Source organism: Phacochoerus africanus, chromosome 3, assembly GCF_016906955.1.
Source record: "Phacochoerus africanus isolate WHEZ1 chromosome 3, ROS_Pafr_v1, whole genome shotgun sequence".
NCBI lineage: Eukaryota > Metazoa > Chordata > Mammalia > Artiodactyla > Suidae > Phacochoerus > Phacochoerus africanus.
In genome coordinates this window covers 49,276,744-49,420,537 of record NC_062546.1, presented here as the reverse complement: position 1 = coordinate 49,420,537, position 143,794 = coordinate 49,276,744, and the positions used below count along the sequence as shown (strand labels likewise).

General features: G+C 43.6%; 3 protein-coding genes across 8 annotated transcripts; 1 reads left to right on the top strand and 2 right to left on the bottom strand.

The window, feature by feature from the left end:
- Nucleotides 1-51,353: 51,353 nt before the first annotated feature.
- TMEM230 (transmembrane protein 230) lies at nt 51,354-61,083 on the bottom strand. Of its 4 annotated transcripts, none has more exons than XM_047771719.1 (4): nt 60,937-61,083; nt 58,291-58,411; nt 56,181-56,303; nt 51,354-52,561 (listed from the first exon to the last, which is right to left on the bottom strand). In XM_047771719.1, exons 2-4 carry the CDS (start codon nt 58,387-58,389, stop codon nt 52,421-52,423), a joined length of 363 nt encoding a protein of 120 aa, XP_047627675.1. In that variant the 5' UTR covers nt 58,390-58,411; nt 60,937-61,083; the 3' UTR covers nt 51,354-52,420. The 4 variants fall into 4 exon arrangements, with proteins under 4 accessions (XP_047627675.1, XP_047627676.1, XP_047627673.1 ...); XM_047771720.1 differs by having other exon boundaries at nt 60,949-61,083; XM_047771717.1 differs by lacking the exon at nt 60,937-61,083 and adding an exon at nt 60,812-60,926.
- A 457-nt stretch (nt 61,084-61,540) lies between these two features.
- On the bottom strand, nt 61,541-67,388 carry PCNA (proliferating cell nuclear antigen). Its single transcript, XM_047771716.1, has 6 exons — nt 66,993-67,388; nt 65,997-66,094; nt 65,770-65,837; nt 64,842-65,036; nt 62,904-63,027; nt 61,541-62,816 (listed from the first exon to the last, which is right to left on the bottom strand). Exons 1-6 carry the CDS (start codon nt 67,211-67,213, stop codon nt 62,737-62,739), a joined length of 786 nt encoding a protein of 261 aa, XP_047627672.1. The 5' UTR covers nt 67,214-67,388; the 3' UTR covers nt 61,541-62,736.
- An 8,884-nt stretch (nt 67,389-76,272) lies between these two features.
- Nucleotides 76,273-142,231, top strand: CDS2 (CDP-diacylglycerol synthase 2). Of its 3 annotated transcripts, none has more exons than XM_047771712.1 (13): nt 76,273-76,577; nt 120,658-120,794; nt 122,778-122,874; nt 123,632-123,729; nt 127,135-127,274; nt 128,641-128,699; nt 129,795-129,877; nt 133,200-133,287; nt 133,791-133,859; nt 134,999-135,151; nt 137,243-137,362; nt 138,326-138,429; nt 138,827-142,231. In XM_047771712.1, the coding sequence occupies exons 1-13, from the start codon at nt 76,521-76,523 to the stop codon at nt 138,957-138,959; spliced, it is 1,338 nt and encodes a 445-aa protein (XP_047627668.1). In that variant the 5' UTR covers nt 76,273-76,520; the 3' UTR covers nt 138,960-142,231. The 3 variants fall into 3 exon arrangements, with proteins under 3 accessions (XP_047627668.1, XP_047627669.1, XP_047627670.1); XM_047771713.1 differs by lacking the exon at nt 76,273-76,577 and adding an exon at nt 101,876-101,990; XM_047771714.1 differs by lacking the exon at nt 76,273-76,577 and adding an exon at nt 119,897-120,038.
- The last annotated feature ends 1,563 nt before the right edge of the window (nt 142,232-143,794 follow it).

Below are 143,794 nucleotides of genomic sequence, written 5' to 3'. Positions count from 1 at the left end.
AACCCACTGAGCGAGGCCAGGGGTTGAACCCGCAATCTCGTGGTTCCTAGTCGGATTCATTAACTACTGAGCCATGACAGGAACTCCAATTTTGTCATATAAGGGGATCCTGGACCCAAGTCCCCCACAGATATGGAGGGATGACTGTAATTGTGACCAACAAATGGGAAATTCTGTTTTTGTTTTTGTTTTTGCCTCCATATGCACCCGAGGCATATGGAGTTTCCCAGGTTAGGGGTCAAATCGGAGATACAACTGGTCGCCTATACCACAGCCACAGAAACATGGGATCCAAGCTGCATCTGCAACCTACACCACAGCTCACAGCAACACTGGATCCTTAACCTACTGAGCAAGGCCAGGGATCCAACCCGCGTCCTCATTGATACTAGTTGGGTTCATTAACAGCTGAGCCACAACAGGACCCTAGGAAATTCTTTTTCTCACGTAATAAGAAGTCTGGAGAAGCCTGGAGGTAAGCAACTGTGGATGCCAGTTCAGTAGCTCAACTACGTGATTACAGGGTGGCTGGTGTGCCTTCAGGGATCTCCCCCAGTTCAAAAGCCAAAATCAGGGAAGAAAGAGCAAAACTAATGAACCAACCCTCTTTTTCAGAAAAGGAAAAGCTTTAAAACCCTTCAGTAAACTTTTCAAACATCAAAAAAGAACAGAGAATGGTATAACTCAGGACTTACGTACCTACAATCAATTCTTGACAAACGCTGATATATTGTCAATTTTGTTTCTAATTTTTTCTTTAAGAAAACATGAGAGATAGTGTCCAGAACTATGTTACATGGCCACCCCAAAGGAAAGGGAGAAGAGAAGGCATTTAGTTTCCCAGCATCTATAATAGAGGTGGACCAGGCAGAACAGGTATTTGGTTAGCTAACACACGGTGTCAACACCAACACAATCGAGTGCGGGTAAGGGCTTGAATATAGAGAAACTCTCACAAATGGTTGACAGGAGTAGATTGGCTCAATTATTTGGAAAGCAATTGGCAATATCCAGTAAATATAAATATCTGGGGAGTTCCCATCTTGCTTCAGCAGTAAAGAACCCCTCTAGGATCCATGAGGATGCAGGTTCAATCCCTGGCCTTGCTCAGTGGGTTAAGGATCTGGCATTGCCATGAGCTGTGGTATAGATCACAGATGTGGCTCAGATCCCATTTTGCTATGGCTGTGGCATAAGTCAGCAGCTGCAGCTCCTATTCAACCCCTAGCCTGGGAATTTCCATATGCCATGGTGTGGCCCTAAAAATTGAAAAAAAAAAAATCTAATTATAGGCAACCCAGAAAATCCTCTTGCGGGTATTTGCATTTGTGAAACTCGCATGTGTGCATATAGTTCTGCAAATGTTCACTTCAGCATTTCTTTTTTTGTAATAGCAGCAAATTGGAAACAGCCCAAATGTTACTTAATAGGAGAACTAGTAAATGCATTTCACAATATTAAACCAAAGGAATAATATACACCCATTAAAATGAGTGAACTCAGCCTATATATGTCAACAGAGATAAACCTTTAAGATTCAGTGCTGAGTTAGAGGCAAGTTGCAGAAAGGTATACAGAGAATCAAACTATGTAAATAAACACGGAAACACTCAGGCAATTCCGTGTTTATTTATTCTATCATTTATAATAAAGCTGTAAATAAAATTCAGGGAAAGAAACATACCAACTTTCTATCAGCAGCTATCTCCAGGGAAGAAAAGAGAACTGAGAGGAGAAGGAGTAGATGTGGGAAAAAACTATACCTCTAATATTTTTTTAAGGAAAAAAAAATCATTTTGCTATTTTGTAATTATTTGCTATTTTGTAATGCTATTTTGACAAATTTTCTATATCACAATCATTTGCTATATAATTATAACTATATACATGTATTTTCTTTTTCTTTCTTTTTTTTTTTTTGTATTTTTGCCATTTCTAGGGCTGCTCCCACAGCATATGGAGGTTCCCAGGCTAGGGGTTGAATCGGAGCTGTAGCCACCAGCCTACGCCAGAGCCACAGCAATACAGGATCCGAGCCATGTCTGCAACCTACACCACAGCTCATGGGTAATGCCGGATCCCCAACCCACTGAGCAAGGCCATGGGTCAAACCCACAACCTCATGGTTCCTAGTCAGACTCATTATAGTTTCTATATATATATATATAAGCTATTTGCTATATCCTGGTTTTAGGTGGCTGAGTCAGTGGGCATGAGACTCTTCATTTCTTTTCTTTTTAAAAAAATTTTTGGTCTTTTTAGGGCCACACCATAGCATGAGAAAATTCCCATGCTAGGAGTCGAATCAGAGCTGCAGCTTCTGGCCTACACCACAGCTACAGCAATGCCAGATCCGAGCTACATCTGCGACCTACACTACAGCTCACGCAATGACGAATCCTTAACCCACTGAGCAAGGACGGGGATAGAACCCGTGTCCTCATGGATACTAATCTGGTTCGTTACCACTGAGCCACAATGGGAACTCTGACTCTGCATTTCTAACAAGCTACAGTGATGGGATGTTGCTGGTTCAAAGACCCAATTTTAAGAAGTAGTGTTCTAGAAAACTCTGCCCCAGGCCTCCTGAGGTTAAAGCAAGGGGCCCAGCTCAGGGGACTGGCAGCCACTGAGAATGGAGGCTGCAGATGTGGAGGGCGCCTGAGGCTATCCTGCCTATTTTAGGACAGGCTAGGAGCTTGAAGTGTCCTAAAAACCCTCTTCCGCCTCTCAGGTGCCTCAAGTAAGATTTTTCCACTCTCCGTACTTTTTAACCTATTCGCTGATTATCTTTTTATGCATGGGTTTGGTTTCAGTTTCTTTTATATCATTGTAAACCTTCTTTCCATGTACTTTAGCTTTGTGCTTCTCCCCTGATTATGCTTTTTAAAACTCTTAAGCTATAGTCTTGTTTTTTTTCTTTTTGCTCTCTATGGCTTCCATTTTATTTTATTTTTTTAATTTTTTTTTCTTTTTGCTATTTCTTTGGGCCGCTCCCTCGGCATATGGAGGTTCCCAGGCTAGGGGTCGAGTTGGAGCTGTAGCCACTAGCCTATGCCAGAGCCACAGCAACGTGGGATCCGAGCCACGTCTGCAACCTACACCACAGCTCACGGCAACGCCGGATCGTTAACCCACTGAGCAAGGGCAGGGACCGAACCCGCAACCTCATGGTTCCTAGTCGAATTCGTTAACCACTGTGCCATGATGGGAACTCCATGGCTTCCATTTTAAACCATCACCCTTTTGTGGATCTACTTTCTCCTTTTATTTTCCCTGGCTTTCTCTCCCATACCCCCTACTTTTTTTTCCCTGCTCTGCTTTTAAGTTTCTCTTATCTTCTTTCTAACCCTTTTGATTCAATCCTTATTGTTTTAATGCCCATCAATTAAATGCCCACTGAGACAGTGGTATATCCTGGATAACAGCAGGACTCTGGCACCAGGTCACTTGAGTTCAACTTCTGCCTCCTTCCTTCTAGCTGTGGAGCCTTGGGCCAGTTGTTGAACTTCCCTGTGTCTCAGTTTCCTCACAAGTAAAATAATAATTATTTACCTTATAGGGCTATAGGAATAATCAAATATTTTAATACATTAGGACAGTGCATTGCTCAAAATAAGCACTACAGTCATGTTAGTTCATATTTTTGTTTATGTAATATGGTATTCAGCTTCTGAGTTTGTCCCCAGTGATCCCCAGGTCCAGGTCCTGTGCAGTCCCCTTTCACATTCAACAGAGTGCATGGGGTGACCTGGGTAATGAATAGAACATTGCAGAGATGATGGTGGATGGCTTCTGCTGTTTGGCTTGTGTCATCTTGGATCATTCACCCTGGAGGAAGCCAGCTATAATGTCCTAGAAAAATCAGGTCTTATGCCAATTGCCACGTATATAAGGTCAAATGATTTTTGACATGGGGGCCAAGAACAGCCTTTTCAACAAATTGTGGTTGGGAAAATTGCATATCCATATGCAAAAAGAAGAAGAAGAAAAAGAAGAAGAAGAAGAAGTTAGACCCTCACCTAACACCATGCACAAAAATGAGCTCAAAAAGGATCAAAGATCTATATTTAAGAGCTAAAACTATAAAACTCTTCATAGAAAACATAGGGGAAAACTTCATGACATTGGATTCAAGCATGATTAATTGGAAATGACACCAAAGGCATCAGCAAAACAAGAAAAAATAGAAAAAGTTGGACTTGATCAAAATTAAAAATTTTTCTACATCAAAGGACACAATCAACAGAGGGATATGGCAACCTACAGAATGGAAAAAATGTTTGCAAACCACATTATTTGTTAAGGATTAATATCCATAATATAGAGGGACCTCATACAACTCAACAACAAAAAATCCTGTTTGAAAATGGGCAAAGGACTGGAATAGACAATTCTCCAAAGAAGATATACAAACAGCTATTAAGCACATGAAAAGATACTCAATATCACTGGCCATTAGGGAAAGGCAAATCAAAAGCACAATAAGATGCTACTTCATATCCATTAGGATGGCTGTAACTTCAAGAAAAAAACAAAATAACAAGTCAAAAGAAATATAAAACGGTGCTACCACAATGAAAAATTGTATGGTAGTTCCTCAAAAAAAAAAAAAAAAGAAAGAAATAGAATTACTGTGGGATCCAGTAATTCCACTTCTTGGCAAATAACCAAAAGAATTGAACACAGGATTTTGAAGAAATATTACACCCATGTTCATGGTTGCATTATTTATATTATCCAAAATGTAGAAGCCGACAAGATGGTGGAATAGGACTTGAGCTCACCTCCTCTCATGAAAACACCAAAATCACAACTCACTGCTGAACAAACATTGACAAAAAAGACTGGAACCTACCAAAAAATATATTCTACATTTAAAGACAAGAAGCCACAACAAGACAGGAGAGCACTTTTGCAATATAATTAAATCCCATCCCCACCAGAAGGGGGACTCACAAACTGGAAAATAATTATATCTCAGAGTTTGTCCCACAGGAGTGAGAGTTCTGAGCCCCAAATCAGGCTCCCCACCCTGGAGGCCTGGCACTGAGAGGAGGAGCCCCAGAGAATCTGGCTTTAAAGGCGAGTGAGGTTTGAGTGCAGGTGCTCCACAAGACTGGCTGAACAAAGACTCCACACTTGGAAGGCACACACAAAGTTTCACATGCACTGGGATCCAGGCAAAGCAGTGACTCCATAGAAGCCTGGGCCAGACACACTTGTGGGTCTTGGAGGGTCTCCTGCAAAGGTGGGGGTCAGCTCTGGCTCACTGCGGGGGCAATGACAACGGGGGACCCAGGGAATATTCATCAACATCAGCTCTCCCAGAGGTCACTATTTTGGCCCAAGACTTGGCCCCACCCAACAGTCTGTAGGCTCCAATGCCGGGACACCTTGGGCCAAATAACTAACAGGGTGGGAATCCAGCCCTGCCAATGAGCAGACAGGCTGCCTAAAGTCATCCAAAGTACACAGCCACCTCTAAATACATCCCTTGACACGATCCAGATCATGTCAGAGGAAGAAGACCCAGGTCCACCTACCAATGGGCAGGTACCAGTCTTTCCTACCAGGAGGCCTGCACAAGTTCCTGGACCAATCTCACCCACCAGGGGGTAGACATCAGTAGCAAGAGGTATTACACTCCTGCAGCCTGCAGAACAAAGATCACAAACACAGAAAGTTAGACAAAATGAGGTAGCAGAGAAATATATTCCAGAGGAAGGAACAAGGTAATAAAACCCCAGAAGAACATCTACGTTAAAGAGAGATAGGCAGTCTTTATTTACTCTGAGTAATGATAGTAAAGATGATCCAAGGTCTCAGGAAAAGACTGGAGGCACAGACCAAGAAGATGTTTAACAAACAACTAGAAGATTTAAGGAACAAACAGAGATGAACAATACAATAACTGAAATGAAAAGTACACTAGAAGGAATCAATAGCAGAATAAATGAGGCAGAAGAACAAATAAGTGAGCTGGAAGGCAGATTGGTAGAAATCACTGCTGTGGAACAGAATGAAGAAAAAAGAACAAAAAAAATTGAGGACAGTCTAAGAGAACTCTGGGACAACATTAAATGCACCAATATTCACATTATAGGGGTCCCAGAAGGAGAAGAGAGAGAGAGAAAGCATCTGAGAAAATATTTGAAGAAATAGTAGCTGAAAACATCCCTAACATGGGAAAGGAAAGTCGCCAAAGCCCAGGAAGCACAGAAAGTCCCATATAGGAAAAACCGAGGAGGAACACGCTAAGATACATATTAATTAAACTGATCAAAAAAAATTTTTCCCTTTTAGTCCTGCATCTGTGGTATATGGAAGTTCCCAGGCTAGGGGTTCAATTGGAGCCACAGCTGCCAGCCTAAACCACAGCCATAGTAACACAGGATCTGAGTTGCATCTGCGACCTACAACACAGCTCATGGAAACACTGGATACTTAGCCCAGTGAGTGAGGCCAAGGATCAAACCCACATCCTCATGGTTTTTTTTTGTGTGTGTGTGTGTGTCTTTTTGTCTTGTTGTTGTTGTTGTTGTTGTTGTTGCTATTTCTTGGGCCGCTCCCGCGGCATATGGAGGTTCCCAGGCTAGGGGTTGAATTGGAGCTGTAGCCGCCGGCCTATGCCAGAGCCACAGCAACGCGGGATCCGAGCCGCGTCTGCAACCTACACCACAGCTCACGGCAACGCCGGATCGTTAACCCACTGAGCAAGGGCAGGGATCGAACCCGCAACCTCATGGTTCCTAGTTGGATTCGTTAACCACTATGCCACGACGGGAACTCCCCTCATGGGTTTTTTAACCACTGAGCCACAATGGGAACTCCCTTGAACTGACCAAATTTAAAGATGAAGAGAAAATATTAAAAGCAAATGGCAAAAGCAACAAATAACATACAAGGGAACCCCAAAAAGGTTATCAGCTGATTTTTCAGCAGAAAATCTGCAGGCCGGAGGGAGCAGTATAATATATTTAAATTGATGAAAAGGGACGACCTGCAACCAAGAATTCTCTACCCATCAAGGCTCTCATTCTGACTCTACAGACAAATCAAAAACTTTATAGACAAGAAAAAGCTAGGACAATTCAGCACCACCAAATCAACTTTACAAAAAATGCTAAAGGAACTTCTCAAGGCAGAAAAGAAAAGGCCACAACAAGAAAAAAGGAAATTATGAAATGGGAAAGCTCACCAATTAAGGCAAACATACAGTAAAGTTAGGAAATCATCCATGCAGTAATATGATATCAAAACCAGCAGGAGTCCTCGTTATGGCTCAGCAGGTTACAAAACCCACTAGTATCCATGAGGACATGGGTTCGATCCTGGGCCTCGCTCAGTGGGTTAAGGATCTGGCATTGCCATGAGCTGTTGTGTAGCTCGCAGATGCAGCTCAGATCTGGTGTTGCTATGGCTGTGGCATAGACCAGCAGCTGCAGCTCTGATTTAACCCCTAGCCAGTGAACTTTCTTATGCCATAGGTACTGCCCTAAAAAGAAAAAGAAAAAGGAAAAACCCAGCAATCATAAGGAGGGTACAAAAAGAAGATATTGGAAACACGTTTTCAATTAAGAGACTAACAACTTGACGTTCCCGTCGTGGCATAGTGGTTAATGAATCCGACCAGGAACCATGTTTTGGGTTCAATCCCTGGCCTCACTCAGTGGGTTAAGAATCCAGCATTGTCACGAGCTGCGGTGTAGGTCAAAGATGTGGCTTGGATCCCGCATTGCTGTGGCTCTAGTGTAGGCCAGAAGCTACAGCTCGGATTAGACTCCTAGCCTGGGAACCTCCATATGCCACGGGTGCAGCCCTAGAAAAGACAAAAAAAAAAAAAGAGAGAGAGAGAGACTAGTAACTTAAAATGATCTTGTATATAAATAGACTGCTATATCAAGATGTAGAAGCAACGCAAGTGTCCATGGAGGAATAAATTAATAAACAAAATATGGGCATATATCCGGACAAAACTTTCCTTGAAAAAGACACATGGAGTTCCCATCATGGCTCAGTGGTTAACGAATCTGACTAGGAACCAGAGGTTGCGGGTTCCATCCCTGACCTTGCTCAGCGTCGGGTTAAGGATCCAGTGGTGCGGTGAGCTATGGTGTAGGTCACTGACGCGGCTCAGATCCCGCCTTGCTGTGGCTCTGGCGTAGGCTGTCAGCAACAACTCTGGTTAGACACCTAGCCTGGGAACTTCCATGTGCCGTGGAAGTGGCCCCAGAAAAAGGCAAATAGGAAAAAATAAAAGAAAGAAAGAAAAAATCACATGCACCCACATGTTCATTGCAGCACTATTCACAATAACCAAGACATGGAAACAACCTAAATGTCCAATGACAGATGAATGGATCAAGAAGATGTGATATATATACACAATGGAATACTACTCAGCCATAAAAAAGAACAAAATAATGCCATTTGCAGCAACATGGATGGAACTAGAGACTCTCATACTGAGTCAGGTAAGTCAGAAAGAGAAAGATAAATGTCATATGCTATCACTTATATCAGGAATCTAATATATGGCACAAATGAACCTTTCCACAGAAAAGAAAATTGTGGACCTGGAGAAAAGACTTGTGGTTGCCAAGGAGGAGCGGTAGGGAGTGGGATGGATTGGGAATTTGGGGTTGATAGATGCAAACTATTGCCTTTGGAATGGATAAGTAATGAGATCCTGCTATATAGCACTGGGAACTATATTTAGTCACTTATGATGGAGCATGATAATGTGAGAAAAAGGAATGTATATGTGTATGTGTGACTGGGTCACCCTGTTGTACAGCAGAAAATTGACAGGACACTGTAAACCAGCTATAATGGAAAAAAAATAAAAATCATTAAATATAAAAATAAAATTAAAAATATGGTATATATGTATACAACAGAATTTTTTTTGTGTCTTTTTAGAGACGCACCTGTGGCATATGAAAGTTCCCTGGCTAAGGGTCAAATTGCAGCTGTAGCTGCCAGCCTATGCCACAGCCACAGCAGCACCAGATCTGAGACATGTCTGTAGCCTACACCACAGCTCACGGCAATGCCAGATCCTTAACCCACTGAGCCAGGCCAGGGATCGAGCCATGTCCTCATGGATACTAGTTGGGATCCTTACCACTGAGCCATGAAGGGAACTCCCTACATGGAATATTATTCAGCCTTAAAAAGCAAGATAATTCTGGCACATACTATAGCATTGATAAATATTGAGGACATTATAATAAATTAAATAAACCAATCATATAAAGATACTGTATATTTCCACTTATTAGCAGTACCAACAGTAGTCAAATTCATCAAAAGAGAAAGTAGAATGGTGGTTGTCAGGGGCTAAGGGGAAGAGGGAATGGGGAGATGTTAAATGAGTAGAGACTTACTGTTTTGCAAAGTGAAAGAGTTTTGGAGATTAGGGAGTTTCCATCGTAGCTCAGTGGTTAACGAATCCGACTAGGAACCACGAGGTTGAGGGTTTGATCGCTGGCCTCGCTCAGCCGGTTAAGGATCTGGCATTGCTGTGAGCTGTGGTGTAGGTTGCAGACGCGGCTTGGATCCTGTGTTGCTGTGGCTCTGGCGTAGGCCGGAGGCTACAGCTCCGATTGGACTCCTAGCCTGGGAACCTCCATATGCTGAGGGAGCAGCCCTAGAAATGGCAAAAAGACAAAAAAAAAAAAGAAGAGTTTTGAGATTAGATACCAAAAAATGTGAATCTATTTAATACTAATAAACTGCACACGTTAAAATGGTTAAGATGATAAATTTCATGTTATGTGCATTTTTCTACAATTAATAGTTTTTTAAAAAATCAGCCCTAGAGAAAGCATGTAATATACTATAAATTGATTTTTGGTGAATTATGTGAAAAGAGAAATTATTTTCCTCTTCAATTACAAATCAGTTATTCAGATATGATTTATTGAACAATCTGTCCCTGTTCTTTTAGGTGATTTTGTTGAATATGCTAGTCCTTTCAAACCTTCAACTTTTTTTGTTCTTTTCTGAATCTATGAATACCTTTCTAATTCCCCAAAGTTCTTCAAATTCTTTAATTCCTAAAATCTTGGGTGTAAGCACTTTTTTTTTTTGTCTTTTTAGGGCTGCACCTGTGGCATACGGAAGTTCCTAGACTAGGGGTGGAATGAGAGCTGTAGCTGCCTGCCTATGCCACAGCCACAGCGATGCATGATCTGAGCCATGTCTGCGACCTACACTGCAGCTCACAGCAATGCCAGATCCTTAACCCACTGAGCAAGGCAGGGATCAAGCCCATATCCTCATGGGTACTAGTCGAGTTCATTACCAATGAGCCACAATGGGAACTCCTAGATATGATCACTTCTAATGATATACTTCCTGGGCACTAGTCCATTGCATCCATCTTTCCAAATAATTCATATTTTTAAAGTTTGTTTAGAGTTCCGTTATGGCCTAGTGGTTAAGAACTTGGTAATGTCACTGATAAGGCTCAGATTACCACTGTGTCTTGGGTTTGATTCCTGGCTTGGGAATTTTGCATGCTGTGGGTACAGTAAAAATTAAATTAAATTACAATTTTAAAAAGTGTATTTAATAAAAGTTTATGATTTATTTTTTAATAAAAAATTTCTGTGGCTCCAACAAAGTCACTACACTTAATTCAGGTTACAAGTGTGAGGTAAATGATAATCAAATAATCTAGATGACCTTGTGTTGTATCACTCCTGACAGAATCCCTGAAAGTTATGATGCTATCATAATAAATATTATCCAACAGTGGCAAAGTTTGATCCTGCTTTAAAAATTCCCTGGTAGTGTAGAGGGTTAAGGATCTGGTGTTGTCACTGCTGTGGTGTGAGTTTGATCTGTGGCCTGTGAATTTTTCTGCTGTGGGCAAAGGCCAAAAAAATTAACATAAATATAAATGAAAAGTATATTTAGTGTTCTAATTTATTAATGTTTTTAACTGATCGATTTCTTTTGTTTTCCGATTCCACTTCATTGCTGTTATCTTAAGGTCTTGAGTTAGTTAATTTATTTTCATTATGTTTTATTAAATTTGAAAAGGTTGTAAGATATGAATTTTCCTGTGAATACAGTTTTGGCCTTATTGCATAAGTTTTGATGTATAATCTTTTCATTTTAATTTTCTAAACAGCTGTGGTTTTTATTTTTCTTTCTTCTTTTTCTTTTTTTAATTTATTACATTTATAGTTGTACAATGATCATCACAATCCAATTTTATAGGATTTCTATCCCACACCCCCAGCGCATCCCCTCACCCCACAAACCGTCTCCTTTGGAAACCATAAGTTTTTCAAAGTCTGTGAGTCAGTATCTGTTCTGCAAAGAAGTTCATTGTGCCCTTTTTGCAGATTCCACATGTCGGTGAAAGCATTTGATGTTGGTGTCGCATTGTCTGACTGACTTCACTTAGCATGATAATTTCTAAGTCCATCCATGTTGCTAAAAATGCTGGTATTTCGTCCCTTTTAATGGCTAATATTCCATTGTATATATGTACCACATCTTGATCCACTCCTCTGTCGATGGATATTTAGGTTGTTTCCATGTCTTGGCTATTGCAAGTAGTCCTGCGATGAACATTGGAGTACAGGTGTCTTTGCAACTCATGGTTTTCTCTGGATAGATGCCCAGGAGTGGGATTGCTGGATCAAATGGGAGTTCTATTTGTAGTTTTCTGAGGAATCTCCATACTGTTTTCCACAGTGGTTGCACCAGTTTACAATTCCACCAACAGTGTAATAAGTTACCTTTTCTCCACACCCTCTTCAGCACTTATTGTTTGTAGACTTTTTGATGATGGCCATTCTGGCTGGTGTAAAGTGGTACCTCATCGTGGTTTTGATTTGCATTTCTCTAATAATGAGTGATGTTGAACATCTTTTCATGTGTTTCTTGGCCATCTGTATGTCTTATTTGGAGAACTGTCTGTTTAGATCTTCTGCCCATTTTTTGTTTGGTTTTTTTTTTTGTCTTTTTGCCATTTCTAGAGCCACACCTGCGGCATATGGAGGTTCCCAGGCTAGGGGTCTAATCGGAGCTGTAGCCACTGGCCTACGCCAGAGCCACAGCAACGAGGGATCTGAGCCGCATCTGCGACCTACACCACAGCTCATAGCAACGCCAGATCCTTAACCCACTGAACAAGGCCAGGGATCAAACCTGCAACCTCATGATTCCTAGTTGGCTTCATTAACCACTGCGCCACAACGGGAACTCCGTTTTTTTTTTTTCTGCCCGTTTTTTGATGGGGTTGTTTGTGTTTTGGTATGGAGCCGCAGAAGGTGTTTATAAATTTTGGAGATGAATCCCTTGTCAGCTGATTCATTTGCAAAGATTTTCCCCCATTCTGTGGATTGTCTTTTTGTTTTGTTTAGGGTTTCCTTTGCTGTGCAGAAACCTTGAAGTTTAATTAAGTCCCATTTGTTAATTTTTGTTTTTATTGTCAATACTCTAGGAGGTGGATCCAAGAAGACGTTGCTGTCATTTATGTCAGAGAGTATTTGGCCTCTATTTTCCTCTAAGAGTTTGATAGTGTCTGGTGTTATATCTAGGTCTCTAATCCATTTTGAGTTGATGTTTGTGTATGGTGTTAGGGAGTGTTCTAATTTCATTCTTTTCCGTGTGGCTGTCCAGTTTTCCCAGCGCCACTTATGGAAGAGGCTGTCTTTTCTCCCTTGTATATTCTTGCCTCCTTTGTCATAGATTAGTTGGCTGTAGGTGTGTGGGTTTAATTCTGGGCTTTCTATCCTGTTCCACTGTTCTATATTATCTTTCCATTTCTTTGAGTCATCCTCGATTTCCTTTATTAATGTTTTCTAGTGCTCAGCATATAAATCTTTCACCTTCTCGATCAGGTTTATTCCTAAGTATTTTATTTTTTTGATGTGGTGTTAAAAGGGAATCTTTTTACTTTCCCTTTCTGATATTTCATTATTAGTGTAAAGAAATGCAGCATATTTCTGCATGTTAATCTTATATCCTGCTACCTTACCAAATTCTTTTATCAGTTCTAGTGGTTTTAGTGTGAAATTATTAGTTATGTATATATGTAGTATCATGTCATCTGCATATAATAACAATTTTACCTCTTCCTTGAGGTAGGGTTTTCTGGGGTTTTTTTAAATATATTATTTGCAGTTATGTTTAGTGAGGCTACAAAGTGTTAGACTTGACTTTTACTCAAAATTATTTATTCCAGAGTTCCCATTGTCACTCAGCAGGTTAAGAACCTGACTAGTATCCATGAGGATTAGGGTTCAATCCCTGGACTTGCTCAGTGGGTTAAGAATCCAGCATTGCCGCAACTTTGGCATAGGTCCAAGATACAGCTGAGATCCCACATTGCTGTGGCTGTGGTGTAGGCCAGCAACTGCAGCTCTGATTTGATCCTTAGCCTGGGAACTTCCACATAATGCAGTGGGGCCCTAAAAAAAAAAAAGTGTGTGACTTCAAAATTATTTATTCTTAGTCTTGGTTTGTTTTATGTGGTCATTGTACTTAGCATGCTAATATAAGATCCTTAAACATCTTCTGTTGAAAAATCCTGGAGGGCCTGATTTGGCATGAATGAATTTAGCCAGATGCCCAAGACAGATGCCCTTTCTTGTTTAAGCCGTTCAAGTTTGCAACCAGAGAACTCCATGTAATGGAAGGAAACACAGCGTCTTCTGTGCACTGTGCTCACTTCCAGTTATGTGCTTTCTACGTCTCCTCGTTCATTTCCTTTTGCCAGTTTTCTTTTTCTTAGGCCCAGTGATTTTTCCCTCTTCACTACTCTTCGAACACCAAGTTCAGATAGGTTCAGAATATGTATTTTAATAGTCATCTGCGCAATCCTTGCCGTCTGATAAATTTCAAAGTCTGGGCAGTGGGAGAGCTTTAGGTCTGTGACCTACACAGTGCGACCTCTCCCACTGCTGAGAGCCTCTCAAGGTTTTCTCTTTTCCTCACACCATATGTTCAGTCCATCAACAAATCCTCTCAGCTCTACCTTCAAAATATATTCAGGATCTGATAGTTCCCGTTGTGGTGTAGGCAGAAACAAATCGGACTAGGAACCATGAGGTTGCCGGTTTGATCCCTGGCCTCGCTCAGTGAGTTAAGGATACAGCATTGCTGTGAGCTATGGTGTAGGTCAAAGATGAGACTCACATCAGATGTTGCTGTGACTGTGGTGTAGGCCAGCAGCCGTAGCTCTGATTCGACCCCTAGCCTGAGCACCTCTATGTGCTGCAGGTGTGGCCCTAAAAAGCAAAATATATATATATATATATATATATATATATATATATATATATATATATATTCAGGATCTGATCCCTTCTCACCACCTCCACTGCTACTACCCTACATAAGACATCCTTTTCTTTTCTTCCAATAATGGAGCTGCCTCCTGACAGATTCCTCACCACACTTCCTTTCCTACAGCTTGTTCCCCACACAACAGCCAGACTGGTCTCAAAAAAAATCAGATGCCATCCCTGTCCTGTTCAAACCCTCTGTTAGGGGCTGAATCACGACCCTTGAAAATTCATATGTTGAAGCCCTAACCTCCAGTACCTCAGAATGCAACTGTATTGGGAGATAGGACCTTTAAAGTGGTAATTAAAGTGGCACAATGGGATCAGTGGCATCTCTGCAGGGCCGGGACACAGGTTCAATCCCTGGCCTGGTGTAGTGGGTTAAAGAATCCAGTGTTGGAGTTCCTATTGCGGCTCAATGGTAATGAACCCCACTAGTATCCATGAAGATGTGGATTCAATCCCTGGACCCATTCAGTGGATTAAGGATCTGGTGTTGCCGTGAGGTGCAGTGTAGGTTTCAAACATGGGTTGGATGTGGTGTAGCTGTGGCTATGGTGTAAGGCCGGCAGCTGTAACTCCAATTCAACCCCTAGCCTGGGAACTTCCATAGGCTGTGAGTGCAGCCCTAAAATGACAAAGAAAAAAAAAAGGGATCCAGGGTTGTCACAGCTGTAGCATAGCTTGCGACTGCAGCTCCAATCTGATCCCTGGCATGGGAGCTGCGTTTCTGCCAGGTGGCCACAAAAAGAAAGAAAGAAAAGAAGGTAATTAAGTTAAAATGAGGTCATTAGTGTGGGTCTGAATCCAATGGGATTGTGTCCTTGAAAAAAGAGGAAATTTGGACACAGACATCTACAGAAGGAAGATCATATGAAGCCACAGAGAGAAGACCCTCTGAAGCCAAGGAGAGAGGCCTCAGAAAAAACCCTGCTGACACCTTAATCTCAGGCTGTGATAAAATCAGTTTCTGTTGCTTAAGTCACCCCATCTGTGGTACTTTGTTATGGAAGCCTGAGCAAATGAATATACTCTCCTGATCTCACCTAGAGACAAAGTCAAAGTCCTTATCCAAACCTATAAAGCCCTAAATGACAAACTTTCCAGACATGGTGCCCACTGCTTGGAAACTCATTGTTTCAGCAATTTAGGAGGCTAAAGACTTGCCATTGTTACATGGAAGCTAGACTGACACAGTTACTGTTGTAACAGGAAAAATCTAGCATTGGAAGGAAAATTAGCCGTCAATAAATATTAACCTTAATGATGATCGCATAAATTAAAATCTCATCTCAGAAAGTTTAGCCAACTCTGCCTACCTTTCTGATCTGCTCTTCAGTGGAGATCTTGGAAACAGTTCTTTAGTTCTTCGTATACGGGGCAGGACCACGCAAATCCCCCTTCGTTGTCAGAACTGGGTGTTGATGGCAGGTGAAGGGCTGAAATCAAGCAACACATGGAATTACCTTGTGGTTTATTACTCATTTCAATTAAAGGACCATAAATCTCTAGCTGGGTTGCGCTGTTTCCACTGAGACGTCAAAACGGTTGAAAGGAGGCTCCTGCCTGGGACAGGCAGCTAATATTGCAACCAGGAGAGCAGCTGGTTCTTGTAATTAGTGCTGTTGTTCCAAATTTAAAGAGAGAAGAGAGATTTAAGTAAAGTGCTTTGGGGTGGGAGAGATGGCTGGGCGAAGAGCGTAAATGAAGGTGTGGGGGGGGTGTTGCTATGGCCGCCTTTGTCCTGTTTATCTACCATGTTAGTTTGCTGGAGCTGCCACACAAACACGACACACTGGGTGACTTCAACAACAGAAATTTATTTTCTTACCGCTCTGGAGGCTAGGGAGTCCAAGGTTAAGGCATCAGTAGGGTTGTTTTCCTCTGACGCCTTTCCACCTTGGCTTGCAGATGGCCGCTTTTGCACCGTATCCTTGCATGGCCTTTTCTTCGTGCATGTGCACCCCTGGGGTCTAGGTGTTCTAAGCGCCTTTTTTTTTTTTGGCTGCACCCATGGCACGCAGAAGTTCCCAGACCAGCAACTGAACCCGTATCACAGAAGTGACAATGCTGGACTATAATCCACAGGGCCACCAGGGAACTCCCTAATCTCCTCTTCTTATGAGAACACCAGTCAGATGGGCTTAGGGCCCACCCTAATGGCCTCATTTTAATTTAATCACCTCTTTCAAGGTCCCTTCTCCAAATACTGTCACCTTTTGAGGTCCTGGGCATTAGGACTTCAACATATGAATTTCAGGGCAGAGACACAGTTCAGCTCCTGACACCTGCCTGGTGCTTGGCCACCCCCAGCAGATGTGAATGTTGGTTGCTAGTAACTTACAGCTACTTACTTACAACCTTCTCCTCAGAGAATTGTTCGAGGGTGACTGGGGTCTCCTTTCCTGGGAACTTGCCCTGACACTGTTATAGAAAAGGCTGGCCCTCTTGTCTCAAGGTGAGACCAATGCTGTGGTGCTGTTCATGCTACAGAGCTCTATTTGGGATCATACTAAGGCTAGATTCCACACAAAGCCACATGCTTTTCAGCTTTGCACCTTTCTGCTCCCTCACTCTCCTTCTCCTGGGAGCACTCCCCGAATAACCCACTGTACCCGCAAAGTCCTGCCTCAGGCTCTGCTTCTAGGCAACCAGATTTAAGACAGGGTTATCTTAGACCTTCTTCGGGATTATTCCATTTTTAACCTTACAAACTAAGAATGGAAGCTGGAAGTTACTGACACGGTATGTGGTTTCCTCCAGCTTTAAAAGGACTCTTTTGTTTTTTGTTTTGTCTTTTTGTTTTTTGCCATTTCTTGGGCCGCTTCCACAGCATATGGAGGTTCCCAAGCTAGGGGTCGAATCGGAGCTGTAGCCACCAGCCTACGCCACAGCCACAGAAACGTGGGATCAGAGCTGCCGTCTGTGACCTACACCACAGCTCACGGCAACGCCAGATCCTTAACCCACTGAGCAAGTCCAGGGATCGAACCCACAACCTCATGGTTCTTAGTCGGATTCGTTAACCACTGAGCCACACCGGGAACTCCTAAAAGGACTCTTGACTCTGTCCCCTCCTTGCCGTTTCTACAACCGCCACCCAAACTCAGAGCAGCGTCAGCTCAGGCCTAAACAGTAGCTCACAACCATGGTCCCCGACTCATTTTCTCCACATTTTCCTCAGAGTGCCTTATTGGCGTTTTTGTTTGTATGGTTGGTTTTTTGTTGTTGTTGTTGCTGTTTCTTTTTTTTTTTTTCTCCCTCTTCTGGGCTTCAACCACAGCATATGGAAGTTTCCAGGCGAGGGGTGGATTCAGAGCTACAGCTGCTGGCCTATGCCACAGCCACAGCGATGAGGGATCTGAGCCACATTTTCGACTTACACCACAGCCACAGCAACTCAGGATCTAAGCTGCATCTGTGACCTACACCACAGCACACGGGCACCTGGATCCCCAACCTTCGGAGGGAGGCCAGGGATTGAACCCACATCCTCATGGATACCTGTTGGATTCGTTTCTGCTGAGCTACAACAGGAACTCCCCAGAGGTGCCTTTTTGTAAAACTGCTAGGATGCACTTTGGTCCAGCTAGAAACTTTTGAATACCCACATGTCTTACTCCTAATACCACCTCCCATCACTTACCCTTCTCTCCCTGCAGAAGACAGTCCGTATTCCTTAGCACGGCCTTTAAGGCCCTTCCCAGGCTGGCTCCACCCCCAACCTTCCAGTCCCCAGACTCATCTGACAGGATGATAATTCATGCTGCCTGCCCTCTCTACCTAGAATGAATGCTTTTTTCTACCCTTGCATTCTCATTTATCTGGCTTTTCCCCCAAGGCCTCACCACCTGTGTGTCTCCATTATTTCTGTGCTCCTTGCCCCATTATCACAGCATACCAGGAAGGTCTGTTTCACTACCCAGTTATTAGTTGTATGAGAGGCTGCCTTTCCTGCTAAGATGTGGGCTCTTGGAGGAAAAGCAGTGGGGTTTTTCGTTTTGTTTTTGTCTTTTTGTCTTTTCTAGGGCTGCACTCACAGCATATGGAGGTCCCCAGGCTCGGGGTCTAATCAGAGCTGTAGCTCCAGGACTACACCACAGCCACAGCAACACCAGGTCCAAGCCACATCTGTGACCTACACCACAGCTCAAAGCAACACTGGATCCTTAACCCACTGAGCAAGGCCAGGGATCAAACCCGCAACCTCATGGTTCCTAGTCAGATTTGTTAACCACTGAGCCATGATGGGAACTCCGAAAACCAGTATTTTGTCCTTGAAGCTTCAGAACCTCACACAGGGCCTGATACTAAATTTTAGCAGATGCTCGCTAAATTTCTTATGAATTGAATTGAATATGTTCTAGGGGCAGAACAAGCCTGATCCCCTCTCCTCCCCCACATGAAGTGGGAAGTCCCAGGATTTGGTCAGAAAAGCTGCTGGGAGAATTTTTCTGGTAAGTCTGATAAGCAGGACTTGTCCCTAACCTACCTTTCCATCTCTTTGTGGCACGACTGCTGTCAAATCTTCAAACTTAACTATTGATTAATGCCATGAGCTCCAGGATTTGCCCATTAGTTACTATCACTGTGTAACAAATATTCTGTATTTAGTGGCTGAAGTGATTAACTTCATTTCCCATAGACTCTGCTATGCAGGGACTGGGGAGTGGCTGGGCTGGTGTTTGGGGCTTAGGATATCTCCTGAGTCACTGTCAGATGTCAGCCAGGACTGCAGTGACCGAAAGGCTTGGCTAAGGCTCACACTCCTGGCTGGTGAGTTGGTTCCTCTCCACTTAGTTTCTCCAGGAAGCCGATGAACGGCTCATGGCACGGAAGTTGGCTTCTCCCAGAGCAGGCAGCGTAAGAGGTCAAGGCCAAAGCCAAAGCCATGAGGCCTTTTGTGACCTGACCTTGGAAGACACACACTTAGCACTTCTGCGCTATTCTGTTGATCACAGAGGTCGGCCTTGTTTCAAGATGAAAGGGGATGACACAGGGGTATGAATACAATGAGGTGATTACCAGGAGGACCTTCTTGAAAGGTGATGACGACAACTAGACTGAGAGATAAGCTCTATCTATCTATCTTTCTATCTATTCATCTTTCTATTTGAGTTCCCAGGCCTGGGATCATATCCAAGCTGCAGTTGGGATCTACACCGAAGCTGCAGCAATGCCAGGTCCGTAACTCACTGTGCTGGGCCAGGGATTAAACCTGCATCCCAGCGCTCCAGAGACGCTGCCAATCCTGTTGCACCACAGTGGAAGCTCAAAGATATATCTTTTTATATAATTATACAATAAAAGAAAAAACACAATTGAACCAAATGATGATTAGACTTTATGTGATGCCTTATAAGGTTGTTCCTTAAATCCTGAGGTTTGGAAAAATTGTCTTCCTGCCTAAAAGAGGGAATTTCAGAAGGGATTCTAGCTTAATCAATAAAATCAGCATTAATTAAAAAGTATTACATAATTTCCCCAGTACAAGCCAAATCCCAATACTTTTGTATAAGCTTTCTGAATTTGAAATACCCTTGTGCACATAATTAAGAAACTGTGGGAGTTCCCGTTGTGGTTCAGCAAAAACAAACCCAACTAGCATCCATGAGGATTCAATTCAATTCCTGGTCTCGTTCAGCATTGCTGTGAGCTGTAGTGTAGGTCACAGACATGGCTTGGATCCTGTGTTGCTGTGGCTGTGGTATAGGCTGGCAGCTGCAGCTCCCATTCAACCCCTTGCCTGGAAACTTCCATATGCCGCATGTTTGACCCTAAAAGGAAGGAAAGAGAGGGAAGAAGGAGAGAGAAAGAAAGAAAGAAAGAGAGAGAGAAAGAAAGAGAGAGGGAGGGAGAGAGAGAGAGAGAGAGAGAGAGAGAGAGAGAGAGAGAGAGAGAGAGGAGAGAAAGAATGAAGAAAGAAAGAAAGAAGAAAGAAGAAAGAAGAAAGAAAGAAATAAAGAACTCCCTCCCGTCCCCCCCTCCATCCCTCCCTCCCCTCAATACCCCTCCATCTTTTGTCTTTTCTTTCTCTCTCGCCCTCGGACGAAGAAAGAAATTGTGTAAATTTTCTGTTAGAGATGTCTCACATCTGTACTCTTTAAAAGTGCCCCATGGGAAACAACCCAAATGTCCATCGACAGATGATTGGATTCAGAAGACGTGGTATATATACACAATGGAATACTACTCAGCCATAAAAAAGAATGACATAATGCCATTTGCAGCAACATGGATGGAACTAGAGAATCTCATGCTGAGTGAAATGAGCCAGAAAGACAAAGACAAATACCATATGATATCACTTATAACTGGAATCTAGAACATCTCCTCAGAAAAGGAAATCATGGACTTAGGAGTTCCCGTCATGGCGCAGTGGTTAACGAATCCGACTAAGAACCATGAGGTTTCGGGTTCTGTCCCTGCCCTTGCTCAGTGGGTTAACAATCCAGCGTTGCCGTGAGCTGTGGTGTAGGTCGCAGACGTGGCTGGGATCCTGCGTTGCTGTGGCTCTGGCGTAGGCCAGCGGCTACAGCTCCGGCTCAACCCCTAGCCTGGGAACCTCCATATGCCTCGGGAGCGGCCCAAGAAATAGCAACAACAACAACAACAACAACAACAACAAAAGACCAAAAAAAAAAAAAATCATGGACTTAGAGAAAAGACTTGTGGCTGCCTGATGGGAGAGGGAGGGAGTGGGAGGGATCGGGAGCTTAGACTTATCAGACACAACTTAGAATAGATATACAAGGAGATCCTGCTGAATAGCATTGAGAACTTTGTCTAGATACTCATGTTGCAACAGAACAAAGGGTTGGCGAAAAAAATGTAATTGTAATGTATACATGTAAGGATAACCTGACCCCCTTGCTGTACAGTGGGAAAATAAAAAAATTAAAAAAAAAAAAGTGCCCCATGGAGCTTGCCTATTCAATCTATTGATCAATGGCTTGGAATGAAAATAGAAGAAATGTCAATCAAAGTATAAATGACTCAAAGCTTGAAGGGGATAGTACATTGGATGAAAACACCAAGTTTTAGGGCAATTCCCATGGGCTAGAACAATGGGCTGAACAAGTAAAAGCAAACTTAACAGAGATATATGGAAAGGCCTATATTCAGATCCACTTAGTCAGGGGTGTAGGGAGAGGAAAACGGAGAACAGGGACTGACCTTTAGTTGCTTCTCCCAGATGTGGCATATGTCACGTCTACTCACATTTCATTAGCGAGAACCAGTCAATGGTCAGGTCTAACCTCAAGGCGACAGGGAACCGGGGGACCCCCCCCCCCCCGCCCCACACTGTCCAGGCCCAGATATAAAGGAGATTAGAGATTGGTGAATAGAATCATGTGTGTGACAGGCTCTGGGTATAAGTAGAATTATGTTATTTTTTAATTGTGAAGATGGGGGAGAGGCAGGCAAAGAGAAATATTGGATTTGGTTGGTTGTTCGTTTGTTTGTTTCGTCTTTTTAGGGCTGCATCCGCGGCATACAGAGGTTTCCAGGTGAGGGGTCTAATTGGAAATATTGGTTTTTTTGTTTTTGCTTTTTGTCTTTTTAGTGCCGCACCCACGGCATATGGAGGTTCCCAGACCAGGGGTCTAATTGGAGCTGTAGCCGCCAGCCTACGTCAGAGTCACAGCAATGCCAGATCCGAACCACGTCTGCCACCTACACCACAGCTCATGGCAACGCTGGATCCTTAACCCACTGAGAGAGGCCATGGATCGAAACCTCAACCTCATGGTTTCTAGTTGGATTCGTTTCTGCTGTGCCACGATGTCAACTCCAGGAATACTGGTTTTTAATTAACTATTTTTAATAGAAAGAATTGGTTAAAACAATCTGAACTAAAGAAATAAAATGAAAAGTAAACCTGTCATCTGGATGCCCCAACCCCCAGTTCTCTACAGGGTAATCGTGATTAGCAGTTTTCTGTTCTTCTTCCCCCAAATTCTATGGAAACAATCATGCATGTTCATATACATATGAGTTTGTTAAACACAGCATGTGATATATAGCATATAGAAAAACAAGAAACAAAAAACCTTGCATGTAGAGTTTAATTGGAAAAAAAAAAAACCTCACTGAGAGTTCCCATTGTGCACAGTGGAAATGAATCTGACTAGTATCTATGAGGATTCGGGTTCAATCCCTGGCCTCGCCCAGTGGGTCGAGGATCCAGCATTGCCGTGAGCTACGGTGTAGGTCACAGATGCAGCTTGGATTCTGAGCTGCTGTGGCTGTGGTGCAGGCTGGCAGCTATAGCTCTGATACTCTAGCCTGGGAACTTCCATATGCCGCAGTGCAGCCCTAAAAAGCGGGGGCGGGGGGGGGGGGCCTCACCAACACCCAGATGAAGTAATAAAAATGAGAAGTTCCTCCTCAAAGCTTCTCGTGTGGTCCTCCCTGGTCATAATCGTCTCATTCTTGTAGGTGCCCATGAGTCTAACATTTGCGATAGTTATTTCCTTGCCTTTAAAAAAAAAAAGGAAAGAAAAGAATATAAGTAAAACAAAAAGTTTCAGCACCTTCATATATATCCCTAAACGATATAGTTTTTCCTGGTTTTTTTTGAAATTTATAAAAGGAAGCCACGCATGTGTTATCTTTTGTGTCTTTTTCTTTCAATCAATATTTCGAGATCTTCATTTCCATATAGCTGTAGTCTTGTCATTTTTATTACTGGGTAGTATTTCATTAGAAATTTACCATAAAAGCAAAACAAGCGAAAAAAGAAACTTACCGTGTTCTTATATTTTCCTTTTGAGAGATTTTCGAGTTGTTTTCAGTTGGAGGTTATTAAATGCAACCCTGCTGTGAACATTCTTGTCCATGGGTCTTGGTGCTTGTGTTTCTCTCGTGTGTACACAGAAGGGAAATTACTGGATTACAGAGTACACATGCTTTCAACCTTAATGATGCCAGCAGTGTTTATATTCTTACAAGCAGTGTAAGAAATTTCTATAGCTTTATCAACTCTTGGTATTGCTGGAGTAAATGACTAATTTACTCAAACCTTGCCTTAAAAACAAAAACAAAAACAACAGCTGCACCTGCAGCACACAGAAGTTCTCAGGCTAGGGATAAAATTGGAGCCGCAGCTGCTGGCCTCCACAACAGCCACAGCAACACCAGATCTGAACCACATCTGCAACCTACTCCGAAACTTGCAACAACGCCGGATCCTTAACCCACACTGAGCAAGGCCATGGATTGAACCCGCATCCTCACGGACACTATATTGGGTTCTCAACCCACTGAGCCACAAAAGAAACTCCAATCTTGCCTTTTTAAAAATATAAAAATTAGGAGTTCCCATTGTGGCGCAGCAGAAACAAATCTGACTAGGAACCATGAGGTTGTGGGTTTGATTCCTGGCCTCACGCAGTGGGTTAAGGATCTGGCATTGCCATGAGCTGTGGTGTAGGTCGTGGCTTGGATCCCGTGTTGCTGTGGCTGTGGTGTAGGCCAGCAGCTGTACCTCTGATTAGAACCCTAGCCTGGGAACCTTCATATGCCGTGGGTGTGGCCCTAAAAAGCAAATATATATATATATACACACACATATATATATATACACACACATATATATATACACACACATACACACTCGCATATATACACACACATATATATATAAAATATAAGAATGTATCTTGGAATGTATACCATCTAGAATATATAGACATCCATTTTCATGCTTGTTTAACATTCTTAGTTATGAATAATTTTTTTTCCTCTACTCTTGAATAATCCATCATTTTTAGCATAGCAAGCTGGGGGGCAAAGATGTCATTATTCATGGCTCCCTTCTCCATCCATGGCAAACATTACTAATAGAGCATCGCACTCTTCCCCACTGAGCACAAATGTAGCCTTTAGAATACTTCAGGGAGTTCCCGTTGTGGCTCAGGGGAAACAAATCCGACTAGCATCCATGAGGATGCAAGTTCGATCCCTGGCCTTACTCAGCGGGTTAAGGATCTGGCATTGCTGTGAGCTGTGGTGTAGTCACAGACATGGCTCGGATCCTGTGTTGCTGTGGCTGTGGTGTAAGCCAAAGGCTGCAGCTCTGATTTGCCACAGTTGTGGCCCTAAGAAGCAACAAAAAAACAAAAAACAAACCAAAAAAACTTTCTCAACATGGTGCTCTGATACCTCACTACTCAAAATGTAGTCCCAGGGCTGGCAGCATTAGTATCGCCTGGGAGCTTGATGGAAATGCATAATATCAGACCCTATTCCAATTTTTTTGAATGGGATTCCCCCCCTCTTTAAGTAACATTCCCAGATGATTCACCTGCATAAGGAACTTGAGAAGTGCTTCTTAGGCAGCCTTTGCCAAATACCAGTGAAATGTGTGTGTCCTCCCTATTTCCAGCGGCACACCACAAGGCTCTGTCCTTGGTCCTGTCCTTCCCAAGGGCTTGTCTGTGGGTCGCATGAGAACATATGTGGCAGGCTGATCTGATGTGCCCACAGTAAGAATCCCAGAGGGGTAGCACACACACTGGATTGTAGACTCAAGATACGAGTACCCTGAGGGTGGAGTGAAAGACTGGCTCTAACCATTGGACTAGATAAAATTTGACCCAGACAAAATTTGACCGAGACAAATAAGAGACTTTTTAGGAGCACATTTGTTTTTTTTTGTTTGTCTTTTTTGGGTTTTTTTTGGTCTTTTGTCTTTTTTGTTGTTGTTGTCGCTATTTCTTGGGCCGCTCCGGCGGCATATGGAGGTTCCCAGGCTAGGGGTTGAACCGGAGCTGTAGCCACCAGCCTACGCCAGAGCCACAGCAACTCGGGATCCGAGCCGCGTCTGCAACCTACACCACAGCTCACGGCAACGCCGGATCGTTAACCCACTGAGCAAGGGCAGGGACCGAACCCGCAACCTCATGGTTCTTAGTCGGATTCGTTAACCACTGCGCTACAACGGGAACTCCCTAGGAGCACATTTGTAAATAGCAAGAGCATGCAGTCTATGTTACGGATCATTAAAATCTGTGTCCCACAGAAAGGCTGCTTTCCAGATTAGTTTGGGCCACACAACCATGCTCTCCCCTCCTCTGATAAAGTCAATTAATGCACTAGAAAATACAGAGGCTCTGAGGTACTCATAGTAGTCCGTTCTCTTTGTTTAATTCAGCAGTCCCCAAATGACACTTTTTCTGATATTGCCTTTTTTTTTTTTTTTTGGTCTTTTTAGGGCCACAACCGAGGCATATGGAGGTTTCCAGGCTAGGGATTGAATCCGAGCTGTAGCTGCCACCCTATGCCACAGCCACAGCAATGTGGGATCTGAGCCACGTCTGCAACCTACACCACAGCTCACAAGCAACGCCGGATCCTCAACCCACTGGGCAAGGCCAGGGATCAAACCTGCGTCCTCATGGATACTAGTTGGGTTTGTTAACCACTGAGCCATGATTGGAACCCCCCAGAAAGACTGGCTTTAGATGAATTAAGTTTTCCACCTAAGAAGTTATTAGCAAGTGAATAGCAAAATAAATCTAAAGAAGCATTAGTAGAAATCACTAAAGATAAAAATAGAAATATAAAAAATGAAAACAAATAGAACCCCAAAATAAAACCAAATGCTAATTAGTTGGAGGAAAACCAATAAAATAGACATGTTTGAAAAGTGTTATCAAAGGAAAACATGGAAAACAGAGATAACATTTGAACAATGGTAATAAGAATAAACTATGAATATTTGAATAGATAAAAAATATGGAGTTCCCATCGTGGCTCAGCAGATTAAGAATATGACACGGTATCTGTGAAAATGGGGATTTGATCCCTGGTCTTGCTCTTTGGGTTAAGGATCTGGCATTGCCGTGAGCTGTGTTGTAGGTTGCGGATGAGGGCTCAGATCCTGAGTTGCTGTGGCTGTTCCCTAGTCTGGGAACTTCCATATGCTGCGGGTGTGACCATAAAAAGAAAAAAAAAAAAGGCACAACTTTATAGCAATAAATTTAAAAATTTAGAGAAAAGGTGTTTCATGTTGTGAAAGAAATACAAATATACAGTAAACATGTGATATGATGGAACATATAGGAAAGCATGTTTGGTTTCATTATAAGTGGTAATTTCCTAATAAATTAGAATGATCCATGAATGCCATGACCTATGTTGCTAAAGGCGGGAACATCTCAGATTCAGGAGCAATCAGGCTGATGCTTTTGGGGGGACTGGAACAGAGAAATCTCTGTGTCTTTGATTTCCCTGATCTACCTCCCTTAGCAGTGTGTCATTTTTACCAATGGCCCCAATTGTTTGGGGCAGCAAAGTTGATCTGATAATTTCTCAGAGGCCAGCAGGCAGGGAAGAGGCAGGTGATATGGACGGCTTGCCTGGACCTAGAGGAGGCTAGGAGGCCAGAACAGAGGCTCCTGACTGCCACCAGCTTCTCAGGCTCCCTGGACTCATGTGGGGATACTTCTGGAAAAATTGGGTAAAAGCCAGCGCCTGTCTAATGACTGGGTTCTGGAGCAGGACTCTGACATGAAGGACAGGGAGTGACCAGCCCACATACTGGACCACATAGACTGTGACTCACTGGTTCTTGGGGTGCGGATCATGCCCATGCTATGCCGGATACCACAGCTGAAGATCAGCTGGGAGCTACGTTGGAGGTGGGCCGTACTGTGATGGGGGTGTGGGTTGCATTGGAAACCCCACCCCAGTGAGGACCAGAAAAGCAGGAGCCAAAGTGAGCAAGGGTGGAGAGAGGCCACTGTGTAGTAGAAGCAGCCCACAAAATGTCCCAGCATTGGCATTCTGCTCAGGCCTCTGCCCTCACCCCCTGCTCTGTTCTGCCCACACACCCACGCTGGCTCAGACTGAGAAATTTCACAGCCTTGCTAAGTCATGGTCAGGTGAGTCATGGCCGGTAAATCAAGAAGGTGACACATCATTGCCAACCTGGCAAGCCTCCATGCGGACTGGGCTGGGACTGGCCCTGGGCTACTCTGTTGGCAAGTCATGGTGAAGTCATTCTTCCTTGGAGGATGCTGCCTTCCCTGATGGAGGATGTGAAATGATTCTTTGTGCTTGGAGAGTTCTGGAGCATCCCAGAAAAGGCAAGACTGGGAAGCAGGAGTTTCTATCGTGGCTCAGCAGTAACAAATCTGACCAGTGTCCATGAGGACGAAGGTTTGATCCCTTGCCTTGCTCAGCGGGTTAATGATCCAGTGTTGCCATGAGCTGTGGTATACGCTGCAGACTTGGCTCTGATCCTACATTGCTGTGGCTGTGGCGTAGGCCGGCAGTTATGGCTCCGATTGGACCCCTAGCCTGGGAACCTCCATATGCCACAGGAGTGGCCCAAGAAATGGCAAAAAGACAAAGACAAAAAAAAAAAAAAAGACAAAAGACAAAAAATTAAAATAAAAAAAAAGAGGTTCTGGGGACAGGTAGCTTGTCTAGGAAGTGATTCCAGGAAGAAGTGGGGAAGTGATAAAGGGAAAGAAGAAAACTGAAGGAAGAAAACCCTGAAGAAGTTGTCTTGACCCCCCCCCCCAGGAATCCATGTGAAAGCACAGCCCAGCACCTACTCAGTCACACCCCTATTCCAGGTGCCCTGAGGCCAAGGGCTGTGGCAGAGGACAGCTGGCCCTCTTCCACCACAGTGGCTTCACTCATCCAGGTGTAACTGGAAAGTAGTATTTAATTATTGAGTGAGAGAAGATTTAACAAATATTTGCATAAAAGGATTTTTTTTCCTCTTGGGCAGAGGACCTGGCAGGTTTTGTTTGTTCTTACTATTGGTAGTGGTTGCTCTGGAGCAAGTGTGGCAGAGGAAAGGAAATAGGCTTCTCAGAAGATGTATGGGATTTTCTGTTTGTTTGTTTTTATTTGTTTGTTAGGCGCTGACAATGCCCTGTTTCCAGGTGAACGACAATGGAGTGGTTGTCAGGTGGTACTCAAAAAATCAGAGGATTATATCCTTAGATGCCTGGTAAAACTTGGATGGTAAAAGTTGGAAGTGGATTATAGCTGGCTATATTTATTCCAGTCATTAGGGACTGTCTCGCTCAGGAAGTATGCATCACTAGACTATGTGCGCTTAATGCAGGGCAGGAGCAAGCCAAGAATGTACAAACACACAGCAGATGCAGAAACAGATGTCAATATGTGGCGCTGGGGAACTGGAGAAAGACTGGGACATGAATATACACATAAGGATGTAAGATTTAAAATTATAGTGATAGATCTAGACAGCAAGACTAGTATAGACACCAATATGTGCATTTAGAGAAAGAGATATAAGAAAAAAATATATGGAGTTCCCGTCGTGGCGCAGTGGTTAACGAATCCGACTAGGAACCATGAGGTTGCGGGTTCGATCCCTGGCCTTGCTCAGTGGGTTAAGGATCCGGCATTGCCGTGAGCTGTGGTGTAGGTTGCAGACGCGGCTCGGATCCCGCGTTGCTGTGGCTGTGGCGTGGGCTGGTGGTAACAGCTCTGATTAGACCCCTAGCCTGGGAACCTCCATATGCCTCAGGAGCGGCCCTGGAAAAGGCAAAAAAAAAAAAGAAAAAATATAAAGAGGTGTTAAACATATGAGTATTTCCTTACATATGGTGAGATAGCAGGTAGATGTTTTTTCCCTTTATGCTCAACTAATATATATATATATTTTTTTTTTTTTTTAGGGCCACATCTGCAGCATATGGAGGTGCCCAGGCTAGGGGTTGAATCAGAGGTACAGTTGCCAGCTGATGCCACAGCCACAGCAATACAGGAACCGAGCTATGTCTGAGAACTACACCACAGCTCACAGCAACACCAGATCCTTAACCCACTAAGCAAGGCCAGGGGTCGAACCCGAGACCTCATGGTTCCTAGTCGGATTCTTTTCTGCTTTGCCATGACGGGAACTCCCCACTTACCTAATATGTTCTGGTTTCCCTAAAATGAACTTGCATCATTTGCCCAAAGAGAAAGTTTCTTGTTTGTTTTTTTAATGAAAGGCTAGGAGTTCTGTTGTGGCTCAGGATTAAGAACCCGAAATAGTGTCCCCAAGGATGGAGGTTCAAACCCTGGCCTTTCTCAGTGGGTTAAGGATCCATTGTTGCCAGCCTACACAACAGCCACAGCAATGCCAGATCTGAGCCTTGTCTGCGACCTACACCGCAGATCCTTAACCCAATGAGCAAGGCCAGGGATCGAACCCATTTCCTCATGGCTACTAGTCAGGTTCATTACAGCTGATCCACAATGGGAACTCCAGGACATTTTTTTTTTTTTTTTTTTTTTTTTTGCTTTTTAGGGCCCCAGATGAAGGTTCCCAGGCTAGGGGTCCAATTGGAGCTACAGCTACCGGCCATAGCAACACAGGATCCGAGCTGCATCTGCAACCTACACCACAGCTCATGGCAACACCAGACCATTAACCCACTGCGTGAGGCCAGGGATCAAACCCACAACCTCATGGTTCCTAGTTGGATTCATTTCCACTGCACCACGATGGGAATTCCTGGGACATTCTTTTTTTAAAAAAAAATTTGTTGGAATTCCCCTTGCGGCGCAGCGGAAAAGAATCCAACTAGGAACCATGAGGTTGCAGGTTTGATCCCTGGCCTCCCTTAGTGGGTTAAGGATCTGGCATTGCTGTGAGCTGTGGTGTAGGTTGCAGATGCGGCTCGGATCCTGTGATGCTATGGCTCTGGCATAGGCTGGTGGCAACAGCTCTGATTCGACCCTAGCCTGGGAACCTACATATGCCACAGGTGCAGCCCTAAAAAAAGACCAAAAAAATAAAATAAAAATAAATTTGTTGAAGTATAGTTGATTTACAACGTTGTGTTAATTTCTACTGTATAGCAAAGTGACTCAGTTATATATATTCTTTTCCATATTTGTTTCCATTATGGTTTATCACAGGATAATGAATACAGTTCCCTGTGCTATATAGTAAGACCTTGTTGTTTATGTCTGAGGACATTTTTAAAGGGCTGTGGCCCCATGGCCACATATCTTCAAATCCCTCCTAACCTGCCAAACCTGCTGAAGAAATCTTTGGGCCTAGTACCAGTGGACTTGGTACCTGCCCTCTTCCTATCCCCAATTTGTCATACCTACTACCATGCAATAATCTTGCTAAAATGCAAATTTAATTGTATCACCTCCCTGCTCAAAAACCATCAAGGGCTCCTCAGTGCCTGCTGCATAGTCAAATTTTATCTTCCTTTTCTGTCATCATTTGACACTAACCAGCTCTGGAGGCACTTGACTGCAGTCAAATCAATCTAATCAGCCCCCCGCCTCCCTACCTTTGGGACTGTGTGGACTCAGGGCTCTCCACCTCTCCAAAGCTGACCCAGCTTGGGGCCTACAGCAAAAGTTTTAGTAGAAACACACAGAAAAATGACTATATGGATAGTAGATGTCTTTGCAAACGTAGGAGCTACAACGGAAAATTGCCAATGAGGGAGCTGGAGGAGAGGATCCTTGCAGAAAATATTTTCTAACTGGTGTCCTGAAAACACTCTTCCTGGAGGTGTCACTAAGTGTGATCTGTGTCCCCCCAGGAGCGTCAGAGTGTCCAGGAGTGCATTGCAGAAGTCATGTGATTAAAAAAAAAAAAAACACCTAGCATTTAGCCCAGCATTTCCCAAATGTGTTTGACCGTGGAACCCTGACTTCCTGTCACAGCTACTAGCACCTCTTTATAAGAAGCTGTTGTAGGATAATGACTGAGCAATATCACTTTAATTTCATCTATTTGTTTATTTTTTAGGGCTACACATGCCGCATATGGAAGTTCCCAGGCTAGGGGTTGAATCAGAGCTACAGCTGCTGTGCTACCCACAGCCTCAGTGATACCAGATCTGAGCCGCATGTGCAAACTACACCACAGCTCATGGCACCTCAGAATCCTCAACCCACTGAGTGTGGCCAGGGATCGAACCCACATTCTCGTGGATACCAGTCAGGTTCTTAACCTGTTGGGCCACAACAGGAACTACCCAGAGCAGAATAACAATTTCTAAATTGGGCATATGGCTGTCAAGAATAAAGTCAGCTCTGCTCAGCTTCCCTTAGATTGTCCTCATACAGGAGTGTGATCTCCCCTTCTTCCTGTTCCTCCACACAGTGACTGGAATGCAGAGGGCTGGGGAGCCACATTGAATCATGCCATTAGAAGCAGCAGAGCAGGAAGGGCAGAGCAAGAGAGAAGGAGCCAGAGCTTCTGGCAGTATGATAGAGCTGAGATGCTATACCCTTGGACCTTTTTCTTGAAAGAAAAGATGACCTCTGGAATTCCTGACATAGCACAGCAGAAATGAATCCAACTAGAAACCATGTGGTTGCGGGTTCGATCCCTGGCCTCGCTCAGTGGGTTAAGGATCCGGCTTCTCTCAGTGGGTTAAGGATCCGGCATTACTGTGAGCTGTGCTGTAGGTTGCAGACAAGGCTCAGATCTGGCATTGCTGTGGCTGTGGCATAGGCCAGCAGCTATAGCTCTGATTCGACCCCTAGCCAGGGAATCTCCATATGCTGCAGGTGCGGCCCTAAAAAGAAAAAAAAAAAAAAAGAAAAGACAATTTCTGTTTTGGTTTTTGGTGGGGGGAGGTTGTTTTTGTTTTTGCTGCCCCCACAGTGTGCAAAAGTTCCTGAGTCAGGGATTTGAACTGGCTCCATAGCAGTGGCAACATTGGATCCTTAACCCCCTGTGCCACAGGAGAGCTCCTCTATCTGTTTAAGGTGGTATTATTTTTGGTTTCTATCACTTGCAGCCAAACCTATATGCTCACAAGTGCAGTTACTATTTATTGTTTTGTCTGACCAGAATAGTACCCTTATCATTTAGGAAATGCATACCCACTTTCTAACATGTGTTTCCTGGGGAATTGGCGGATCCCCCCCTTTTCTAGATCCGTGAAGACGTTGCAGGGATGGACACATGCTCCACACTGGCCAAGCAGAACTCTCTCTGAAATTTTTTTCTTTTTCTTTTTTTCTGTCTTTTTAGGGCCACTACTGCGGCATATGGAAGTTCCCAGGCTAGGGGATGAATTGGAGCTGTAGCTGCTGGCCTAAGCCACAGTCAGAGCAATACCAGATACGAGCTGTGTCTGCAACCTGCACCGCAGCTCTCGGCAATGCCGGATCCTTAATCCACTGAGTGAGGCCAGGGATCGAACCCACACCCTCAAGGATACTAGGGTTTGTTATCACTGAGCCACAATGGGAATTCCTCTCTTAAATTTTTCTACCTGAAGTTGGCAGGGAGGAGCCTTGGATCTGGTGTAGGCTGGCCACTGTAGTTCCGATTCAACCCCTAGCCTCAGAACTTCCATAGCCATGGGTGCGGCCCTAAAAAGCCAAAAAAAAAAAAAGTGGAGTTCCCGTTGTGGCTCAGTGATTAACGAATCCGACTAGGAACCATGAGGTTGCGGGGTTTGATCCCTGGCCTTGCTCAGTGGGTTAAGGATCCAGTGTTGCCGTGAGCTGTGATGTAGGTCGCAGATGTGGCTCGGATCCTGAGTTGCTGTGGCTGTGGCGTAGGCCTGCGGCTACAGCTCTGATTAGACCTCTAGCCTGGGAACATCCATATGCCACAGGAGCAGCCCTAGAAAAGGCAAAAAAAAAAAAAGAAAAAAGAAAAGAAGATAGAAAGAAAATACATAGCAAAGATGACATCATCATGAGGCCATCCCAGCAGCCAGTCCCCTTTATCACCTGCATCTGATTTTTCTTAATTATGTCATTACTCTCCCACCCTCAGCCCAGCAGCATGGGGAGGACAGACCCTACCCAAGTATCCACATGGACCCTAATTGGTTTAAGACAGTCAACAGACTGTTCCTCAGATTAGATCCAGCTTGGGTAGGAAACCCAAACTGATCTAATGGGCATCTGCTTGGATTTCCAGGAAGGAAGAGCCTCTTTCTCAGAAGGCCCAGGAAGAAAGGGTTGACTGGTGCTGCTCCCACCAGACTGGAAAGGAAAGCAACACCAGGAGACAGAGCTGAAATGTGAAGAAAGAGAAGCTAGGCCTCGTCCCATCTTTGAGCCCTGGATAGAAGGCTATTTTTCACAGGAGTCCTTAAACTCCCTTTAACTATTTAATTGATTTAAGTTGGATTCTTTTTTTTTTCTTTTTTGGCCACACCTGAGGCATGTAGAAATTCCCTAGTCAGGAACTGAACCCATGCCACAGCAGTAACCTGAGCCACAACAGTGGCAATGCTAGATCCTTAACCCACTGAGCCACCAGGGAACTCCTGGATTTTTTTTTTTTTTTTTAATGTGCACACATAGGAGTCCTGAATGATTCATTGACTCTTTCTGGAGGTGGCACTATTTTAATATTATTTTAAGTTCATGCATTCTGAATGCTCCATTTATAAAGGTGAATTAAAAGGAAAATTTTCCTCTGGAGTAGAGGGAATTCATGTTTAATGGGTAGAGTTTCAGTTTTGCAAAGTGAAAGGGTTCCAGAGATCTGTCACACAACAATGCGAATATAGGGGTTCCCGCTGCAGCTCAGTTAAGAAACTGACTTGTATCCGTGAAGATGTGGTTTCAATCCCTGGCCTCACACAGTGGGTTAAGGATTCTGCCATTGCCACAAGCTGTGGTGTGGATCAAAGACGCAGCTTGGGGAGTTCCCGTCGTGGCGCAGTGGTTAACGAATCCGACTAGGAACCATGAGGTTGCGGGTTCAGTCCCTGCCCTTGCTCAGTGGGTTAACGATCCGGTGTTGCCGTGAGCTGTGGTGTAGGTTGCAGACGCGGCTCAGATCCTGAGTTGCTGTGGCTCTGGCGTAGGCCAGTGGCTACAGCTCCGATTCGACCCCTAGCCTGGGAACCTCCATATGCCACGGGAGCGGCCCAAGAAATAGCAACAACAACAACAACAACAACAACATCAACAACAACAACAAAAAAAAGACGCAGCTTGGATCCCCTGTTGTTGTGGATGTTGTGTAGGCCAACAGCTGCAACTCCAAATAGCCTAGGAGCTTCCATGTGCCGCAGGTGAGGTTCTAAAAGGAAAAAAAAGAAAAAGAAAAAGAAAATGTGAATATACTTAACATTACTGAACTGTACATTTAAAAATGATTATGTGTGAGTTCCCTTGTGGCGCAGTACATTAAGTATCCGGCATTGTCACTGAAGTGGCCTGGGTCACTGTTGTGGCATGGATTCAATCTGAGGCCCTGGGAACTTCTGCATGTGGGATGGCCAAAAAAATGGTTTAAGATGGTAAATTTAGTGTTATATATTTTTACCACAATAAAACAATGTAGAATGTGAGTGTATACGTAATCTAAGTGCATCAAGTGAGTGCATTTTATGGTAAATTATATCCCAGTAAAATTGATTTTTTTTTTTTAAAGAATTTTTTCCCTATAGGGCCCCAGCCTCATGACATCCTGTGTCATAACTGATTTCACAATTAACTGTCATGGGGTTCCTGCTGTGGCGCAACAGGTTAAGGATCCAGCATTGCCAAAGCCGCGCAGTAAGTGGCGGCTGAGGCTCAGATTCCGTCCCTGGCCTGGGGACTTCCATATGCTGTGGGTGTGGCAAAAAAAAAAAAAAAAGAAAGAAAGAAAGAAAAAAAAAAAACTCCGAACCTATTACTGTCAGGACTCCAGCAATGGCCCAAGCCCCCAGCTCTGTCCTTGTATGGGGAATGCTGTAGCTCAGTTGTCATACTCCCAAGGGAGAACATGATTTGAGACACAATCATTAAATACTGTTGAGTAGATGGACCCACTGATGTGTGGATGCCTGTTACATATTCTCCTCTTCTTTTTAAAAAACTTTTACGGCCACACCTACAGCATATGGAAGTTCCTGGGCCAGGGATTGAATCTAAGCCATAGCTACAGCATCACAGCTACAGCCTACCCCACAGTGGTGGCGATGCTGGACACTTTAACCCAACATGCTGAGCCAGGGATTGAACCTGCACCTCCGTAGCAACCCAGGCCACTGCAGTCGGATTCTTAACCCACTGTAGTATGGCAGAACTCATACATATTCTCTTACTGATACTTTTAAAAGTCATTTATTCACCCTTTCTTTTTTTTTTTTTTTTCTTTTCTTTCTTTTTTGGCTTTTCAGGGCCATACCTGGAGCATATGGAACTTCTCAGGCTAGGGGTTGAATCAGAGCTACAGCTGCCATCCTACACCACAGCAACATGGGATCCAAGCCGAGTCTGCAACCTACACCACAGCTTACAACACCACCAGATCCTTATCCCACCAGCAAGGCCAAGGATCGAATCCACATCCTCATGGATACTAGTCGGGTTCATAACCCACTGAGCTACAGTGAGAACTCCTATTATTCACCCTTTCAATAGGTATTTACTGAGCAGTCACTATATGATAGGCACTGTCCTAGTTGTTGAGGATGCGGTAGTGACCAAAACAGACAAAAACATGTGTACTTATGGATTACATTCTAGTAGGGGTGATACACATAAATAAATGAGTAAGCATATACCATGATGGATTGTGGAAAGTATGAAAGGAGAAAAAGAAATCAGAATAAGGGATAAGGAGCATGGGGGATGAAGTTAGCCTAACTGAGAAGGTGACTGCGTAAAGACTTCATAAATGAGGAGTTCCCAATATGGCCCAGCAGTAAGGAACCTGACTAGGATACATGAGAATGCAGGTTCCATCCCTGGCCTAGATCAGTGGATTAAGGACCTAGTGTTGCTGTGAGCTGTGGTGTAGGTTACAGACATGGCTTGTATCTGGCATTGCTGTGGATATGGCATAGGCTGGCGGCTGTAGCTCTGATTTGACCCCTAGCCTGGGAACTTTCATATGCCTCGGGTGTACACCTAAAAAGCAAAAATAAATAAATAAATAAATAAAAATAAATAAAAGGACTTCATGAATGAACCACAAACATCATCCTCACTGCCCTGTGGAAGAATAATCTGAGGCAGAGTAATGAGGAAATTGTACCAGGAGAAAAAGAGGATGCAGCAAGAGGATTATAATACGGCCAGGACCAGCTTTACAGGTGTGCAACCTGTATAGTTGCACACAAACCCACTCTTAGAAGGACCCTACTCTCTGCTCTCACCATCTTGACATTTTAAATAAATTTTAAACAAGGGACCCTGAATTTTCATTTTGCACTTTATTATGTAGCTGGTCTTGCATAGAGCACTTTATTCTTTTTTTGGGGGGTGGGGTTTTTTGCCACACCTATGTCATGCAGGAAATTTTTTTGTTTGTTTTTTTGCTTTGCTTTTTAGGGCCACACCCGAGGCATATGGACATTTCCAAGCTAGGGGTCTAATTGGAGCTATAGCCACCAGCCTACACAATAGCTATAGCGACTCCGGATCCGAGTAGCGTCTGCAAACTACGCTACAGCTCATGGCAACGCTGGATCCTTAACCCACTGTGTGAGGCCAGGTATCGAACCCGCAACCTCGTGGTTCCTAGTCAGATTCGTTTCCACTGTGCCATGATGGGAACTCCAGGAATTCTTGGGCCAGGGGTCCTACCCGTACCATAGCAGCAACCAGAGCAACATCAGTGATTGGAGCCACAGCAGTAGCACTTTATTCTTTGGGATAAGCCATTCCTTCTCCTTAACACCCCCTTTAGAAGCAGAGATAGGACCAGAAAACATTAGTTATTTGCATTCCTAGTACATTGGTTTGAATTGTTTTTTTTCTGATGAGTGTTAAGTGTATGATAGAGATTTTATCAGTCAGGGTAGGCTGGATTATGTTGCACAACAGAAACCTTTGCTTCAAACAACAAAGGTTTATTTCTCTTTCACACTGTGGGTCATTTAGGGGCTCTGCTGTATATCAGTTTCACTGCAGGACCAAGGCAGAGCAAGTGAAAACGAGGGAAATTGTGTACCATCTCTTAAAGCATCTTCTCAGAAGTGACACACATCACTCAAACTCACATTTCTGGCCAACCTAAGTAACATAAGAACACCCAGCCTGAAGGCACAAGGAAGTACCACCCACACAGGATAGGAGCACTGGACACAGTTGTTAAATAAGTTGCTCTAACACTGTTTACTAAACAATCCATTCTTTCTCTCATGATTTTAATTGCCCATTTATCATACGAAATTTTTTACTGGTATTTAAGCTTATTTTTGGATAGCCTTTCATTCCACTCATTTCCCTTTTTGTATCTGTGCAGACAAAGCCATTTAATATCAAAGAGGATAAGTACTCCTTCAAGATTCTCCTTTTAATTTTTTTCTGATTATTATCATGCCCTTACTTTCTAGACACATTTGAGAATCACTTTTTCAAGTCCAGCTTACCCCTCCTATACAATTTTGATTACAACAGGATTATACTTGTAGACAAATTTACATCCTTTTTTTCCTTTTCTCTCTCTCTTTTTCTTTTAGCTTTTTAGGGCCACACCTGGGCATATGTAAGTTCCCAGGCAAGGGGTGGAATTGCAGCTGCAGCTGCTGGCCTATACCACAACCACAGCAATGCGGAATCTGAGCTGAGTCTGCGATCTACACCACAGCTCAGAGAAATGCCAGATCCTTAACCCACTGAGCAAGGCCAGAGATCCAACTGGCATCCTCATGGATACTAATCAGGTTCGTTATAGCTGAGCCACAACAGGAATTCCAAATTTACATCTCTTTGCAATGTATAGACTTGTGCTAGTTCACAAAAATCTTTAAAGTATCTCAGTAAGGTTTTATTATTTTCTTCAGATATATTGCATAACTTCTTACTAATTTGATCTACAAGTATTTAGTTTCATAGTCGGTGTGAATGAGACCCTTATTTTATTATGCTTTCTAATCATTATTCTAGTATAGTAGAAGGGCTTTTGATTTTGATAGTTTTTATAACCATCCATCCTATTGAACTTATTAAAGATCTCATTTGGGGGGAGTTCCCTTGTGGTGTAGAAGGTTAAGGATCTGGCATTGTCACTGCAGAAGCTCAGGTCACTGCTGTGGCATGGGTTCGATCCCTGGCTCAAGAACTTTCACATGCCATGGGCATGACCAAAAGTAACTCTTGTTTTTCGGAGGTTGCAATCTCTTTATTTACAAATTATTAGTCTCTCGTACTCTTAATTTTTTTAAAAAAGCCAACTTTATACTTCTTCTTTTTTTTTTTTTCTTTTTCTTTTTAGGGCAGCACCTGGGGCATATGGAAGTTCCCAGGCTAGAGGTAGAATCAGAGCTGCAGGTGCCAGCCTACACCACAGCCACAGCAATGTGGGATCTGAGCTGTGTCTGCAACTTATACCACAGCTCACAGCAATGCCAGATCCTTAACCCACTGAAAAGAGGACAGGGATTGAACCTGTAACCTCATGGATGCTAGTCAGATTCGTTTTTGCTGCATCACTTTGGGAACTCCTATGCTGCTTATTTCTGCAGCAAGAGTGAAACTTGCTGTGTTAACAGATACAATTTTCATTTCCTCTATTTTCTGTGACCTCATTACCACTTCTTTCCAGCAGTTAGGGTGTTCTTCACATCCTGGCTTAGAGAAAGAATGACACAGCAGAATGGTTAGGAAAAGGAAGTCAAGTTCCTGGAATTTTTAATTTCGAATGTCTTTATCATATTTAGAAGAGCAGATGTGACTGAGGCTTTGCATCAGGTTACTCAGTGTGGCTTCTGGACCATGGGAGGCCCATGATGAGTTCAAAAGAAATATTGAAAGCAAGCATTTAGAAACTTTTACAGCAATTTATTGTTGCCACAATATCCAAAGGCATAATTGGCAGACTCATCTCCCTAAACACAGTATAAACCAAATATATTAGTTCATGACAGTTAGAAGTAAAACTTCACTACACATTATTTGATTTTTTTTTCTTTTTGGCCTTGTCTGCAGCATGTGGAAGTTCCTGAGCAAGAGATCAAACCCATGCCACAGAAGTGACTCAAGATGCTGCAGTGACAGTGCCAGATCCTTAACCGTCTGGGCCACAAGAGAACTCCACTTTCTTTGATGTTTAGATTAACTCCTTAGTTAATGTACTTTAATGTTTCTTTAGATTAAATAAAAGGCTCTAGATTGAGAGAAGAGAGTTAAGGGAAGCAAATAGGTACAAAACTTCAGGATGTCCATACAACCATCCAGTTCCCCTCCCTCAGAAGCCCAAGCACTGCCATAAGTGGAGGGTGCGGGATGCAAGAGGAGAGCTGACAGCAGGAGAACAAGAGGTATCTTTGACTGGAGTTCCCATTGTGGCACAGCGGAAATGAACCCAACTAGTACCCATGAGGGTGTGGGTTCAATCCCCGGCCTCATTCAGTGGGTTAAGGATCCAGTGTTGCTGTGAGCTGTGGTGTAGGTCACAGATGTGGCTTGGATTCCACATTGCCGTGGCTGAGTGTAGGCCAGCAGCTGTAGCTCTGATTCAACCCCTAGCCTAGGAACTTGGTATGGCCCTGAAAAAAAAAAAAAAAAGAGGTATCCATGATAGACTGGGAAATCAGAATCAGAAAGGACTCAGGCCCTTTTTCTAAGTAGAGCCTAGGAAGTGGCAAGGTCATAACACCTGTTTAGGCTACAGGGAGAGCTGCATAGCTGGACTGGAGACATCCATACAATTCCCACACACCCCAGCAGGCTGGTAGAAGCAGCAGAATAATTTGACAAGTGTCCAGAAGGAACCCAAAGGCAGTGAAGAACCTTGGACATGCACAAGAGTCACCTAATGCCCTCACATGCCCAAATGGGGTGTAGAATGTGCTGAGAGACAGAACTAAAGAAAATGTGCAGCCGAGAACAAGCAACACCACAGCTACATGTGTGACCAGCACCTGCGGTTTAGACAAGACAGAGTACACTGCAGTGAATGCCACTGTGGACACAGAAGGGCCAGATCCTTCCCCTCCCTGGAAGCCCGGACACAACTGGGTACCCTCCAGCTGAGATGGCAAACCTGGCAGGAAGGGGAACACTCTCGTAATGACCAAGGGTAAATTTCTGTCATCTGGTAGAATGATGACTCATGACTGAAATTCAATGGAATTTTTTAAAAAGCAGGGAAAAAAAAAAAAACTAGAATGTCTAATTCTTTTTTTTTTTTTTTTTAATGAGAGTTGCAACGTTTATTTCAGGTTCTCTCTTGGGGGTTTTTTTGTATTTTTTTTTTTCTTTTTTGCCACACAGGCAGTATGTGGGAATTCCTGGGCCAGGGATTGAACCTACGCTGCACAGCAGCAATCAGAGCCACAGCGGTGAGAACGCAGGAGCCTCAACCCACTAGGCCATCAGAGAACTCTAATTCTTGTAAACTGGGGTCTGTGAGCTGAGATTTGTGCCTGTTTTGCTTTAGCCAGAATGGCAAATGTTAGTGAGCACATTTACCTTGTTCCTGATTTGAACGAGAATGCATCTGGTATTTTACTCTCTAGCATTTGCTTTGATTCTACATATTCTATTTGAAGTTGACAAGAGTGTTTTATTTTCTTGTGTTATTAAATCAGGAATAGATGGTAAATTTTATCTAATGCCTTTTTGGCATCTGTCAAGAGGGTCATATGATTTTTATTCTTGAACCTATTAAGGTAATGAGGTACACAATGGATTTTCTCAGTAAACCTTTGACTTGGCATATTTGTTTTAATCTACAGCTGGATTTGATCTTATAATTTATTTACATTTAAAAATACACATTCATAAATGAGATTGGTGGGCTCTTTTTTTAAGGGCCGCACATGCAGCATATGGAAGTTTCCAGGCTAGGGGTCAAATAGGAACAACAGCTGCAACTGGGGACCCAAGCCACATCTGTGCACTAGACGGCAACGCATAGTAATGCTGGATCCTTAACCCACTGAGTGAGGCCAGGATCAAACCTGCATCCTCATGGATACTAGTCGAGTTCATTACCACTGAAACACAATAGGAACTCCTATCTTTCTTAAAGATTTTGATAAAAATTTTCCACACTATTGTCCACCTGGGTCTGAAAACTTGGGGAAATAAGACTTTTTTTTTTTTTTTTTTTGGCTACACTTGTAGCATGAGGAGTTCCCGGGCTAGGGATCAAAACTGCATCACAGCAGTGACAATGCCTTAACTGCTAGGTCACCAAGGAACTCCAGGATCTTTGAGAACACTTTTCCTACTCTCTAGTTAGTGGGTTTATTCAGGTTTTTCATTTCTTCCTGAGTCAATTTTATTTATATATATATTTTTTTCTTTTTTTTTTAGGGCTGCACTCATGGCATATGGAAGTTCCCCAGGCTAGAGCTACAGCTGCCAGCCACAGCCACGGCAACACAGGATCCAAGCAGAGTCTGCAAACTACACCACAGCTCACAGCAACACCGGATCCTCAACCCACTGAGCAAGGCCAGTGATCAAACCCATATCCTCATGGATACTAGTCAGATTTGTTTCTGCTGGGCCACAACAGGAACTCCCATTTATATTTTTAATAATACACTTCATTTCCCTTATTAAACTCTCACATAAATTTGTACCTAATTTTCTCTTCTCTAAGTGTCTACCTGTGAATCCTGGTTTCACCTGAAAGTTGTACTCCCTGACTCCAAGTTTCCCTCTAACCTCACCACCATCATGACTCTTCTTTTTGTACAAGCTTTCCCTGTTTCTGGAAGCATCTCTACCCTGCTTCTCCTGATCTATTTTCTTTTGTGCTCCTGAATCTCTTCATGAGCCCAGTGCCTCTTCTCATCTTTACCCAAAGGAGTCTGTTTTTGTCTAGCGTCAGAGGAGTTTGATGAGCTTGATCGAAAACAAAGTTTCCTGGAGTTTTTGTTGTGGCTTAGTGGGTTAAGAACCTGACAGTCTCTGTGTGGCTGCAGGTTCGATCCCTGGCCTTGTTCAGTGGGTTAAGGATCTGGCATTGCCATGAGCTGCAGTGTTGTTTGCAAATGTGGTTCGGATTCAGTGCTGCTGTGGCTGTGCTGTGGGCTGGCAGTTGCAGCTCCAATTTGACTCCTAGCTTGGGAACTTACGTGGGTGTGGCTCTAAAAAGACCTCAAAACAAACAAACAAAAACATCTCACCCACCTGTTTCTTCTCCCAGGGCCCCTCTTATTACAACCTACCAGCCATAAAGAAGCCAGGCAGTTCTACAGCCATGTCTGCTGTGTTGCCTCTTGCCACACTGCCTGTATTGCTCCATTTCTCCAGGATACCTGAGTCATGATTCTTGGCTTGAGATGCTTCCTCGAGTTTTCACTTTCATGATAATTATTTAAATCATACATTTATGGCCTATGCACTTTTCTGTATGTGTATTATATTTCACGATGAAAAGATTCTTTAAAGTATCTACATGTTTTTATATTTGAATTTTTTCCCGAAGAATACAAGGGCATACTGTTTATAAAGGAGGTCTTTAATCTTTTATTTAGTAAAATTCCATATTTAAATAAATTAAATTATTTTTCAAAGCCTGAAAATTGACCAGGTAATAGGAAAACCCTAGGCTGAACCCAGATGATCAGAGATACTATCACAGTCTTGGCTGTTTCCAGAGTGATTTTAACATGGAGCTAGCTCCTTCTTAGACCACAGACAACCATGCCTTTGACCCGCTGCCGCCTTCTACCCTCTCTCCAGACTGTCAATTACGGGTTTTGAACCTCAGGAATCAATCTATGCTAGATCTAGCTCTCCACACTCCAGGATCTCACAGAGCAACAGGACGTTCTTTTAAAAAAAAAATTCTTCAGACAAAATTTTTTATTTTTTTTTTATTTTAGGGCTGCACCATGGCATATGGAGGTTCCCAGGCTAGGGGTCAAATCAGAGATGTAGCTGCCAGTCACAGCAACACAGGATCCTTAAACCCCTGAGCGAGGCCAGGGATGAACCTGCAACCTCATAGTTGCTAGTCAGATTCGTTTCCGCTGTGCCACAATGAGAACTCCAGACAAAATTAGTTCTAATTCAATTTCCCTTAAAAAAAAAAAAAATGGAGTTCCCATTGTGGCTCAGTGGGTTAAGAACATGACTAGTATTCAGGAGGATATGGGTTCAATCCCTGGCCTTACTCAGTGGGTTAAAGGATCCAATGTTGCTGCAAGGTGCACTGAAGTTCGAAGATGCAGCTTGGATCTGGCATTGCTGTGGCGCAGGCCTGCAGCTGCAGCTCCAACTCGACTTTAGCCTGGGAATGTCCATATGTCACAGGTGCAGCCCTAAAAAGAAAAAAAGAAAAAAACCAATATTTTCCACGAGAGATATGTTTCAAGAAGGGGGGAAGCCATTCCTGTTTTGAAAGTGTCATAGAACGTATTTATTAAGCCCTGCTGATACAAGTCAGTGACTGGGTGCCTGTACCTCCTCATTTGGCCAAGTCAGAAGTGTGAGCAAAGGTCTAGGAACCAGGTCTAATGACCAAGGAGGAGCACCGGTAAATGGAGGTTAAGCAGCAAGTTCACTGACACTGTTGAGGACACCAAACTCATCTGAATGGGGGTGATGTGAACACGGCAGAATCAAGGCCCTGGAAGGGTTCGGGGGTGGGGGGGGAAGGGAACGTGTGTACCAGCAAACAGCTGTGGTGGGGGTCCCTGCAGGAGAGTAGGAACAAGGGATAAGAAAATAGAACCAAGCACAAGAACTGGGTGTGGCAAGAGGAAGAAGATAGGGCTCAGGGAGGAGACATAACTGACCTTTCCTCCCATTCATGGCACAAAAAGGAAAAATATTTGTGTTACTTTGCTGTCATACTGACAACTAGAATCCTTTCATTCAGGGCCAATACATACCTTAGACAGGACCCCAGGCGGTCCTGGGCGAGCAGCTCATCTGCTCAGTGTCAAAAGACTGGGCAGACTCTTCCACTCTGACCTTATTCCCAATTACTAGAGAACAATGATGAACCCTGATCACAGAGGGAAAGGCAGAGGAGCAACATCATTTTCTAGTACACAACCCTCCCCTAAACTCAGAGTACCTCTAAAGTGGGTTAGAGAGGAAGCATATATAAGTGGGCTGGCTAAAAGTCTATTTAAGAATTAGACTTGGAGTTCCTGTTATGGCGCAGTGGAAACAAATCTGCTAGTATCCATGAGATGCAGGTTCGATCCCTGGCCTTGCTCAGTGGGTTGGTGATTCAGCGTTGTCATGAGCTGTTGTGTAGGCTGCAGATGCAGCTTGGATCCCAAGTTGCTATGGGTGTGCCTTAGACTGGCAACTGTAGTTCTGATTCGACCCCTAGCCTGGGAACTTCTATATGCCATGGGTGCGGACCTTAAAAAAAAAGAAAGAATTAGGACTTCCTTTCGTGGCTCAGTGGTTAACAAATCCAACTAGGAACCATGAGGTTACAGGTTTGATCCCCGGCCTTGCTCAGTGGGTTAAGGATCCGGCGTTGCTGTGAGCTGTGGTGTAGGTTGCAGACTTGGCTCGGATCTGGCATTACTTTGGCTCTGGTGTAGCCCAGCGGCTACAGCCCCAATTAGACCCCTAGCCTGGGAACCTCCATAGCCACAGGAGCGGCCCTAGAAAAGTTAAAAGACGAAAAAAAAAAAAAAAGAAAGAAAAAAGAAAAAAAGAATTAAACTTCATGTGTTCACTTTGTAAAAATACCTCAAGCTTTGGATTTGTGTACTTTTCTATATGTAACTTACTTCAGTAAAAAGTAAAAAAATTAAAATGCTAGACTTTATCTTACCTCTCCAACTCTGAGCAACAAGGAATATATCACTCCCATGCCTGGAAGAAACCTGGAAGCTTGTTCTTTGGGGAGGTTTTTGAAATCAGAGAGTTTTTGTTTGTTCGTTTTGTTTTTTGCCTTTTTAGGGCTGCACCCACAGCATATGGAGGTTCCCAGGCTAGAGGCTGAATGGGAGCTGCAGCTACTGGCCTACGCCACAGCCACAGCCACATGGGATCTGAGCCACGTCTGAGACCTATACCACAGCTCATGGCAACACCAGATCCTTAACCCACTGAGTGAGACCAGGGATCTAACCATATCCTCCCGGATACTAGTCAGGTTCTTAACTCACTGAGCCGCAACGAGAACTCTGAAATCAGAGTTTTTGACTGAGAGGTTGGAGATACCATTTACAGTGGAGGTGGGAGCAACATACTGATAGCAAGGAGTTAAGTAAAAACTCTGTGTACTAGAGGCTAAGACCCCAGTCTTCTCTGTCAACCTGGTCCCCATATGTGGGTGACAAGCCCTGTCTGGGAAAGATGAGTCTCGGGAGGATCTAAAGTTACTGACCATTGGAGTTCCTTTCATGGCACAGCAGAAACTAATCCAACTAGGAACCATGAGGTTGTGGTTGCGTTCCCTGGCCTTGCTCAGTGGGCTAAGGATCTGGCGTTGCTGTGAGCTGTGGTTTAGGTCACAGATGCAGCTCAGATCCTGCATTGCTGTGGCTGTGGCCAGGGCTGGCAACTGTAGCTCCGATTCAACCCCCTAGCTGGAAACTTCCATATGCCACAGGTGTGGCCCTAAAAAGCAAGATAAAATAAAGTTATTGCCCATGGGTGTTGGGTGTTTTATACAGGGAATCCCAGAGTCAAAGGCCGCTCCACAGGCACAGAGCTCTGTTGGGAGAGCAAAATCTCCATCTTTCACTAGATAAAATCCATTAGGCTTAGTGCCGAAACATTGTGAAGCAGTAATATAAATGCTTCATGTGGGAACATCAAAGTCAATACAAAAAGCCTCAGTTGGAAGAACTGCACATGACCATCTCTTGGGGAACATGGGTGGAAGGATTGTGAGGACCACTGATTTTCATGACAAGCCTGGTGGAACCATTTGACATTTTAAAGTATATGCATTGATCATTTTGAGAAAATAAAATTTAAAAGTAAACTACCATTTTTCCTCATTCTTTAGCTGATCACCACCAAGGACCATGTCACCTTGGCAACCTTAATCCTGAACTTTCCCAATGCCCAGCCTGACGGCCTGACCACAGCACCCATGACCACTCTGGGGCCAGCCCAAGTTTCCCTCCCACTTGCCCTTGGCTGAGCTTGAGTCTTGTCTTAGCCAGGCTTTTTCAGAGCCTGCTGAGCCTCTTTTCCTCTCTAGTCCCCTTGGCAAATATTTTCTAAATTACTCCTTTATTAATATTACTCATTATATTTGTTTAGTTGGTTCAGGTTATGGATCTCTTTCTCCCTAAGTTGCAAACTTCTAGAGTAAGTGGACTATTCCTTTCTGATGCCTAGCAGATAACAGGTGCCTCAAAATATTTCATAAATAGGAGTTCCCATCGTGGCGCAGTGGTTAACGAATCCGACTAGGAACCATAAGGTTGCGGGTTCGGTCCCTGCCCTTGCTCAGTGGGTTAATGATCCGGTGTTGCCGTGAGCTGTGGTGTAGGTTGCAGACGCGGCTCGGATCCCGCGTTGCTGTGGCTCTGGCGTAGGCCGGTGGCTACAGCTCCGATTCGACCCCCTAGCCTGGGAGCCTCCATATGCTGCGGGAGCGGCCCAAGAAATAGCAACAACAACAACAAAAATTTTATAAATAAACTTAAAAGTAGAATTCAAGGAGTTCCCTGGTGGCCTGGGGTTAAGGATTGAGTAATGTCACTGCTGTGGCTCAAGTCTGGTCCCTGGCCAAGGAACTTCCACATGCCATGGGCGAAGCAGGGGGAAAAAAAAAAAAAAAAAAGAACTGAGGCATCAGAGAGCCACAGAGACAAGGAGGAAAGGGAGCACCTCAGTGTTCAGGGTAAATTCCTGAGCCACTGGGTCAGCCTCCCACACAAACCAAGAGAAAACATACTGTCTCTCATTGGGTCATGAAGTACACACTGTCCCTTTCCCTAGCCTTCAAGGCACCTAGCGTGCTCCCACTCTTGCCATGAGCCCTCTCCATAAGTGGGACTTCTGTTTTGATTTTTCACTCCTCACAAAAATGCATTTTCACAAAGCTTTCCTGCATTGTTTCAGTGCCATTTCTATGAAGCTTCCTCAAGACCCAGGGGGTTACTGTTAACTGGAGAACAACGGTAGATAGAAGAGGAGCTGAACTTCTGGGTGCCCCCACCCCTAGCCACTGGCACTACCAGAGGAGGTCCAGTCCTAAAAGGAGGAGATGGGCTGAAGCACAGGGCCCCCAGATCAGAGTTTCAAAGATACTGAAAAGCCATGGACCCCCTGGGAGTCTTGTCAGAATGCAGGTTCTGGCTTAGCTGTCTAGGGCAGGTCTAAGATTCTGCGGACCCAACAAGCTCTGGGATGCCGTTGATGCTGCTGGTCCACAGGCCACGCTCTAAACAGCAAGGGGCAAGGCAGGAAGGGATGGGTGCCAACAGGTGTGTTGGTCCTTCCCTCCCCCTCGAGCAGGGGCATGCTGGAGAAGGGCCAGGGCTGGAGACCCCCTCATACCCCATACAAGCAGTCTGCAGGGCAGGGAGCCCTACCTTGTCCAGGCCGGCTGCTGTGCTGGCTTTGACCCCTGGCTTCAGGTTAGTTCTGCTGTGAACAGCAAGTTCTTCAGGTTGGCCTGAGGGATAAGAGATGGGCTCTTTCCCCTCCTCCTGAGCCTCACCCAAGACACTACCCCTTAAGCCAAGGAATGACCTTCTTCACTCTCTCAAACAGCAGCCATTCACTGGGGTGCCAGGGTCTTTGCGAAGCACCCTCCCACTGTCTTATTTAATCCTCCCAATTACCCTGTGGGGTAGGAACGGATTTATCCCAAGATAGGTGATGTGCACATCGCCTTGTAGCTATTTGACTCAGTCTGTGCCCTTCCCACCCTGGCACTGAACCATGACTGAACTAACAGCATGAGGCCAGGGGCCTCTGGGACCAAAGCTAAGAAAGAAGCCTCAGGAGGGGAATTCAGATGACAGAGCAAGGCAATTAAGTTGAGTCGATTTATGATCCTTTGAAGGTTAGCAAAGTCAAGGCTGCTCTTGTCCCTCTACCAGCTCCCCTGGCCACACCAGTAATGGATGTACCTCTGTGCCAACCAGCAGAGACACTGCATGGCCCTGGAGGGAACTCGCAGGTCGTTATGAACTAGGTTCACTGGCCTGAGCAGAGGGTGTCAGGCAGACTTAAATCAGCAGGTAGCACCAAATCTGTCTACAGGATAGCTGGCCCCCTAGGCAGCCAACAGAGTCAGTCACTTAGGAAAAGTCTGAATCAAATGGCACCAGTCCATCTGTCTGGACCTCAAAAGAACAATGCGTCCTGGGAGAGAAATGCACTCCGAGCTTGGTTCTTCATTCAATAAACCTAAATGGAGTTCCCACTGTGGCTCAGCAGTAACAAATCCAACTAGTATCCATGAGACATGGGTTTGATTCCTGGCCTCGCTCAGTGGGTTAAGAATCCGGCATTGCTGTGAGCTGTGGTGCAGGTTGAAGATGCAGCTTGGATCTTGTGTTGCTGTGGCTGTGGTGCAGACTGGCAGCTACAGCTCCAATTCAGCCCCTAGCCAGGGAACTTCCATATGCAGCCCTGAATAGCAAAAAAATAAATAAAGCCAAACGAGCACTGTGCTAGACCTAGTGGGACTGTAAGACACACTCTTTGACTTTAATGAAGAAAACTAGTGGGTTTCAAACAAAAAGTAACTGAAGAGTGGTGGGGACTGCAGTCAACTGGAGAACTGTGCTCAAAGCTGCTTCACTGCTACTTTGTTCCAGCTGGCTGCCCCTCAGTAAGAAAAAATCTATTCATTTTTCAAGAAAGGTCCCAAATCATGTGAACTTTCCCACTTTTAAAACAAAATGTTGGCCAGTATCCGTGGTCACTAGCTTGCTCTGCTCCCCAATGACCAAGCCTTTTCTTTCTGTACTTTCGGCACCTAAAAATTCTTGGCAGAAAGGAAGCAATCAATAAATGTCTGGCACGATGACCCAGTGAGGCTCATCCAGAATGAATGGACCTGAAACTACCATATATAGAACAGCTGATGCAACTGGGGAGGAGTTTTAGCCTTGGAAATGACTAGTGAGAGACAAAATTGTTGCAAATATCAAGCTAGGGCACGCGGTCTGCGCAACTATTTAGGGCTGCTTTTAGGTAAAATACACATTTGACAATTGACCTTGGTCCCCACTAATCCTGTTCATCCCTCTACCTTCCATTTCTTTACTTGTCCAGCCCCTAAAGGCATTTAGCTTTCATTTTTCTAAGAGAAATTTGGGCTTTGCCCAAATGGAAGTCCCAAATGTCAGCTTATTAGTTAAGAATGTTAGCCAACTCAGGGTTTTTCCAGGGATTAAAATGAAACAGAATATGTAATGAAAGTGCTTGCCAAAACATCTGGCAATGGGTTCAAGAAAGACACCATTATCATGGAGGTTTCGATGCTTTCTATAAAGCACTAGAATATTACTTCATATTGTGACCCTAAATTTTATACTCACTATATTCCCTAAAGAATACCTTAATAAATATTTTACGACCAGGAAAAAAATGCAGTTAACAAGGAGTCTGATTTTGGCCTAATAAACCATACTTCTATAACATTCCTAACAGGAATGAGATTATAAACCTGAATGTTCAAATAAAACATTCCTCAGGGGACATCCAAGAGGCTTTATGGTCTCTGCCCTTCAAACTCTACAACTGCACACACATGGAAAACCATACGTGTGATGTACATTAGAATGTAGCCATCTCCATGGATATGGAAAGATACACTAAATAGAGTAAGTGAGAAAAAATTGTACAAATATACAATGGGAGTTTTTTTCCTTTTTAGGGCCACTCCTACAGCATATGGAAGTTCCCAGGCTAGGGGTCAAATTGGAGCTGGATCTGCAGCTGCCAGCCTATGCCACAGTCACAGCAATGCCAGATCAAAGCTGCCTCTTCAACCTACACCACAGCTCATGGCAATGCCAGGTTCTTAACCCCCTGAGAGAGGCCAAGGATGGAACCCGCATCTTCATGGATCCTAGTTGGGTTCATTTCCGCTGAGCCACAATGGGAACTCCTGAGTTTTTTCCTTTTTTGAAAAAGGATATAGATACGTGCTTAGAACATTTCCAGAAGGGCATATAAGAAACTTAATTAGACAACCTTGGGACTGAGCTATTTACAACACCCACCCCCCTTATTTTGGCCACATGCATGGTATGTGGAAGTTCCTGGGCCAGGGATCAAACTCGTGACAGCAATGACCCAAGCCACAGAAACGACAACAGATCTTTTAAGCTGCTGAGCCACCCCCACATACCATTCTATTTTGATTTTTCCCCCTTACTAGCAGCGTCATTACCCTTAAAAAAAGGACCAAATAATTTGGTTTGGCCAAAACCTTCTGGTCTGAGCTTTGCTTTGCAAACACTGCTCAAGATAAAGCTTTATATATTTCCTCATAACTTCAACATCAAGGTCCAAGAACTTTAATTAGACTACTCAACTTTCCAGCCTACCTTCCCATCACCAAATGCACCTAAACGTGGTAGCTGTTTCAAGTCACCGTCTCCTTGTCCCTCATTTCCTGAGCCCTAGCCTGTTTTTCGCCATTTGTACTCACTCCATAGGCAATCTCATCCAGCCCCGTGGCTCTTATTACCCCAACACTGACTCCCAAATTTCTAATAGCCTAGACCCCCTTCCTGAACTCCAAACTGTACACTGCAATTGCCTACTCAACATCTCCACTTGCACGTCAAGTAGACATCTAAATTTAACACATCCAAAGCTCAACTAATCTTCCTCCATAAACTTGTTTTACCTATAGCCCTCCAAATCTCAGATGGCCCTTCCAGACTTTCAGTCATCCAAGTCCATAACTTTAGATTAAAAGAACGAATGAGGAGTTTCCGTTGTGGTTCAGCGGTTAGCAAACCTGACTAGCATACGTGACGACGCAGGTTCCCGATCCCTGGCCTTGCTCAGTAGGTTAAGGATCTGGCGTTGCCACGAGCTGTGATGTGGGTTGTGATTCTGAGTTGCTGTGGCCCTGGCATAGGCTGGCAGCTATAGCTCTGATTACCCCTAGCCTGGAACCTCCATATATCATGAGTGCAGCCCCAAAAAGACAAAAAAAAAAAAAAAACCCCACACCCCTCCGCAAATGAATGAAAAACATTCTAACATACAATGCCAGTCGTCAAAAAATGAGGGAGTCCTAGGTACTGGGATCAGTGATATAATATAATCATTAACATGTTTTCTGAAGTATGTTAAAAGTCTAGGATTTAGATTTTGACATTTTAATTTCTTCTGAATATTAGTCACTTTTTGCAAGCTAGGAAACCAATCAAACTAAGGCAGTCTAATCCTCTAGAGATCCAGGCCAATGCTTACAATCTTCAGCACAATGTCATCATAAATACAAGATGCTAACGTCAGGTTAAAAACTCTAAATAATAACCACTTATCTATATTTTCCCCTTAGGAAACAGCCAAAAATCCAGTCCTTAAAGGTATGACATACAGAACATCTGCCAAAAATCCAGTCCTTAAAGGTATGATATACAGAACATCTTTATCTAAAAGGACAGAATGATCCGAACTATACACTGGCCAAGCTATCAGTGAACCACATCAGAGATGGGGCCAAGGATTGGTGAACAAAGTGTTTACATTTTGAAACCTTGGTCTGAGGTTTTAAAAATTCCTAGTTGCTGTTAATAAGAAAGTAAGTAAAGTAATAAATTCATTGAGTTAAAAAAAAATGCATTGAGTTAAAAAAAAAATCAAGTAAAAAAATTACAGATGCACCCACACTGATATTTGATTTTGCCATGATGAGTATGGGGATAAGACACTTAGATCTATTTTCAAATTACTTAGTGACAAGAAATCTGACATACTGCATTCTTTCATTTGCCACAAGAACATACTGACATTGAGGACTAGTTGAAAGAAATGCTTAACTCTAAAAATGATGGTGGCAGCAAAAGCTGAAGAATAACCTCCCACTTTCTCATGCAATTAACACTGCTACTCTTCGTGATACATATGCATATGGAAAAATTTGTCTCAGGGCCAGGAGATGAAAATTAGAGACTATCCTAATGAGCTAGTTGTAAATTCAATTAACATCTTTAGGACAGACCCATTAAAATCTGGCCACTGTTTTGTTAAACATCTGCCAGTTGCAGAAATCCTTAGTCCCTACACATAGTTCCTGCTCAATGTCATAAAGTCAGGCTCAGTCTCATCTGTGACTCTTCTCCTCAGGGCTGAGGTGGATGTCAGTCATCAAAGTCTGGAATGTCATCATAAGAGTAACCCCGGTAGCCTTTGGATGCATAGTAGGCGATGCGCAGGTGGTAGAATCCTGGCAGGAACACCAGGATGCCAATGATCAGGACAGGAACAGCCCGGTCTGCCCCCTGGTGGCAGAAGGAGGCAAACATATTAGTACCACGCAAGTTATAAATGCAAAAATAAAGCTATAGGCTCAATCCACAGACCAGTGATCTTATACCTTTCAGAGCACTTTCTTTGGGTAGTACACTACCAAGGGAAAAGGTTTACATCTTTTTTTCCTTCTTATAAACTTCAGAAAAACTGCAAAGTACTAAAAATTATAAAGAAATTATCCATGTTCATCCACAGTTACTTTGGCTTATTTCCCTCTACTCTTCCTTAAAGTTTTTAGTTGTAAATACATACTCTGCACCTTGTTTTTCTCTCTTATTATAACAAAGAATTGCCAAAATATTATTAACAGCTCTTAACTGGGAGAATGGGAGGTAGGTGAAATGGCTGGTCAAAAGGTCCAAACTTCCAGTTATAAAATAAGTTCTAGGGATAATGTACAGAGTGGTGACATAGTAATTCTGTACTGCATATTTGAAAGTTGCTGAGAGAGTAGATCTTAAACGTTTCATCACCAGAAAAAAAAATTATAGCTATTTGTAGTGATGGAGGACAACTAGACTTATTGTGGTGATCATTTCCCAATGCACAGAAATATCAAGTCATTAGGTTGTACACCTAAAACAGTATATATGTCAGCTAATGATGTGTAACATTCCACTATAATGGATATACCACAATTTTACATATCCAGCCCCCAGAAAGCTGGATACTTTGGTTGTGTCTCACTTTTTATAACTGTACAGAATACCACAATAAAGTTCAGGGTTTCCTTAGTATATATTCCCAAGAGCACAATTCACAGGTCAGAGAGGGAGGAAAGGTGTTTAGTCTCTTTATCAGTAGGGCTTCAACTTTGGAGGGAGTTCTACAAGGGCAAGGACTTTGTTCATCCTTGTTATCCCCAGCTGTGTCCAACATGTAATAGAGGCTCAATAAGTGCTCTTAATGAATAGATCCACCTTTATGAAATTGCTTTGTCAGTCTTGCTTTTTTGGAGTATAGTTTTTTGGGGGTTTTTTTTTTGCTTTTTAAAGCCACACCTGCAGAAGTTCCCACAACTAGGGGTCGAAATGGAGCTGCAGCTGTTGGCCTACACCACAACCACAGCAATGCCAGATCCTCAACCCACTGAGCAAGGCCAGGGATCGAACCCGTGTCCTCTTGGATATTAGCCGGACTCATTACCGTTGAGCCACGAAGGGAACTCCCTTTTTGGGTGCAGTTTTAAATGTTTATAGTTAAATTTACCCTTCTTTTCCTTCTGATTTTTCCCATTGTTTTTAAGCTAAGGAAGATTTCCCTAAAGACTTACACCCAATCTAAAAATCTTCTAGCAGGACTATCTGCACAATGTATAGGCTATCTAATCAATGTAATTTTGGCTGCTTCATTCACAAACAGAAATAGGATTACTGGGAGTTCTCTTGTAGTGCAGTGGGTTAAGGATCTGAAATGGTCACTGTAGCTGCCTGGGTCCTGCTTAAGGCACAGGTTCAATCCCTGGCTCCGGAAGTTCCATATGCTGTGGGTACAGGCAAAAAAAAAATTTACCTCATATGGTTACAGTGAAAACTAAATGAGGTGAGACATGTAAAGCAGGCAGCCCCAGATAGCACACAATGACTCCAGAAACACAAGCTTAAAGCCAAGGGAAGAGAACTTGGCCTATTTGAACATTAAAAAGAATAAAGTCTAAAACTTTAAGAAATGACATATTTGGTGCTATTTCTTTTCTTTTTTCTTTTTAAAGCCCCATCCACAGCATACAGAAGTTCCGAGGCCAGGGAGCAAATCTGAGCCGCAGCTGCAACGTAAGCTTATGGCAGTGCCAGATCCTTAACCCACTGTGTGTGTATTTCTTTTTCTTTTTTTCTTTTTGTCTTTTTGCCATTTCTTGGGCCGCTCCCGCAGCTTACGGAGGTTCCCAGGCTAGGGGTCTAATCGGAGCTGTAGCTGCCAGCCTACGCCAGAGCCACAGCAACGCGGGATCCGAGCCACATCTGCAACCTACACCACAGCTCACGGCAACGCCGGATCGTTAACCCACTGAGCAAGGCCAGGGATCAAACCCGCAACCTCATGGTTCCTAGTCAGATTCATTAACCACTGCGCCACGATGGGAACTCCTGTATTTCTATTATATTATTTTGCTTTTGTGGGGGGGAGGTGGTGCCTACAGAATGTATGAGTTTTTTGATCAAACCCACGCCACAGAAGCAACCCAAGCTACTGCAGTGACAACATTGGATTCTAAATCGGCTATACCATAAGAGAATTTCTTACATTTTCTACTTTTCTGCTTCTTTTACTTTTTGCAGGATTTCAATGTATACCCCTAATGGGATACATGATAAGGATTAAAAGAACTGCAAAGAAAACTTACAGTGCATCCAGCCTTCTTTTACCTAACATTAATACTGTTATTTTCAAACTACTATATGTATAATGTTATAACATAGATTAAGGCATATAAGTAATTACATCGATATCATTAGGATAGATATACACAGAGTTCCCGTCGTGGCGCAGTGGTTAACGAATCCGACTAGGAACCATGAGGTTGCGGGTTCGGTCCCTGCCCTTGCTAAGTGGGTTAATGATCCGGCGTTGCCGTGAGCTGTGGTGTAGGTCGCAAACGCGACTTGGATACCGTGTTGCTGTGGCTCTGGCGTAGGCTGGCAGCTACAGCTCCGATTAGACCCCTAGCCTGGGAACCTCCCATATGCCGCGGGAGCGGCCCAAGAAATGGCAAAAAGACTCCTGATTATATCCCTGAGATTAACAATGCTACAGTGAAAGTTAACTGAAGGCATAGCCCTAAAGTTAGATGTTCAAACTTAAGACTACAACAAGTAAGCCTTTGGTAGTCACATAATAGTTTTAAATAGCAAATCAGATACACTTCTCAAAAGCCATGCAGCTGTTTATTGTCTCAATGCTACTATTCCCAATTCTAAGGATAATACCACAGTTTTAGCTCTTGGCTGTATTCCTTCTGCAGAGCAATATGACCACTGTCCTCTGGCCTGGTGCATGTTGAAGAACGGATGTGAACTAAGATCAATATTAGTTCAGAACAACTTAGATGCTATGTATAAACATCTGTATACAATCCCCCCAACTTTAGGTTTCTACGGTATCATATTGAAGCTCAGCAGGAACTCCAACCAAATGCAATTTAAGATCTATTCCATGAGCCAAAAGTCCTGCTTTGGTCAGTGGCCCCAAACCTATACAAGCCTCATTGCTTCTCTCCCCAAACACTACAGCAGCATGTCAGTGGCACTGCAAAGTTACAATAATAGCATTCTACCCCAGTTATAGCCTTTACCAGTCAGGAATTCTGAACGCCAGGCTCGGCTTTGCTGTTCCAAATTGATGGTGGGAAAACTTCCTAACATCTCAGAGGGAAAATCTGTCTGTCACACCCACCTCAAAAATTGCATTAATTCATAAACTGCAGAAGTTTGTTGTGGCTCAAAGGAAGAAACGTCTTATCAGAAAACAAAATCTAAAAGAAAGCTCTTTTCTGTTAGAATCTGCTATACTAGATGTGAATATAAAACAAGAGAGTCCTGGCTCACATTTTAAACATCTCATGGCATTCACACAAACCCTTCAGCTTACCCCTTTGCTGATATAGCCTGCCAGCAGGAGGGAGCCTATGATAATGAGAAAGGCGCCAATCAAAAACAGCACTGTAGCAAGCGCAATGGCCTTATATGGGATCTTAGGAGGGCTTTTCTTAAACTGGAAGAGAAACAAAAAGACAAAGAAGAGTATTATGAATATACCAAGGCTGGAAGATAAGAAGAACCAATGTAGATGCTTGGTGTGTCCTGAAGTAAGTTCTACCACAAGTCCCCCAGTGCAGCTCTGGGAAAGGAAGGAAATGGATAGGCAAGAGATGAGGCTCTAATTATTGCTCTAACAGTAAATGAAGGAGGGAAGCCCAGCAGTATGTTATACTTTCTAGCTCTCGTCTCATTCCACAGACCATTCGCTGTACCATAAAAAATTATTTTCTTGGAGTTCCTGCTATGCCACAGTGGGTTAAGGATCCTGAGTTGCCCCAACTGTTGCATAGGTTGCAGCTTCAGTGAGGATTCAATCCCTGGCCCAGCAACTTCCATATGCAGTGGGTGCAGCCAAAAAGGAAAAAAAATTTTCTTACAAAAAGAAAAGACACTTTATCGTCATTCATTGATTAGACATATCTATTAAGTGCTTGGCACATGAAAGGCTGTGCTAATCTATAAGGATTAACGGTGAATATTATGCTCTGGAAAAGTAGGAAAGAAAATAAATGATTTCTGGCATTCAAAATTAAGTCAACATATGGTCAAAGGTTTTAAAAACACCTTTTTCTAAGGCATTAGTTGCTTTCCCCACAGGCAAGAAATCTGCCTTATTAACAAGTTCAATTCAAGGTTAAGATTCAAAGACAAACTTCTAAGGTTTGGCTCATGGCTGTCTGGCCTAGCCAGATAGAAGCTTCCCAGACATACTTAAAAAAAACTCTCTCCTGGAGTTCCCGTCATGGCGCAGTGGTTAACAAATCCGACTAGGAACCATGAGGTTGCGGGTTCGTTCCCTGGCCTTGTTCAGTGGGTTCAGGATCCGGCGTTGCCATGAGCTGTGGTGTAGGTCGCAGACGCAGCTCGGATCTCAAGTTGCTGTGGCTCTGGCGTAGGCCGGCAGCTACAGCTCCGATTTGACGCCTAGCCTGGAAACCTCCATATGCCTCAGGAGCGGCCCTAGAAAAGGCAAAAAGACAAAAATAAATAAATAAATAAATAAATAAATAAACTCTCTCCTTCAAAAGGCACAAAAAATAATTGATTTGTTTATATTTAAAAGGATGGGGGAGTTTCTGTTGTAGCGCAGCAGAAATGAATCTGACTAGGAACCATAGGGTTGAGGGTTCAATCCCTGGCCTTGCTCAGTGGGTTAAGGATCCGGTGTTGCCATGAGCTATGGTGTAGGTTGTAGATGCAGCTCGGATCTGGCATTGCTGGCTGTGGTGTAGGCCAGCAGCTGAACTCAGATTAGACCCCTAGCCTGGGATATGCCATGGGGTGCAGCCCTGAAAAGACCAAAAAAAAAATTTAAAAATTAAAAAAAATAAATATAAGGATGGGTTCTTACTACTTCCTCCTTGGTCCCGGTTCCAAAATAGAATATTCTATTCTAAGGGGAAGTGGGCAGAATATGCTACATTATTAAGTATTTTATAAACAGTGATCAGGGTAAAACATAAACTTAATAAATACTATTTGTTTTACTTACTGTTTGCCACAAAGAATACCTTTAATAAATTGGATCTCATGACATCAGGAAAGAAGGAAGAGTCCCACAATCTGCTGGCTTTAGCAGTTAGTTTCTCCCTTAAAAGATGAACTGGTTTTGACTAAAGTGTAAATAAACTAATGACATAATCCTTAAAAAAATTCTACTTAACAACAATCAATCTGATTACTTCCAGACAAACTAAGTAAAATTTGTCCCTTCTGGACTCTGGCGTTACAACTAAAATTTCTTAGAAGTAGACAATACTTATATTGGTTGGAAACTGCTCTGCTATGGTCCCTCCTTCTGCAGGATATGGCTGAAAGAGTCTCAGAGCTGAGTTCCTTTCTTGCTAGTAATGCTTAGCAAAAGCTCCACCTGGAAGGTCTTTCTGCTAATTCAGCACAAAAAGAGCAAGCCAATCTCATCAGCTCCCTTCTGCATTTACCTGAAGGTCAATGTAGCCATCGTCTGTACTGGAGAGCCTTGAGTATTTCACTTTACTACTGGGGATTCCAGTAGTCAGGTTGGTACGAGACGGCATCATAACACGTTGACACAGCTACACTCTGAAAACAAAGAAAAGCATTACTATCTGCAGGTGATAACAATGTTTGCTATGTGTACTGCAGTTTGGGCTGCAATGTCATACTAACAACTGGCTATTTAGGCTTCACTGCTCTTAGAACCTGATATTCCTCTGACAAAGTGAAAAGATACTCTTACACATCTACTCTGCTGTGTCCTAGTAGAGTAAGAGTCAAGACATATGCCAAGGACCGGACCTCATGTTTACTTTGCCACCAATGTTTTTCTGCCTCCTAAATTTTTCAAAGTCACACAGAGAATAGGTGAAAGAGTGGTGACTTAAGTCCAAGTCCATCTGACATCAAAGGCCACATTTTCAACCATTCTGCTATAGTAGAGTATTGCCTGTCCCTGTCCCTGCTTCTAGAAAAAGCAAGGGGAGCATATACTTAAGGGATCCTCTTATTCGTCAAGGAGAGAGGGGAGAGGGTGGGGAATAGAATACATTCAACATTTTGCCTGTTCCCTCTGATGGATAATATCCTATTAACGCAAAAGATTGGTAAGGATTCTTGTTGTAAATTGAGATAAGCTATTGACTACCAGTATTCTACCAGTGCCCTCTGATTTGCCTGCCTCTCTGTTCTATCCCAAGCACTGAAAATCGTTTTCACTTTCCAAGTTACTTCTACAGCTTCATTAAAAAAAAAATAAACAAACCAAAAAACAAACAAAAAACCCTGAATAAATATCTGGATTTTGTTCAAAGCTGACCACAGTAATGAAATCATGATTACTATGTCACCAGTTTAAAAAATAAGACTAGGGAGTTCCCATTGGGGCTCAGCAGATTATGAACCTGACTGGTATCCATGAAGGCCAGGGTTCAATCCCTGACCTCTCTCAGTAGGTTAAGGATCTGGCATTGCTGTGAGCTGTGGTATAGGCCAGCAGGAGTAGCTCCAATTTGACCCCTAGCCTGGAAACTTCCATAGGTTACAGGTACAGCCCTGAAAAGCAAATAAAAAAAATAAAAGACTAAAAAACACTGACATTTACCTTGAAAAACATTTGGGAGTTCTCTTGTGGCGCAGTGGGTTGTCACTGCAGCGGCTTGGGTCGATGCTGTGGCCCAGGAACTTCCAAATGCTGAAGGAGAGTCCAAAAAAAGAAAAAAAAGAAAAAAGGTAGTTTCCATTGTGGCTCAGTGAGATAAGAACCCAACACAGTGTCTGTGAGGATGCAGGTTCGATCCCTGGCCTCAATCAATGGGTTAAGGATCTGGCGTTGCCACAGGCTTCGTTCGGCATAGGTTGCAGATATGGCTCTAATCCCTTGTAGGCCGGCAGCTGCAACTCCAATTCGATCCTTAGCCTGGGAACTTCCATATGCTGCAGGTGTGGCCCTAAAAAGAAAAACACATTTGCGTACTTTTCCTCTACAAAAATCACAATGTTAATGAAACAAGTAAATCTACTTTGATCATGAAGCTATTTGATTTCTAAAAGTGAAACATATCTTTAAAAAAGAAAACTAAGTATTTCAAAAAGGGCAACACTTAAAAAAAAAAAAACAACCCATAAAACATAAAAGACCACCCTTCCTTTGGTATGACATACTGCAAACAATCGTCATTATAATGGCAGCTAACAACTACCTGGTGTTAGCTTGACAGGTGCTTTTTTAAGTGCCTTATATATACTTAATACCGGATATTAATGAGCTGGTTTTTTTTTTATTTTATGTTTTTTAACGAGCTGTTTTAAGTGACATGCAGTCAACCTAAACTAGCATTATAAAGGAATTGGTGCTCATGTTCCTTTTTAATAATTACATGCTGTCAAAGAAATCAAGTACTGAAAAAGAAAGTATGCTAACCTATTGGCTTTTCTAAAAGGGCTAGATCAAACTGCGTCAATCACTAGGTTTTTAAATGTTGAGAACCCAATTACAAGATAATCTAAATTTAATTCCATAAAACTTAAGAGTCCAGACTACCAGTATGTGGGGGTTTTGAGGGCATTTATCACGTTTGATTTGTATTAGTGTTTAAAAAAAGAAATTTACATACACTTCCATTAACTATTCATACGCCGCATCAAAACATAAAGAAATGCAGGACGTGAAGGACAGGGGAGACGAATTCTCATTGGTGGCAAAGAAGCGAAAGGCAAACGTAAATAAATCAACGTTTTCCAAGTACTAGGTTCAAGTTCCCAGCAAGCTTTTTTCACCAGTCCCACCGCAAGCCCAACACTTCCTCAGCACTTGAATGTAGTAGCAAGAAATGTTAAGAGCAACAGCAAAGCACTCAACACAGTGCCTGCTCGCCTCCACACACGCTACTTCCCTGCCCGCCCAGACCGAGCCAGCAAGAGAAAGAACCGAGGCGAATTTAGACGGAAAACAAAAACCGGTTTTTGGAAAGAAGCCAGCCATGCCTCAGGCGGGCGAACGCTCCACAGCAAGGACTCAAGGCTGGATGTCAGCGGGGAGCGCAGTCTCCACCACGCCGCGAGCCTCAAGCGGGCACTTCCGCTCCCTGCCAGCCGTACGCACACCTTACCGCAGGCCTTACCGGAGCCCCGCGCCAAAAGCTCTCTCACGGTTGGCAGAAAGCGCGCCCGAAGCCTCATGGCACACTTCCCCCAACTGCCGCCCCGCCTCCGACAAGCGGGGCGCCGGAAACGGCATACGGGAAGTTGGCCTGCCAGGCGTGGCGTCACCAGGAGCGACGCCGTCTCGTTCCGGCTTCCGGCCTACGGTCGAGTGATTGGCCCGCAGAAAGCAACGAGTTGCGGAGGTGGAGCGCGCCACGTTGGGTTTCAGGAGGCGCCGCAAGCTGAGCTGGCTGCTGACCACCTCCACCCGGCGGGAACCTAGGGAGTCGGGCCGCCTGGGTCAGTCAGGCCCAGGGCTAGCCGACTACGTGTTTCTTTCGCGCCCCTCTGGCGGTGTAGGGAGTTCAGTGTCGCCCTCGGGAGGCGGAAGCCTAGCCGGCAAAGGTGCCAAAAGCCCGGAACTGTCAGCACACCGTTAAGCCCAGGGCTGGCCGCCTTCCCCCTGGGGCCGTTTCTGCCCCTCTATACCGCACCCCACTTCTTGTGTTTCTCTCTCCTCCAGGCCTTACTTGGATAAGAGGCCAGCCCATGGGGGACATTGGCAACACATCGTTTTTTAAAATGTCAAGGTTTATTGCAGCATAACTTACATATAATAAAGTACAATTGGATTAGTTTTGACAAATGCATATAGTTTTGGAACTATCACCATAGTGCAGATAAAAATATTTCCATCACTCCAAAAACATGTATCTGGGCTCTTTGCAGCCAATCTCCTTCCCTATGCCCCAGACAAACTGCAGAGGGCACAGGAAGTTTGAGGATCCAGAAACTAGAACTTAGTGCAGATATAACAAAAACCAGTCATATAATACGCCAAACCACAAAATACACTAGAAAAAGAACTACAATAAAGCAATTCTCACTATGCAGCATGCCAATTTGTGACCTTGTAGCACAATTACTGCCAGGCCTTCTCACTTTCTTGGTTGAATTCAACACCTATGGAATTTAAGCCATCTTCATCCTTTAAAAGGAGTTAAGTCCTCCAAAAGGAGGCTTACACTAGAGAAATTATTTTTGCACAAACACACTCCTTGGGCCCTATCACACATCTACAAAAACTTCCAATACTCCTGTACAAGGCGCCCTAGGCTAAAGAAACACACTGCTCTATAACAATGCTAGTCTTACAAACCCATAGAACTTTTTAGGTACATTAAGCTTCTGTAAAGTGTTAGTAACAAAAATGACAACAAAATACATAAGATTTGTTCTACTCTCCCCTTTGCACTTCTTGAGCTCAAGTCAAAATACCAAAATAAGTTTGGCAAAAGTGTTTTGTCACCTACTGTATTTTAAATACTTTCTATTGCTATATCTAATTCATAACAAGCTGACTGAAAAAAAAAAAAAAAACACATTTACATGAAAAAGTTGCTTGAATTGTGAATTCCCTAGGATACTTGCAACCATTGTGGTCCAAATGAAGGCACTGTCCTGGGATGCTTGAAATTCAAATGACTTTTATTTAAAGTGAAAACAATACTTAAAACTGCATTTAGAGTCAAAACCCTTTTGTTTATAAAAATCATTAATGAGTATTTCTAGGCTAACAAGACCAGATTTGACTTTGGACTTAAATTGTAGAGAATGGAGGAAAAAAAAAAAAACAGGTTATTTACAGAAAACAGTATCTACATATGTACTCAGAGGTACAAAGAAGAGACTTAATAAGTACGTGCTGGCATCACCGAAGCAGTTCTCAAAGAGCTTAGTTTAATTTTCTTGGAATTTGAGAATGTCTAAGACCCTTCTTCATCTTCGATCTTGGGAGCCAAATAGTACTTTAAATGTCCCATATCAGCAATTTTATACTCTACAACTGAAAGAAAATAGGAACATAGTTAATTACTGAGAAGTACCACATACACTACCTACAAAACAAGACTCAACAAATACATTATCTTACCAAGGGGTACATCTGCAGACATACTGAGTGTGACTGTAGGAGAGAGTGGAGTGGCTTTTGTAAAGAAGTTCAGGTACCTCAGTGCAAAAGTTAGCTGAACTGGTTCATTCATCTCTATGGTAACCTAAGGGAGAAAACAAACTTCATCAAATTGAAAAATGTCAAGAAAGCTGCAACCCATCCATTTATAATTACATTTTAAAACAAAATAGGAGTTCCCTTGTGGCTCAGCGGGCTAGCACCTGTGTTTGTCACTGTGTGGCTCCAGTCACTGCTGTGGCGTGGGTCCAATCCCTGGGCCTAGGAACTTCCACATGCCTCAGTCATGGCCAAAAAGAAAATAAAAACAACCACCCCTCCTTATTGGCTACTTTAGAGGGTGCTATGAAACTAATTTTGAAGACTGGTAAATAAAGCAAAAGAAAGTGTTTAGCCTTCCTTTCCTATTTACATTGTAGCTCAGGTAGCCAAATTATCTGATAAGAGAAAGCTTCTCTTTATGGAAATATTTCTAATACATAAACCAGCTAAAACATAAGAAGATATCCAGGTATCTCCTGACTCCTGCCAGAGATACACACTACCATCTATAAATATTCTTGCTCTCCCACCAACAGACAATACCTTGAATATCATCAAGCATCCAGAGCTGTTACCTACCAGAAAATATGGGGTAGAGAAACATTGACATAAGGGATGCATAGGCAAAATTCATGCTTTGAATTGTAATATACAGCCCTATTAAAATCTTGATTCAAACAAATTGAAGTAACCAAGGAAATAGGAACACTGAAAAGTCCCTTAAATCATAATTTTTAAGATGTTATAAAATGTTTATACTACAAAATAATACTAAAATAGTTACAGGTGAACTAATGTCTGCAAGAACAAAAATGAAGGTTGGCAAGACTGAAATGTAATTTAGAAGAAAAAGAATTAGCCTCTGCATTTTTATTACTATACTTTTTTATATTATTTTATTACTATTTATGAGTATATTTTAAAGTCTTTACTTGGTAAAAACAGCAAATACAGATTTTTTGTTTTGGGTTTTTTTTTTTTGGTCTTTTTAGGGCTGCACCTGTGGCATATGGAAGTTCCCAGGCTAGGGGTCGAATCAGAGCTGCAGCTGCCAGCCTATGCCACAGCAACTGGGGATCAAAGTTGTGTCTGTGACCTACACCACAGCTCATGGCAACGTTGAATCCTTAACCCACTGAGCAAGGCCAGGGATGGAACTTGCATCCTCATGAATACTAGTTGGGTTCATTAACCACTGAACCACAATGGAAACTCCCCAGTTTGTTTGTTTTAAACCAAGTTTTCCACAATATTCGGATATATATAGCTTCCCAATCCTATTCTATGTTTGGGTTTGACACACAAACCCATTGTTCTGTAGTTTATAAAGGTTGCAATGAATTTGCATTCCCTTCTCACAATTTAGATGGCACTTACAAACCACCTTAAGACATCAAATCTTTCAAGTTCTCACAAATTAAGTTACTTGGAAATGCAAATTTTGACTATTTTTCTTTAGAGTTTTCTTTAATTTTAGCAATTACCTTGCCACAGATGGTCCTGTCCCATCCCATCCCCCCTTCCCCTGCCAAATTCACATTAAAACCAAATCCCCAATGTCATGAATGTAATGCTATTTGAGGTGGGGCCTTTGGGAGATACTTAGGGTTAAGCAGGCAGAGCCTTCATGAATATCCTTACAAATGACCACAAAGCTCTCCTTTGCCCCTTTTCACAGAAGGCTGCTATCTGTGAACCAAGAAGCAGGTTCAGAAACCAAAATCTGCCAGTTTCCTAGTCTCCATAACTGTTAAGAAATAAATTTTTGTTGTTTATAAGCCACTTAGTCTATGGAATCTTGTTACAGCAGCCTAAAGTTACTTTTCAAAGTACTTTGTTTACTTAGAAATTACTTACAGCTTCCTCCTCTTTATCAACATTACTCGTTTGTGACAACTTAATATTTCCATTTCCGAGTTCTCCACTTGCAGAAAATTTCACTCCATCTTTTGCACAGGAAATTACAACAGCATCTCCAATATGACTGAGATCTCGGCATATACGTGCAAATTCACCAGAAGGCATCTTTACTACACAGCTGTACTCTTGTTCCTATGAAACAAGGAAACTTAAGTTCAATGAATGGAAATGAAAGATTTGGCACCCTTACTGTCTGAAGACTCAGCATTTAAACAAGAGAATTTAAGGTTTTCTAATTATTTTGAAATATCACTTTGTGTAATTTCTTAACATACTCTAACCACTCAAAACGTAAACACAGTTATAGAACAAGAATGTTATAAGAATAATCAAAGGAAACAAATAAGAGCTTGAACTTTTATAGTAAATGCACTGTCCAGGGAACAAGAGCCTCCCCTTAAATGATCTACAGGGTTAAATCAAGAGAACATTAGGGTATAGCACACACACAATGATGGTGCAAACAGGCCTAACTGCTTTCCAAAACAAAACAAGAAAATACAATTATTAGGCATATTAAACATCCAAACCCTCTTCTCTCATTTAATGTTGATAAACCGAACCATAATGAATTTCTGCTAAAGTAGCTTTAAAATGTACTCAATAAAAAATTAAGCATTGTAGGAATAAAAAGAAGAGAGTCAATTAGGTTAATGTAAATATGTATGTGGCAGCAATCAATTCAAAACAATGAGCCACTGCAGAATACCATCATTTATATCAGTCTAAATACTCGGCTTTGGAACATACATGAGCAGATATACAGAAAAAGCTCTTTTAGGAAGTAGGCTTTATTATATTAATATATTTTATGTAACTATCATGACTGTATGTAGTATGCTCAATCAGAAACTTTGATACTCACTGGAATTCCAAGTTGCTCAACATCTAAATCCATTAACTTCATTTCATAGTCTGATACCTTTTCCTGATCTACCAAAAGAAAGCAAACGATGAAGAAAAACATGTAGGTTTATAATTGTGATAAATTTTACAATTACCACAAACTATCTTAAATTTCTCTCAGCTTTGGGAAATAAAGACACTGCATTCTAATCTCCTCTAGCATTAACTCAGAAGGGTGTAACTTACTTGGAGCTTCAAACACTAGTGCCAAGGTGTCTGCATTATCTTCTGCCCTTAGCGTAATGATGTCTTCATTGCCAGCACATTTTAGTATTTTGGACATGCTGGAACACAGGAGACAAGAGTTTAAAATCGACACCATCTTCTCAAGATCGTTAGCTTTCTAACTCAATTAAAACCATGAGTTACCACTTTTAACCACTGGACCACGTGTCGAATTGGCGAGTTTGGGAAACGTACTGCAGGAACATGTGTTAAGAGAGTCCAGCTGTTTTGGAATGCAATCTGCCAGTATTTATACTTATACGAAAAAGCCCACACCCCACAATGAGCAATTTCGCTTCGGGATATTAAAAAAAGACCAGTATTTTAGAAAGTGCAAATCCCTTTGGTAGGTGAAGTAAATTATTGGGCCGCGACGATCTTAGATCTTAATGTACCCACTGAAGCACAAGTCTATTATATTGAGTGTAGCACAGGTAAACACTTTTCACAAGCTTTAAAACTTAAACATGTGTATGTACTAGGAAAGGTAGTGATCAAAAAGTTTAAAACCACTGTCCTTCCTGGAGAAATTTTTCCTCAAATCCAGGATCTTAGGATGTTCACTGCAACTTTGCGGTAAAAAAGTAAGCTATTGTCCCTATCAGGGTGACAGAAGTAGGGCACATTATAAAGCGGCTCATCTAAAGGCGCCTGCAATTAATAACCAAGGGCTCCGCAACAATCTTTTCCTGGCACCGCGAAGAAGCCCGTCGTTTTCCCGCCACCACTTGCTTTGTGACTTTGGCGCGGAAACAGCCGGTTCGCGCTGCAGTCAGCGCGGGCTTTCCGAACCGCGCGCTCTGCTACTGGTCCCGCCCCCCCGCCCCGCGCCACAGGCCAATGAGAAAGGCGCAGCTATCCCACGCCAGCCAATAAGGGCCCACCTTATGGGCGCTCCCGCCAAGAGCGGAGGTAGGGGTGTCCGCGGGCCCGACAGCCTGCGGATTCGGGACTCACCTGGTGAGGTTCACGCCCATGGCCAAATTGCGGTCGCAGCGGTACGTGTCGAAGCCCTCGGAGCGCAGGGTGAGCTGCACCAAAGAGACATGAGACGAGTCCATGCTTTGCAGGTTCACGCCGCTGGAGCTGATGTCCCAGCAGGCCTCGTTGATGAGGTCTTTAAGCGCTTCCAGCACCTTCTTCAGGATAGAGCCCTGGACCAGGCGCGCCTCGAACATGGTGGTGGAATCACAACGACGCGGCTACAGGTGGAAGAAAGAAGGAAGGAGTAGCCGGCTTAGGCTTCAGAAGTTGAGAGAGAGCTGGAAAACACCACAACAAAGCCTGAACCGGAAGACGCACACTGCCAGCCGGCCGCGCCTGCAGCGGTTTAATACAGCCGCGTCTGCGAGCGCGCGCTACGCCCCCACGCCCTTCATGGCGACGTCACCACGCTTCCCCGCCCACTGCCTGGGCGGAGAGGCTGCGGAGCCAATCGTGTCCCTGCTCCACATGAAGCCCGTCCCACCCCGAACATCCATTGGAGAGTGTGGGCGTAGGGGCGGGGCAGAAATCTTGCGCCTATCGAGGGCCTGCTGATAGGCATCCTGCGGGGCTCCCCGCCTTTTTGTCGCGTTCCGGCGCCCGGACGTTAGACAAGTCCGGGCAAGTGTGAATGTCAGGCCTAGGCTGGGTGGGGGGTCGTTGAGGTGGCTTTGTGGTGCCTCATCAACTTCCCGCTTGAGGGATGGGACATTTACAGCCTTGAAAGTGAAGGTGAAACGGAAATCCAGCCCTCTAGGAGGAAGAGCCACCATGAGCCTAAAGAGTATAGCTACTTTAAATATGCACTTTTTTTCCCCCTGCTATTATAGAGTAGCAATTATAGAAGCGTTCCTAAAAGTGAACGATAAAGAGATGTACAGTTATGATTAAAAGAAAACAGTTATCTTGGCTCCCCACCGCCATCGCCTCCCCCACCACACACACCAAACTATCGTTTACTGCATACAACTTTCTAAAAGCTTTTTTTTGTACAAATGTACTTTTAAAAACAAAATTCAGGAGTTCCCGTCGTGGCGCAGTGGTTAACGAATCCGACTAGGGTTCGATCCCTGGCCTTGCTCAGTGGGTTAAGGATCCGGCGTTGCCGTGACCTGTGGTGTAGGTTGCAGATGCAGCTGAGATTCTGAGTTGCTGTAGCTGTGGAGTAGTAGGCTGGTGGCTACAGCTCCGATTGGATCCGTAGCCTGGGAACCTCCATATGCCGCGGGAGCTGCCCTAGAAAAGGCAAAAAGACAAAAATAAATAAATAATTAAATAAGATAAATAAAAAATAAAAACAAAATTCAGGGAGTTCCCCTAGTAGCGCAGTGGAAACAATCCAATTAGGAACCATGAGGTTGCGGCTCGATCCCTGGCCTTGCTCAGTGAGTTAAGGATCCGGCGTTGCCGTGAGCTGTGGTGTAGGTCACAGACGCGGCTTGGATCTGGAGTTGCTGTGGCATAGGCCACCAGCTGTAGCTCGTATCCTACCCTGTATTCTACCCGCAGCCTGGGAACTTCCCTATGCCTCGGGCGCGGCCCTGAAAACAAAAAACAAAAAAACGGTTTATACTGTAAACACTTATGCAAAATACTTAATAAAGTATGTTTAATTTTATGCCACGTACTTCTTTTCTACATCATCATCTCTTTAAAAAAAGATTTACCAATTTCTTGTAATTCGGGCAAGTCTTTGAGGTAGTATTGCTGGATCAAAGAGCATATACATGAAAATTTTGATGAATGTGTTACTAAACTGACTTCTAAAAGATTTCAATTTATGTTATAGCCAGGACTATGAGCCTGCTCATCTCCCCTAATTTTTCTGTGGGTATTAGCAACCTCATTTTTAAAGAAATTGTGCTCATTTGTGCGAAAAAGTCAATATTTAATATGCAATTTGCACATTAAATGATTGGTACAGGTTAGATAGTTTTCATATATTTTTTTTCTTTTTAGGGCCACACCTGTGGCATATGGAAGTTTCCATACTAGGGATTGAATAGGAGCTACAGCTGCTGACCTACACCACAGCCACAGCCATGCCAGATCTGAGATGCACCTGCAACCTATGCCACAGCTTGCAGCAATGCAGGATCTTAACCCACTGAGACCAAGGACTGAACCCACATCCTTATGGATACTAGTTGGGTTCTTAACCCGCTGAACCACAGTGGGAGCTCCTGTCACATATTTGACCATTACATGCTTATATTTTTCTATTAAACTGTCTTTTTCTTATTGATTAAAAGGAACACATCATGTATTAATCATTTCCCTATTGTAAATATCCCCCTTTGTTTCTTTTTTGCTCTTGTTTACAGCATTTCTCTTTAGTTGCTTCTAATATTTTACATTGGTCTGTAGAATTCTTTAGTTTTTCTACCATATATCTAGGTATGGATTTAGTTTTATTTATCCTGTTCAGGGAATTTTGTGTTCCTCAGTCAGAAGATTCATGCATATCATCATGTCTAGAATATTTTTAACCATTATGACTTTGAAAATTGCCTTTTTCTATTATCTCCCTCTAGCATTTCTATTAAATGGATCTATTTCATTGAACTTAAGATACCTTCAGTTTTAAGATACCCCATTATTTTATGTAGCACAAGAAAGAAAATAAAATGTCAAACTATCATATGATTTATCATTTAGAATTTCTATTTTGTAATTATTGGAAGAATTTTTGACTTAAAAAAAAATTTTTTTTTTGCTTTTTTAGGGCCACACCTGTGGCATATGGAGGTTCCCAGGCTAGAAGTCAAATCGGAGCTATAGCTCCTGGCCCACACCACAGCCATAGCAATGTGGGATCCAAGCCACATCTTCGACGTACACCACAGCTTATGGCAATACAAGATCCTTAACCCACTGAGTGAGGCCAGGGATCAAACCTGCATCCTCATGGATCGCAGTCAGATTTCTTCCTGCTGCCAGGATGGGAACTCCAAGAATTTTGGACTTTTAGAAACATTTATATCATGGATTTCCTGTAGTGGCTCATCAGTAACGAATCTGACTAGTGTCCGTGACTTGGGTTCGATCCCTAGCCTTGCTCAGTGGGTTAAAGATCTGGCGTTGCCATGAGCTAAGGTGTAGGTCACAGATGTGGCATGTATCTGGCATTGCTGTGGCTGTGGTGTAGGCCAGCAGCTACAGCTCTCATTCAGCTCCTAGCCTGGGAACTTCCATATGCTTCAGGTGCAGCCCTAATCTAAAAAGACCCCCCCCCCCAAAAATTGTATCATATATAATTCTTGCCCATAATATACATGCTATGTATCTATTTGTTAAAGCATTCCTAATTTTTCTTCACATTCAGTTTCCCACTCAGTTGCAGATACTGCTGTTTTTCCATACATCATCTTTGTTGTCAAAGGTGGAGATGATATAGCATTCCTAAGGGTGCTATGTTGTCTCTGGAATTTAGTCCAAGTCCCTACCACTCATTTATGTGTGATCAACTATCCTTTTGCATACATTTTAATAGAACAGTTGTATCCATTTGAGGGTATTTTTCTTTCTAGGTCCCTTTAGTGTCTCAGTTCCTTTGCAAAAATTGTGGAATATATTCATTCCTCCAGTGAGGAACATTTGCTTCACTAATAACAAATGTATACTCTGCTACTCTCTTTCTGTGCTTTGTACTTACATACTAACATTTTGGTTTAATGCCAAATCAAAGTGTTCTCCATTTAAAGGCATTTTAAATGGCAATTAAACTTCACCCATGTGGTACCAACAATACACTTGATCAGGTGAAATGACCTAAGAATGGCTATGATCTGTGGTCAGAGAAGACCTTTCCGAGAAGGTAGAAACTTTCTGTTTGAAGAGCAGAAGAAAGAGTATTCTAGGCTGAAAGTATAACATGTAAAAAGGACAGCATTCTTAGATGGTGTTCAGATAGCAGTTTCTTTTAGAATTCAAAATTTTGTTGGAGTTTTACGTTTTTTAATTTATTTTTTATTTTATTAACTTTTTTGCCATGCCCATGGCATGCAGAAATTCCTAAGCCAGGAAGCAAGTCCGCACCACACCAGTGACCTGAGCAGCAGCAGTGCCAATAACAGATCCTTAATCCACTGCACCACAAAGGAACTCCTCCAAGTTTTTTATAAATATTTTCCCCCATTTTATCGACGTAATAGAACTCAAAGATTGATGGATCTGAAACACACTAAACAATGGAAAGAGTGGTATAAGTTGAAGTTGCGAAGAGAGACAAGAATGAAATCTTAAAGCACTTTACAAACCCTCCATAAGTGAAAGGGAAAGTTATCAAAATAAGGCATTTGACATGAGACAATTTCTATTTTAAGAGGATCAATTTAGCATCTGGTAAAGCATTTGCTATTTTGATCAGTGAGAAAAAGAATGAAGGCATTCCATTGTGGCTCAATGGTTAACAAACCCGACTAGTAACCATAAGGTTTTGGGTTCAATCCTTGGCCTAGCTCAGTGAGTCAGGGATTCCACATTGCTGTGAGCTGTGGTGTAGGTCACAGACACAGCTCATCTCCCGCATTGCTGTGGCTCTGGCATAGGCCAGCAGCTACAGCTCCTATTTGACCCCTAGCCTAGGAACCTCCATGTGCTGTGGGTGTGGCCCTAAAAAGACAGAAAAAAAAAAAGAATAAATTAAATTATGATCAAAAAATTGGTTAACCTTCTAGAAAGGAATAAACTCTTCCTAATAACTATTCACCAAAATAGATTCAAGATAGATTCAATAATTAAAATTCAAATAAATGTAAATCCAATAAGATATTGAATAGTATTTTGCTAAATATTTAAGAGATCTTGCTGTGGGTTTCTTAACATAAAAGTAAAACAAATAAATAAAACCTAAGGGAGTTCCTTTTGTGGCTCAGCAGGTTAAGAACATGACACTGTCTCTCTGAGGATGTGAGTTTGATCCCTGGTCTTGCTCAGTGGGATAAGGATCTGGCATTGCTGCAAGCTACAGTGTAGGTTGCAGATGTACCTCAGATCTGGTGTTGCTGTGCTGCAGGCAGGTCTCAGCTGCAGCTCGGATTCAACCCCTAGTCCAGGAACTTCCAGCCATAAAAAGAAAACAAAAAACAAACAAAAAACCCGTAAGGATCAACTACAATAATAATAAAAAAAAAAAATCTTAAAAAAATACCATGAGGAATGACTACAAAAGTTTTTAAGACTTTGGTGTGCCTCAAAACTTGGGTTAGGGAGTTCCCGTCTTGGCTCAGTGGTTAACGAATCCGACTAGGAACTGTGAGGTTGCAGGTTCCCTCCCTGGTCTTGCTCAGTGGGTTAAGGATCCAGCGTTGCCATGAGCTGGGGTGTAGGTTGCAGACCCTCATTGCTGTGGCTCTGGCGTAGGCTGGTGGCTACAGCTCCGATTCAACCCCTAGCCTGGGAACCTCCATATGCCGCAGGAGCAGCTCAAGAAAAGGCAAAAACACAAAAAACAAACAAACAAACTTGTGTTAGTAACTTGTGTTAGTATACTTTGTCTCCATGACAGAGAACTCATTTCAAACTGATTAAAAGGGAACTCTGTGCATCTAAACAGAAAGCCAGAGGTCTCTGGCTTCCAGTGCTGAAGGTCCAGTCTTAGTAAATGTATGAAAAATGGTTAGGAATATTAATAAGCAAAGGAATATAAAGGGAGATAGAATTTTAACCTACTAAATAAATTAAAATGGTATTAACACCCATTTCTTAGGAAGGATGTAAGGAAGTAAGCACTTTCATGAACCGAAGATTCATGAACTAATTTTTCATGAACTATTTTTTTTGGTGGGAATTTGGAAATGTGTATGCAAAGCCTAGAATTTTATTCTTTGACAAAAAAATTCAACACAATTTGTGTGTGTGTGTGTGTGTGTGTGTTTTTAGGGCTGCACCCACTGCATATGGAGGTTCCCAGGCTGGGGGTCAAATAGGAGCTGTAGCTGCTGGCCCATGCCACAGTCACAGCAACACGGGATCTGAGCCGCGTCTACAGCCTACACCACAGCTCAAGGCAACACTGGATCCTTAACCCACCTAGCAAGGCCAGGTGTGAACCCATGTTTTCATGGGTACTAGTTGGATTCGCTTCCAGTGAGCCACTATGGGAACTCTGAATTTTTTTCCTAGAGAAATAATCAGAAGTATTTACCAAGATAAATCTTGTTTAAGAATGTTTCTTATAGAATTATTAACAATTCCTCTGAAATTGGAAATAATCTTGAGGTCTAGCAATATGGTCTTTGTTAGGTAAATTGTGGTAAAAAATCTATAAGACGAAATATTATACAGCCTTTCAAGTACCATTCTCAAAGGGCATTTAATGTTAAAAAGTTGGGCTATGAAGTAGTATAAACAAGAATCCCAATTTTCTAAAATTATTATATCTGAGTGTATGGTACACATAAAATAGAATAAAAGGCAATGATATACATATTAACAGTATATTCTGCATTTCCAACACTTTCTTTATCAAGCATATATTGTTGATCAGAAAATGTTACTGCATGTTGGGAGATATAAATGCTATAAACTCTTTAATATATTTTTTGGCAAATTTCTTTACAAGGAGATATATTAAAGTGAGTCTCAATCCTAGCTGCACATGACTATCCTGGGGAGCTTAACAAACCAAAACAAAAAAACCTGTTTCCTCTAGTGGCCATCTTTAGAGGTTCTTATTTAGTTGGTCTAGGATGGGTCCTCTATTGGAAGTTTTAGAAGCTTCCCAGTGAATTCTAATAAATAGTCAGGACAGAAAAGCACTGTTTTGGCATGTGTGATCAATTGATGAATATTTTTTCTTAAAGCCACCTGTGCCTCCATGTAGATTATTAGTTTGAAAAAGTAAGCCCTGTGGTTTGCCAGAGAAAAGACTGAAATTTTAGTTTAGATGGACTGTGTGTATAACAGGTCTACAAGTATGTGGGAGTGCAGGTTTTGCAATTTATTTTTTCTTTTTTGGTCACACCTGCCGCACGTGAAAGTTCTTGTGCTAGGGATTGAATCTGAGCAGTACCTGTAACCCACGCAGCTGTGGCAACTCGAGATCCCTAACCCCCTGAATCAGGCTGGAGATAGAACTCGATGTTGCAGAGACAACACTGGACCCTTAACACCACTGCATCACTGTGGGAACTCCTGCATTTTTTAAACTTTAAGAAATTAGACAATTCTGCATAGCCCATTCTCAATTCCATTTTGCATGTCATCTCATTAAACTGAATTAGAAGTTTTAGCTATCTGAGAACACTTGTCAGACTAAGCACTAGAAAGGCAATATGTAGGATGAGAAAAAGCAGATCAAGAAAATTTTAAAAAGAATGTATTGTTTCAAGAATTCTTCCCCTCTAAGAGAGGAAAAACACTATTCAGGGAACCAAAGAAATTTCTGGTCACTTGTACCAATGCAGTTTTCAAATAAAGAAGAAGGTGGGAGGTTTTTTAATTATTATTATAGAATGATAATAATTACGGCAATATTTGCCCACATGCTGAGCTTGCAGTCAGCCTGCATGCTCCAGGGACTAAAATTCTTATGTCTATTACCTGCACTAATTTAAAAATAGGAGAAGGAATGCAAGGAAAGCACCATATACAAGATATGTCACAAGCCTGGGAGAAATGACCCTAGAGGGAAGAGCTATTATGAGGAATAGAAGACAAAAATCAGGGGTAGAGGAGGAGGTGTAGGATAATGTAAAAGAACAAAATCCTCTTTCTGGCTGGAGGCGTGTGTGGGGGATATTTTACTTTTAATTTCTGTCTGCATTTGAGGGAGAGGCTCTAAAGCTTTTACTTCCAGAAGTCTGAACACCTGATCCCTGTTTACTACAGTAGTGACTTCAGAATTGCACCTGGCCTGAGCTCCATTAGCTCGTGAGGGCTGAGTGCAATGGATAAAAGGTTTGGGCCAAACTGTAGGGAGTTATAAACCCTGGTAATTAAACTGTGCTTTCTGAATATACTTTCATAGACGACAAGAAAATATAATGCCCTTGTCAGAATTCTCACTATTTTCCCAAACCCCACGGCGCACGTCAAAATTACCAATACAGGAGTTCCCGTCGTGGCGCAGTGGTTAACGAATCCGACTAGGAACCATGAGGTTGCGGGTTCGATCCCTGCCCTTACTCAGTGGGTTAACGATCTGGTGTTGCCGTGAGCTGAGGTGTAGGTCACAGACGCGGCTCGGATCCTGCGTTGCTGTGGCTCTGGCGTAGGCCAGTGGCTACAGCTCCGATTCGACCCCTAGCCTGGGAACCTCCATATGCCGCGGGAGCGGCCCAAGAAATAGCAAAAAGACAAAAAAAAAAAATTGCCAATACAAAATTGCAGCTCCCGTGTGTGCATATTTCTCTCTTCAACAACAATATGCTTAAGGGAAGAGACCCCATTTTAAAGTTGTTTTATATCATTTACAAGGCAGTAAACAGAAACCGCTGAAGGCAATGCTTGAGTAACAGATATTAACAATGAATTTAGGAAGGGCAGGAATCAGTACAGTGGTTAGAGTAGGCACAAACAAATCTGTGTTCTGAATCTCAGTGGACAATTTTTAGCCATGAGACCTTGGCTAAATCATTTTCCTTTAGGAGAAACTTTAAATCTATTGAACAGGTATGTCAGGTACATAGGGGATCAGGATGTGAACAAAGTAGTCAGTATTCCTGTCCAAAAAAGGGGATGACAGAAAAGAAATCTGAATAACTGTTAAGTCTTATCTGTAAAATGGAAATCATATCCACTTCCAAGTGTTGTGCAGATTAAATGGGATAAATTAAAAAGATTACATAGTATAATGCCCAGCATATAATTAACGCTCAGTAAGTGGTAGAAGATAACTTGGCAAGGCGAGGCAGGCTAAAGTTTGGCTTGAGCTCCTTCTCTAACACAGGTGGACTTCCCAGGCTTTTCCCCTCAGACCCTAACTACTTAACTGTGCAAGGGAAGGGCCCCGGCTACAGAGGACAGGAAGCCGAGGTGAGCAAGCACAAGACAGGCTGGAGCCTAGGAGCTGCCACCCACCGCCCCTACCTGTTACCTCTAGGACCTAGGGTACCAGCTCTTGAGCTCCCATTGGCTAGTCTCTCTCGGACACGCACGCCTTTCCCCGCCCCCTCATGATGATATCCAGGGCACGCCCCTCCATCCCGCTCTGCTTGCCCCGCCCCCAGCGCCCCTCCTCTCTGACGGGTTCGCGCCATTGGTGGATGTCTGTGGCCATGATGGCGGCGGTGCGCCTGCGCGCTGGTTGCGGGGCCCTCCCGAGAGAAGGAGCTAGCGGGCCAGGGCTGAGGAGGCTGATTGCGCTCCGCCCGGGTGAAAGGGCGGCTGCAGCACCGGGCGGGGCCGAGTTCCAGGACTGCAGGCCGGGCTGCCGTGGGGCCTGGGAGCCGCTGCGGAGCCGCGCGCTGCTCAGCCGAGGCGGGGCTGGAGCGCTGAGCTGCCGGCCCCAGCGGCTGCGGTACTAGCTCGCGGCGACCTAGCACCGCTGTCTCCAGCATGACGGAACTAAGGCAGAGGGTGGTCCACGACCCGGACGCACCGCCCGAGGACAAGGTAGCGGCAGCTTGGGCATCGGGTGGGCGCGGCTGGGCAGCGGCGTCCCCCGGAGGTCCGTGAGGGGAGCGCGCAGAGGGGTCATCTCTCCATCTGACTCTGGAGCGGCCGCCGGCGCCCCCTGGCCTGGTCGGCGCGGAGGGTCCTGGTTGCGGAGCCCCGCGGTGCGCGCGCCAGGGTTCAGCAGGTCGGGGTCCTGGGGACCTGGCTCTGGAGTCCGGTTGGGGGTAGTATCTCTGGGGCGCGGGAAGGAGCGCGCGAGGGGTTGCGCACGTCCACCTGCCTCCCAGGGCTGGTTGAGGGTACCCCACCAGCCCTCCACCTCCCCAAGGCCTTCCTGGGTGTGAAGACGTGGAGACCCCGCAAAGACTCCTCTGAGCGTGACCTCTGCTCTCCATTAAAATGTTTCTTGGACGTGGGGGGTGTATCAAGACAAGGCCATGGGATTTGCTTGTTCGGAAGTTTAGATCCCTTCTGTTAGCTTTAGGTTAAATCTCTTGATTTTAAGCAGAGACGTTTCTTTAACTCGTGTGTATATTCCCAATAGAAGGCTTGTATCTTGCTTCAAATGTGGGCGTTGATGGGGTAGAAGAGGAGGGTAGAAAAGAGGCCATCTTGGCAGGGACATAGCTGGGTGAGGGATGAGGGGCTAGACTCCTTTGATTGAAGTAAAAGGTAGGGGACTTGAGAAAGGTGAGTGGTTGTTACTTTGGACGTTATGACAGTATAAACTTCGTGGTAGTTAGCCTGGAGTTAGCAGTGATCAGGAGCAGTGCTTTTGGTAAATTGATCTGACAGTGATGTGTAGAATGGACTGAGGGAGCGTGGACCAGAATGAAAGAGACTGGTTAACTCACAGGTTGCCAACTGGTGACCTACAGATGTTTTCTTTGGTCCCTATGTTGCATTAAAAACCAGAGCGTTTCCCCCAACAATCCGAATTTATTCCTTGTCTTGGATAATTGGAAGATCTGCCATCACATTTCCACCTGAATTATTTGGCTGGGACAGCTGTTCCCACCCATCCTTGTTGCCCTACACCCGGCCTATAGTACCATTCATGAGCTTTTTGTTTTTGATAACTGGAGGAAAGGAACATTAGGGAGATGGCAGGGAGGAAAAAAAGCACAAGATTTAGTGTCAGGGTGTCAAGAGAGCAATTACACTGGAAGGACTGTTTTGGGTGAAAGATAAGGGATTTTAAACAGTTTTGTTTAAAACTCTCCATAATGATTTTTAGAATATGTTTTGGAGAAAATTTAGGGCTTGGGTGCAAGTTTAGGAGTCACTTAACGAATCCGACTAGGAACCATGAGGTTGTGGGTTCGGTCCCTGCCCTTGCTCAGTGGGTTATCGATCCGGCGTTGCCGTGAGCTGTGGTGTAGGTTGCAGACGCAGCTCGGATCCCGCATTGCTGTGGCTCTGGCGTAGGCCGGTGGCTACAGCTCTGATTCAACCCCTAGCCTGGGAACCTCCATATGCCGCAGGAGCGGCCCAAGAAATAGCAAAAAGACAAAAAAAAAAAAAAAAGGAGTCACTTACAGAGACAAGGTACTTGGAAGTCTCTAATATTCCTATTAAATGTCCTTGTTTGGCCTGGAAGAGCTCTGTCCCTAGCCTGTATATGCCTGTTGGGGGGGTTCCAGATATTCTGGAGACTGTGTAGCCCTGTTTAAGAGCTTACATGAATAACTGAATCACTTTGCTGTAGAGCAGAAATTATCACAACATTGTAAATCAACTGTACTTCAATAAAACTTTAAAAAGTGAAAAAGCAAGAACTTTTCAGAGAGATCAGACTTGATGTTGACTGAGACTTCATGATTTTTAGAAGGTATGAGAAGAGGGAGAAAAAAGAAAGCATGATTAACTAGTGGGCTATATTTTTGAAAAGCTATTTGTAAAAATTAGACATACTTCATGGTAAAAACAAGCAAACCTGCACACCCAAAACTCATGAGGTTATGAGGTGAAACATAAATTTTCTACCCTTCCCACCCAACTACTTGGATCCATCTCCCCAAGACAAAACTGCCAATTCATCCTTAAATACTTCCCTGTTCCTTGTTTTAGGTAGGGAGGGTAAGAGGAGCTATCCAACTAAAGGTACCTTATTATTTATTTATTTGTTTATTTACAACTGTGCTTACACTGTTTATGTGATGACAGAATGCCTGGGGCTCTGAGGTGCACTAAGTGCTTGTTGTTCCCTAAACACAGTAGCTACTGCATTCTGTTAAAAGCCTGATGTAGTCCATTAGCCCAGAACAAGGCAGTTGGCCTCTCACTGACTATTTCTGAATTGTCATGCATGGGATTTTTAATAATAAAGATACATTTTAAGAACTGCAGAATATTATATTTGTCTTTGATGAATGTGTTTAAAGTTTTAAAATTAGGCTTTTCTACAGTATGAAAAACTTCCTGTCAGAAATCTTTGCTGGTATTCTTGGGTTACGATTTAAGAAAATTAGAAATAATAAAATGGATATCTTTTAGGGAAATACATGGTGAAATGGGAACTTTCTTATTTCATAATAGAAGAATTCAGAAAACAATGTCAGATCAATTCATTAAAAGAACTGGAACAAATTTGAAAGATTTAAAAAAAAAGTTATAGTTGCTTAACTTGTTGCAAAATGTCTTGTAAATAAACAGACAATGGTTAGTTTCAAAGTAATCTGGAGAATATGTTTATTGTAAAAGTCAGAAGGTATTTTGTTATATTTAGCATCCTAGAATGGAATTGTCAAAGCCAATTGCTAATAAAGGAAATGTTTTCCTCTGGGAACCATGCTTATAATTTTAAAGTCCCAAAGCACAATATTGTTGCCAAACAAGAAACTTGGAATTTAAGCTTCCCACCCATCCATGTTTTCCTAATGGAGTTTAGGAAAGAAAAGAATGGAATGTGGGCCAAAAGATCAAGATCTTAAAATTTATGATTGGGTTGGCACTTCATGAGACTTCGTTTTGGAGGTTAGAATGAAGGATTTTTCTGGTCTACCTAGATGCTGGAGTGTTATTTAAACTAGAGCTTTACTCATTTCAAGGCTTCCTTTCTAGATTGATGACACCAGTATGGAGAGGAAATAGTGACATCATTTAGAAAGGGGAGTTTAAAGTTGAACTGAAGACTATGGTTTTAAGAGTAGGGCTTAAGAATTAGCTAGATCTGTTTTGAGCCTGGACTCTACCAAGGAGAAGCTATGTACCTTTGAGCAGCAAATCGCTTAACTTGTGTAAAACCCTCTGTTTGTCCATCTCTAAAACAGCTGCCGTGATTAAAAAATAGCATGTGCTCGGAGGATATTCATTCATGTGGATTAAATGAGTATGCATGTTACAAATGTAGGGCAGGCATTGTCACATTGTAACAATATGTTAGCTAGTGTTGTTTCTGGTTGAAATATAGTTTCATAGAAAAAGAGACTTTAATATTCACCTTCCACTCTTGGAAGATGAGTAAATATTGAAGTTAATAAGTTTGGAGTAGGCTTTTCCTATTTATTACCTTTTAAGGAAAGTTTTATAGACAGGGCTTGACCTTCTATGACCTATCTTTTCAGTTCATTTTGTTGCTGAATTTTTCAGTGCTTGGAATAACAGTCAAATGTTAACTGTAGAAGGAATGTTGCTACATGCAGTTATCTTCTCTTTATACACTAGCTGTATTTTAGAACAATGGTGAGTCATTAAATATGGTTTTCTAATAGACTTTAAGAGTGAACTACTGAAATAATAAAATCTTGTTTTCAGAGCTGTAACTACTTCAGATGTAGGAGAAATGTATTTTTAAAAACTTTTTTTTTTTTTTGCATTGAAAAATGGTTTGGGTGTTGAAAAAAAATCAGTAAACCTTAACATTGGTTCTTAGACTTAAATAGGAAGAGAAGACGAAAGGTTTTTTTTTGTTTTTGCCTTTTTTTTTTAAGGGCCGCAGCAGTGACATATGGAGATTTCTGGGCTAGGGGTCTAATTGGAGCTGTAGCTGCTGGCCCATGCCACTGCCACGCGGGATCTGAGCTGCATCTGCGACCTATACCACAGCTCATGGCAGTGCCAGATCCTTAACCCATTGAACGAGGCCAGGGATCAAACCTGGATCCTCATGGATGCTAGTCAGATTCATTAACTGCTGAGCCACGACAAGAACGCCAAACAGTATAATTTTATTTTAAAAACTCAATTACTTCCCATTTTATGACTTATAGTTTTTTTCAGAAAGCTAATTTTGTTTAAAATGTTTTGTTTGCATAAATTTGTGATATTTCATTAGCATTTAACATCTTTTAAAATATTGTTATTCTCTTCAGATGTTAGAACTAGAAGGGATTATAAGGGTCCTTATTTTTTATTTTTTGACCATCCCAAGTCATATGGAATTCCCAGGCCAGGGATCAGATCTGAGCCACAGTTTCAGGATTTTTTTTTTTTTTTTTTTTTTAGGGCTGCACATGTGGCATAAAGCTAAGGGTCAAATTAGAACTGTAACTTCTGGCCTATCCCACATAGCAACGCTGAATCTGAGCTGAGTCTTTGACCTACACCATAGCTCAGGACAATGCTGATCTTTAACCCACTGAGCAAGGTCAGGGATCGAACCCACCTCTTCATGGATACCAGTTGGGTTTGTTACTGCTGAGCCACAATGAAAACTTCAACAGGGGGTCTTTTAATGAGCTCTGCCAGTCTGGGGTGGAACCTGCGTCCTAGAGCTGTGGAGACTCCAAGGGGTCCTTATTTTATAGCAGAGGATGCCCGAAGCCCAGAGTTTTCTTGCTCAAGGTAACACAGCTGGTTAGATGCAGAGTGGTTAATAGTATGAAGGTTTTCTAATTTGTTTTCACTAATGAATATTGTCTTCGAGGACACAGATTTAATTTACAGATAGTGAAAGCTTCTGCATTGATTGACTTTGATAGGAAAAAATGCCCAAATATCACATATTTTTCTTATATGACTACAAAATCAAAAAAAATAGCAAAATCTTTTAAGTGTATGTATATATATATATATGTGTGTGTGTGTGTGTGTGTGTGTGTGTGTGTGTGTATATATATATTCACATAAAATCCCTTCTCAGTGAATGTGGAGAAGCTGAGAAATTTTTTTTTTTTTGGTAGAAAATTTGGTTAGGTCAAGTTTTCCCAGTTATTGGGAAAGTGAGGATTTATTTATTTCAAGTCCACTTCTGGGAGCAGCCACTTGGGTATCCTTGAAAGGAATTCCCAGTAAGGTGTAGGTTCTTCACTCTAGACTGCATGTAAGGCTGCTCAGAATAAATACTTTCTGGTCAGTGACTCAGTATTAGAACTGTTTGTTTTAGCAAGAATCAGTCATTCAGTATTCAACACACTTTAGGACATTCATTGAATCCAAGGTCTGCTATATACAGTCTTGGTAGTTCTGAGAGGAGGGCAGGGGTCTCTGCTCATGAGGAAAATGTTCAGGGTTCATGTCAATTTTGGCTCCAGATAATCCATTCTTTCTTCCACTGATTTGAAGAAATAATTTTCTTTTGTCAGAGCCACTTTTTTTTTTTTTTTTTTTTAATAGCTGCACCTGAGGCATATGGAAGTTCCCAGGCCAGGGTCTAATTGGAGCTGCATCTGTGACCTGTGTTGCAGCTTCTGGATCCTTAAACCACTGAGCAAGGCATGGGATCGAACTCACATCCTCATGGACATTATGTTGGGTTCTTATCCGGCTGACCCACAGCAGGAACTCTGTAGAAATCATATACTCTTGAATGTGTCTGGGAAGCTTTTGAAATAACTCTTGTAATTAATTTCACAGTGCAGATAATTGCCTTTTATGCTGTTTGAAAAAATACTGGGCATCAGTATTTCTGATTTGGGCACTCTGCTGTCTTTTCTAGGATCCACATAGGTGGATCCAGAGGTCTTGCAGAGTAACTCTTCTGCATACAGCTCCTTAACCTGCTGCCTGTGCTGTGACAGCCTCCCCTGCCTTCCTGTTGGGTTGCTGGGGGTAATAGAGTACAGCCTTTCACTTACAGACTATCTCTGGTTTGGAATAAAGATTCTGACTCTTTTTTTTTTTTTTTTGGTTTTTAGGGCCACACCCACGGCATATGGAGGTTCCCAGGCTAGGGGTCGAATTGCAGCAATAGCTGCCAGCCTGCACCATAGCCACAGCAATGCAGGATCCGGCTGCATCTGCATCACAGCTCATAGCAAGGCCAGATCCTTAAGCCACTGAGCTAGGCCAGGGATCGAATCTGAAACCTCATTGTTCCTAGTCAGATTTATTTCTGCTGTGCCACGACGAGAACTCCCAGTGACCCTGACTCTTGACTGTCATTTTGCCAGGCTCTCCTTGAAGGAATACTGATTTGTCCCTGGCCTTGGGTGGGGTTCTTGCCTTCCAAGGCTTGCTGGCCTTGGCAGGGGGTGGAGGGGGGGGCGGGGAAGTGCAGCGCCAGCCAGGGCAGACCTGGTCCCTACTGGGCAGCTCACCCTGCTAGTCCCTGATCTTTGTTCTTATGCTGTTTGCCTCAAACATGGGCATGGCATAGGGCCCACTCAGTTGAGTGACCTTTTAAAGAAAGTTAAACTTTATTATGGTTTTTTTTTTTTTGGTCTTTTTGCTATTTCTTGGGCTGCTCCTGCAGCATACGGAGGTTCCCAGGATAGGGGTCGAATCGGAGCTGTAGCCACCGGCCTACGCCAGAGCCACAGCAACGAGGGGTCCGAGCTGCGTCTGCAACCTACACCACAGCTCACGGCAGTGCCGGATCGTTAACCCACTGAGCGAGGGCAGGGACCGAACCCGCAACCTCATGGTTCCTAGTCAGATCTGTTAACCACTGAGCCACGACGGGAACTCCTATTATGTTATTTTGCCTGGACGTTTGGGGTATGTGCATGGTTGAGAATTTGAAAGGTGTAAAGTGTACACTACAAAAGCCTTCCTCATTTTCCTCCTGCCAGGTTATAGTGTTCAGGAGCACCCACTGTTGGTACAGAAGGACTTGAACTGTCCTTTTTGACTTCTTGCCCTTTGGGAGCAAGCCTTTCCTATCAGAGTCCCCATAGAGCCAGCCTGGGCTTCTCTGTGAAGACTTTGCTGGGCTTTTGAAAGGGCCCTTGAGACCTAGGATTTACTGGCAACATTCTTGAGAGGACATCTGTCACTGACCTGGATCCCTCAGTGGTTGACTCTCAGAGCCTTGTCCCCATAGTCTGTGTCCTGCTAGTCCTGTGGTTTCAGTGATATGCTCGAAATTCCTAGGTGTGTGTCCCTCAGTCAACACAAGCTTACTTTGTTTCAAGTCTGACTTTTCTCATTTTATTTATTTACTTAATTTTTTTATTACTCAATGAATTTATTACATTTATAGTTGTACAATGATCATCACAATCCAATTTTATAGGATTTCCATCCCACACCCCTAGCGCATCCCCTCACCCCACAAACTGTCTCCTTTGGAAGCCATAAATTTTTCAAAGTCTGTGAGTCAGTATCTGTTCTGCAAAGAAGTTCATTGTGTCCTTTTTTTTTTTTGGATTCCACATGTCAGTGATAGCAGTTGGTGTCTCACTGTCTGACTGAATTCACTTAGCATGATAATTTCTAAGTCCATCCATGTTGCTAAAAATGCCGGTATTTCATTCCTTTTAATGGTTGAGTAATATTCCATTGTGTATATGTACCACATCTTCCTTATCCAACCCTCTGTTGATGGATATTTAGGTTGTTTCCATGTCTTGGCTATTGCAAATAGTGCTGCAGTGAACATCAGAGTACATGTGTCTTTTCGAGTCATAGTTTTCTCTGGATAGATGCCCAGGAGTGGGATTGCTGGATCAAATGGGAGTTCTATTTTTAGTTTTCTGAGGAATCTCCATACTGTGGAAATTTACATTCCCACCAACAGTGTAACAGGGTTCCTTTTTCTTCACACCCTCTCCAGCACTTACTGTTTGTAGACTTTTTGATGATGGCCATTCTGGCCAGTGTAAGGTGGTACCTCATAGTTGTTTTGATTTGCATTTCTCTAATAATGAGTGATGTTGAACATCTTTTCATGTGTTTTTTGGCCATGTGTATGTCGTCTTTGGAGAATTGTCTGTTTAGATCTTCTGCCTGCTTTTTGATGGGGTTGTTTGTTTTTTTGGTATTGAGCTACAGAAGGTGTTTATAGATTTTGGAGATTAATCCCTTGTCAGTTGATTCATTTGCAAAGATTTTCTCCCATTCTGTGGGTTGTCTTTTTGTTTTGTTTAGGGTTTCCTTTGCTGTGCAGAAACTTTTAAGTCTAATTAGATCCCATTTGTTAATTTTCATTTTTCCTGTCATTACTGTAAGAGGTGGATCTGAGAAGATGTTGCTTTTGTTTATGTCGGAGAGTGTTTGGCCTATGTTTTCCTCTAAGAGTTTTATAATGTCTGGTCTTATATCTAGGTCTCTAATCCATTTTGAGTTGATGTTTGTGTATGGTTAGGGAGTGTTCTAATTTCATTCTTTTCCATGTGGCTGTCCAGTTTTCCCAGCAGCACTGATGGAAGAGGCTGTCTTTTCTCCATTGCATATTCTTGCCTCCTTTGTCATAGATTAGTTGGCTGTAGGTGTGTGGGTTTAATTCTGGGCTTCTATCCTGTTTCACTGATTTATATTTCTGTCTTTGTGCTAGTGCCATATGGTTTTGATGATTGTTGCTTTGTAGTATAGTCTGAAGTCCGGGAGCCTGATTCCTCCAGCTCCATTTTTCTTTTTCAGGATGTCTTTGGCTATTCTGGGTCTTTTGTGCTTCCAAACAAACTTGAAAATATTTTGCTCGAGTTCTGTGAAAAATGTCCTTGGTAATTTGATAGCGTCAAGTGGGATTTATCCCAGGGATGCAAGCATTGTTCAATACCCACAAATCCATCAGTGTGACACACCACATTAACAAACTCAAGAATAAAAACCATATGATCATCTCAATAGACACAGAAAAAGTCTTTGACAAAATCCAACACCCATTTCTGATAAAAACTCTTCAGAAAGTGGGCATAGAGGGAACCTACCTCAACATAATAAAGGCTATATGTGACAAAACCCACAGCTAACATCATTCTCAATGGTAAAAAGTTGAAAGAATTCCCGCTGAGATCAGGAACAAGACAAGGATGTCTGCTCTCGCCACTACTGTTCAACATAGTTTTGGAAGTCCTAGCCACAACAGTCAGAGAAGAAATAGAAATAAAAGGAATCCAAATTGGAAAGGAAGGAGTAAAACTATCACTATTTGTAGATGACATGATACTATACCTAGAGAACCCTAAAGACTTTACCAGAAAACTGTTAGAGCTCATCCACGAATTTGGCAAAGTTGCAGGATACAAAATTAATATGCAGAAATTGACTGCATTTCTATATACTAACAATGAAAGATCAGAAAGAGAAATTGGGGAAGCAATCCCGTTTCCCATCACATCCAAAAGAATAAAATACCTAGGAGTAAACCTACCTAAAGAGACAAAAGACCTGTACTCTGAAAACTATAAGACACTGATGAAAGAAATCAAAGATGACACAAATAGATGGAAAGACATACCATGCTCTTGGATTGGAAGAGCCAATATGATCAAAATGACTTTTCTCATTTTAGGTGGTGATTTTCCTCCTGCCTGCTCTGCTCCAGCTTAAAATTCGTTAGTCTCCATGTCTCTGCTCCCACATCCAGTCCAAGCCACAGATTCTCACCAGGTATTACCTGGATTCCTTATCTGTTGCTTTTGCATATTTTAGATAGTTCAGGGCTTGATGCCTGAACTGTTGTGAACTCTTCTAATTGAGCAACTCAGGATCTAAGCTGCGTGTTTGACCTATACTATAGTTCACACCAACACTGCATCCTTTAACCCACTGAGCAAGGCCAAGGATTGAAGCAGTGTCCTTATGGATACTAGTTGGGTTCATTACCGCTGAGTCACAACAGTGACTGGAACTCTGGCCTGGCCTTTCTTCATTTAGCTTTGAATCTTCCCCATGAGTTGCCGAAGGGAAAAAAAAAATTCTGACCTGTTTTTCAGATCTCTTAAATTTGACCCTTTAATGGCCTTGTCTCTCTCTTTCTTTCTTTCTTCTTTTTTTTTTTTTTTTTTTATTCATTTTCTTTGCCTCATCCAGAGCACATGGAAATTTTTCCTGGGCCAGGGATTGAGCCTGTGCTACAGCTATGGCAATGCCAGATCCTTAACCTGCTGTACCACAAGGGAACCTCTGGCCTTGTTTCTTAACTAGTCCCTCTTCCTGCTTGGTGCCTCTGTGACATGGATCTTGGCTCTTACCATTTCTAACCCTAGGAAATGTGCTCATTTTCTGTTACCCCTCTTGCCACCTCTCCCTATTTAAATTCTGTTTTCTCAGAATCCATTTTAGATCTTCTCCATCTCAGTACTTCATCAGGCATGTTTGTATTGTGGAAATCACAGAAATGGGTGCATATGAGGATGAAATCCATTTATAGTATCATTCAGAAATGAACATTGTTCAAATGCATATCCCTCCCGTGCATGTTGCTACACATGGTTATAATAGCTACTTTGCATGATCTGATAGCTTGCCTTTTTAAAAATTGAAGTATGGTTGATTTACAATGTTGTGTTACTTTTAGGTATACAGAAGAGTTATTCACTTCTTTTTTTCAGATTCTTTTCTATTATAGGTCGTTATAAGATATTGGATATAGTTCCCAGTTCTATTCAGTAGGTTCTTGTTGTTTATCTATTTTGTATATAATAGCGTGTATCTGTTAGTCCCAAACTTTGTTTTTATCCCTCCCCTCCTGCCTTCGCTGTTGGCAACTGTAGTTTGTTTTCTGTCAGTCTGTTTCTGTTTTGTAAATAAGTTCATTTGTATCATTTATTTATTATTATTATTTTTGTCTTTTTAGGGCTGCACCCATGGCATGTGGAGGTTCCCAGGCTAGGGGTCTAAATGGAACTGTAGCCGCCAGCCTACACCAGAGCCACAGCAATGCCAGATCTGCACCGTGTCTGCGACCTGTACCACAGCTCACGGCAACGCCAGATCCTTAACCCACTAAGTGAGGCCAGGGATAGAACCTGAAACCTCATGGTTCCTGGTCGGATTCTTTAACCAATGAGCCATAACAGGAACTCCTGTGTCATTTTTTTAGATTTTACATGTAAGTGATATTTTTCTTTCTCTGACTTACTTCATTTAGTATGATAATGTCTAGTTCCATCCATGTTGCTGCAAATGGCATTTTATCATTTTGAATGGCTGAGTAATATTCCATTTATAGATATACCACCTTTTCTTTATCCATTCATCTGTCAGTGGGTACTTAGATTGCTTCTATGTCTTGGCTATTGTAAATAGTGCTGTAGCGAACACTGGGGTACCTGTATCTTTTTGAATTAGAGCTTTTGTCTTTTCCAGAGATACATTGAAGAGTGGGATTGCTGGATCATATGGTAGTTCTATTTTTAGTTTTTTAAGGAAGCACCATACTGTCCTCCATAGTGGTTGCACTAATTTACATTCCTACTAACAATGTAGGAGTGTTCCTTTTTTCTCCACACACTCTTCAGCATTTATTGTTTGTAGACTTTTTTTTTTTTTTTTTTTTTTAATTTCCCCTTTTTCAGACCACACCTGTGGCATATGGAAGTTCCCAGTCTAGGGGTCAGATTGGAACTGCAGCTGGGGTTTGTGTCATGGCCACAGCAATGTGGGATCTGAGCCAGATCTGTGAACTTTGCTGTGTCTTGCAGCAATGCTGAACCCTTAACCAACTGAGTGAGGCCAGGGGTCGAACCTACATCCTCAGAGATGCATTGGGTCCTTAACCCACTGAGCCACAAAGGGAACTCCTGCCCATTTTTTGATTGGGTTGTTTGCTTTTTTGGTATTGAGCTGTTTGAGTATTTTGGAGATTAAACTCTAGTTTCTTGCATCCTTTGCAACTATTTTCTCCCATTCATAGGTAATCTTTTCATTTTGCTTATGGTTTGCTTTGCTATGAAAAAGCTTATAAGTTTGATTAGGTCCCATTTGTTTATTTTTACTTTTATTTCGGTTGCCTGGGGAGACTGACCTAAGAATGTATTGCTACAATTTGTGTCAGAGAATGTTTTGCCTATGTTCTCTATTAAATTACCCATGACATTTTCCACAGAACTAGAATAAATAATCCTAAAATTTATATGGAACCACACAAGACCAGAACTGCCAAAGGAAACCTGGGCAAAAAGAAGGAAGCTGGAGGTATAACCCTTCCAGACATCAGATAGTACTACAATGTTACTATAATCAAAAGAGCATGGTACTGAGTTCCTGCCATGGCACAGTTGGTTAAGAACCTAACTAACTACAGTGGCTTGGGTTGCTGCAGAAGCAGAGGTTTGCTCCCTAGCCAAGTACAATAGGTTAAAAGATCCAGTGTTGCTGCACCTATGGCATAGTTTGCAGCTGCAGCTCAGATTCAATCCCTGGCCCAGGAACTTCCATGTGTCTTGGGTGGTGCCATAAACAAACAAAAAAACCCAGAGTGGTACTGGCACAAAAACAGACATATGGATCAATGGAACAGAATAAAGAACCCAGAAAAAACCCCACACCCCTACAGTCAGTTAATCTTCAACAAAAAACAAGAATGTACAATAGAGAAAAGACAGTCTCTTCATCTTCAGCAAGTGGTGCTGGGAAAGCTGGACAGCTCCATGTAAGTCAGTGAAGTTAGAACACTCCACACAAAAATAAACCCAAAATGGCAAAAACTTTAATATAAGACATGACACCATAAAACTCCTAGGTGATAGCTTACCTTTTTATGCTGTCAGAAGCATTTTCCCACATTGTTAAGGTTCATAAAGATTCTTTGCAAACCAGTATTTCAAACTTTTTTTTTTTATTATGGAAGAAATAGAAAAAAAAAAAAAGATATTCATTATAAAAGCACCAAAGAGGTTACCACCATAATTCTGTCACTCAGATAACCACACTGTTAACTTTTCTTTTTATACACACTGCATATTTCTGTACTATGTGTACTGTTAACTGCCCCCACTCCCTTTTTTTGTTTTTTAAAATGCCACATCTGTGGCATATGGAAGTTTCCGGGTTAGGGCTGGGATTGGAGCTGCAGCTGCTGGCCTACACCACAGCCACAGTGATGTGGGATCTGAGCTGAACCTGTAACTTATACATCAGCTTGTGGCAATGCCGGATCCTTAACCCACTGAGTGAGGTCAGGGATCAAACCTGAATCCTCATGGATACTAGTTGGGTTCATGGATACTAGTTGGGTTCATAACCCGCTGAGCCACAATGGGAACTCCCTAAAACCCTTTTTTTGGCTGTCCTGTGGCACATGGAGTTTCTGGGCCAGGGATTAGATCCAGGCCACAGTTGCAGCTTACACCACAGCTATGGTAACACAGGATCTTTAACCCACTGTGCCAGGTCGGGGATCGAACCTTCATCCCAGCTTTCCAGAGACCAATCCTGTTGTGCCACAGCAGGAACTTTGCATTTTTTTAACGTAAGAATATGCCTTAAACATTGTTCAGATCTTTAAACATTTTAACCCATTATCATTTTTAATGATTGTATGTTGTTTCATTTCATTAACTTATTGAACCAGTCAGGCATTTAAATTGTTTTTAAGTTTTTTGCTGTTGAAAGCAAGTTGTAGGAAACACCACTGTTTTAAAAAATGGGAAAATGAAATCTTTCTGCACATGCATATCCTTAGATCTATGTTTAGAACTGCCACCTCAAAAGGGGATGTACATTGTTTAAGCTTTTGATACAGATAATATATTTTATTCCTGCAATAAATTTGTAGTCACCACAAGTGCATGAAAGTATTTGACCTTGGGGTCTCTCCCCAGAAAGGAATACTGTTTCTTGGTCTTTTTTTTTTTTTTTCTTTTTTTGGCCACACCTGCAGCATATGGAAGTTCCCAGGCTAGGGGTCGAATTGGAGCTGCCACTGCCGGCCTCCACCACAGCCACGGCAACTTGGGATCCGAGCCTCATCTGTGACTTACATCACAGCTTACAGCAACTCTGGATCTCCAACCCACTGAATGAGGCCAGGGATTGAACCCATATCCTCATGGATACTAGTCAGATTCGTTTCCACTGTGCCACAATGGGAACTCCCAACATCTTTCTTGATATTAAGAGAGACGTTTTGGCCCAGTGGTTATAAGCACAGAGTCTGGAGTTGGACCGATTAGTTTATAACATGGCTCTACCATTAATTTGCTTGAGTTTTCTCATTTGAACAATGGGCTTAGAATGGAGTTGTTCTGAGGCATTATTATGCCTTTCCTCTATAAACTTTACCGAGTAGTTGATTAGAAGTTTCTTTTAATAGAATAATTGGAAAAGGGATGCTAGAGTATTAATATTTTCACACCTTTTTGGATTAATTAGAATGAGGCAATAACCAGAATTCCCTTGTGGCTCAGTGGGTTAAGGCTCTGATGTCACTACTGTGGCTGTGGTTACAGCTGTGGTGCAGGTTTGATCCTTGGCCTGGGAACTTCCACATGCTGTGACCACGGCTTAAAAAAAAAAAAAAGAGAAAGAAAGAAAAGAAAAACAATGAGACAGTAACCATAAATGCTACTACCATCACAGACAACCAGATATTGTGTATTTTTTTTTCTTTTTTTGTCTTTCTGCCTTTTCTAGGGCTGCTTCCGTGGAATGTGGAGGTTCCTGGGCTAGGGGTCTAATCGGAGCTGTAGCTGCCAGCCTACACCAGAGCCACAGCAACTCGGGATCCGAGCCTCGTCTGCGACCTACACCACAGCTTATAGCAACGCTGGATCTTTAATCCACTGAGCAAGGCCAGGGTTGGAACCCGCAACCTCATGGTTCCTAGTCGGATTTGTTTCCGCTGTGCCATGACAGGAACTCCAGAGACCTTACAACCTTGTTGTTCCACTCCTAGGTGAAATCTGTACATAGGGTCACTAAAAGACAAGGTCTAGAATATTAAAAGCAGTGTCCTTTGTTGTAGCCCCACACTGCAAACAACCCAAACTCTGAATTATGCTGCTATAAACATGGGTGTACAGGACTTATCTAATGGCACAGTGGGTTAAGGTTCTGGTGTTGTCACTGCGGAAGCTTGGGTCAGTCCCTAGCTTGGGAACTTCCACATGCTGTGGGTGCAGCCAAAATACCCCAAAAAACATGGGTTTACGAATACCTGTTGGAGTTTCTGCTTTCAATTCTCAGGCAATATATTCTGAAGTGGAATTGCTGGGTCATAGGTATGTCTGTGTTTAATTTTTTGAGGATCCTCCATATTTGTGTATTCTTATATTTTATAAATCTCAGTTTTAATTTCTAATAATGGCAAATGTTGGTAGATAGGACCTACCTAAACAACTATTAAGAATAATTAAGAATGTGTGCAGCAACATGGATGGAACTAGAGACTCTCATACTGAGTGAAGTCAGTCAGAAAGAGAAAGACAAATACCATATGATGTCACTTATATCTGGAATCTTATATGTGGCACAAATGAACCTTTCTGCAGAAAAAAAAATCATGGACTTGGAGAATAGATTTGTGGTTGCCAAGGGGGAGGGGGAGGGATTGGGATGGACTGGGAGCTTGGGGTCGATAGATGCAGACTATTGCCTTTGGAATGGATTAGCAATGAGATGCTGCTGTGTAGCACTGGGAACTATGTCTAGTCACTTATGATGGAAGCTGATAATGTGAGAAAAAAGAATGTGTACATATATGTGTAACTGGGTCACCATGCTGTATAGTAGAAAAAGAAAATTGTATTGGGGAAATAACAAAAATTTTTAAAAAATGTGAAGAGGTTCTAAGATAAAAAATTTTAAGAACTGCTCTTTAATGAATAAATTACTCACCAGGGAAGGGAATGGCTGAAACAGTCATTGTTGATGGGTGTGGATGAATTGGGTGATGACTGGGGTGACACACTCTTTTGCCCTTAAGAGTCTTAGTTTGGAGGATACGTTATAGGTCACTCACTTGATGAGGTTCACATCAGGTGGGTCATCAGACTGGGCAATCAGGTTATCTTTGTTTTGGTCCTGCTGTAGGTCTTCCTGAACTGGCAAGCTTTCACCTTCCTATGGACCATGGTGGGCCGTGCTTTGGGATGAAAAACTGCGGGATGAAGCTTTGTTTTTTTCTTGGCTGCTGCATTAAATTGTTCTTCATGTGATGCTATATGATCTCTGTTAGGCCATTTTTTAAAAGGAAAGCTTTTTATCCTGACAAGGCGTGTGCTGCCAGTATGACTCTCAAAATATCAGTACCTTTGGACACCACACATCTCTTTTGGAACCCAATGTGCTATTCAAAATGTGTAGTGATTCTGATGTTCTCCCAGTGTTGTTTGAAATGTAACTCAAAAATTTCCCCAGTGCATTGTTCTGTTAAAAATGCTGAATGGGGAGTTCTCTTGTGCAGCAGTGGGTTCAGGATCCAGCGTTGTCACAGTAGCTGCTGCTGAAGCTTAGCTTTGATCCTTGGCCTGGGAACTTCCACAGGCCGTGAGTACAACCAAAAATAATAATAATAAAAAAAAGAAATTCCCTTCCTACTAGGATCCATGACGATGCGGGTTTGATCGATCCCTGGCCTCGCTCAGTTGGTTAAGGATCCTGTGTTGCTGTGAACTGTGGTGTAGGTCGCAGATGCAGCATTGGATCTCAGGTTGCTGTGGCTGTGGTGTAGGCCCACAGCTGCAGCTCCAATCCAACCCCTCCCCTGGGAACTTCCATATGCTGTGGGTGTGGCCCTAAAAAAAAAAAAAATTCTGAATGGATCTTTGGGACTAAATACACGTTTCCCCCCTCTATAAACATTGACTGAAAATATCATGAGGAGGATCATGTGCATTCTGTGAAGCATGTGTATTAATCCATCTATGTATTTCCAGGAAAACATGAGCTGGGGAGGGTTTGCAGGGTTTTCTTGCTTGATCCAGTCTCCTCTTCTGGCTTGCAGAGCTCATCACTTCCTCCCATGGCAGGCAGCACAGAGCTCTGTCCAGTCACCAGGCGTTGTGTGTGGCTCATCGTTCACATGGCCTTTTGATGTCCAGTAGTCTTCTCATTGGGTCTGGCAACGATGCATGAGAGGGTTATTATCTTTTTGTCCTCCCTTGCCCCTTCAAGTATAGTTGTAGAAGAGGGTCAGGATGAAGATGAGTATAAGAAGCTTCCCTATTCAGACGAGGAGAGACTGTGGGGAGTCACAGGAGTCTTGGCTCACATCTCCTGAGTGGAAATTGGCCTGACCTCTGTGCTTGGATTTCATTAAATGCTGCCTGATAGGCCTCACTTAAAATTGAGTGGTGGGGAGCAGAACCCCCCCATGGCTTATCCACCCCCTCATGTCAGACCTCAGTCCAGAGCTCCTCCATGGTCGCATAGGGCAGAGGACTCCTGTTTTGCCTGGAGCCTTTCTTCTTCTTCTCCTTCTCTTCCCCCTCCTCTTCCCTTTCCTCCTCTCCCTTCCTCTTCCAACCCCTCCTCCTCCATTTATTTCTTTATGTATTTTTATTTGGGGCCATACCCATAGCATGCAGCAGGTCCCAGGACAGGCTTCGAACCTGAGCCATAGAAGGGACAATGCCAAATCTTTATCCATTAGGCCACCACAGAACTCCCTTTTCATCTAAATATTCTTTTTTTCTTTTTTTTCTTTTGTCTTTTCTAAGGCTGAACCCACAGCATATGGAGGTTCCCAGGCTAGGGGTCCAATTGGAGCTGTAGCCGCTGGCCTATGCCAGAGTCACAGCAATGCAGGATCCGAGCTGCATCTTCGCCAGATCCTTAACCCACTGAGCAAGGCCAGGGTTGGAACCCGCAACCTCATGGTTCCTAGTCGGATTCATTAACCACTGCACCACAACGGGAACTCCCCTAAATATACTCTTGACTGCATTTTTTTCCTTCCTATTTTATTCCATCTGTCTTAGCTCTTCAGTCTCTTTTGTCATCTAGAAATTTTGTTGAAAACCCATGCACTGATGATCTCTGTCCTCTAGTATTTCTGTCCAAAGCCATGGTTTTATTCCTTACCATACTCATTGACATTCATTTCAGTGGGATATTGAGGTCAAAAGTCAATGGCTCAGTCCATCCTCCTGAACAGGAAGTTTGGAGGGACCAAGCTGATCTTACAGCATTAGAAGCAGGTAGTTGCAACACTGTTGTTGTTGTTTTCTGTGTGTGGCAAGGGATACAAGTGGTTCCTCTTGGTTGATGAAAACTGTGAATTCTGGGCTTCTGCTCTTGGTAAGCAAGAGGTGCCTGCGATGGGTCGGAGCCGGTTAATGGAGGAGAGGAGGCAGGGAAGGAGGCCAGTCAAGGAGAGTGTCATATGCTACTGAGGTCTGAGAGAACAAGTTTTTGGCAAGAAAAAAAAGGTCTGTGTCAAGTACCATGGAGATGTCAAGTAGAGTAGGAAGTAAACATGGTTTATCCTCTGCCCCTATATTTCCCCACAATGACTCAAACATCATTTTATGAAAGACGGTGTCTCAGAAAGTGATGGGACCTAAGGGTTTTTTTGGAACAGTAAACCTTTATACATATATTTGTTAACTTATGGACTTGCTAAGCTCTTTCTTATGCTATTTTTAATCTCTATATATTATTTCCTTGAACATTATTGCAAAATCTCAGGCTTCTGTGCCAAGACTTATCCCTTGCCCTGTTTAACTTCAGGTGACCCAAAACCAAAAACGGTTAAATAAGATGGAGATACATTACCCTCACATAAGAGAAGGCTAGAGGTCAGCATTCCAGCAGCTTCATAGTGCCAAGGACTCAGGTTCCTTCTCTTGCTGTTCCACCATCCTGAGTCTGTGACTTTTACCTCTAATACAAGATGGTTGCTGGAATTCTAGCTGTCATAGCCTATTTCAGAAAGCAGGAAGAAGGGCAGGAGAAGAAGAGGCCTGCTCCTTTCCTGTAAGGACATTTCCTAGAAAATGCACTGTTTCTGCTTACAGCTCTTTGATCAGACTCTGTCACATGTCCTTGCCCGGTTGCATCTTAAGTTGGGAAATGACCATGTTCTTGGCTAAGCACTAGGATTCCTATTATAATAGTTCAAAAAAAAAGAATAGATGTTGGTGCAACCAGTGATCTCCAAGCATTTCCAGAGGCCTGAAGATGCCTATTGAAAATTGGCAGGAGATCTGGAAGGCAGTGAGAAAGAAAAGGTGGGGGAAAATGAGGGCAGAGAGTAGAGGAGACCAGTGGTGGCCAAGAGTCTCCTGCAGTGATGGCAGGCAGCTGATTGATTAACAGTGAGGCAGCAAGGAAAGGGAGGCTGTTTTGCAGGTTTGGGATGAGGAAGAAGGGGCTGAGGGGCCAGTGCAGGCAGTGAGAGAACCTTGAGGCACAGGCCTTCAGCATCTTTGTATGGTGTGTGGTACACAAATGTTTGGCGAACAAAGGAATAATATGTAGAAAAGTCCCTGCATCTTAGTACTTCCCAGGAGGCATATCCAGTACCACTTTTCTAACGAGAGAGGAACAACCAGGCCCAGTTCCCCCATCCCTCATCATCTAATTTATATCTTTTGATCTCTCAGTAGAATGGCGCAGTGATGACCTCAAATTCTTACAGAATTGTGTGGTAATAGCCAGAAATGGTGCAGCTTTAACAAGACGACTTTGGAGAAGAGTTATTGTTCATGCGCCCCCTTCCTGCTATTGTAGCAGAAATGTGTGTTTCTTAGATGCTGGACCAGTAACTTGCTGGGGGTGGCATGGCTTCTGGCAGGTCTGGCATGGAAACCCAAGTGTCCTGCTCAAAGGGCCTAAAGAGGATGTGCAATGAGGCAGTTATCTTTGAGAAACAAATCAGTAATTAGTAAATGCATTCTTCAAATAAGAGGTCCTTGGGGGAAAAGTAACTAACAGATAAAGTTGAGAAATAGTGTCGTCATGTTACCTGTGGAGACTGGCTGGATCGCCTTCTCATTGCCTCTGGTCATTTTTTGCCATGGGTTAAACTCCCAGGATATAAACCTTCTCTATTCCCTTCTATTGCAGGTTTGTGGTGCCTCTCACATTAAGTGTGAGGGTGTTTGTAGAAGCCCAGGGACCTCCTTCATTGCTGGTTTTTGGCTACTTTGAATGAAATCTCCCACCACTGTCCTGTCTGCGCTGTGTTTGGGCTGATGTCTGTCCCCTCCTATATGGTTTTGGGAGAGGGAAGCAATGGCCGCGTAAGCTTTGTTCTTTTACAGGAGTGTCAGCCAAATACCCAGTTTTCTCTTGAACAGTTGCCATTTCTGTCTCCTGACTGTTCCACAGAATTCTCTGTGCAGAGACTTTTCAATTTGCACATAGTAGTCTGTTGAAAAGGTGCCTCTGGGAGCAGCTGTTTTGAGAACTGACAAAAGAGCCATTTCCTCCACAGCTATAGCCTCTCCTGGGGACTTTTCATCAGAGACAGTGACATCTTATCATTCTGGAGAGTCTTGCTTGAGTCTGGGGAGCTGTGGTTAGACTTCTTGTTTCCTAATCTCAGGGCACAGCTATGCGGATGATGGGGTTTGGCATCCCAACATCATCTTCTATTTCTCATTAGTCTTAAGGTATCCAAAACACTGCAGTGATTCACCATCTGAAGTTGAAGAAACAACGATTTTAGTGCCCTGGGGATCAAAAAGGGGATAGAAAACCAGGATGGTTTGAGATTTTTTTTTTTTTCCCCCAGGGCCTTTCCTTTTCAGGGAAATTTGCTTAGGACTCCAGCTTTTGTCCTCCACTAATCTCTGTTGGCTTTGATGGGTTCAGCACAGGTGACGTGGTTGTGGAAGCTGATCTTAGGGCTGGTTCTTCCAGTTGCTTTGAAGACTCTTTGCCTGGTGTGTTCATCTGTGTGTGACTCCAGGGCATACTCATCGTTCTGAGGTGTCTAGCACTGCCTGGGTGGGGCAGAGGAAAGGCCGTGGTACAGGGGTGGTGACATTTGAGCAGGAGGATCAGGAATGTGCCTGGAAGGATGGATGGAGAATGTGTCAGGGATCTCAGAGTGCAATAGGGAGGCCCTAAGGCCCTGCCAGAGAGTTTGGGAGAAGCCAGTGATGGTGTTTTTTTTTTTTAGCACAGAGGAGTGAGAGGCTTAGGTATATCCATTTTGTACTTTTAAAATTATGGGAACCAATACTCATTTTGTGGAAAATGTCGAGATGATAGTATAAAAAATGTAAATTACCGGAATTCCCGTCATGGCACAGTGGTTAGCAAATCCGACTAGGAACCATGAGGTTGCAGGTTCCAACCCTGGCCTTGCTCAGTGAGTTAAGGATCCGGCGTTGCCGTGAGCTGTGGTGTAGGTCACAGACGCTGCTCGGATCCCGAGTTGCTGTGGCTCTGGTGTAGGCCGGTGGCAACAGCTCCAATTAGACCCCTAACCTGGGAACCTCCATATGCCTCGTTGAGCAGCCCAAGAAATGGCAAAAAGACAAAAAAAAAAAAGAAAGTAAATTGCCTCAATTTCACTACCCAGCATATAACTGCTGTTAACATTTTCATCATGTCCTGCTGATCTTTTTCTTATGGTTTTTATTAAAAAAGGCTCTGCCTGGCATCTCTCCCTGTCTTTGTTAAATAGATCATGGCAGAATCTTCTGTTGCTGGACGGATAGCTTGTTTCTTCCTATAACTAATGCTGTGGTAAGCATCCTTATAAATTATGTGTTTCTCTAGATATTCACTTAGGGTAGTGGCTCAATATGGAATGACTTAGAGAAGATGTGAACCATTTAAAGGCTTTTTGTACATATTTCCAAATTGCCTCTCAGAAGTAATTTTCATTCCTTGAGTACCATATGAGTACTGGTTTTTGACAACTGTGGTCCACAGAGACTGTTCTTTTAATCTATTCATTCAGTCTGATGTGAGAAAAATTGTTTGTCATGGCCATTTTATTTTTTGTGTCATTGATGACTAATGAAGTTAAATAAGTATACCGGTTATTTGTATTGGGCACATTGCTTTCTCTTTTTGCTGATTTTTCTATTGGCATGTTTACATTTTTTATACTGATTATTAGAGGGTGTTTTAAAATTATTATTATTAAAGAAGTTGAAAGAGCTAAACTGTGGTATTCCTAAAGGATTTTTAGAAATGGTTATGCATTTTTCACAGACCTGCCACTGTGATAGCCTGGTAGGGGTTTGAGGTAGTGGGACTGCTTAGTAGGCTGTGATTAAAGGCCTGACCATGCAGTGACCAGCTGGCTACTTGTATACATTTCTGGAAGTGGGCTTTCTGGATTATCAGAAGCTTTGGCTCCTGCTTCACCAGGATAAACAAAAAGGCCTGAAATTCAGATTAGACTTTGAACCCTATTGGACTGAATCTGAGTTCCATGCTCTTTGCCTTAGTCTTCTGCCTCCCTGACTTCCTGGTACCCCTGGTCACTTTTCTTCCCCAGTGTGGCCAAATTGTCCCCAACGCAGGAAGACCATGTGTGTCTCAGGGTGGGCTCACAGGGCCATGGGGAGCAGTGGGGGAGCTTTTGCCTCACTCTGCACAAGTCTCAGAGGAGGTGAGAGAGGACCTGGTGACAGTGGCCCCTGAGTTCCTGGGAGCATCTCTGGTGGCATGGGTCCTGCAGGCTGCAACCAGCCTGGAGGCTGCACTGGTATGAGGCCTGGGGGCACAGCACTCTTGTCCCCTGAGGCCCAGCTTAGCCCCAGCCTCCTCTGTGGGACCCTCTTGACTCTTTCACTCCATTTCTTCATCTCCCTCCCTTCTCTAGGCTTCTGTGGAAATTGTCCAAATCCTGGTTGGGTGCTCTCTCCTCAGCAGATGAAGTCTCTGGAGCTGGGCTCCTTGTCTTGGATTTCTGTAGTTCCCATGAGATGCTGTACAGTCATGTTAATCCATTATGGGGGTTCCTGGCTGTCTGGCAAAATGGACTGCCCCAGCGGTAATAAAGAAAGCAGAGCCCGAAGGCACAACTTTCCTCTGTGACTTGGTTATAAACTCCTGGTAGCTGTCAGACTTAGCTGTTCCTAGACATCAAGTGGTCAGGAGGTTGAGTGGTGCTAAGTCAGCTATAGAGATTAGCAACTGGCCCAGCAGTCTGATCCAGGCCTGTGGTTTCAGGAGGAATTTGTTGAGCTTAGTGACTATAGTTGTGGAACAAAAAGAAAACATTGGCAGGTCAGTGTTTCTTTTTAGTATTCAAAGACCATGCCGCATTAACATATAATGTGCCTAGTTGAAAAACATTTAGAATTTATGAAAGGAAAAAGACAGTAGAACTAAGTGGTTCTGATGCACAAAGTTTGGACATGCTGCAGAATATCAACTAAAAATGCAAATGCATAAGAAGGCTAAACTAAAAATTACTATTGTGAGGGAGGAGGAAAATTTCCCCCTCTATTCCTCTTGAGTTCTTGTGGCTGGACTGATAGTGAAGACAGATTCATAGAAAAAGAAACACATTTTAATTCATGAGCATGGAGGTCCCATAGAAAGAGGACCTAAGAAGTGGCCAACATAGGCAGCTCTTATACTTTTTAGACAAACAGTTTGGAAAGAGTTGATATGTCAGAGCACCTTAGGTTTTGGGTGTCCAATTAGTGAAGAATCTCAATAGAGTTTGGGCTTGGGGTCGTAAATTAAAAAAGTAATGAGGTGTTTTTTACAGGCTTCACAGCCTGAATTCCCCATCTCTGGCTCTGAGGGTGTCCTCCCTCCAGATGCAGGAGTGCACCTTTCACATGAGAGGTTTATTTTCTGCCTTTTAAAAAATAACCTTTTATTTAATTTTTTTGTTTTGTCTTTTTAGGGCTGCACCTATGGTATGTGGAATTTCCCAGGCCAGGGGTCGAATTGGAGCTGCAGCTGCTGGCCTACACCACAGCCATAGCAACACCAGACGCGAGCTGTGTCTGTGACCTACACCAGAGCTCACAGCAGTACCAGATCCTTAACCCACTGAATGAGGCTGGGGATCAAACCCTCATTGTCATGGATACCAGTCAGGTTTGTTACTGCTGAGCCACGATGGGAACTCCACATTGGTGGTTTCTTAAGTAACTTTAATTCAAAATAATCAATGTCCTTGTGGCATATTTTGGGTTAGCCTGCCCTGAGCCCCAACAGTAGCAGGCAGATGTCACCAGTAGCTTGGGCTGTGTGAACACAGCTCCCACTCTCCATATATCAAAGCACTGTGGTAACTTGGATTTCCTACCCTACCTGTGGAAGCCTCTGGGTAGATTTCTTCCCGCCTCACATCTTTCTCAGGCTTCAGAATACCTACTCGGAGGGCCTTAGTACTGAGCTGTCCTATTGTCTTCCTGGAGTCAGTGCTCTGAGAACAGCTGGGGCAGATGTTTACAGCCTGTGCCCCGACATCCTTGAGCGGGCACTGAGCCTGAGGACCCTCTCGGGCTGTGCACAGTTCACTGGCTCTGTCTATTCTTGGCTCAGGCTTCCTTCAACCTTCTGAGTTGTCTACACCTGATAGAGTTCTCTGGGGGAGAGGCAGCCTGGAAATGCATTGAGGGCAGCTACACCAAAGAGCAGTGGAGATTCAGGGTGTTAAAAACAAGACAGTAGGCTCAAAATGGAGTCACTTAAGCTCCACATCATCAAACCAAGATTTAATTACAGTTTGGCTCTCCCAGAAATGGAATCTTTTTTTAGGGGGAGGGGGGTCCACATTCGTGGCATATGGAAGTTCCCAGGCAATGCAGGGTCCTTAACTGGCGCTGCCACAGAGACAAGGCTGGATCCCTAACCTGCTGCACCACAGAAATGGAATCCTTAACCAGTCAGGAGTCACCTAATCAGCACTATTTGTAAGCCGCCTGATGGACCCCTGCTATCCTTTGAAGCAAAGTAATTTTGCAATAACAAATCTACTTTTTTGCTAGTGTAACTTCCTGTTTCCACTCCTTTCTGTCTATAAAATTCTTTCATTTTGTGCAGCTCCTGGGTGCTCATTTCTGTCTGCTAGATTGGATGCTATCTGATTCATGATCATTGAATAAAACTAGTAAGATCTTTAAAATGTATTTAGTTTTGAATTTTGTTTTTTAACAAAGGAAACAGAATTTAAGCCTCTTGTTGCAGAGGTGCATAATTTCTGATTTGCTTTCAAATGGCTTTAAAAGAAAGCCATTTTTATTTTTACTTTTTAATTTTTTTTTAAGAAAGCCAATTTTAAATTGATAAAGCAGACAAGTTTTGATTATTTAGAAATTTCTCTATGGATTAGCAAGATTTTCCTGGACATCAGGTAACAGAGGTGTTAGAGTTTATTCTGTCTGTTCATCAGCCTTTAACCCCTCAACCTTCAACTGAGATGGAGTTAGATAGAGGTGACAGTGTGAAGACTGAGTGGCCACCACTGTTGTGTTTGTTATTAAGATGGTGAGTACTTGCTTTTTTGGTTGGTGCATCTGTCTGTCTGTGCTTGGAGCAGAAACTAGCTTGGAGCAGAAACTAGCTTGGCAGAGAGCTCAGCTCCTGGAAGCCCAGGCTGCAGGAGGCAGGTATTTCCTCTTTGCAGGAATGTATGGAGGGGAAGGCAGTCAGCGGCTGCCTGAGATGTCTTCTCAGTTCTACTCCTACCTCTTGTTTCCTTGTTTGATGGCTCATCCTTATGACATGCTTAAGAATTTCACATTCCTTCCACATAGAACCTGCAAATCTGTGTAAACATGGTATGATGGGGACATTTTTGCAAAGTGGCTGGTTATTTTTATTTATTTATTTATTTTTAGGGCCACACCCTTGGTATATGGAAGTTCCCAGGCTAGGGCTCGAATTAGAGCTGTTGCTGCCAGCCTAAGCCACAGCAACACGGGATCCAAGCTGCATCTGTGACCTACACCACAGCTTGCAGCAACTCGGGCTCCGTGAGTGAGACCAGGGCTCCACCCTGCCTCCTCATGGATACTAGTCAGGTTCTTAACCCACTGAGCCACAACGGGAACTTCTGTGGTGTGATGTTTATGCCTGCCGTTTTAACCTACAGACTCAGAAGTGGAGAACTCCTTAGTTATTCCTTATACTGTCTTCTTTCTTTCTTTTCCTCCCTTTGTACAGAAACATTTATTGCGACATTCTATGGACCAGGCAGTGTTATAGGCCATGGGGATATAGCAATAAATAAACAATGTGCCTTCCACATGGAGTTTATGTTCCATAACAGACCAAATGTGTAACAATTTCAGGTGGTAATGATCTTGAAGAGTAAAGCCGATGTTTCTTAGTATAAGAGAGCATTTCAAAGTGTTAGCGTTGGAAGGGACCTTCCAGCATGCAGTCCAGTTGACTCAAAGAATGATGTGGTCCGATTCTGTTGGAGTATTTCCCATTATTCAAGGGAAATAAGTGGAAATATGCACATTTATATTCCTTAGTGGAAATAAGTGGAAATGTGCACATATACATTCTTTAGGGCAAGACTGAACCATTTTTGGCTTAAAAGGTTTTAGTCTGCCTACTTGTTCGTTATTCCGGGCAACACATTAGTTTGCTGTCTGGAAATAGAGTCCATCACCACCCTGGGTTTTATGGATGGCCCTCCTCAAATATTAATCTTTGGGAAGGACCAAACATGTAGTCCTTTTAGTCCTTAGTTGCCATTGTGTGACTGTAGCTCTGGAGTTGTCTTTCCTGCACAAATGATGGTAGCCATTATTTTAGGCCTTCCAGATGAAGGTTGATGAATGTGAATAAAATTAATTGAGTTAAAAAAAAAAAAAAAACACCCTGCAGGAGCTCCTGTGTGGCTCAGCAGTAATGAACCCGACTAGTATCCATGAGCATGCGGGTACGATCCCTGGCCTTGCTCAGCGGGTTAAGGATCTGGCGTTGCCGTGAGCTATGGTGTAGGTTGCAGATTCAGCTCAGATCTCATGTGGCTGTGGCTGTGGCTGTGGCATAGGCTGTTGGCTACAGCTTCGATTCATCCCCTAGCCTGGGAACTTCCCTATGCTGCGGGTTCAGCCCTAAAAAAAGACAAAACAAGCAAACAAATAAACAAAACACCTTGAGCTTTTACCATATTCTAGGCAAGGAGCTCACAAGCAGAGATGAATAGGGCAGTCCTTACTGTTAATGAGCTTGGTACCCAAGACACTTCTTGTATCTATCAGCCTAAGTGCTTCTGCCTTTCCCTATAAGTGAACCAGAAGGAAGGAGGCCTCAGAGAGAGCTTTTTTTTTTCCCTTTTAAAGCAATGCTCTCATTTCCTGTTTACACCAGCACCACAACCCACTTGGGAAATGGCTGCAGGGACTGTGGGAGGATGGGCGGTGATTGAGATAGAATATGAGAGATAGGATGTGATCTACTCAGCCTCTGGCCACCTTTGGATTGAAAAGAAAAAAAGAATGGAGGAGGGGGATGCCTGGGAGCTGGGCAGATCCTTGTCTGCCCAGGCTGTGGTCTTGCACAGGGGTTTGCCCTTCTGCTTTCTTGGCCCTGTTTTCAGCTTGTGAGAGAATGGTTGTCTGTGTAGATGTTTATCACGTGCTCTGAGGATGCTTATCAAATCGGGTGGCTTGGGGTGAGGCCTAGGACCCTGGAATTAACTTGCTTAAAGACAGGTAACACCTGATGATAATCTTCAGGCTTGTTTCTTCGAGGTGTTTACTTAGTTTTTTAATCCCAGGCCCCCTGATGTCTTAACAGTAACATCAGTCACAGTATCTTTGCAATACTTCTCTATTTCCTTTTACCACTTCTTGCCTCAAGGATACCTCTCTTCACGGCCTCTCTTTCTAGCAAGGAAGAAGATGGCAGTGCCTGGGCTATTGTTCATAAAAGGATCTGCAAGGTTTAGAGAGAGTAGAGCTGGAGCTCCCTGCCCCCACCCCGCCTGTAGGGGCTCTGCCTGGGTTCTGTCCTGCCCTCCCTAGCCTGGGGAAGCAGCACCCTTTGTGAGTTTCCTTGACAACCGGATGGCTAAGTTAAAAATAACCTGTGCTGGGGCTTCTGTTTGTACACACACACACACACCCTCTTGCCTGCTGTGCTGGTACACACACACACCCTCTTGCCTGCTGTGCTCGTACACACACACACACACACACACACACACCCTCTTGCCTGCTGTGCTCGTACACACACACACACACACACCCTCTTGCCTGCTGTGCTCGTACACATACACACACACACACACACACACACACACACACACCCTCTTGCCTGCTGTGCTCAGCTCAGTTCCTTTGGCTTTGATGGGGCCCTGGTACTTGTGTTCCAAAGCCCCTTAGGGGTCAGATCTAGATAATCCTACGGCATTGGAATCGTTAGCTGTATTCCTAATGGTAGCAAATGGGGTGTGGGTGACAATGTTAACATAAAGATTGGAAAGCTAGTGGCCCAGCGGAAGCGTGTTGGGCCCATAACACAGAGGTCGATGGATTGAAACCACCCTCTACTAATGCTTAATTTCCTCTCCTGCTGCATAGCACAGGGAACTATATCTAGTCACTTATGATGGAACATGATGGAGGATAATGTGAGAAAAAGAATATATATGTATGACTGGGTCACTTTGCTGTATAGTAAAAATTGGCAGAACACTGTAAATCAACCGTAATGGGAAAAAAAAGAAAGAAAGAAAGAAAAAAAGACTGGAAAGCTGTTCTGAATGCCTCAGTCTTTATTCAGTCTAACCTGTGTTGACTTAAAGAATGTGCACAACTTAAAAGTTGAGAGTTAAGTTTTATTTGGGGTAAAATGAGAACCACAGCCTGGGAGGCAGCATTTCAGATAGCTCTGAAATACCACTTCAAAGATGTAGGGGCAAATGTCAGTACATATGTGATTTTGGTGAAGGGTATTGTGGTTCTGTGCATGGGTTGGAAGGAGAATTTCCAGACTCAGAGTGGAGTGAAAAGAGAGGTAGGTTTATTGAGTTAAGAAACAGTGTGCTAGCAGCAGGACAGCTTCCTGATGATCAGGGACAGCTGACTCCACACACTTGGTTGTGTCTGTTTTTATAGCCCAGGGACAAAGGAGAGAGGAGAGGTCTTTATGCTTGCTGGTTGGTTGGGACATATAATGCCCCTGTAGGGTCTGGGTGAGGAGTGGGCCAAATACCTTTCCTAGTAGGGACAGAAAGGAGTAGGCCAGATTGCTCAGGAGGGGCTTGAGAACTCTGTAACAATTGCAGTGGGACAGAAGGGGTGATGAGGGTTTGATAATTTTTATCCTGGCCAGAGGTGGAGTTTTAACTTGTTGGAGAGGCCTTGAAGTCCCACATTCCCTCCTCTTTTTCTCAAGGGTCAAGTCTTTGGCCCCTCATGTCTAACTACCTGCCTATTTTCCTCTTTGGTGTTTGGGAACTCAGAGTTTAAGAGAAAAGGACTGACAACTCCTCTGGCTGCTTCCTGCTGCACAGGGGCATTGTAGGGCCCTGCATTCCATCTGCCTGCTCCCTGTCAGGGTATTCCTGAAGAGGGAGGTGTGGCTCCAGGAACAATATTGGCTGCTTGTTCCAACATTGTTAGGTGTGGCATCATGAGCTAGAATCCCTGTTGAATTACCATTTGGAGACAACTTTTCTGTATTCTGGAAGAAACTAACTTAACAAGCAGATTAAAAAGTCGAGGTCAGGAGTTCCTGTTGCGGCTCAGTGGTAACAAACTTGACTAGTATCTGTGAGGACACTGGTTCCATCCCTGGCCTTGCTCAGTGGGTTAAGGATCTGGCATTGCCACTAGCTGTGATGTGGGTTACAGACTTGGCTTGGATCCAGCAATGCTGTGGCTGGGACATAGGCCAGCAGCTGTAGCGCCGATATAACCCCTAGCCTGGGAACTTGCATATGCCGAGGTATGATCCTAAAAAAGGCAAAAAAAAAAAAGTCAAGGGCAAAGATCAGCAAAAGAATTGTTATCTGGGGGCCCAAGCAGGGTAAGAACCAAGTTATGCTTGGTAACAATTTTTAAATTTTTTGTCTCTTTTTAGGGCCACACCTGTGGCATATGGAGATTCCCAGGCTAGGGTCGAATCAGAGCTGTAGCCGCCGGCCTACGCTATAGCCACAGCAACGCAGGATCTAAGCTGTGCCTTCAACCTACACCACAGCTCATGGCAACGCCAGATCCTTAACCCACTGAGCAAGGCCAGGGATTGAACCTGTGTCCTCATGGTTACTAGTCAGATTCATTTCCTCTGAGCCATGATATGGGAACTCCAACAGTTTTTATTATAGTCCAGACAGAATCAGTGCTTGGGTTATTCTGTCTGAAGGAACAGAACCAGTTGGCATGGTCATATCCTCTGCTAGCCCACTATTATTGATGTAGATGTAATGACCCCAGTTGGAGGAGTGACAACCTCAACATTTATAGACAAAATCGATTTCATTTCTTTTCAGGAGAATAAATGTGAAGCCCAGTCTGGACCTGGAATTTCCAAGAGACTTGTAGTCAGGCAGCCAGTTGAGTAGTTTTTTCTACTTAGAGAAACGTTGTAACATTTGTTGTGGTATTAACACATAATTAACATGAGCTATTGGTTATTATACGTGTCCCCTCTTTCTGTTAATGTATAATCTAAAACAAAAAACATTTTTTTTATTAATAGTTACAAGAGGAGACCTTGAAAATGTAAGGTTGCAGTTCCCAGCTGCCAGCTGATGCTGCTTTGAGAATGAATGGTGGTATCAAGTCTGACCAGGTTTAAGTACATAAACCTTAAGTTCCTGACAATACAAGGACTTGCCTAAAATTACTCCCACAATATTACCTAGTATTACCTTGGATGTCTGAATCATAGCTACTCCGTTCTTCCTTTCTATTTCTCTTCTCTCCTTAATGGCTGAAGCAGACGCCACTGTTAATGATTTTAGTGCTTTTCTAGGTATAAGAAGATGCAAGAATTTGGGCTCAAATCCTTTACCTGAAAACATCTAACTATCTGAAGGCTGGTTTTGCCAGTTTTTCCCAGAACAGAGTGCCTTATTCCTGATTTCCATCCTGAACTCCTTTCAGGGAGTGTTGAAGTTCAGCAGCTTTAGCTGTTCAAAATTTAATCCTTGTAGAGGCAGATGACAAGTGCCAATTTCCAGTTGTCATGGCCTCCTCATGGTTATAAATTTGACCATAGTTTGGGAGGCATTTGGTGTCCATTTTGTCCCCTGGCGCTAGGAATGCTCATTACCAGTTCTGGTGAAGATTTCGTTGACAGGCCACTCAGTGTGCTACTACTGGACTTGGCCTTATAAACAGTAGCCAAAAATTTCTGGACCACCTGTTTTACTAGTCTCCTATGGTCCAGGAAAATATTCCCACTTGTTTCTTCTCATATCTAGACCTATGCTGTTACAATTATTAATCTCATATGTGACTACGTTATTTTATCAGACTCAGTTATACATTTGACAATACAAGAAATAGTTTAGTAAAATAGTTAATAAAAATAATATAGTTAGCAGTATTAGTAGTCATAAATAAGAATTTAAGTCAGGAGCTTTCACCAAGTGGAGCCCAGTATATCTCCAGATCATCTGGCTTAGTCTGTTCTTTAAGGGAAATTACATACTGGATTTGTTCATAAAGCATTCACCCCAATTTCCTAGTGTTACTAGGCTGGTTATCCCTAGATGGTTTAATTGTTCCCAACATAAGGGAGTCTTTGAATTTAAATTACTGTAGTCTGGTGTTAACCACATAAATCTATCCCATAGTTGTGGAAAGGTAATTATCTCTTGGCTGAAGTCTTGCTTGTCACTCTGATTGAGCTTGAGTCACTTTAGAAGAAAGTATGTTTATGGCCAGGGTCAGAGCAGATATTATTAATTGACCAGGTGAGGGGAATCCCACCTAGTTAATATCAACAGTGGCTTGAACAGAATTATATTTTTTTCCAATAAATTTCCAAAGGGCCCACTCCTAAGAGCCTTGGAGGGAAGACCCCACCAAGGTAAATCAGCAGTACTAGTTGCAAGTAATTGACTACAACCCAACAATTGGATTGATTTCTAAAATTCACATAGGATCATGGCAATAATAGGAAAACATTTGATTAAACAATTTTTTTCTTTCAAATTACCCTCATTTTTACCAGATACAGACAAATTAGGATTGTAAAATGTATATTCCAAATGGAAAACACATTTTCTAACCATTTCTTTTCATTATTGGATTTGCCATGGAGCCGGGAAGAACCTATCGGCCATCTTGGATTTCCTATAGCCCTGACTGTTTAATTCACAGCTATTGTTTACCTGTCTTAATTCTCTGATTTAGGAGCAGACGGTTGCTATGCTGCTGGAGCATCAGGATGGCAACAATGAGGGGTTAATTTTTTTTTTTTTTTGGTAGAATTAAAATGCACTTTATATGTGCCATAATCCTGGCACATATGAAGATTTTGTTGTTTTTACCTTTCATTTGACTGTGTTTCCCCTGTAATTTGTGTGTGCGTGTGTGTCTTTTTTTTTTTTTTTTTTTTTCAGGGCTGCACCCACCGTACATGGAGGTTCCCAGGCTAGGGGTTGAATTGGAGCTGTAGCCACTGGTCTATACCACAGCCTCAATGCTAGATCCGAGCCCTGTCTGTGACCTACACGACAGCTCACGGCAATGCTGGATCCTTAATTCACTGAGCAAGGCCAGGGATCAAACCTATGTCCTTATGGATGCTAGTCAGATTTGTTTCTGCTGAGCCACGACAGGAACTCCTGTAATTTTTTTTTTTTTTTTTTTTTTTTTTTTGCTTTTTAGGGCTGTACCCATGGCATATGGAAGTTCCCAGGCTAGGAGTCAAATTAGAGCTGCAGCTTCTGGCCTACACCACAGCCACAGCAAAGTGGGATCTGAGCCGCATCTGCGACCCACACCACAGCTCACGGCAACGCCAGATCGTTAACCCACTGAGCAAGGCCAGGGATTGAACCTGTGTCCTCATGGTTACTAGTCGAATTCATTTCTGCTGTGCCAAAACGGGAACTCCCTCCCCTGTAATTTAATCTACCAAATAATCAACAGATCTTATCTAGTATAACCTAGGTACAATAAAGGTTATTATGCTTAATGCTGATGACTCTAAAATTAAGTCTGTATTACTTAGATCCGAAAACTTTAATACCAGGTATTAATTTAATACTGAATACTTCCCAGTTCACATGAACCTAAAATTATTTCTGGCCGATTACCTTCTGTATTTTTGAGAATTTATGTAAGCACTTAATTTCCTTTAAGCTAATTAAGTAGAGCTCTTTTACGAATTAATTTGGCAATGCCATACACCCATAACACATACAGATACGTACAAACACATAAAGCAGAGACCTCATGATTCCCATTCAAAAGTTTCAGCCAAGAATTAGGTACAGCTGTATAAAACCCATTTTTGTTTGTTCATTTGACCTCCCACGCCCTACCCCCATTAAGGAGGTAGGGGTTGGGGAGCAGAGGGTTGAGGAGGAGACTGGTGAGATGAGGACAGGAAAGGTCAAACGGAATATCTGGTAGACAGAGGGAAGGAGGGGGATGAAGCGGTAGAGCAGCAACAGAGAGACACATGCGGCAGGAGTCCCTTAAGCCCGGATTTTGGCTGAGGGTCATGAAGGCCTGGATATAAGTTACCTTGGAGTCCTTTCCTTGTCACATTCCTTCCAATTCTTTTTTTTTCTTTTTTTTTTTTGCCTTTTCTAGGGCCGCTCCCGAGGCATATGGAGGTTCCTAGGCAGGGGTCTAATCGGAGCTGTAGCTGCCAGCCTACGCCAGAGCCACAGCAACGCGGGATCCGAGCCGCATCTGCGACCCACACCACAGCTCACGGCAACGCCAGATCCTTAACCCACTGAGCAAGGGCAGGGATCGAACCCGCAACCCCATGCTTCCCAGTCGGATTCGTTAACCACTATGCCACGACGGGAACTCCTTCCAATTCTTGAGGACACAGCCTAGGGGAGCATCTGTGGGAGGCTCCCGGGATGTACCAGAACACATTCTTAGCCTATATGCCATAGAATAGGGTTGCTGAGAGTCACTGGCTTGCAAAAAAAGCATCCCTTTTTGTCTCAGTGACGTCTCCATGTGACGAAGGCACAAAGTCCACCCGTCTTCATGGTTGCATCTGACCAGCGTAGGTGGCCAGAGAAATGACCCTTGGACAGGGCGGGGGAATTCCCGGGAGCCAGCCAGGCATTAACTCACCATTAGGAGATCTGCTGGGACGTGGAAGGACTTAGGATGACACAGGAGCGGTGGTGTCCTTCAAAGCCTTTCTGGGCAGAGGAAGACAGAGTGAAAGTAACAGGAAGAGAGTAGGCTGGGGATTCTACCTTGTAGTCCTATCAGGGAGGTGGTGGCCAAGGAACAGTGGGCTCTGTGTTTTGCTTTAACCACTATGTGCCTCACATTGCACGGAAGTTGTCTTAATGCGGAGCAGATGCTCTAATAGCCTGGTCCGTTCCATGACCCCCTTATCCTCGCATGGGAGTCTTCAAGCGGCAGACTGCCCTGATGGCTTTATTGCCTGACCCGTGCCCATGCATTTTAGTTGGCTTGGTCCTCAGCCGAGAGGAAATAGAAAAGAGGAACTTTCACCTGTTTGGGTGGCAGTTACTAAGGCATAGTGAGCATTCAGAACACACCAGAGTGTAACCCTGGCCAGAGTTCTTTAGTTGCTTCTATAGCTACTCACCTGTTCACAGAGGGTTCCAGAAAGAGAGAAGGGAGAAAGGTGGGGGAGAGAACCCCCCCAGTAAGCTCCCTTTATGGGCCACCAAAATGTTGTGGTTCGTGCACAGGTTGGAAGGAGAATTTCCAGACTCAGAGCAGAGTGAAAAGAAAAATAAGTTTATTGAGATAAGAAATGCTGCTAGTGCAGCAGGACAACTTCCTGATGATCATGGACCACTGACTCCAAGTGCTTGGTTATGTCTGTTTTTATAGCTCAGGGACAAAAGAGAGAGGAGAGGTCTCTATGCTTGCTGGTTGGTTGGGGTCATATAATTCCCCTATAGGGGTGGGGTGGGCCAAATACCTTTCCTAGTAGGGACAGGAAGGAGTAGGCCAGATTGATCAGGAGGGGCTTGAGAACTCTGAAACACTTGTAGTGGGGCAGAAGGGGTGATGAGGGTTTGATAATTTTTATCCTGGCCAGAGGCTTTTTGAGTTTATCTCGTTGAAGTTCCACAAAGGGGAAAGTGCATGCAACCAAGCCCAGAATTTTGCCTCCAGTCTTGAGAGGCAGATGTCACCATGAAGGATTTTACTTCTTTTCTAGATATGAGGAGATTAAAGAATTGGGCTCATAAAATCTCCTGAAATTATCTAACTATTTGAAGACCTATTCTGCCACTTTTCCAGCGCACAAAATACCTTGCTCCCAGTCTCCTTTTGGGGGCTCATTTTGGGGGCATTGAGAGTCGGCAGCTGCAGTGGCTCATAATTCAGTCCGTGTAGAGGCAGATGGCAAGGGCTAATTCTCCATTTTACAGGGCTCCCCCATAGTCGTAAATTTGACCATAGTTTTGGGAGGCATTTCATGACCAATTCGTCCTATGGTGCTAAAGAAGCTCATCCAAGGTCTGGTGAAGATTTCACTGATAGTCCACATGATGTGCTATTACTGGACTAGGCCTTATTAACAGTAGCCAAAAGTCTCTGGACCACCTGTCTTACTAGTCCGTTATGGTTGAGGAAAATATTCTCTCTTGTTGCATCTTCCCGTATCTAGAATTACACTATTACAGTCATTAATCTGGTAAAGAATTAGTATTTGATCAATTTCTTCAATTCCCCTAGTCATCTTTTTTTGTTTTTTTTTTTTGCCATTTCTTGGGCCGCTCCCGCGGCATATGGAGGTTCCCAGGCTAGGGGTCTTATCGGAGCTGTAGCTGCCAGCCTACGCCACAGCCACAGCAACGTGTGATCTGAGCCGCGTCTGTGACCTACACCACAGCTCACGGCAACACCAGATCCTTAACCCACTGAGCAAGGGCAGGAATCGAACCCAAAACCTCATGGTTCTTAGTCGGATTCGTTAACCACTGCACCACAACGGGAACTAGTCATCATTTTTGTTGGAGGCTCAGTTACACATTTGGAAATACAAGAAACACTTTTGTAAAACAGGCAAAATATAAACAATATAGCTAATAACATTAACAGAGTTATAAGTAAAATATTTAAGCCAAGCACTTCCTATGCCAAACCAGTTTTAGAAGATGTCAAGAATAGGGAGCCAGGGAGTTCCCGGAAACGAATCAGACTAGTATCTATGAGGATTCGGGATTGATCCCTGGCCTCGCTCAGTGAGCTGTGGTGTGGGTTGCAGATGTGGCTCATATCTCATGTTGCTATGACTGTGGTGTAGGCCGGCAGCTGCAGCTCCGATTCCACCCCCAGCCTGGGAGCTTCCATATGCCATGAGTGAGGCCCTAAAAAGCAAAAAAAAAAAAAAAAAAGAAAACCTGTCACTTTTAAAGCAGCATAGAGACCTCACAATTCAGTAGGATAATAACCTGGTTACTATCATTTAAAGTCTTTTGTTCAGTGAATTTCATTAAGGCCTGGTATAGCTTATTACACCCTCTAATCCTATTGAAGGTACAAAAATAGCTGCTAAATTAAGTACTAGCAAAATGCATATCTCTTGACCCATCAGGTTCATATGGTAGATTGGTTGGGATCTTTACTTTTTTTTTTACCTCCTTTTTACAGCCTCACTTGCAGCATATGGAAGTTCCTGGGCTAGAGGTTGAATCAGAGCTGCAGCTGCCAGCCTCTGCCACAGCAACTCTGGATCTGAGCTGCATTTGCAAACTCTGCTGCAGCTTGTGGCAATGCCGGATCCTTAAGCCACTGAGTGAGTCCAGGGATTGAACCTGCATCCTCACAGAGACTATTTCGGGTTCTTAATCACTGAGCCACAATGGGAACTCTGGGGTCATCTTTAAATTGTTACATATATTCCTTGAACCAAGGGAATCCTAGAGTACATCCTCCTATCCATACTGGTAGAAGCCAAAGCCATAAATTAGTACCGCAAACCCAGTGAGTTCCATTAGGTGCAACCCAGTGATTCTCCTGTTGTCTGACCCAGTCTATTCCATACCAATCACTATTTCTAAGGGTAATAAAATGTAGGCATTGTTCATAAGGCACCCAGTCTAATTTCCTAATGTTGCTAGGCTGATCATTATTAGTATGATTTAATTGTTCCCAACATAGGGGAGCCTTTAAACTTAAATGGCTATAGCCTAGTGTTAATCATAAATTCATCCCACAGTTGTGGAAGGTTCCCCTCTAATAAGATGGAGGTTATGTATGATTTTTGATTAAAACTTAGCTCATTGTTCTGACTGAGTTTGACCCTAAAAGAAATTCATATTTATGATCAGAATCATAGCAGGTATTATTAATTGGCCAGATGAGAAAATCCCACCTAGTAATGAAATGAATTTCCTACAGGCTATCCAATCAGAGCTTTGGAAGGAAGAAACCCACCAAGGTAACCCAAAAGTACTAGACCCAGAAGTACTGTGAATCCATTGTCACAGGCCCAACAATTGGATTTTTAAAAAAATTAGTATAGGATCATGCCCATGATAGAAAAACATTTGCTTTGTATGCAGAAGTTCAGGAAATCAAGAAAACACTGTAAATCATCATACGAACCAGGTCCAGCACCTTGGGCCAGCTGTCTTCTGATGTGTTCTTTTCCTGGTGCAGTTTCTCTATGTGAGCATTGTTTTAAGATGATTTTGAGGTCAGCAGCCCTCTCTATAGACAAGTCTGGTACAGGTTCTTTTTTAAAGTGGGAAATATGAATCCAAGAGTCAGTTTCCTTTAGTTTTGCTGCACATGAGCTAGTTAAGAGTACTGGGTGAGGGCCTTTCCATCTGGCTTGGAAATAGTCCTTTATGTCTTTTCCCAGTATGTATAATGCCCTGGTTGCAGGTCCTGGGGCATCTGACCATCCAAAGGTAGATTACTGAGGTAAGCTTTAGAAACAAGCTTAAAATGTCCTTGTAGAAGCTCAGTTAAACCTGGCACCTGTATAGCATAATAGCAAAGAACTTTCTGGGAAGTGAGTGTCAGTGTAATTCTAATCTCTACAGAATTAGAGTAACAGATTAAAGGTGTCCATTGAAACATCTCTTTCTCTTTAAAATTATTCTTATCTGTATCAAATATAGCCAAACTAAGACTAATTTGTTTGCAAATTAAGTCTAATCTCAGTATACTTGGCTTCATGATAAATATGATTGGTTATATAGACTTTTCTAAAAAAAAGGCTTTGCTAGAACTTTTTTAAAATTTAATTTTATATTTATTAGAGTATATTTGATGAACAGTGTTGTCAATTTCTGCTGTATAGCATAGTGACCGAGTCATACATCTCTCTATATATACTTTCTTTTTCTCGTACTATCTTCCATCATGTTCTGCCCCAAGAGATTGGATATAGATCCCTGTGCTATACAGTAGGACCTCATTACTTAGCCATTCTAAATGTAAGAGTTTGCATCTATTAACCCCAAACTCCCAAGTCCATCCTACTTCCTCCTCCCTTCCCCTTGGCAACCACAGGTCTGTTCTCCAAGTCCATGAGTTTCTTTTCTGTGGAAAGGTTCATTTGTGCCATGTATTAGATTCCAGATATAAGTGATATCATATGGTATTTGTCTTTCTATTTCACTTGTATGAGAATCTAATTCCATCCACTTTTCCGCAAATGGCATTATTTTGTTCTTTTTTTTTTTTTTGTCTTTTTTCCTTTTCTAGGCCCACTCCCGCGGCATAAGGAGATTCCCAGGCTGGGGGTCTAATCGGAGCCTTAGCCGCCGGCCTACGCCAGAGCCACAGCAATGAGGGATCCAAGCCGCATCACAACCTACACCACAGCTTGCGGCAATGCCGGATCCTTAACCCACTGAGCAAGGCCAGGGATTGAACCCACAACCTCATGGTTCCTAGTTGGATTTGTTAACCACTGTGCCACAACGGGAACTCCAAAATTTTTTTTTTGGCTGCATCCATGGCATGTGGAAGTTCCTGGGCCAGGGATCGAACCTGCGCCACAGCAGAGACCCAAGCCACTGCAGTGACTACTTAACCCTCTACGCCACAGGAGAACTCCTAATTTTGTTTTTTTTCGTGGCTGAAAGTATTCCATTGTGCATAAGTACCACATCTTCTTAATCCATTCATCTGTCAGTGGACATTTGGGTTGTTTCTATGTCTTGGCTATTGTGAATAGTGAGTGCTGCAATGAACATAGGGGTGCATGTATCTTTTTGAATCATGGTTTTGTCCAGATATGTGCCCAGGAGTGGGATTGCTGGATCATATGGTAGTTCTGTATTTAGTTTTCTGAGGAACCTCCATACTGTTTTCCATAGTGGTTATACCAGTGTACACTCCCACCAGCAGTGTAGGAGGGTTCCCTTTTCTCTACACCCTCTCCAGCATTTGTTATTTGTATGCTTATTAATGATGGCCATTCTGACCAGTATGAGGTGGTACCTCATTGTAGTTTTGATTTGCATTTCTCTAATAATTAGTGAGGTTGAGCATTTTTTCATGTGCCTACTGGCTATCTCATGTCTTCTTTGGAGAAATATCTATTTAGGTCTTCTGCCCATTTTTTGATTGAGTTTTTGTTGTTGTTGTTTAGTTGTGTGAGTTGTTTGTATATTTGGGAGATTAGGCCCTCTTAGGTTGCATCTTTTGCCAAGATTTTCTCCCATTCTGTGGATTATCTTTTCATGTTTTTAATGGTTTCTTTTGCTGTGCAAAAGCGTTTGTGTTTAATTAGGTCCCATTAATTTATTTTTGTTTTTATTGTCATTCTAGGAGGTGGATCAAACAAGATGTTGCTGTGATTTATGTCAAAGAGTATTCTTTTTTTTTTTTGGTCTTTTCTAGGGCCGCTTCTGCAGCATATGGAGGTTCCCAGGCTAGGGGTTGAATTGGAGCTGTAGCTGCTGGCCTATGCCAGAGCCACAGCAACGCAGGATCTGAGCCGCATCTGCGACCTACACCACAGCTCATGGCAACGCCGGATCCTTAACCCACTGAGTGAGGCCAGGGATCGAACCTGCAACCTCACGGTTCCTAGTCGGATTCATTAACCACTGAGCCACGATGGAAACTCCTTAAAGAGTATTCTTGTCTATGTTTTCCTCTAGGAGCTTATATATCTGGCCTTACTTTTAAGTGTTTAATCCATTTTGAGTTTACTTTTGTGTATGGTGTTAGTGTTCTAATTTTTACATGTAGGTGTCTAGTTTTCCTAGCACCACTTATTGAAGAGTATCTTTCCTCCATTGTGTGTTCTTGCTTCCTTTGTCATAGATTAGTTGACCATAGGTGCTTGGATTTATTTCTGGGCTTTCATATAAATGCAGAAAAAGCTCCTGACAAAATTCAACTCCCATTTCTGATAAAAGTTCTTCAGAAAGTAGTGGGCATAGAGGGAACCTACCTCAACATCATGAAATCCACATATGCCAAACTCACAGCTAACATCATTCTCAATGGTGAAAAATTGAAAGTATTTTTCTCTAAGATCAGGAACAAGACAAGGATATCTCCTTTCACCACTGTTACTCAACATAGTTTTGGAAGTCCTAGCTACAGCAATCAGAGAAGAAAGAAATAAAAGGAATTCAAATTGGAAAAGAAGTGAACTATCACTTTTTGCAGATGACATGATACTATATCTGGAAAATCCTAAAGATACTACCAGAAAACTGTTTTTTGTTTTTTTGTCTTTTCTCGGGTCGCACCAATGGCATATGGAGGTTCCCAGGCTAGGGGTCTAATCGGAACTGTTGCTGCCAGCATACGCCACAGTCACAGCAATGCCAGATCCGAGCTGCATCTGTCGCCTACACCACAGCTCACAGCAACGCCGGATCCTTAACCCACCGAGCGAGGCCAGGGATCGAACCCACAACCTCATGGTTTCTGGTCAGATTCATTAACCACTGCACCACGACAGGAACTCCAACCAAAAAACTGTTAGAGCTCATCAACGAGTTTGGTAAAGTTGCTAGAACTTTTATAAGAAATCTCTCATAAAAGTTTGAGTTTTTAAAGGTCTCTTGTGGCTAGGAAAGTCATGCCAAGGGCATGTCAGATTTTATATTACATATTTAGGTGAATTCCTCCAAAGTTACCCAGTTCTTTCAGAGTCCCCAAAATACCTTGAGATTCCTGTAGGAAATTTATCTGACAAAGCTGCTGGCAAGCTAAGAGTTTCCAATCTCTGGAGGGATTAGGTAGAAAGAAAAGATAAATATTTCAGTTTTGCTTCCAAAGGTATAATTTACCAATTGCTGTTAAGTCATAATTAGCTTGAGGGGAAGAATTTCTTTGTATCTGGAAAATGCAGATTAAAAGCCAGTACTATGTCAGATAGAAACCATGAAAATTATAACCATATTTGCCAGTTCACTCAGTCCAATGTAAGTAATCCTTTTTGACCATCCAGGAGTCCTGTAAACTAGAGATGGGCACTTGCCATGTACCCCTGCAAGAATTGAGTTATGAGATGCTGTAGCTGCTGACCCCCAAGACCCCCTGAAAGGAGCTCAGGGTGGAGATCAGGAGGGAGACCCTCTGTGCTCTGGGAAAACTGTGAGAGCAGGTCATCAGATAGATGTTTTCAGGAGATTTCATGAGCCCAATTCTTGCATCTCCTCATATCTAGAAAAGCAGTAAAATTTTTCATGGTGACTTTTCGTGACTAACAGTAACCTTCATGAGACTACCTCTGCAAAATATGTGCTTCGTTCCATGGACCTCCCCCTTCACTGAAATCGCATATATACTGACATTTCCCCCTACCTCTTTGGAGCAGTATTTCAGAGCTGTCTGAATTACTGTCTCCCGGGCTCTAGTCCTCATTTTGCCCCAAATAAAACTTAACCCTCAACTTTTAAGTTGTGCATATTTTTTAAGTTGACACCCCAGTGTGTTGACTTAAAATCCCAGAGGTGTTGCTGTGTTTCAGAGTTTGTGTGGCTCCGGGTGAGGGTTTGGTTCTATCTTTCTAGGGAACCCATACCAGGTAAAGAGGGTCCTTTCTTGGTCTCTTTTATTCAGTGAAGACACTGGAGTGTAGCACTTGGGTGACCTGTCCAAGAGCCACAGGTTCAGCAGTGGCAGAGGAAGGAGCAGGGACTCCGTCTTGGAACCTGGGGCTCTTTTCTCAGATCTGACTGCCAAGGCCGCCTCTAGAAGTTCTTTACCAAGTGCGCCCTGTATCAGCAGCCTTGTAACATCTAAGGCCTCTGTTGAATGATGTTATCACTGTTGTTAGTTAATTTAGAAATAGCTGTCTCCATGAGGGCACGGGCTGGGTATCTTTACCACACTTGGAATTAATTCTTCTCTTCCCGCTATCCTTCCAGACATTAGTATTTTGTGTAGGTATCTGTGTGCCAGGCATTAGGATATCAGGAGAAAAGGTTGTCATATTCCTGTCTTTAGGGAGCTTAGGGTCAATGGGGGGGGCAATAGACAATTACAAATGCTCCCATCAAGATCCCTCTGGCCAGTGCTGAGAGGGAGAGAGAAGGTTTGATTGTAGGAGAGGGAATGACTGAGGTGGCAGTGAGGCTTAGAGAAGGCTGAGGGAACATATTAGGGACAAAAAGTACTTAAATCTGGAATGTGTAAAAAACGCCTACAAATTAATGAAAAGAAAGGCAAGAAAACTCGGTAGGAAACTGGCTAGTGACTTTTTTTTCTTTTCTTTTTTTTTTGTCTGTTGTCTTTTTAGGGCCACACCCACAGCATATGAAAGTTCCCAGGCTAAGGGTCGAATCTGAGCTTCTGCTGCCAGCCTACACCACAGCCACAGCAACTCCAGATCTGAGCCTCATCTGTGATCTATACCACAGCTCACGGCAACGCTGGATCCTTAACCCACTGAGCAAGGCCAGGGATTGAACTCACATCCTCGTGGATAGTAGTCGTGTTTGTTAACCACTAAGCCACAACGGGAACTCCTGGCCAGTAACTTGACAGATACTTCACAAAAGGTGATATCCAAATGACCAAGAAACATGTGACATGGTACTCAGTTTTATATATTTATTAACCACCAGAAAGATTCAAATTGTTAGTTCAGTTTGAAAAAAGATAGCACGTTTTGTGTTTGCGCATGTATGTACTGAAATATTTGAAGATTTGGTGAAATATCCTTTTGCAAAATTTCCAGTTTACTTTGTTCTGAATTTCTTCCTAAAGAATAAAATGGATTCCAAGATGCTTAAATAAAAGGAAATCCAGTGGGATGAACACATTGAAGTCAGAAATCTGGTTAATAGAAGATGGGGGGCGAGCCATTGCATTTCTCAGAGTGCCTGTTTCTTCATTTGTAAATTGGGATCTTTCTGTCTTCCCTTCCTCCCAGAACTGCTCAGGTGTTCACAGGCGTGGGAAATGCTCTCAAAACTATGAAGGGCTATTCAAATACTAGGTAGTATTTTTACTCTAATCCATGAGGTTTGATTTCTCCTCCACCTTTTCTCACAGAAGCTATTCTAAACTCTTCTAAGAAATTAAAGCTCTGAGTAGGAGGATGTGGAGCAGCTTGCTCCTTGGTACTTTGGATGGAGAGCCTGTTGCTGGCATGGCTCTGATCTCTCCACACAGGCTGGGGAGCAGAGTGAGTTCTTGCGGCATTTTGTTCTGTGGCTGGGGCCTGGTGGCCACTCTGTGAGTGATGTCTATGTGTTTACTGACACCTGGGCCTGGTGGCAGGGAGAAGGCAGTGCCGTTCACCAGTCCTGGTGAAGCATGGACTCGAGTTAGTGGTCCTGTACGGCTTCCATACTGGCGAAGTCTGGAGATAGTGCTTTGGGGAGCCTTGTTGCAGGGGGCAATAGCTGGCATACCCAGCTCCCCCTGAGAGAGCCTGGCCAGAGCCGCTGGTGGTCCTGGTGGCTCTGAGAGTCCACCATTTGCTGTGGCAGAGCAGGAGCTGCTCACAGTATAGAGAGGGATTTTCAAAGGTGGATGGGTCTTTTTGGGTGTCTCTACCCAGGATCCTACTCAGCGTTTTTTACCTTTTCCTCATCTGTTTTTCTGCTCTGCAGGAGTTGGAGTCAGAAGCAAAGGTAGATGGAGAGACTGCATCCGACAGTGAGAGCCGAGTGGAAGCTGTCACCCAACCAACTTCTGCAGATGACACCCCAGAGGTCCTCAACCGGGCCCTTTCCAACTTGTCTTCAAGGTAGTCTGGCTTAATGATGCAGGTGCTCGCTGAGGGGCTTGTCCTGTCTCCAGGTGCCATGGAAGACGCGGGGAGGCCTGCCCACTTCCACTGACCTCCCCTGCCTTTGCCTGGGCTCCAGTGAATGTCCTCTGGTGCTTAACAGTGACTTTGAGCACCTCCTGGCTGGATCTGCCCCCCGATCCGTGCTGTAGGCTGGCTGGGAGGTGCTTTCTGAGGAGAAGGAGAACGTGGACATTGGGGTGGTTGCTGACACAGCACATGACAATAAATGGTCTTTGGGCTTTGTGATGAATGGGCAGGCTGCTTTCCACCAAGGAGCCCGAGTTTCTAGTTCAGAGTTCAGCTTTCCCTCTCCCACACACATCCATTGTGGACATTCCTTAAATTCTCCTATGAGAATTGAGAAACATCTCAACTTGGGTGAATCCAGGGTTAAAATTTTGGTCTCTTGAGACTCTGGGCTTTCTGACACCAGCTCTGCAGGCAGATTAAAAAGACAAACTGCAAGACTTGAAAACATTATCTAAAAGTATTCCTGTGGGAGTTCCTGTTGTGGTGCAGCAGAAATGAATCTGACTAGGAACCGAGAGGTGGTGGGTTTGATCCCTGGCCTCGCTCAGTGGGTTAAGGATCTGGGGTTGCCGTGAGCTGTGGTGTAGGTGGCAGACACGGCTCAGATCTGATGCTGCTTCTGCTGCGGCGTAGGCTGGCAGCTCTAGCTCCAATTGGACCCCTATCTTGGGAACCTCCATATGCCATGGGTGTTGCCCTAAAAAGCAAAATAAAAATAAAAATAATGTATTCCTGTGCATGTCCCCATTCCCCCCATCCCCATTTGTCCCATTGAAAGATCGTATGTGCAGTGGTTCCCAGGTTTCAAATCCCAGCTTAAGCACTTACAGCTGTATTAACTGTGCATCCGTTTCCTCACCTGTACAAGCTAGTAGTGTGGAGGGTTGAATTGATCAATGCATATAAAGCTCTTATAGGAGTTGCCATCATGGCTCAGTGGTTAACAAACCCAGCTAGTATCCATGAGCACACAGGTTCGATCCCTGGCCTTGCTCAGTGGGTTAAGGATCCAGCGTTGCCCTGAGCTGTGGTGTCGATCCAGATGCAGATCAGGTCCTGAGTTGCTGTGGCTGTGGTGTCGGCCAGCAGCTACAGCTCTGATTTGAACCCTAGCCTGGGAACCTCCACATGCTGCAGGTGTGGCCCTAAAAAAAAATAAAATCCTTATAAGAGTGCCAGGTGCGCTTGTGTGATAGCTGATATTACTGCTGCATTTAATACTGTTGGCACCATAACAGTGCAGGGGTCGGGCAGTGTAGGATAGTGCCTCAGGAAGAATGTTCGTAGTTTTTTCCTGAGATGCCCATAGAAGCCATCCAAGTAGATACGGAAGTAGTAGGCACTACCTTGCCCTCAGGACTCTTGTCTGATTCCTTTGGGGTTTTTTTGTTTGTTTGTTTGTTTTTGTCTCTTGTCCTTTTAGGGCCACACCCTCGGCATGTGGAGGTTTCCAGGCTAGGGGTCTAATTGGAGCCATGGCCGCTGGCCTATACCACAGCCACAGCAACTCCAGATCCAAGCCGTGTCTGCGACCTACACCACAGCTCACGGCAATGCAGGATCCTTAACCCACTGAGCGAGGCCAGGGATCAAACCTCATGGTTCCTAGTCGGATTCATTTCCTCTGTACCACGACGGGTACTCCTGATTCTTTTGTTAAAACATAAGCTGGTGTATTTTTATGTGGGCCTTGGAGCACCTGTGAGTTTAGTGTGGATGAGGTGATGTCTCTGGTGGCCCTGCTCCCGCCAGCCTATGGTTAGTGCCCATGTCAAGGTGAAGGGGGTACTCTTAGAAAGAATTGACCTCAGGACGTCTCATCCCAGGAACAACCATCCCCTTGGGTTTGTGCTTCACTTCTTTTTGGGTTCCTAACATGATTTCTCCCTCCCCTCCCCTCTAACTTAGATGGAAGAACTGGTGGGTGAGAGGCATCCTGACTTTGGCCATGATTGCATTTTTCTTCATCATCATTTACCTGGGACCAATGGTTTTAATGATGATTGTAAGTGCTTGTTTGTATGTTGTTTTGGTTTTGCCTTCAGTTTTTTTCTACAGGGCTGGTCATTTTAAGTGCCAGGTATTGGGTTGGTTCTGGGATTCACTTGGGGTCCAGGCTCCTCAGACCACATTTGCCCTGGAATAGCTGTGATTCTCACCTTCCGGGAGCCAACTGGAGGGCCATTGGCAGGGGGCCAGTTGTGTGTGGTTAAAGACGTCTCTTCACGTGAAAATGTTATCTTATTGCTTTAGCTGTTTGATTAAACTGGGACCCTTGCTATGATTCTGTGTAACTCTTGGTTTTGTTTCTTGTTTTCCTGGGGCCTCCTTCACAGGCTTAGGACTTTTTGTTAAGAAATCCCAGTCCACAGTGCTTTTCTCTTAGTCTCCCCACTGTCATGGACAGGGTCAGATGTCGAACAGCTGACTGCTGAACGGAGCAGTTGAGACATTTCAAGTATGTATTTCTATACAGAGTCAAAAGTTGATGAGATTTAATCCTGGGAGGTTCTACAATAAAATGTTAATTGAAGTTTCAGAAGCATGTACGTCTTGTGAGAAATTGGATCTACTCCATGTGACGTAAAGGGCTTCATTGCCCTGTGGGCTGGTGCGAGGGGAGGAGGAGAGCAGAATCACTGTAGGACTGACATTCTTCCTAAACATGATGGTTTGTCTTAAAGGCCCATGACCTGCTGGTTTCTGTTTCCAAAGATCCTAAGAACTGGGTAGAAGTATTCTAATTCTTTTGTGTCCTGCAGGTGATGTGTGTTCAGATTAAGTGTTTCCATGAGATTATCACCATCGGCTACAATGTCTACCACTCCTATGACCTGCCCTGGTTCAGAACGCTCAGCTGGTAAGCTCTCAAGCCCCACAGGGACCCTTAACAGATTTGGACTGGTGTTTTGTTGTAGGTATTTATAGTCATAGTGGTAGTAAGGGGGTGATGGCCACGGACCTACACAGCACCTTTGAGATCCAAGTATTGCATAGGCCTGGCTGTGTGGCTGGCCTATGAGGAGTGGTTTGGTATCACCCAGAGTCTGGATTCTTTCTCAGAAGACACCAGACTGGCTGCATCTGTGACCGTATTTATCTTGGTATTTAGATTCCTTAGACTCTGCACAATCCACCCCTCCCCCCTTTTCTAGATCTGTGTGTGTGTATGTGTGTGTGTGTATGTACAGCCAGAGCTGTAGCTGCTGGCCTACACCACAGCCACAGCAACGCAGGATTGTTAACACACTGAGCGAGGCCAGGGGTGGAACCCATATCCTCATGGACTCTAGTTGGGTTCGTTACCACTGAGCCAGGACGGGAGCTCTGATCTGTATATTTTGGTTCTTTAGCATCCTAGCATCCCATAGGAGTTATCTGGGAGTTGTCAGTGTTGATGTTGCTATCCCTGGGACTTGGCTTCCTCATCCTTAAAACAGGTGGTTGAGGGAGTCTTTGCTGTGGCTCCATGGGTTAAGAACCTGACTTAGTGTCCATGAGGATGCAGGTTCAATCTCTGGCCTTGCCCAGTGAGTTAAGGATCCGGTGTTGCTGCAAGCTGCAGCTCTGATTCGACCCTTGGCCCAGGGATGTCCATATGCCACAGGTGTGGTTGCAAAAAGAAAAACAAACAAATAAACGGATGGTTCAAATGATTCCTACCCAGTCAGGTCAGTCCTCGGAGGCTCCTGGGGTGGTGGTGGCCAGGAGATACTGAATGCAGGGCATCTGGGCTCCAGAGGAACTCTGCTTTCTCTTCCTAGGAAAGGGCTTGACTGTCTTGAAGCAAAAACAGAAGCACAGCCTGGGGGGAACAAAAACCCTCCCCAAGAAAACAACAAAAAAATCCAGAAGGAAGGCCTGTATCACAGGGGACGACTGAGGCCCCTTTCTGATTGGAAGCTCTCTGCTGTATGGGTCACACTCTTCTGTTGGTGACACATGGGCAAAACACTCATAGTCCTGAGAAGCCTTGGGGCAAATGCAGGCCACTTTCACCCTGCTGTGCTGGGACTCGGGCATTGATTCTACCACTTAGCTAGCTGGAGAGTAGTGTTTGGGGCCCCAGCAACTGGGTCATGGCCAAGGGAGCTGACATGCCTGGACTTAGGCTGGACACATCCTTCTCAGAGATGCTTCCTCATCACACAGCCATACAAGCTGTCTTGCAGTCTTCACCAGGCCTTTGGGGGTTAAGATGTAGGTCTCTCTGTGGCTCTTCTATAGCTGGAAAGCAGTATTTTGAATTTTGTTAATATACTTAGGATGTCTGATACCTGACTGTGGTAATGTTTTTCATGTAACAGAAGATAAACCCAGCATGGGAGTTCTTGAACTTCCACAATTTACTTTTTTTTTGTTGTCTTTTTGCCTTTTCTAGGGCCGTTCCTGCGGCATATGGAAGTTCCCAGGCTAGGGGTCCAATGCGAGAGCCACAGCAACACGGGATCCGAGCCGTGCCTGCGACCTACACCACAGCTCACGGCAATGCCAGATCCCTAACCTACTGAGCAAGGCCAGGGATTGAACCCGCATCCTCATGGTTCCTAGTCAGATTCGTTAACTGCTGAGCCACAACCGGAACTCCGAACTTCCATAATTTAAAGAAAAAAAAAGGGAGATAAAAGCTCTCTGTCCTCTTTTCTGTCTAGATCCTTGTTGCGTGTTTTGAGTGTTTGTGTGTGTGTGTGTGTGTGTGTGTGTGTGTGTGTGTTTTGTCTTTTTAAGGGCACACCTGAGGCGTATGGAAGTTCCTAGGCTAGGGATCAAATCAGAGCTGCAGCTGCTGGTCTATGCAACAGCCATAGCAATGCCAGATCCAAGGCACATCTGTGACCTACATCACAGCTGATGGCAATGCCGGATCCTTAACCCACTGAGCGGGGCCAGGGAATGAACTGGCATCCTCGTGGATACTAGTTGGATTTGTTACCGCTAAGCTACAATGGGAACTCCTCATTGAGTGTTTAGAGTGGGGCCACTTGTCCCCATATGTGGACACAGCAGTGTGGCTGCAAGGTACGCGAGACATGGCTGCTCCTCCCTAAAGCTTCAATTGAGGAGAAAGTTCATAAAACATGAAGAGTTATTGCTAGTGGAAGATTCTGTGTCAGAGGCAGGCATCAGAGAAGGAGACAGTCTGAGATGAAGCCCAATTCATTGTTTAGTGAAAAGAGCAAATACTTTGTACTGTAGAAATAAATGCAAAGGCAGCAGACATCATGTTAGGTTGTGCAAGTTTATATGAAGAAAATGGTTTTTGAGCAACGAGTGAAAAACTGGGTAAGAAGATGTTGCAGGCAGGGAGAAGGGAGCTGCACAGATAGGCTGCAAAGCCAGAGAGATTTTGATGAGTGTGCAGGGTTCCTGTCAGGAAGCATATGGAAGTAAGGCTGGGGAGGCAGGATAAGGTGTTCCAGGGGTTGTCTTATGGTTTGAGTGTCCAGTTAGGCCTAGGAAACAAAGAGGCAGAATCTGAGTCCCAAGTTTGTGATAAATGGAGAGTAAATGAAAACCATGCATTTCTTTTTTTTTCTCTCTCTCTTTCTTTCTTTTTTTGCTTTTTTTTTTTTTTTTTGTCTTTTTGCCATTTCTTGGGCCGCTCCTGTGGCATATGGGAGGTTCCCAGGCTAGGGGTCGAATCGGAGCTGTAGCCACCGGCCTACGCCATAGCCACAGCAACTCGGGATCCGAGCCGCGTCTGCAACCTACACCACAGCTCACGGCAACGCCGGATCGTTAACCCACTGAGCAAGGGCAGGGATCGAACCCGCAACTTCATGGTTCCCAGTCGGATTCGTTAATCACTGCGCCACGACAGGATCTCTTTTTTTGCTTTTTAGGGTCACACATGTGGCACATGGAAGTTCCCAGGCTAAGGGTCGAATCAGAGCTTTAGATGCTGGCCTATACCACAGCCACGGCAATTTGGGATCTGAGCTGCGTCTGCAACCTACACCACAGCTCACAGCAACTCCAGATTCTTAACCCACTGAGCAAGGCCAGGGATTGAACCCACAACCTCATGGATACTAGTTGAGTTTGTTACTGCTGAGCCACAATGGAACTCCCAAGCCACACATTGCTAGATAAACGTCTCACCTTCAGTGTCACCAGGGAATAGGGGACTGTGGTCTGCTTGCCCCTCTCTGCGAGCTGCCCCAGGGATCTCAGGGTCGGGTGGTCTGCTCCTCTGGTGCCCAGGGCTTTTTGCCGGTCTCACTCTAAAGGAGGGGCCCTTGCAGTGACCAGTCTTCTTTTACAGGTACTTTCTACTGTGTGTAAATTATTTCTTCTATGGTGAAACAGTGACAGATTACTTCTTCACCCTAGTCCAGAGAGAGGAGCCTTTGCGGATTCTCAGTAAATACCACCGATTCATCTCCTTTACCCTTTATCTAACAGGTATGCATTAAGCGGCTCACCACTTCTTGTCCCTGTCTTGTTTTTGCAAGTCTGCTGAATTGAAGTTGGGGCACTTCTTGATTGGTTTAAGGTTTTGATGACATGAACTCTGACCACGCAGGGGAGCAGAGAGAGCCGAGGGCTTTGCCTTCCACGAGCCATAGCAATTCTTTACTAAGAGAAATGAAATAAGGGGCTCATGTAGTTGTAGGGCTGGAGTTTGCTGACCTTCCTTGCTGTCAGAGATTCTGATCGAAATAAAAACCATCCAGGAACTCGGGCATAAAAAGAGGCTTTGCAGTTTAGTGGAAATTTTACTGATTTGGGCTAAAAAGACCTGTGACTTCAGAGGAGCTAGGAGCTTACTCTTTGAGTCTCAGTTAGCTCTCCTGTAATGTAGAGCTAAAACAGCAGAGTTACTGTGAGGATTTGATCTTGACAAACAGTGTAAGTGCTCTGTCAATCTAAAACTCAAGACTGTGCAAGAGGTCTAATAATGTGAGTGTTCTTCATGGTTGCCCGCAAAGCCCTTTTGAGGCATATGAGAAATTTATTCTGACCTAAATTTCAGCCTGACCTATTTTTCATCAGCTTGCTAGCAACCCTTGGCTCTGTGAATGGCACCTGGCTATTAAAATAGGCTGCAGGGTTGGGGATAGTCAGAGAGCCTGCCTCAGAGCTTAGGAGCAGCCCCACATAGGGAGGCCAGGGTCTCCAACAGGAATGTGCTCTTCTTTTGAGGGACACTTAGGGGTAAACGTCTCTTTTCTACCCGGGATTTTGGTCATATGGCCCAGTGGGAGAGAGATGCAAGGATGGCCTTGGCCCCATACCAGGTAGGTCCCTCTACCAGACCTCTGTGTTTGAGGACAGAGGTCAGCAAACTTTTTCTTAAAGGTCCAGATAATAAATATTATAGGTTTTTTTTTGCGGGGGGGGGGGGCGGTGGTCAGAGGGTCTCTGTTGCAGCACCTCAGTTCTGCTGCAAAGAAGCAGCCCTAGACAATATGTACACAAATAGGTGTGGCTGTGTTCCAATAAAATTTGTTCATAAAAACAGACAGCTGGCCTGACCATTGTTTGCCCCTACTCTAAGATCAAATGCATTTCTATTTGGTGAACTGTGTCCTAAGTTCTGTGTAGTCTTCAAGATTTTAAAATACTGCCTTCCTCTGATTGTCTCGAAGGAGTCATTCTTTCCTTTGACTGCTTATCTGAATAACTGGTTTTATTCCCTGGGGCTGTGGATTTGTGCCCTGGTTAACTGCTGCCAGGAAATTAGCAAAGGACTGCTTAACACAACTAAAGACTAGGACAAAGATAAATGTGGAATGTGATTTATTTTTGCTCTTTGTCCTCAATCTAGGATTCTGCATGTTTGTGCTGAGTCTGGTCAAGAAGCATTATCGACTGCAATTTTACATGGTAAGGGAAATCTGTGTGTCATTGTCACAATTCCTGGCATATATGAAATTATGTAGAAATTCCACAGGCCCCTTATCCTTTCTGTGATAAATCAGCCCTGGAATGTAGTCTGTTCTTATGCATCTAGAACCTAGAGGATGAAGGAGGCATCCTCACTGAGCCAATCACTGTTACATCATTTACACCCTAAGCAGTCTCTCTACTGGACCTCAGGGTGGCCTCCAGGTAAGACTCAAGGTGAAGCTTCAGACATTGCCCACAGATATCCTACCTGCTATGTACTCCCTCAACTTGAGAACATACCCTCTATGAGTGTCCCAAGCAAAAGCAAAAAACAAAAAACTTACTAAGAAAACACCTGGGCTTTTGGAGCATAGAAGGACCAACTAGTGAGCCATGTGGGCTCTGCTTTTGATGGGACCTGTAGCTAGGAAACATGGTCAATCCTAGAGGCCTGTTCTATACCTTTTCTTTTTTTTTTTTTTTAACTCAATAAATTTTATTATATTTATAATTGAACAATGATCATCATAACCCAGTTTTATAGCATTTCCATCTGAAACCCCCAGCACATCCCCCCCACCCCCAATCTATCTCCTTTGGTAACCATAAGTTTTTCAAAGTCTGTGAGTTAGTATCTATTCTACAAAGAAGTTCATTATATCCTTTTTTAAGTTTCCACATATAAGTGAGAACATATGACATTCGTGTCTGTCTAACTTCGCTTAGCATGCTAATTTCTAGGTCCGTCTGTGTTGCTGTAATGCCATTATTTCGTTCCTTTTTATGGATGAGTAGTAGTCCATTGCGTATATGTACCATATCTTCTTTTTCCACTCCTCTGTCCATAGGCATTTAGGTTGCTTCCATGTCTTGGCTATTGTGTATAGTGCTGCAATGAACATTGGGGTGTATGTAACTTTTCGAGTCATGGTTTACTCTGGATAGATGCCCAGGAGTAGGTATACCTTTTCACTTCCAGTAAGATAGGTACGGAAACAAGTCTCTCTCCTATCTGTTTCTCAGCAATTTCCTATTTGGTATTAACTGTTCCAGGGTAAACTGATACACTTTATTCCTCATCTTCTTTTGCAGTTTGGCTGGACCCATGTAACATTACTGATTGTTGTAACCCAGTCACATCTCGTTATCCACAACCTGTTTGAAGGCATGATCTGGTGAGTGATGTCAGTGAGGGGCGGTCTTCCTTTTATTTTGCGGGTGTTCTTTTGAATAGGTGGGCTGAGAAATCCTGATTACTGTCTAAGCCAGCGGCTCTCACCTGAGCTACATCGGCATGCCCCACAGGCCTGGTTACTGCACAGATTGCTGACCCCCCACTCCTGAGTTTCTGCTTCTGTAGATGTCAGGTGGGGCCTGATAACTTGAGTTTCTAGTACTTTCCCAATTGATGCTTATGCTGCTGGTGAGGACCTACACTTTGAGAACTACCATTATAGACTAAGGTATATAGGGATATTTAAAGAATCAAAGACAGTGCAACTGTACGGCAACAAATTTGAAAATCTAGAAGGAAAAGAATCATGATTTCCTGGCAAGAGGTCAGTGACTAAAAGTCATAAAGAAGAAAACTTGACTAGATCAAAAACAGAAAGAACTTTGAAAATTGCATAAGGATCCACACCTGGAAAAAATGACCAGTGACATCAGTTGAGTTTTCTCTAAAACTGTTAAAGCTAATAAAAGCATAGGGAAGGAGAAAGAGGAATGATAAACTGAATTTTTTAATTTTTGTCTTTTTGCCTTTTCTAGGGCCGCTCCTGCGGCACATGGAGGTTCCCAGGCTAGGGGTTGAATTGGAGCTGTAGCCACCGGCCTACGCCAGAGCCACAGCAACCCAGCATCCGAGCGGCGCCTGCAACCTACACCACAGCTCACGGCAACGCCAGATCCTAGACTTGCTGAGCAAGGCCAGGGATCGAACCTGCAACCTCATGGTTCCTAGTAAGATTCGTTAACCACTGCGCCACGATGGGAACTCCAATTTTTTTTTTTTTTTTGCCTTTTTAGGGCCACAGGTATGACATATGGAAGTTCCCAGGCTAGGGTTTGAATTGGAGCTGTGGCCACAGGCCTATGCCATAACCACCATAGCAACGCAGGATCCAAACCCATCTGCGACCTACATCATAGCTCACAACTATGCCAGATTCTTAACCCACTGAGTGAGGCCAGGGATCAAACCTGCATCCTCATGGATACTAGTTGGGTTTGTTACCATTGAACCACAACGGGAACTCCCATAGATAAATCATTCTAAATACGTTATTTAGAATAGCAAGTTGTCAAAAGAATGATGGCAATGTGTCAAAAGATATAGTTAGTAGATTTTATTCCAGAAATGCCATGGTTTCAGCAGGAAATCTATCACCATTGATAGAAGTCAGTGGGCTGACAAAGAAGCTGTGATTTTTAGTGAAGCGGTGAAGGTATCTCCTAGCATATATGAAGTACTAAAGTATTGGGTAAGATAATAGATTGTGCCTCTTTTTCCAGATCTTGGAATGAAGATAAGGTAATGGCCACTGCCTGAGGAATAAATTAATTAAAAACATGTAAAATAGTTAGAACAGAGATTAGCTATCCAAATGTTAGCCTTGGGCATTGTTATGTTTAAACAGTGCTGATGGCCCAGGCAGGCACACTCTCCCGCTCTTTCAGAGTTCTTGTTAGGTAATTTTTTTTTTCCTTTGGTCTTTTTAGGGCCTCACCCATGGCATATGGAAGATCCCAGGCTAGGGGTTGAATTAGAGCTGTAGCTGCTGCCCTACACCACAGCCACAGCCTCTGGGGACCTAAGACACCTCTGCGGCCTTTACCACAGCAATGCTGGATCCTTAACCCACTGAGTGAGGCCAGGGATCGAACCTGCGTCCTCATGGATGCTAGTCAGTTTTGTTACTATTGCACACCGCAGGAACTCCCTCTTGTTAGGTAATTCTAAACAGGGGCTCAGGCTAAGTCCTTGTCTTTAGGGCCAGATACACCACTTGGTTCTAGAGGGAATCTGATCCAAGCCTCTGGTTACTGGTTTTCTTTTTCTTTTTTTTTTTGGCTTTTTTTTTTGTTGTTGTTGTTATTGTTGCTATTTCTTGGGCCGCTCCCGCGGCATATGGAGGGTCCCAGGCTAGGGGTTGAATTGGAGCTGTAGCCGCAGGCCTATGCCAGAGCCACAGCAACTCGGGATCCGAGCCGCGTCTGCAACCTACACCACAGCTCACGGCAACGCCGGATCGTTAACCCGCTGAGCAAGGACAGGGACCGAACCCGCAACCTCATGGTTCCTAGTCGGGTTCATTAACCACTGCGCCACGACGGGAACTCCTGGTTACTGGTTTTCAAACTCAACCTATAAGAGTTAACTATAGCTGTAGAGCAAAGAATATGTGCTAGAAGCCTCAACAAAGTAAATGAGGTGGTTGGGTGGATATAGGCAGATACTCTAAACCTCTCTCTTAACAAACAGGAAGTCAGAAAGTATTGCCTAGAGTCTAAGGGCTACTCTAATATAAAAAAATCGAGATTTTTGTATATTATGTTAAACTGTAATAGAGACTTAAAAAAAAAAGTGTCAGAGAGTGGAGAGTGAAGAAAGGAGACCTGTGGAAACTGTCCCCTTTTTCTTGATGGGGATGACCAGACCACCAGCAGAAGGAGGCAGAGAAGAAATCTGGCTGTATGTACTTAGGTGCTATGGTCTTGCCCTCACTGTCGTCCTGGAGAAATGCAGGGCTTACTAGAGCCTAGTAATAAACAGTTTAAAAAAAGTGTGGTAGGAGTTCCTGTCGTGGCACAGTGGTTAACAAATCCGACTAGGAACCATGAGGTTGTGGGTTCGTTCCCTGGCCTTGCTCAGTGGGTTCCGGATCTGGCGTTGCTGTGAGCTGTGGTGTGGGTCACAGACGTGGCTTGGATCCCGTGTTGCTGTGGCTCTGGCGTAGGCCTGTGGCTACAGCTCCGATTCGACCCCTAGCCTGGGAACCTCCATATGCCACAGGAGCAGCTCAAGAAAAAAGAAGACAAAGAAAAAAAGTGTGGTAAATTATGAAATAGAGAGATGTATTTCTTAGAACATGGAGGTAACTACTAGAAGAAGAAAAGTCAGAAGCGAGTAAAAGTGGTTACATTGGAGAATAGAGATAGGAGTGGGGCAAACAGCCCTATCAAGGAACGTTTTATTTTTTCTTTCTTTTACAGTTTAAAATTTTATATTACTTTATAATGAAAAAAGAACAAATGACACTTTATAGAATACCACCTCCATTTATTCAGTAAGTCATTTAGTATACATTTGAAGGCACTATGTGCCGGGTACTAGTTATGGCTCATGTAATATTTTATTTCTTTTAAACTTACTTCTGCATGGGCAATAAGTGCCTTATGCATTATTTTGGTCCTGAAATTTATGAATGGCACTGTCTGGTGGACTCCTGAGGTATTATCATCTTGGTAGTGTTGATTCTTTGGTTTATTTCGTAGGTTCATCGTCCCCATCTCTTGTGTGATCTGTAATGACATCATGGCCTATATGTTTGGCTTCTTTTTTGGTCGGACCCCACTCATCAAGGTAAATGGATCCACCTTATATGGACCATCACTGTGAGGGAAGGGTGGTGCCTTTACATGAGTAGATCAGCTTGGGAGGCAGAGACGAGATGTAGGTGGTGTGTACATCTTCACATCATCCTGGAGAAACACCAGTAATAAATTCAATTCAAGCAGAAAGCCACAGGAAGACATGATAACCAATCATAGGAAAAACAAAAGAGCTAATAGAGAAATTGTTTTTATAGACTGTGTAGTCACACTTTTGAGGCTTTGATCTGACTATGAGTGGTGTCATTTATTTAGTATACTCTTTTATAATATAATTATTTGATTGATTGAAACAGAATGAAAACAAAGTGCTCTCAGGCAGGGAACAGGGAAACCAATCATGGGCATATTTTAGAAGGCGAAGCAGTTAGTTGAATGAGATTTTTAAAAGGAGAAAGATTTTTTAGCAATCATTATTCCCAAAGCCAGAGTTATAAAAACACCTTTTGTTAAGAACTTGCTCTTTGTCCACAGCTGTCCCCGAAGAAGACCTGGGAAGGCTTCATTGGGGGTTGCTTTGCTACTGTGGTCTTTGGCCTTCTGGTAGGTGGTGGCTCCCGGCTGGGTGGGAGATGGGCGGAGGCCTCCCACCCACCTTCAAAGCCCACCCAGGGCTAGAGAGCGGGTTTTCCCAAGGCCAAGGACTCTGTCCTGCTGAATGGTAACCTGCCCTGTAGTGAGGCATGAACACAGCATGGGCAGTGCCAGCTGTCCTTTATCTGCCAGTTTTAAGCAGGGTCTGGGCAGTAGAGGGGCAGGGGTCAGGCACACCTTGTATTCCTCTCATCCTGAGGCCTGGTGACACGCAGGAAGTGGCATTCTTTTTTTTTTTTTTTTTTATGGTTGCATCTGCAGCATATGGAAGTTCCCAGGCTAGGGGTCACATTGAATCTGTAGCTGCCGGCCACAGTTACAGCCACAGCAATGCAGGATCCAAGCCGTGTCTGTGACCTACACCACAGCTCACAGCAATGCTGGATCCTTAATCCACTGAGTGGGGCTAGGGATCAAACCTGCATCCTCACGGATACTAGTGGGTTCATTACCACTGAGCCACAACAGGAACTCCAGGAGGTGGCATTCTTGTCCATGCATTGAAATTTTACCTGAGAGTAAGGTGAGGCTGGAATGTCTTTCCAACTCAGATTGATTTTCCTGCAAGTGCGCCTTGCCTGGAGGTGCGGGATCTTCCAGCCTTTCTGGAGCTCTGTTCCCTGCTTCTGACCCTCAGGTCAGGCTCTACCTTTTTCAGAATTGACCAGCTGCCTCAGTGCTGACTCCCATACTTACTGCTCTGCAGTCTTCTTCCCTCCTGGTGTCTCTCTCTCACTATGCCCCCCCTGCCCCACCCCTGCCATTTTGAATGAAGAGATCCTGAGAAAAATGGACTCCAAATGGGGTGAAACTTCTGTGGTTCTTTGCCCAAATTCCTTCAGATCTTGACTAGATTTATTCAAGACCTGGTTGGTTGAGCACATGTGGGAGCCTCAGTGGGCTGTGAGCCTCTTTTTCAATTTTTTCTTCCAAATTCAGCTAAAATCCACCTGTGGTAAAACATGGACATCTGATTTAGTGCAAAGCTTGTAGTTTGTGCACGGCGAGGGGCCTGGCCAGCTGGGTGTCTGCTGCCCAGGCAGGATGGCTGGAACTTGGCTCCTCTGTCTATCTGTTCTCATCCGCAGCTGTCCTACGTGATGTCCGGGTACAGATGCTTTGTCTGCCCCGTGGAGTACAACAATGATACCAACAGCTTCACCGTGGACTGTGAGCCCTCGGACCTGTTTCGCCTGCAGGAGTACAACATTCCTGGGGTCATCCAGTCGCTCATTGGCTGGGTATGTGCTGCTCACATGGGGCAAATGATCCGCAGTTGGGAGTGGCTACAAAGAGAGAGCCCTCTCTCCACCACTGCCTTCCCTCACAAAGTCTAGCTTCTTGGAGCTCCCGCTGTGGCGCAACAGGGTTGATGGTGTCTCTGGAGCGCTGGGATGCAGGTTTGATCCCCAGCCTGGCAAAGTAGCTTAAGGATCCGGCCTTGCCTGCAGCATAGGTCACAGTTGCCACTGGAATCTGATCCCTGCCTGGGGAATTCCATATGCCCCGGGGTGGCCAAAAGGGAAAACAAAAACAAACCAGCTTCTTCCCTCCCCAAAGCCCAGGATGGCACTCATTCAAGTCAGTTCAGGGGGAGGACAGGAGGAAGCGTTCGCTCCCCCTTGAGGTCCTTGAGACCAGGGATCTGAAGTGTGCTTCTGGATCCTTGGGGCATCCTGCAACCCTCAAGGGGCCTATGAGAGCACGGTGATTTTCTTCATAATGTATTGACATCATCTGCCTTTTTCACTTTGTCAGCATTGTGTGATGGTGCACAAGCAGTTGTGCGTACACCTGCTGGCATGAGTGAAGGGGTGGCACCAAACTGGCCTGTCCCTAGAGTCATCATGCCATACACTAGCAGGAAAACCAAGCCAGCTCATCCTAAGACTGTCTTCAATGAGACAGTTAAATTATTAGTTTTATTAAATCTTGACCCTTGAAAACACACTTTGTAATGCTCTGTGTACCCAAATGGAAAGTGTACATAAAAGGCTTCTGCTAAATCCTGAAGGACAGTGCTTACTTACAGGAAGAGTGTGCGCACTGGTTTTGAGCTATGAGCTGAACTCACTTTTTTTTTTTTGTCGTTTTGCCTTTTCCAGGGCTGCTCCCGAGGCATATGGAGGTTCCCAGGCTAGGGGTGGAGTCGGAGCTGTAGCCACTGGCTTACACCACAGCCACAGCAATGCCTTATCCTTAACCCACTGAGCAAGGCCAGGGAACGAACCTGGTTCCTAGTCAGATTTGTTAACCACTGTGCCACGATGGGAACTCCTGAACTCACTTTTTAATGGGGATATAATTTTACTTGAAAAGAGCCAACACACTATAGTCTTTCAGATTTGTGGTTTTGGCAGACATTTTTCTTGAAGAGGAATGAAACGAGTCTGTCACATAAAAAACAACTGACAGTAATTGTTACCAGTGATAGAATTTGGCTTTCAAGTAAAAATTAGAATTTTAGAAAGTGTGTACCTGCCACTGTGAGTTTGACAGCTTCTTAATACTTAAAGGCGTTCCTGATGAGCTCTGCAGTGATTTTTTTTTTTTTGTGGTTTTTATTTCTTTTTTTTTCTGCAGTGATTTTAACATAAGTCGTTTTGACATTGTATGGAGAAATGTGTCTATGTTTGGAAGATTTACATAACTCAGTGAGCCAGTATTTTTGAAATGGTCAGTGCATGGTATCACATAGTCATGCAGGGGTAAAAGATCCATTCAAAGTGCAAGATAGACCAATGGCTTTTAATGTAAGAGTACAGAACAGTCCTTGATAGGATTTCAGGTTCCACATTGTACCAAGTTTTTAGAAATCTACCACTAGTCAAGTTCTGGTGTATCAAAGAATACCTATAATTATCTGAAAAGATAGTATGTAAAATACTCTTCCTTTTTTTTTAACCATATATCCCTGTAAGGGGATTTTCTTCATACACTTCAACTAAAACATCATATTTTAGTAGATGAATACATAGTATCTTAATGTTTTCTATTAAGCCAGATATTAGAGATTTACCAAGAACAAACAAAAATCCCCAAACCAGTCTTCTTACTAATTTTTTTTGGGGGGGAGGGGAAATAGAGTTTCATTAAGTTGGTTTTTTTTGTTTTTTTGTTTTTTCCTGCCGCATGTGGAAGTTACTGGGCCAAGGATCAAACTCGTGCCACAGCAGTGACCTGAGCCATAGCAGTGACAATGCCAGATCCTTAACCACTAAGCCACCAAGAAACTCCAGAGTGTTTTGTTTTGTTTTTTTTTTTTTTAATGTTAACAGGAAATAAGCCTGGGCTTGCAGGCATCTTGACTGACCTCACTTATTCTTTTTCAGAAAACAGTCCGGATGTACCCCTTCCAGATTCACAGCATTGCCCTCTCCACTTTTGCCTCACTCATCGGGCCCTTTGGAGGGTTCTTCGCTAGTGGATTCAAGCGAGCCTTTAAAATCAAAGTAGGAAAACCCTTTTCTCTGTTCCTCTCATTGTTTCCCAGCCAGACCCCTTTTTACCGACTTCTGCCTTCCCACCCCATCAACCATTACCCCCTTCAAAATACCAGGCTATGAACCCTGATTTCCATGTGTGCGCTTCTTTACCCCTGCATGGAACTTAGGTAGATTAAAGGGGGAATACAGTGTTTCTAAGAAAATTCAGTAGTTGGATTTTCAGTTTATTGGTTCATATATCTTGTATGTTTCTTTTTAAACATTTTTTTAATGTTTTTTATTTTTTCCATTGTCATTGGTTTACAGTGTTCTGTCAGTTTTCTACTGTACAGCAAAGTGACCCAGTCACACAGACATATATACATTCTTTTCCTCACATTATCTTCCATCATAAGTAACTAGACATAGTTCCCAGAGATATACAGCAGGATCTCATTTCTTATCCATTTCAAAGGCAATAGTTTGTATCTTTTAACCCCAGATTCCCAGTCCACCCCTCTTCTCCCCCCCCCCCTTGGCAACCACAAGTCTGTTCTCCAAGTTCGTGAGTTTCTTTTCTGTGGAAAGGTTTATTTGTGCCATATATTAGATTCCAGATATAAGTGATATCATATGCTATTTGTCTTTCTCTTTCTGACTTAACTTCACTTAGTACAAGAATCTCTAGTTCTATCCATGTTGCTGCCAATGCCATTCTTCTTTTTTATGGCTGAGTAGTATTCATTGTGTATATATACCGCATCTTAATCTATTCACCTGTCAGTGGACAGTTTCTTGTAGGTTTCTTAAAAAGAAACACTATGTAATTTAATAAGATCGTATACCATTATAGCTTTAACCACTTAATACTATTCATTTTCTGTTGCCCTCAGCTACTCAGGCCAGTATCTGGGAACTGAGGTGGGACCATGGGCCAGGCTTTGATCTTGGCCGAGGCCAGGCTCACCAGTCCTTCCCTTCTTCTAACAGGACTTTGCCAATACCATTCCTGGACACGGAGGCATCATGGATCGCTTTGACTGCCAGTATCTGATGGCCACCTTTGTCAATGTATATATCGCCAGTTTTATCAGGTACAGTACCTTTCCACCTGAACCAAATTAGTGGATTTTTAAGTGTGGTAAAATTCTAGAATTCTAGCTCCTCAGTTTGAGTGAAAAGCATCCTAAATATGAGTGCAGTTTTCAGGTGCTGATTGTATTTTATTTTTAATTTAATTTAACTTAACTGAAGTTTAATTTTGGCTGTACCTGTGGCATGTGGAAGTTCCCAAACCAGGGATCTAACCCTTGCCACAGCAGTGATCCAGGCTGCTGCAGGGAACTCCTTAAGGTGCTATTTTTTATGGATTCGCTCAGACCTCTAACCCTCCATTAGTAGAGAACCCAGAGGGGGAACAGCGACTTGCATAATCAGGCCCTCAGAATTGCTGGGCCTCACTCAGTGCTGTTTCTTCACATCTTCCTCCAGGGGCCCGAACCCAAGCAAGCTGGTTCAGCAGTTCCTGACCTTGCGGCCCGATCAGCAGCTCCACATCTTCAACACACTCAGGTCTCACCTGATGGACAAGGGGATGCTGACAGCTGCCACGGAGGATGAGTAGGGCCACCCAGGGCTGGGAGAGCAGGGACAGGACTGAGGGCAGGGCTCCAAAGCAGGTCCCACTGGTATAACTCAGATGAAGACAAGGCTTCAACTCACTGACTTTTTTTTTTAAATAGTGTTTTTTATTTGTGGATTTAAAAAAAAAATCTGTATACAGTCTATGTGCTTACAGTGTGGGTTGTGAGTAAACTACAACTTTGGGATTGGAAAGAAGTCATTGGGGTAAAACCATTTGGGTTTTTTTAACCAGGAGTTTATAGCAACCTGGAAGACAGTGTTGCCCAGCTCTGGTGAGCCTGCCTGGTGCTCCAGCTCCCAAGTTGAAGTTTCCATTTCTGGGCTTGATCAGAGTGGAGGTTTGTCCAGTTTGGCCCCCTGCTCCCTCTTGCCCCCCAGCTGTCTTCATAGCTGAGCCCCAGCAGGGAAGAGGTGCACGGCTTGGATGTCTTTATTACCGGAAGCGCTTTCCCTGGGCTTCTGGATAATCCCCCCCCCCTCCCCGCCCCTCCTGGAGCTTCAGGAGGTTTGCCTTCTGTAGGCTAGAGGAGTGAAAGCTTATTAATCAGATGAGTTCTGTCCATGAAATCCTGTGGTGTGTGAGCGCTGCTTTATGACATGGGTTCACCTTAATTCATCACGGACTGAAAGAAGGTTTCAATTTTTATTTTTTTCAGAAAGCATGAAAAATAGTAATAGTCTGGGGAGAAAGCCACACTGTACTATTGCAAGTATATGCAGTAGAATGTACTGTACCTGGGCCCTTTCCCACAGGTTTTCGGTTCAGATGGCTCCTGGAGGGCAGTCTGGCTAACTGGGTCTTTTCAGGGATGATGCTGTTCACATTTGTGCTGTAGACTCGTTGCTGCCAAATCCTTTCTGGGGGCCTCCCCGTTAGGCAGGGAACAGGGGGCTCCTCGTTCACTCACCCACACCCTTGGCCTGGCTTGACCATCCATGTAGCTGCTGTGTTGTATTTATATGACTCTTGAGGCAAGTGTGGATCTGTGTGTGTGTGTGTTTTAAAAATCACTTATTTCTTAGTGATTTCAATTGTACCATGACTTCCTCACTGAAGCCACAAAGCCCTGCTTACGACTCTGGGTCTCCCAACCGGATGAGAGGTTTTGAATCTTCTGAGGAGCTGATGTATACTTGTTATGTAATGTGATCAGTTTCAATGTCATTTGTATGTTACAGGGGGACCTTCTTTCTTTTAAACTGTGATTTATTTATTTTTTTTCCTTTGAGTTAGAGAAGCGAGGTGGAATGTTGGAGTATCTGTTCTTTGTCAGGACAATGAGCCAGAGAGTAGAGGAGGGCATGCTTCGTGCCCAAACATGTTCCCTTATTCTGTGTCACGGTGGTCCTCGTTGCCAAATGGCAGTGTCACAGCTTCCTCCACAGCACTGTGGTCTGGTGCTGCTCTGCTTTGTTGGCCAGCCCCACTGCCTCCTTGGAAGCACACAGTCGGCCCAGATCCCTAGAGTGTACAGCACAGCCAGACCCCTCTTGACTGTCAGCTCACAGTTGTGACCTTCCATGTGTGGCTGCTTCTTTCTTCTGCACTTTTATTTCTATTGTAGTTCATGGCGTCTCTTTTCCAGCCCAAAGCCCCCTTGTGTGTTTTTACTTGGGGTTTGACCCTGGTTGTGTGACTGGGCAGGACGTGTCACCCCGTGGGTTCTCTTTTCTGAGCTGTCTTCTAATCCCAGTGTTCTGTGGTTCTGGCTGAGTGAGCACATGTACCAGAGGCTGCTGTGGGTGTTGGGCTGTGTCCCTGGCGTTGAAAAATCAAGTGCTTTCAGGCCTTTTCTAAATGCTTGTCCTCGGCAATCAGTCATAAACCGTGCAGATGATTAGTAACAAATCTAGTTTTCTGATTGAAGAATGAACCTGGTTCCTCAAGTCAGAGATAGAATGGCACCTCTCCTGTTGCCCCACTCTGGGCAGATGAGGGGGTCCTGGGGAGCAAGTTGTCTCGGCTGGGACGTAGCAGCAGAGAGTCACCTTGAATAGTCTGCCTGGGGGTTCAGGGAGCCTGGCACATTCCAGTGGACATGGCGGCTGAGGGGGGCAGTGGAGCTACCTGCAAGAAGGCCAGAGGGTCAGCTGGGGTTTTGTTTTCTTCTGACTTCCTCACATGCTTGCTGGTGAAGTAAGGGGGATTTCATAGTGGAGAAGCCAGGAGACGGATGCTCCTTGTGTCTTTGCCACACATTGTTTTTCTTACTCCCATTTATTGAAAATCTTGCACGGTACAGACAAGATTCCAGAGACTGTTGTAACACACACCTGTGCAAGTCTTGAGTGGCATAACAATTTGCTTCGAATCTTTTTTTTTTTGGCCAGAAATAAAATATGACAAGTTGTGTGTCCTCCCTTTCTGTGGATTCAGTGCCTCACTTCCATGCATGGTTCTATGTTTCCCACTTTTTTTGGTAATCATATGTATTGTGCAGTCCTGATTTAGAGGTTTTGTTTTCTTTGCCAATTTAAATCCTATACATTTTCATGGCAGCCTTCTGAGGTCCTTGGGGTGAGAGGCACCTTACAGGTGAGGAAGCCAAGGGCCAGAGGGGACAGCATCTCCCCCCCCACCCCAGGTCACCAGGTAGAGTCCAGACTTTCCCCATCTCAGGCTCTCTGCCAGCTGGGACGAGGCCACATCACCATGGCCCTGTCACCTTTGGGAAAGCGCAGCCTCCTTCCAGCAAGCTTAGGAGGCCTGACATGCGTGCCAGGTTTGGAGCTTAAGTTGCTGTTGGCTCCTGCTCGGTGACATAAGCAGCTGATGAACAAGGGTGTCACAGAACCAGGGAGCATCTGCAGGGGCTGGGCCTGGGTGCCCCCCCTGCTGAGGTCTTGCTTGTAGAACACACGAGCCTTTTCCCTTTGCAGCCACATGCTACACTCATAACTACTCTCAGCATCAAAAAAAATACATGTTTATGTTTTGCTCCTGAAAGTGAAACCCTGGAAGGCAGCCTGAGTCTTATTATGTTTATTACATTCTGCCTGTTTCATACTCTGAGCATTTTAGGAGCTGTAGTTGAACTGTATTTAAGGTGTATTTCCAGTTAGTGGTGTACAATTCTATAATGTATGTTTGAAACTAGTGTCTCTTTCAGAAGGGGCAGAATTTAACTTTTAACCTTCCGCAGGTGGACTTGGAAACCATTTTATGGTATTTATTTTTCCCCATTGGACTTTTTATCCTGTAACTTATATTATGCAAGATGATTTCAAAAATATATTTTAAGGGAGACTGAACAGACTCTTTGATTTGAGTGAGCTAGTTGCTGAGCTGGCTGGAGGCTGGTTTGAATGGATCTGTGAGTTCAGATCTTCAAACTGTTAGTGAGCTGCCAGCAGGCTTGGGAGCATCCCTGATGCCACCAGGTTTGGGGTGTGTGAGTGACAGACTCGGCCAAGAACGTCATCGCTTGAGAAACTGGACGGCAGTGGCCTTGTTGCATAAGAAGCCCTCCCGAGGTCAGTTTCCAAGGAAGCCGATCTATGTCACTCTACTAAAGGTGGCACCGCTTCTGTGTTACTGGTATCTTAGGCACCATGGCTTTTTGTCTTTGTACCTAGGAGAGGAGGGAGGGGAGGGGCAGTTTCCCTCAGGCCCAGGGTTCCTGGTCTTCCACAGTCTGGGCAGGGAGACTGCCCAGGGGACTGTCGTACATACCGCGCATGACAACTAACCATGGGCTGACTCACTGTGCTTGTCCATAGCAGGGCCTCTGAACAAGTGGCTGGAACAAACCAGCAGCTCCCTGAAGAGGGTCTGATTCCTGGGCAGAGCCCCAGTATTCTGTCTTTGTCTCGGTCAAAACAAACTTCCTTTCCCCTTGATTACCCTTCACGAAGTTGCCCACCTTGCACTTTTTGAAGAGATCACCCGCTCCCACTTCCTGACTTGGTTTCCCGTGTTGGCTTAGGGTGCTGGGCCTGGGCCAAGTGATGATGACTGAGCATAACTGAAGGGCCCTTCTAGGCCCACATCCTCTTGGTGTGGACTCTGCTCACCCATGTTCCCTGCAGAAGGTGGGGCCCATTCTCAGCCAGGAATTGGAGTCCCTGCTGCTGACTGCCTGCTTCTATTTGAAGGAGGCCCCATCTTTCTCTTCCTCCCAGCACCGTCCCCCCTTTCAGGTTGACCAGCAGTGACCTTACTCACCTGGGCTCTCAGGTACATAGAGGCTCTTCTTCCTCAGGGCCACCTCTTGATAGAGTAAGGCTTTCAACCTGTCATATGTGCACCATGTTTTCAAAGGCAGGGATTTTGGCTGGGAGGGTGGTTGGGGAGAGGCGTACTTTGGGTGTGGAAGTGTTGAGGTTTTAGAACCTGTGGATGGTTTATGAAAATAGAGGCCCAGACTTTGTAAAATCTAGGGTTTTAAGGCCAGTGGCTTTCAAATCCATGGGCTCTTTGAAAACCCTGTCCTCCTCCTCCCCGCTTCTACCAAATGCTCATCTGTTGAATCTCCTATTTATTTTTTGATTTTTTTGTCTTTGTCTTTTTTTTTTTTTTTTTTTTTTTTTAGGGTCACATCTGTGGGATACGGAGGTTCCCAGGCTAGGTGTCAAATCGGAGCTGTAGCCACTGGCCTACATCACAGCCGCAGCAATTCAGGATCTGAGCTGCATCTGTGACCTACACCGCAGCTCCTGGCAATGCTGGATCCTTAACCCACTGAGCGAGGCCAGGGATCGAACCTGCACCATCATGGTTACTAGTCGGATTCATTTCCACTGCACCACAACAGGAACTCCTCTTTTTTATTTTTATTTTTGAGTCATTAATTTACTAGCAGTTTATTAGTAATA

Excerpts from the sequence above, each read along its gene's own strand:
- TMEM230 (XM_047771719.1), bottom strand. The coding sequence starts at position 58,389 with ATGATGCCGTCTCGTACCAACCTGACTACTGGAATCCCCAGTAGTAAA. Across the intron at positions 56,304-58,290 it reads ATGGCTACATTGACCTTCAG|TTTAAGAAAAGCCCTCCTAA; the intron begins GTAAATGCAGAA and ends TTTCTCTTCCAG. Across the intron at positions 52,562-56,180 it reads CAGGCTATATCAGCAAAGGG|GGGGCAGACCGGGCTGTTCC; the intron begins GTAAGCTGAAGG and ends TTCTGCCACCAG.
- PCNA (XM_047771716.1), bottom strand. The coding sequence starts at position 67,213 with ATGTTCGAGGCGCGCCTGGTCCAGGGCTCTATCCTGAAGAAGGTGCTG. Across the intron at positions 65,838-65,996 it reads ACTAGTGTTTGAAGCTCCAA|ATCAGGAAAAGGTATCAGAC; the intron begins GTAAGTTACACC and ends TTCTTTTGGTAG. Across the intron at positions 65,037-65,769 it reads TTGAGCAACTTGGAATTCCA|GAACAAGAGTACAGCTGTGT; the intron begins GTGAGTATCAAA and ends CTTGTTTCATAG.
- CDS2 (XM_047771712.1), top strand. The coding sequence starts at position 76,521 with ATGACGGAACTAAGGCAGAGGGTGGTCCACGACCCGGACGCACCGCCC. Across the intron at positions 123,730-127,134 it reads TGGTTCAGAACGCTCAGCTG|GTACTTTCTACTGTGTGTAA; the intron begins GTAAGCTCTCAA and ends CTTCTTTTACAG. Across the intron at positions 133,860-134,998 it reads CTGTGGTCTTTGGCCTTCTG|CTGTCCTACGTGATGTCCGG; the intron begins GTAGGTGGTGGC and ends TCTCATCCGCAG.